The sequence below is a fragment of the Xenopus tropicalis genome, chromosome 2, assembly GCF_000004195.4.
Source record: "Xenopus tropicalis strain Nigerian chromosome 2, UCB_Xtro_10.0, whole genome shotgun sequence".
Lineage (NCBI taxonomy): Eukaryota > Metazoa > Chordata > Amphibia > Anura > Pipidae > Xenopus > Xenopus tropicalis.
In genome coordinates this window covers 162,330,015-162,469,236 of record NC_030678.2, presented here as the reverse complement: position 1 = coordinate 162,469,236, position 139,222 = coordinate 162,330,015, and the positions used below count along the sequence as shown (strand labels likewise).

Genomic DNA, 139,222 nt, shown 5'->3' with positions numbered 1-139,222 from the left:
CCGGAGGTGCAGAATGCAATGTGAATGAGCTCCAAGGGTGTGAATTTGCTCCCCTAAGGGTTCTTGCACTTTGGGCTGGGGTAATATGCTTCTCTAATTGTTCCTAATTCTCCTAAAATAAAGTTAAAAACACATTATCACATTAAAGCATGTCTACATGACTATACATCTGCTACAATGGATTAGAAAACAAATTGTATGGCAACAAGGAAATGTCAGATTTGAAAACTTGGGTGCTGCCTCTAAAGTGCACAATATATGTTTTCTTTATGAAAAGAGGTGAGCAGAAAAAGACCTGACAATCGACTGCATCAGAGCAAAATCCCTTGCAATAGCAAACAAATCATTAGGGCTGAGGAGACTGCCTCATACAGATACAAATAAACAAAAGGAATTTTGGGAATAAATTCCAAACAAGCTCCAAAAAAAATCCCATTTACGTGGGTTTATCCTATAGGCTAAAGCTCATCCACTGGGTTTTTGAAGCAAAAGTCAGGATAATAGCTGATTAGATTCCCAACTACAGACCGCTTTCGCCTTTCTTGTGCAACAAACTGAGCTGATCTACAGACACCCAAGGAGATTCTTCCCAAGCCTCTAAACTGCCTCCCAGGCCCTGGGATTGTAGATGAGATAAACATTAGCATTGCTGAGTGAAGGGTGGGTAGTTAAACAGCAGTCACACCTCATATTTACATTCTCTACTGATAAAATAAGGAATAAGAGCAATTTTACAATATTCTTCGAGTTAATGAAAACAAAAATCTGGTTTTATTGCAGATTTTTGTTTTATCAGTGAAATAAGGAGTAAAAACTGGAATAAAATTAAATTAACCAACCAAGTGTTTAAGAACTAATGGGTTTATGTAATAAAAGGCACTAAGTTTGCCCAGCAACAGTAACCCATAGCAACTAATCAGCAGGTAGAATTTTCACAAACATCTTATAGGTTGCTATGGGTTACTGCTCCTGGGCAAACTTTGTGTCTTTTATTACATAATGGAGTAAATGTGTGACTTAAGACACGCTCTGTGGGTGAAACAGATTAGGCCTTCTATGTTTTCTCTTTGGCACATCATGGCACCCAGCAAGAAAATGTATCTTGTAAAATAATGGTGGTTCCGTGGAAAGCACTGCTGCCAGCCAGGGCACTATCTGCAAGGTGTTTGTATGTTCTCCCCATGTCTGTGTGTGTTGCCTCTCATACTCCAAAAACATACAGACAGGTCAATTGGCTTCTGATTAAACTGACCATATAGGGTCCTTAGATTATTATGTGGCATTGGGTAATCTTAAATAGAAAATTGCCATTTTAATTACTAAGCACCATGCTCAGCAACAGCACACCTATTGGATGAAATGGAACACCAACTGTAAGCCAGGCCTGATCCCTAGCATCAGTGCCCACCCTCGCTAATGCTCTTGTGGCTGATTAGAAACAACTTGATTAGAATGAATGTCAACCAACAATGTTCCATAATCTGGAGGATGAGTAGAGGCTGTCATATAAGCAAAGTGAGGATCCACATTATATTACAGGTGTGGGATCTATTACCCAGAATGCTTGGGTCCTCAGGGTTTCTGATAATATTGATCACTAAACCACAAGTTTACCAAAAACATGAAATAAACCCAATAGGATTGTTTTGCCACCAATATGGATCCATACATCTTAGCTCCCATCAAGTACAACATCCTGTTTTATTACTATTGTCCCATACCTGTAACAGCCTGGGTTGGGGAATAAGATGTTAAACATGCAGGTGTCAGGATTATTTGACACTGTAGTTAAGAAATCACATCAAGCTGGGACAAAGTTCAAGTTTTTTTCTTATCTATTGAGTGCAAAAAAGCTAAACTCAAATGTAAAAATTTGCCATCTACAAGCCTGCGAGTTTCTATAGAAGTCAATGGGAGTTGTAATAGGTAAAGTCAAGCCATGAGTGCAAACACATATTTTTTGAGTTTGTAAACAACTTTTTCTTATTAATAAGCTTATTTGATTTAGAAATACTAACTCGGATTCACAAACTGGAAAATTGATATATAAGCCCATTGAAATTCAGCCACATGTCTAATGCACAATCCTCCTTGTTTATCATGAGCATGGCCGAAAAGAACCCGGCGATATAAATCAATTCCAAAGGAACTAGTTTCCTTAGCAAATTCCAGCAACATATGGTTAAATCACTCCGCTGTGGAGAGGATCAAACTAATACCTTTTTTTCCATTACTGACTGGCCGCAGTATTTTATTCCTGTATTGTCATATCAAGCCACCTATAAAAAGATGGGATGATACTGCAGGGAAGATAAAATGTCAAGGCCGGAGCAGATGAAAAACCTATGGGATTCTGAATTAGATCTGTATCAATGGAAGCGTAGGAAGGGCGCCAAGTAAGTAAATGCGTTATTCTCTGTGTCTCTCTCAAGTGAAGAACAAAAATGAATGGCTGGTGAATTTAATTAACATGTGTCACATTTAATAGGTTTCTTTTGTCACTGCTATTTTTGTCCTATTAAAAAGGAGTGAAAAATGAATAGACGTTTGCTCACCGTACTATAGGTTAATTAGCACTCGTTAAAAAAAGAGCACTTGTCATAAGTCATGTACAAGTGGGAGTTTGGGTAGAGGCTTGAGTAGAGGGAGGCCAATAACATAACTTCAACCCTCCCACCCCTACAGGCAGCCAATTGGCATTGGTGCGAGTGTCCAGCAGGTTCCAAGGGTAGTTCCCCCAGTAGTTTGGACCCTGAGGGAGGCTTTATTTGTCCATTGGCAAAATCTTTATTGTACCCAACTGCTCATGATTCATTCCAACAAGGAGCAGTAGGGTCCAATGATGATTTTGCCAATGGACAAATAAAGCCTCCCTTTATAATATTGCAAAGCATATGTTTTAACATAACAACCTATCCTGGGGTCTCTCTTGCCCTCACAGGGTATGGGTGGGTGCTGAGCAATCCAATCAAACTGGGTTGTAGTACTTTTTGCTGCCTGGGTATATAAGTGACCCTTATTGGCTGACCCATAAATGTTCCTGGGACTTCACTGGTGGGAAGATCACTTATTGTCTAATAACCATGTGTTGGCCCTAGGGCCAAACGATTGAATAAGTCCAATATCACCCACCTTAGGTGACCTTCCCAAACGGGTGGATCTTTACATGTATGGGCACCTTAAGCATTGGAAAGCTCAGGGAAGCTGTGAAATATTGACAATATTGGGGTGAAGCATTGTTATCTGGCTTGGCAGCTTCAATAGAGAATCTCTGTGCCCCATTAAAGCATATTTACATTGCATGTGAATGTGGCAGAAAATGATTACTCCTTTATTTATACATGAGAATAGTATCTAATGAATGTTTCATTAGATTTTAATTCACCCATGAACTTAAAATGACTGTTCTTGCCAGGGGCCTTTCTCTTAATAAATAGAAAAACCCATGCACTGGAGCTGAAACCCTGGCGACTGTTAAAGAAACGATGGAAAATTAGCATATGGAATTCCAGATGATGTTATTTTATTTATGGCCTATTGAGGGTCTAGTTGTTATCATGTTGTATGTGTACCCTAGTTAAGCTGAGTGTTTATATTATTTCTTTTATATTCAACAGAATTACTCTAGATCACTCATTCATGTTTTATGTTAAGGAAGTGGGTTAAATTCCATCCTTGCTGCACTAACTTGTCCTGTAGGGCAATGGCACACACAGTAATGTAAGACATTTTATTGCTCAGACAATTCATTTCTTATTCCATGTAATGCTTGTTTGTCCACCTCGGCCCTCCTGGCTCTATTTAGCATTGTGTATGTGCCATTACCCTCGCCCACAATCCCATCTCTTACATGTACAGAACATTTCTGCACTTTTCCATCCCAATATTCCCATTCCTTAACCTTCTGTTCCACTTTTGCTCCCAACACTTTTTAAGCTCCCCTTTCTATCTTGCCATTGCCTTTCTTATCTGCTCTCCTATTCTCCATTCTCCAACTTCTATACTTGTTTTCTTCTGCTGTTTCCATCTTTGATGCTGTGTTCTTTCCACTATCATTTTTCTATCCCTTTTGCCATTTGCCACAATGTTTTCCATTGCCATTTGTTCTCCCCTTATGTACTCCTCTCTCTGATTCACTTTTCTATATCTACTGGTCTTTAGTTTTCTCTACTCTTCTGTTAGCAACTTCTCTTCCACCTTCTCCTTTTCTCTCAACAGTTTCTCTTCTTCTGACTAGTTTTGTGTTTGGTTTCCTGTTTCTGTTCTTCTACAGTTTTCTTATTATTACATTACCCATTTCACGTTTTCTTCTGTGCTCTTTTTCTCTCATTCCAAATCAAATTCTTAGTTTGGAAGGTGCGTAGTTTTTCAGTTTATATTTGCCTGCATTAAACTTCACTCTATAAAGGCAGAGAACACTCCATTAAAGGGTAAGCAAAGAGTTGTTATTTGTTGATTTTATAGTGCACTTGCCCTGTAAAAAGATGTAAGAGATAGTGATGTGCAGGTTGACGCACAAACCCACAGGTTAACCCTTAGTTTAGGAGGGTGAGGTTTGTAATTTGGGTGACCATTGCGGGTTTGGGTTTGGTGCGGGTCAGACTGGTGAAGTACTATCTTCCTAAGGTGTGTGCAGTAGCGCACAGAGTGGAAAGACACAGGTATGAGTTTGGTGTGGGTCCTACAATGGCAACATTTTGTGGGTTTACTGTTGGGTGCAGGTTAAGGTTTTGTGGGTAGGGTGGGGAGAGGGTTAAGGTTTTGTGGGTTAGGGTGGGGTGTGGGTTAAGGGTTTGTGGGTTAGGGTGGGGTGTGGGTTAAGGGTTTGTGGGTTAGGGTGGGGTGTGGGTTAAGGGTTTGTGGGTTAGGGTGGGGTGTGGGTTAAGGGTTTGTGGGTTAGGGTGGGGTGTGGGTTAAGGGTTTGTGGGTTAGGATGGGGTGTGGGTTGAGTTTTTCCTGACCTGCACATCACTAGTAAGAGAGCAAATAAATGACTGCAGGCAAAGCTAAAAGTGGAGATGGCAGACAACAAGCAGATTAAAGGGTGATTTATTAAATGCTGAGAGTAAAAAAGTGCTGAGAACCACTCTATCCAATGGAATCACTATTCCTTTTATTGAAGAATCAGTGAAGTAGCAAAAATTGGGACAGAGCTCCTGACCCCAACATTCTGCTCTGAATATTGGCAGACACAACTTTCCACGTATGGAGTGGCATAAGGGTAAGACATACAGTACATACAAAATCCCTTCCTTCCGAATTATATATCCAGGAAGTGGCAAGACGGGATGCCAGGGGAAAGCTGGATGCCTGTGCTTACTGGCTGCCTAAGGCATAGTTAAGATGCCCATTGTTATCATAGAATTAGCAGTGGTCGTGAATATGTAGAATCTTACCCCCAAATCAGGTGGGTCCAGGTGCTCATGCCCCAGACCTTCAGCTTAGGGAGCCATACAGGAATACACAGGAAAAAACAGCAGGCAGGCACTTCTGGTATCCACAATGCACCAGAAAGCCAAGAGAAGCAGCTTGTAATATTCATAAAAGTTCATAGTTTATTTAATCCATAAAACATCACAAAAGCCTTATGCGTTTCGTACCTAGGGGTACTTAATCATAAACTACTTTACCATCATGAAGACACACACTATTTAAAGACAAAAATGGCCAATAGGAAGATTCCAAAATTGGGCCAATCACGTTATACAATTCATTAGCTTTCCTGTGTATAGTTAAGATGCCCCCTTGCCCCAATGAACACTGAGCTCTGCTCCTTGTGCCGGGTTTTCTGCAGTGCAGGCAACTTGCTTTATTGTTTAATGCTTTGTTATGGATTGCCCTGTTCACATTCTAACCCACATCAATGTATGATTCTGCAGGACATGTAGCAACTTAATAAATCAACTCTGATAATAAATGCCACGGTGATTTACATGGGGTTGTATTTAAATGGTTGCAATAGGTCAGGAAGTCTGCCATAAAACATGACTGTCTTTGGCATTGGTTAATAAATGGTTATCAGCAGCCAGGATCTGGTAACGGTAGACAAAAAATCTCTTTGCCACAATCTAGCATATTCATTTTCAGTACCTTTGGGAATCTCTGGAGTACAGAAATGTGACTGGGTAGTGACTCCCTTATGTCGTATTGTGCACGCTGCTGCAGGACCTGTGGCCACTGTACAATTCAGAATAAAACGGTATGCCAAGCCATTTCAGTAAAATAAATAGTTGATCGTATCTTGTTTAAATGAATTGTACTCCAACAATTCCCTCTCATACAGTTTCTTTTCCGAGAGAACCCTTATTCTGCAGAATCAGAGCCCTGTAAGGTCACATTGGAGCGCACAATAAGAGGCAATTATTTTCGAATTTGATACGCCTGCAAATGGAATAATTTATTTCTACTACAGAAACGGAAATGAGAGGGCAGGCAGGCAGATACTGCTGTATAAACCCGTTATAGAGATTTTCTATAAAATATGGAAATTGCAAATGCACTTGGTGGTCACGTTTCTGTTAATGATATATATATATACAGTATTGAGGTTAATATCAATCCGGTACAAGAGAAGGCTTCATTTATACATATGGCTTAGTACAGGGATGGGATCTATTATCCAGAAAGCTCTGAACTACAATAATGCCGTTTCCCATAGAGACCTATTTTATTTAAAAAAAATTCCTTTAATGAAAGTTTTGTAATGCGCAACTGACTGCAGGGAAAAGTGCAAGCTGCCCACTGTGCTTGCAGATGTTAATAAGCCCTCTTGCCTTTGTAGTTATATTATAAGATCAATAGCCACATACCTAGGGTTGGCAGCTGTCCAATTCTGACCCAGACAGCCCGGTTTTCGGAAGGGCTGTCCGGGTCAAAATCTCCTGCCCAGTTTTCCTAATGGAATGACATGGCAAACGGCCAATCAGCGAGTCTAATCTCCATCCAGTGACATCACTGCCCTGCCTCTTCCCCGCCCCTCTAACATCAATGCCGCAACTCTTCTCCACCCCGTCAAATCACCACCCTGCCTGGCGAAAAAAGCTGACAGATGTGGCAATCCAACACATACCAAGTACCTATAATAGGCACAATTTCAATTGCAGCTCAGTAGCAATCCAACTATTTTCATAGGTTGGGCTAAAGTCACATTTGGCTAAGGCCAATGCCCCTGGAGTCATCCCAGAGTATGTGCAGAACATCCATCCCAAAGTCTAAGCATGCGCAGAAAACATCTTCCATTGCTTTATTTTGCACTATTAGAACCAGTATGGTGCCTGCAATCTTCAAAAAGGGAAGGATATTCTTCAGGCTCATTTATTGAAAAGTATAGGGTGCTAAGCAAAAAAAGAAGGTGCACTACAATAGGTGCACTATTGTTTGGCAAAGATAGGGGTACGTAGGTTGGTAGGCTTTCTGTGTCCTATAATCATCATTTCATCATTAGATTGAGCTGCTTGTGATTTTATTCTTACAATATGCTGCGCTGTTTCTGGCAAAAGATCTCCTTGTCTTCAGCAGCCCCTTTGTTCCCACAGCACCCAGGCTATTCCGGTTTGGGAAATGACCTTGCATGGGAAACAGGATGATTTCACAATGACCTTAAAAAATGTCATATTGTAAATTAAACATAGGAAGAGAAACTAAATATTGGACCCAAAGCCTGGGCCTTATAATTAATGGAAAACCAGGAATCCAAATGTATTTTTTACAATACAGAAAATGTCACAGGTTACTAATATTTGCAAATCGCCATTTACGTGGCCTGTCAGTCCATTGTCCAACTCCAAATTCTTCCCCATCTTTAAAGGGGTTGGCAACAAAGGTTTGATTACTAATCTGTGACCAGGCTACATACTGGAATATCCTTTGCCATATGCTGAAGTCAATCCGACAGTTAAAGATGGGGTTTTGCATAGAGGTGGGTAAAAAAAACCCCATTAGGCATAAATCCTAGCTTTTCTATATGCAGGAAAGGGGCTATAGATATCATCACCTTTATGAGTGTTGGATTTTTATTTGTATACCACATGTTATACTGTGGTGTGAATATGGGTTACAAAAGGTAAGGTACTACCAAAAGTTCTTTGGTTGGAGGGCCCCTAAGTGGTCAATAAGGCCCAGAACAACCACCTGAAAAAAGATGATGAATTATTTCGGTTTACTTGATACAAAGAACAGATCTCTCACCCACATCTGACCAGTGATTCACCATATCAGTTTCATGTATGAGACACATGTGGTGCCTGATGCATAGAAGGACATCTGTGATCCAAAGTCTGAGCATCAGAAGCAGTGAGGACCCTGGGCAACTAAGTTCTTGAATCTCTTATGGTTGTTTGTTTCATTATTTCCTATGACGTTGATGCCAGTGGCCCTTCAATGGTACGTTAATCGATTTACAGGGTTCCCTTACTGTCATCTTGGCCAATATATGTGTATCTTTGCTTGCTAAAATTTACTCATGAAAAATAAAGAAGACAGGTTTATAATAAATAAGAGGATACAATTTCTAAGGATTCCAATATGTCTATTTGCAAAATGTAACATTATATTCCCACCTACCTCCTTATTGCTTGATTGGAAACACCTACATAGCTCTCTGTTGGATCACTATCTGTGTTCTAAACTCTGAGTATCGTTATTTGCACAATTTGTAATAAAACATCATTGAAAATAATAGTCAGGCCTCCAGCTTACATAATAAACAAATGATCTCACAATGATCTAATGATTAAACCAGGCCACGGAAATAGGCTAAATTAGCCGTCATTATGAGTGCCACAATGCAATCAAAACTGAAATCCTACACACAAAACAGAGCTTTGTATCTGTATTCTTGTAAGGTCCATGCTGTGATTCAAATGCTTGAAGATTTCATATCATAACACAAACATACTAGAAATGACTAATAATTGAAATATCTTGGGGTCAATTTCATTATACAGTAATGGTGCAAGAAAGGATGTTACCAAGCGTGGCTGAAACAGAAGAAGGAGGCTACATAGTAGTCGAGTAAAACTATCCATCAAGTTCAACCTTTCACTGTATCTCCAAGCATCACTGACCAACGATAAACAAAATATATACACACACACATATATTAACTTTTTCTTGCCATGATATTTTACATGTCTAAGAAGATATCCAACCCTCCCCCCTCGCCATAATGGTTTTGCTTCAGACCAAATTGTTTCTCCAGTCAATATTTGGGTTTTTATGTATTTCTGAATGAAATGACATGCCCACTATTTGTGTATAATGCCATCTCACCTCTTTGGAGGTAGTTATCATGATCCCTCACAAGTGTCTCTTCCTGAACCCAACTTCCCTCCCAACATGAGACATAATTCCCTTTCATACAACATCTCTATACTTTTCTCAGCTCATTACACAAAACACAAGTGGTCTGCTTGAATACATGCCTCATTTGGAACCAATATTATATACTGGAGTACTAATATAAGAAAGCCTGCATGAAAATGTGCTACAAGTCATTGGTTTAATGGAGAATTTTTTATACAAAATAAAAGAGTTGATCACCTCCTTGATTCTCTCTAATACGTATGCAGATTGTGACCCAAATTATATTTCAAGATATGAATATACTTCTCAGAGATATAAACAGGGTTGCCCTCCCAATTACAAATGTTTTCATCCATGTATTATAATGGATAATATAGCCCCCTGCTCCAATTGTTAGAATACAGGTATCGGCTCCCTTATCCGGAAACCCATTATCAAGAAAGTTCCAAATTACAGAAAGGCCATCTCCCATAGACTCAATAATTCACATTTTTAAAAATGATTCCCTTTTCTCTGTAATAATAAAACAGTACCTGTACTTTATCCCAACTAAGATATAATTACCCCTTATTGGGGGCAGAACAGCCCTATTGGGTTTATTTAATGGTTAAATGATTCCCTTTTCTCTGTAATAATAAAACAGTACCTGTACTTGATCCCAACTAAGATATAATTACCCCTTATTGGGGGCAGAACAGCCCTATTGGGTTTATTTAATGGTTAAATGATTCCCTTTTCTCTGTAATAATAAAACAGTACCTGTACTTGATCCCAACTAAGATATAATTACCCCTTATTGGGGGCAGAACAGCCCTATTGGGTTTATTTCATGTTTAAATGATTCCCTTTTCTCTGTAATAATAAAACAGTACCTGTACTTTATCCCAACTAAGATATAATTACCCCTTATTGGGGGCAGAACAGCCCTATTGGGTTTATTTAATGGTTAAATGATTCCCTTTTCTCTGTAATAATAAAACAGTACCTGTACTTGATCCCAACTAAGATATAATTACCCCTTATTGGGGGCAGAACAGCCCTATTGGGTTTATTTCATGTTTAAATGATTCCCTTTTCTCTGTAATAATAAAACAGTACCTGTACTTGATCCCAACTAAGATATAATTACCCCTTATTGGGGGCAGAACGGTCCTATTGGGTTTATTTAATGTTTAAATGATTCCCTTTTCTCTGTAATAATAAAACAGTACCTGTACTTGATCCCAACTAAGATATAATTACCCCTTATTGGGGGCAGAACAGCCCTATTGGGTTTATTTAATGGTTAAATGATTCCCCTTTCTCTGTAATAATAAAACAGTACCTGTACTTGATCCCAACTAAGATATAATTACCCCTTAGTGGAGGCAAAACAATCCTATTGGGTTTAATTACTGTTTAAATAATGTTTAGCAGACTTCAGGTAGGAGATCCGAATTACAGAAAGAGAACTTATCCGGAAAACCCCAGGTCCCGAGCATTCTGGATAATGGGTCCCATACCTGTACTAAAAGCCGACTTGAAGTTCCTTCACCAGTATGTGGTCAAGCAGGGCATTGGCGACTTTTTACATCATTATATTTAATAGCACTGATGCACCATAAGTAGACTTTTGTGCTATGATATGAGCAGTATAGACGTTATTTTTTATTTTATGAGCAAAATCTGGATGCTGCATAAACATTTTTAAAAATAACTATTTAAGTTATCCCACAGGACAGCATGTTTTTAAATTATGTATTATTTAGAGACTTGAGCCAGCATGTCATGCCCTTACATTGATGTTTTTCATTTTACATTTAAAAATACATGTACTTTCTTGTTTGTGTTTATTTTCCTATCATCATCCAGGGAACTAAAGTCCGAGAGATAGGTCTAGTTTAGTTATACATAAACGTCCCAATTTGACCTTTTGGTTTACAAAGTTTGCTCCTTGGGTTTAGTAATTAATCCAATTTGTGGTCATTTTCATCATCTGTAATCACCAATCAGCAATTTGCGAATGCACAAAATATAATTACTATCTCCCAGAAATGCCTGATGGTAGAAATCCCTGTCAAGGAACACCTCAACGGGAAGGTACAAATGGGCAGGTCAAATGATACGGGTCTTATTGCCTAACCTACTCTACATACAGTAAATTGGCCATTTGGGAAGGCGTTTCTGTGACTGCCCTATAATTCCAAAGGAACATAGTTGGTCTTCTCGGAAAGGAAATTTTGTCTACTTTTGTATCCCCTAATACATGAGGGCACAAACAAACCATGAAGTGACACAGGACACATTACCCTCATGATTCCCATAGGATTCACTCTCTCAGCCCAGAAGGGATATGTGTGAGGCTGCCTTTATGCAGGAACCTGGGCCACTAAACTTCTACACACTATGGGGCCGATTGACTAAAGGGCGTTAACGCTTATCGTATACTTTTTTGCGTTAACAAGTGTGTGATAATAAGTACTAATTCATCAAAGTAATTTCGCATGCGTTAACACTCATATCGAATTCATAAAAAAATGCATTATCGCAAAGCGGTATTTGCATCGCATTGCGGTAATTATAGAATAGAAATAATACTAACGCATGATTCACAAACGCATATGAAGCGTTAAAACAGCAAAATATTGCAATAAACTGTGCTAATATTACACCTACTTGGGGTAGGCGGTACTTAAAGAACATTGCGGTTCGTGAGTGTTTGGCAAGACAAGATGGAGTTTGCAGTCAGATTTTTGTTGGATTGGGAAGAAGAGGATCAAGTCTGTGTTGGCCCTAGAGTGATGCATCCTAGAGTTTTCAGGGAAATGGTCATTTTCAGAACAGAAGTTTTAAGAAAGTAATGCTTACGTGCGTAATAACGTGCGCTAATATCGCGCACTACCAAATAACGCATAAATATATTGCATTAAAATATCACTTAAAAATCTGTCATTGCCAGATAAATAACGTCAAGAACATCGCTTCTAAATTATGACAAGTGTCCTTTCAGTGAATTGATCGTTAACTCACAAAAATAAGAAGTGAATATTTTTAACGCATGCTATAAATATCACTCGTTTTTTCGGACTTTAGTGAATCGGCCCCTATGTATTTTCAAACTTCACAATATCAATAGACAATTCTTCCATTATGAGGCCAATGTCTTAACCCCCCAACTCTGAAGGAGGAGCTCCGCTAATGTAACTAATTTTATTTTAGAAGCCACTACAGCTGTTGCTGTTGATACAGTTCTGTTACAGGGAACTCAGAAAAATGTCCACTTGGGTAATGCACTCCCAAACGCTTCCTTCAACTGAAAGCTCATATTAAAAGAAAGTACATAAATAAATATCAGTGCTAAGCCTAGAGGGGAGGGCAACCAATACAAACCCCTGTTCCTTATCATCCCTCCCCCTCATTGCATGTGACACAGCCTCCACCCACACTGCTCAACCCCCTGCAACTCACACACTGAATCCCCCTGCAACTAGACATCGGCGAGCGGGGACATTTGGTGCACTGGACTTAAGGTGACTGTACATGTTGAGATCTGCTCGTTTGACAAGGTCGCCAAGCAAGCGGATCTTCTCCCGATACTAATGTGGGTGATCAGGCTAGTTCAATTGTTTGGCCCTAGGGCCAAACGATTGAATTACAATGGCAGGCATAGGTGCCATCGGACCAAGGACTGCATCGGCTGATGCGGTCCACGTTCTGATGGGAAAATCAAACTAGTCCAATTGGGACCTGTCTGATTTTTGCCAAGACATTAGGGAGGCCTGTCGGGGGCCCTGTACATGGGCAGATAAGCTGCTGAATTGGTCTAAAGAGCTCAAATCTACCCATGTATAGCCACCTTAAGGCCTGAACATAGGCAAATGCAGGCAGAAGAGGTGTGTGGCCACTGCCCCCCCCCCCCCCCCCCCACTATTGCACCCTAGTCACATTCCTCTTCTTCTCTAGTTCTGGCCCTGGTAAAGATCAAAGTGCACAGGCAGAGTGGTTGTTTTACTGAACCATCTTTGCAGGTAAGTTAGGTTTCAGCATATCAATTCCCTAGATCCAGTGGAAACAACTAGCCCTGAAAATAAGTGCCCATAGGTGGCTTTATGCCTTTTGCTATTTTTAATATTCCGCATTTTTTTTTTCAAAAGTTTAATCTAGTTAAAATAAGTCCATCCCCAGATGAAAAAGAATGAAAATAAATTAAACAAATGAGGCCATCTGGAGCATCCGGCTATGCCATCTCCAAGGACGAGCCAAGCTATTAATAAGCAGTATCTGACTATAAAATGATAACAGTTTACAAGAAAATGTTAATATATATATATTTATTTATTTGATGTCAATGTATTTTATAAATTTACTTAGGTACAGTTGTTTAAGGTGAATTTCTGAAAACGTGTACCTAATCAGATGTATTTGTACTTAAGCAGATGAACAGAACAGTATTTTATTTTTATTACAGTAAAAGCAGCAAACAATTCTCTATATAAGCCTTACTTACTATAATGAAAGTCTTAGGAACAAAACATTACAATAGTTCTAGGTCACATGTAGAAAACTGAAGGGGTAAAATCATTTAATAACTGCATTACTTCTCATTGGAGTACAAAAGATTTGTATTTCTTTTACTGCATCTGATGTAAAGCAAATTAACTGTAAACTACAGAAACCCATTTCTTAGTGAATAAAACAAATTACACATTTTTAAAATAAACCTATGTGTGAAAAAGAAAAACAAATGTTTTTTATGTATTAGGAAAAAGTTTTGTTTTTAAACTACAATTACCGGTATAGGTATTGGACTCATTATCCAGAATGCTCGGGACCTGGGGTTTACCGGATAAGGGGTTTTTCCGTAATTCGGATCTCTTACCAAAAAGTCTGCTAAAAACATTATTTAAACAGCAATTACACCCAATAAGATTGTTTTGCCTACAATAAGGGGTAATTATATCTTAGTTGGGATCAAGTACAGGTACTGTTTTATTATTACAGAGAAAAGGGAATCATTTAACCATGAAATAAACCCAATAGGGCTGTTCTGCCCCAATAAGGGGTAATTATATCTTAGTTGGGATCAAGTACAGGTACTGTTTTATTATTACAGAGAAAAGGGAATCATTTAACCATGAAATAAACCCAATAGGGCTGTTCTGCCCCAATAAGGGGTAATTATATCTTAGTTGGGATCAAGTACAGGTACTGTTTTATTATTACAGAGAAAAGGGATTCATTTAACCATTAAATAAACCCAATAGGGCTGTTCTGCCCCCAATAAGGGGTAATTATATCTTAGTTGGGATCAAGTACAGGTACTGTTTTATTATTACAGAGAAAAGGGAATCATTTAACCATTAAATAAACCCAATAGGGCTGTTCTGCCCCCAATAAGGGGTAATTATATCTTAGTTGGGATCAAGTACAGGTACTGTTTTATTATTACAGAGAAAAGGGAATCATTTAACCATTAAATAAACCCAATAGGGCTGTTCTGCCCCCAATAAGGGGTAATTATATCTTAGTTGGGATCAAGTACAGGTACTGTTTTATTATTACAGAAAAAAGTGAAATCATTTTTAAAAATGTGAATTATTTGATTACAATGGAGTCTATGGGAGATGGCCTTTCCGTAATTCGGAACTTTCTGGATAATGGGTTTCCAGATAAGGGGGCTGATATCTGTACTAGATTTGTTATCCAGAAACCCTTGGTACAGGTATGGGATCCGTTATCCGGAAACCTGATATCCAGAAATCTCTGAATTATGGAAAGCCTGTCTCCCATAGACTCCATTTTAAGCAAATAATTCAGATTTTTAAAATTGATTTCCTTTTTCTCTTTAAAAATAAAACAGTGCTTTGTGTTTGATCACAACTAAGATATAAGTAATCTTTATTGGAGCCAAAAAAATCCTATTGGGTTTAATTAATGTGTTATTGATTTTTTTTTAGCAGACTTAAGGTACGAAGATTCAAATTAAGGAAAGATCCCTTATCCAGAACACCCTTCTGCTTCAGCATTTTGGATAACGTGTCCTATACCTGTGCCTTAACTAAAGAATTATCTTTGATAGCAGTCAAGGACTAACTCAGAGCTGCAGGGTCAACATTCTAAGGGCACACCAAACAACTTTCTTGGTGGTGTTCTAGGGTCCTAAATCTAGACCAGACCATCTAGTACAGGGGTCCTCAAACTTTTTAAACAGGGGGCCAGTTCACGGTCCCTCAGACTGTTGGGGGGCTGGACTATGCCTCCGCCCCCGCTGCGTCCTCATCCATGGCTACTACCTGTCTGCCTCAGAGTGGTCCTCGGCCCCAGCGTGTCACGTCACCACGTCACACCGCCCAACAATAATGATGCTGCATTGTTAGTGTTGGCCGGTGAGGACGCAGAAGGGGCCGGGCAAATGACCTTGGGGGGCCATATCCGGCCCGCGGGCCCTGATCTAGTAACTACTGAGGGCTTACACAAATCCATGCTACAATAGGCACAGCACACTTGCCCTCCCTCAATAGGAGCAGCACATTTACGCCAAAAGAATATGGCACAAACATTGCTTGCACCAGAAATTATGCTAGGCTTAAAAAATATTTGGTGCTGTTGAGTCTGTTTTGGTGAATTGAAATGCAAGTGCAGTAGGTGCAGGGCAATTGCTTCAAGAGAATCGCCCAAATCCACACATTGGCAAGTTTAAGGCGGCAAGATTTTTATTTTTTACAATATTAAAAAAAATATGATTATGGCTAAAATATATGAAAAAGCTTAATTGAACTTAAATGTAATAATAAATCAGCCCCTGTGAGTTTTGCGGCCATATGAACAGACTTGGGGTTGGTCTTCATTTTCAAACGTAATAGAAAAAAAAACCCATTAGCGGCATGGAAATATTTATTGGTTCTTGCACAAATGTCTAGATGAGTTTAAGGCAGTCAAAATCGGAATGGCAGAATTAAAGCACCAAAATAAAAAATATATATACGTCATCTTCTACCAATAATTGGAAACTAAAGGGGGGAAAGAACTGCAGTCTGAAAGCTAAATAATATTTCCATTACGTTGTTTGTGACCTTGATGGTTTTAAATTTGGGATACACATTCCAGGCGGATAAGGGGCTCATCATGAGATGGAAACGCATGCAATGAACGGAATGTGATTAGATATCCCCAGTCAATGAGCCCTACCGGCTAACCCTGCATCTTCTACTGACGCACCGTATCTCTTACCTCTCTACAATTACTGCATATTTCTAGGAAACATTCCCTATGAAGCAATATGAAAGTGTAATGGCTAAAAAATAAGTGTGTCTGGATTCCTCTTGTTTTGTATCCCTATTAGTGTATTGTAAAGTTAAATAATCTAACTTAAGGTGGCCATACATGGTGAGATTTGTTTGTTTGGCGAGTCCATCAAACGAGCAAATCTTTTCCCCTATATGCCCACGTAGGGCAAACGATCGCATTGCAATGAAGGGTATAGTGAAGACTGCATCAATGAGTTAATGACATCTGGCCAATTTTTCACAAGATATCAATCCCAGGGGCCTGTCGGAGGGCCCCATACATGGGCAGGTAAGCTGCCGAGTTGGTCTTAAGGACCCGAATCGGCATCTGAAATCTGCCATGTATGGCCACCGTTAGACACAGCCATTTTTACCACTAGAGTCCAATCAGGGACAACCATGGTAATCAAAGCACTTATATTATCATATCCATTAAACCTTTATCAACTTGTAGCAAAGTTGCACTGACTAGATGCTATTACACATAATGACATAAAGGTCCAGTTACTTTATGGGTTACTACTACTATAAGAAGATATCATCTCAGGTGCAAGTACAGTGTTTTCAGCATGTGGTTTCCTTTTTTGTAATTGGTCTACATTTTTTATTATTTGTGTTTTTTTTTAATTATTTAGCCTTTTGTTCAGCAGCTCTCCAGTTTGGAATTTCAGCAGTTAAGGTCCCCATACACGGGCTGATAGTAGCTGCCGATATGGGTCCCTTGGACCGATTCGGCAGCTAATCGGCCCGTATATGGGCACTACCGACGGGCCTGCCAGACCGATATCTGGCCTGAAATCGGGCAGATCTCGATCGGGCAGGTTAGAAAATCTAGTCGGATCAGGAACCGCATCGGCTCGTTGATGCGGTCCCCGGACCAACTTTGCCTATGCCCGTCATTATAATTCGATCATTTGGCCCCCTACGGGTGTGTGATATCGGGAGAAGATCATCTCGCTTGGCGACATCGCCAAGCGAGCGGATCTGCTCATGTATGGGGAACTTTAGGGTTAAGGTCCTAACCAAGTTACCTTATCAACCAGGCAGTGGTTTGAATGAGAGACTGTAATATGAATAGGAGAAGATCTGCTAAGAAACATAAGTAATAAAAAGTAACATTAACAATAAAATTGTAGTCTCACGGAAAAAAAGATTATGGGCTGCTGGGGTCAGTGACCCCCATTTGAGACTGGCAGAAAAAGAAGACAAACCATTCAGAAACTATAGTGAATAAAAAATGAATGACCAATTGAAAAGTTGCTAAGAATTCTATAACTAACTAAAAGTTAACTTGACGGTGACCAACTGTTTTAATTTTTCATTTTGTCTCTGTATGATTAGCTACATTTGTTTAAAAAGTACCTTTTCATACAGTGGGGAAGACTACTAATGTCCCTGCAAAAAGAAGGCAATCCTGGTGCTTCAGCAGTGCCAAAATCACAGTGAAGAAGCAAACTTTCCCATTCCATTTCTGTCACCTGTAATCCCACTGACTATTCCCGTGCACCCCACATTTCTATATCTGTTCTTATTGTGTATGTATGTATATTTTTATTTATAAAGTGCTACTTATGTACACAGCGCTGTACAGTAGAATACATTAATACAAACAGGGGGTTAATAAGATAATAGACTAGAGAGGTACATTTCCTGAAGAAAATGTGAGTGGTGCTTGCCGTGGCAAAACTCGTGCCCCAATATTACAATGTTTCCTTCAGTTTGGTTAATTGCCCCCTGCTGGGGCAATTAACCGCCCACCCTCTAGAAAAGTCATTGCACCCCATTCCCGAATAAGCCGCACGGTTTGACACCTCATTCATGGGTCTACGACAAACGGTGGTTAATTGCCCCCTGCTGGGGCAATTAACTGGCCACCCCTCAGAAAGGTCATAGCACCCCATTCCCGAATAAGCCGCACGGTTTGACACCTCATGCATGGGTCTACGACAAACAGTGCGGGACTCAAAGTTGGTCTCAATGTTAAGTCTATGGGCGGATAATTGCCCCCTGCTGGGGCAATTAACCACCCACACCTCAGAAAAGTCATAGCATCCCATTCCCGAATAGGCCGCACGGTTTGACACCTCATTCATGGGTATACGACAAACTAGTTATTTGCCAAAATCCCCATTATAAGTCAATGGGGCAAATTTGGGGACCTCTCTTGCCCCGGGGGTAAACTTATACCCTTGTGCGGGGTATCTTCTGACACAGGTTGCAAACCTCTTCAAATGTGGTAAATTTCACGTTTCGAAAAAATTTCCTCTCTGCGCTACAATCCGTCAAAGTTGGCCTCAATGTTAAGTCTATGGGATTTTTGGGCCAGTTAATTGCCCCCTTAGAAAAGACATAGCACCCCATTCCCGAATAGGCCGCACGATTTGACACCTCACTCATGGGTCTACGACAAACGGTGCGGGACAAGTTCCGTGCCGAACTTTTGTACGGAAGAATAATAATAAGCCTGTGAGATAATAGAAGTGATGCTTTGCTTCGCAAGCACCACTAATAAATACAAAGTATAACAATAAATACAAATAAATACAAGATACAGTTGCATTAAGTCAAAGACACAAAAGGATGGAGGTCCCTGCCCCGTAGAGCTTACAATCTATCTGCTACCCTTAGACACAAGAGAAATGAATTTGCCGCAACTGTGCCTGTATGTAATACCAATGACTATATTTCTTTGGCCTCAACTTAGCACGCCATCATGGATAATGAGTGTCAACTGTAAATCAGTGAGCATTCTTCTTATTTTGAAAGAAGCAGACCAACTGATCCCTTAATTCAGTGATCCCCAACCAGTGGCTCAGGGGCAAAATGTTGCTCCCCAACCCCTTGGTTGTTGCTCCCTGTCGCCTCAAAGTAGGTGCCCATTATTACAATTTTGCTTAGAGACAAGTTTTGGAAGCCCAGAGACCCAGTTTTACTCCAAGCAGAGCCTCCTGAAGGCAAGCCGACCACATGGGGCTACCAAATACCAATCACAGCCCTTATTTGGCATCCCCAAAGATCTTTTTTTTTTGTGTAGCTCCCCAATACTTTGTTCATCTGAATGTGGCTCAAAGAAAAAAAGGTTGGGGACCCCTGCCTTAATTCATCACTTAAAAGTGATACCAGTATCAGGAGACATATTGTTATTTATAGAAGAAAAGACTACTAGCTGGGGATACAGAGCTTTATCAATAGGAAATGCTGATACTGTGGGCTAAAAAGCATGTAGAGGACTGTGCAATATACTAGTTTATATGGCAATAAACCATTGTATCAATATCACTTGTTCTCGTATAAGTTGAGTGCTGAGCTACAGCAAAATAAATAACAAAAAAGCACTTAACAAGAACGAACACAAAAACATTATACCATCAATTCTGCTCGGCAGAGTGAACTAAATCTACTTTAAGAAAAGCAGATGTGAGAATGTTATCTTTAATGTATTAACATATGACTGTAGTCTTAAGTGAGCTTGCTGAGTGTGCAACGCAACCAATACATCAGATGTCAGGAAATAATTATTTGAAAGTTCTTCAACCTAACTTCTTTTTCTAGCTACAAACAATACACTCTTGCTGTGATTCGCTGACAGATATCACCAGCTCTAATAGGCTGGTTCCAACATGAGCAAGCTATGGGCAGTGAAATGCTGACAGAGAGCAAGCTTGAGTCGCAATAGGTTAAAATGCCCAGTGCTGGAAGCACAAAAGTAAACCATTCATATTTTTAATAATAAACATTTGTGGCTAATTGTGTCCGCAAAGTGTGACACTCTACAGGACTATATAGAAGTATATAACTACTAACTGGCTTTCTGTTCCCCGCTTTCCTAAATGCACAAATACTGGAAAAATAAAGCATTATACATGTATGGGACCTTTTATCCAGAATGCTCAGGACCTGTGGTTTACTGGATAAGAGGTCTATCCATCATTTGGATCTTTACAAATGATGCCCCAGATACCCCTATTCTCAACACAATGAAGTAGCTATGAACAGGGTCGGACTGGGCTGGCGGGTCACCTGGAAAAGACCCGTTCCTCGCTGGTCCCCCCCTCTGATCTCCCTCACCCAATCACACCAAAGATAAGTATAATCTACGCATGGTTAGGGGATAAGGGTGGAAGGTGGTTGGGCAAGCAGAAGGGCCCCTGCTGGGGGGGTGTTGGGGCTCTGGCTGGGGCCTCTTGGGGGTGTGGGGCCCCCGGGGTCACAGCCCCGGTAGGCCCTGCACACCCCAGTCCAAGCCTGGTTATGGTCCATTGCTTTGCTTTAAATCAAGCTCCACCCCCTACCCATTTAATCAGAAGAGAGAAAGAGAACTCCAAGTAAATAAGGCCCTCCTTTCCCTTACTTGCTGGCAATGTCTAAAGGCGGCCATACATGGGCCGATTCCAGCTGCCGATATGGGTCCCTTAGACCGTTTCGGCAGCTAATCGGCCCGTGTTGGGGCACCAACGACGGGCCTGCCCGACCGATATCTGGCCTGAAATTGGCCAGATATCGATCGAGCAGGTTAAAAAATTTAGTCGGATCGGGGACCGCATCGGCTTGTTGAGTCTCCTATACCTGTCGTCCTAATTAGCCTGGATTCTCTCGATATAGCCCACCCGTAGGTGGGGATATCGGGAGAAGATCTGCTCACTTGCCGACATCGCCAAGCGAGCGGATCTGAAGGTGTATGGGAGAATCCAATTTACTACAATCTCTTCTTTCCAAAATTGTTCTTAAGATCTTGGTGGGTATAAATAAAACAGTCTTCATTATCCCTGTTCTGTACAGTTTCACAAAAGTAATACTCACTATAGATGTTTGTAACGAATACAGTATCCATGATGCATGCCTCAGACAGGTCCTTCTTATTAGGCTCAGGTTCAATGTAGGTGTAAATTGAAATGAATTAGAATAAACACATAATGTAATGTCTTGTCAGCAAAGCCGGGTGCGAATCCCTGTACTAACGGCACAGACACAGCACATTACTAGGATGACAGGCTGTTAATATAATTGTGAAGGTAGGGACAGCCTGCAAGAAATAAAGGGTTAAAGGATAAATCATAATTAATATTCCAGTGGTTACTTTCATTCCTCAGTGGAAATGTACAGCATACATTGCAGGTGGTTTACATTATTATCCGCATGTGATTTACTGGATGCAAACAAGAGTAAATGGTCGGCTGCGGCAGATGTGCGTTAATGTCAAGGTTTAGTATGACAATAACATTGTGATGGGTAAAGAATAAATGCATTATTGCTGAATAAAGTCGCACAATGAACCATCTCTATATCTTTTCTCTAGAGCAACCCTCTTCTAAAGGGAACAAAAAGCTGAAAAACATGTAAAATAAAGCCCTTATTATAGATCAAGAACACCCCTGAGTATAGTCCAATTCCTATTCATTTTCCTCAATGTATGGAATAAGAATCTTCACTAAGACACAATAGTAACTATAAAACGGTAATCAGTTATTCCTGGAACAGCAGTCGCAAAGCATTTATATCGGTGTTTAATGGTTATGAAAACAAAATCATAAAATAATACCCTTATATAACATTAATTTAGGCATTTACATATATAGAGAAATTGCCTTTGTGATCATTTACAGTGGCAGCCACAAGTGCAATATCTTTAAACGGTCTCCTTGCGATTGCACTAAGCGCCATTGCACCCATGCAGTCTGCCTGATGAATCACTGCACCTATTGATGCGGATGAAACCCTGGAGATACTGCCACCCTGAATGTGGTAATATTAGGGTTCCCCCTATGGGCTGGGTCAATAGGGGCAGCAAACTTACACCTAAAGGGCCACACATAGACATACAAGCATGGGAAACAGTATGGGTTTTAATGCATTGGATGAAACTAAGATTAGTGCTAATAAGTGCTCCCCGTCTGTTATGTTGGAAAATGGCAGCATTACAAGTGAAAGCATGCCCCCCCGCCCCCACACTACACCAGGGGCCCTCCGCCACCCACTCAACTCCTTCCCCTGAGCACACGTACAATATAGTTACCTTCAGACGCATCAAGGGATGGAAATAGACCCAACCATTTATATACAGACTATATAAGGTCCAGGTGGGGTTTGCTACACTTCACTGGGTCCCTCCAAAGATTGTTTTGCACACCACTGTATGGATACATAAAAATGGCCTGTAAAAGAAACAACATGGTAATTTACGAATGCATCCACAGTCTGAAAAGCGTAATTACGGACGCAATTTGCCATAGTAACATAGTAAGTTAGGTTGAAAAAAGACGTACGTCCATCACATTCAACCATAATGCCTATATATAACCTGCCTAACTGCTAGTTGATCCAGACGAAGGCAAAACCCCCCATCTGAAGCCTCTCTAATTTGCCGCAGAGGGGAAAAAATTCCTTCTTGACTCCAAGATGGCAATGGGACCAGTCCCTGCATAATGTCCTTATCCCCCCAGGGTTGGACTGGGTCCAGACCAAATCCCCCCAGCACTACCCTGGGCCTCTGATCTCCCTCCCTTAATGGGTCCAAAGGTAACTATATTCTACACACGCTTGGGGGGGGATTGGAGGACACAGCAGGGGCCTCCGGGGCGTGACCCCTAGTGGGCCCTGCACCCCCAGTCCAACCCTGTATCCAACTGCCCCCACTTCCAACTTCCATGCACAGCAATGACTGCAGAGATGGTTTTTTCACACCATATAAAATCATGCAGCTTTCAGCATCTCATCTTACAATACATTATAGACTTGCTTTCAGCAGCCTGATGTAATGTATATTTTCTACAGGCATTAAATGATAGGTATTATATATTCATGTCCTTGTTTATGGTATGGAAACCACAGACATACATTTTCTCATCGTTACATTGCTATCCTATATCTAATTTAAAAATGTTCCATCATTCAATTACTATCTACAGTGCTATCAAATGAGAATGCTCACATGAAGTATATTTACTGCACTTAGAATAAAAGCTAATGTCAAATAAGGAAAAGGTGAGACAGCTATTTTTTTATCTTTCTATTTTTATACAGTCTTAACTTTTTAAGTCTGTCTTAAAGACCAGTCTTTCAACTTATATCCATATTCTTGGAAAAGAATTCTAATTAATATGATCTTATAAATTGTTATGATAATAGTGTACTTATTTGTACAAAGTGAGATTATAATACAAATGTTACAGCATAGTTCCCTACACATGCTTTGCTAGAGACCTGCAAAGGTCTAATTAGGTGGACCCATATTATAAAACTCATGATTTAATTGTGCACAGGAGCTCCCCATCCTGGATTCTGTTAGGAGTGTCAGTGGCACTGCACGTGCTCCGTATGCTCTGAGCAGCTGTTGAGTAGCTGAGCTTCAAATCAAGTAGAAAATGAGGTTCACATGTCATAAAAGCTACAGGGCTGATTATTAAATTATAATGCACATAGCATTGGTGTCTGAGCTTCCATGTAATGAGAATATGAATTGATTACTGATCAGCCTTATACTGTTACATTTATATTCTGTATAGTGTGAGTGGGTCCCTAAGCTCAGGTAAGTGACAGCAGCACAGAGTATGGGCAGGGAATCAGCAGAAAAGAAGATGGGGGGTTAATGGGGCATCTTTGGGGGCACAGATCTTCCCCGCTAAAGGGCTGTGGTTGCTTTGGGCTGAAACAAACATAATATGTAGCATTTCTAGCCTATCCCTTTGTTAAGCTTTAGTTCTACTGGAATACTGAAAATGAAATTGAAATAAAAACAGTTTCAAACCTTTTGAGATTGGGATGAGAGTGCCGTAAGATGGAAGGTATGCCAAAGGCTATGCCAAAAAACTTTGCCAGTCCCAGGCAGTCCCAGGCAGCAGACGTCTTTGGCATCGGCTGCATATATTTTAAAGAGGACCTGTCACCCAGACATGAAAGTCCTTTTCAAATTAAACAAAAAACCCAAATTCATTGTTATATTAACACATCCAAACCCATTATAAAAGCATTTAAAAATCCCAGCTGTCAATCATATATTGCTTGCCCCGCCTCTATACCTTAGGCATTGAGGCGGGGCAGACAAGTACTTTAACTTTCAATTCAGCTCTCACTTTCCCCTCCCTCCTAACCATCTAACTGTGTGGCCAGTGCATGGGCCTGGGCATCTGGTCCCCCATACTGGCACATCCACAAGATTTTGGGGTGATACAAAGCTTGCCTTAATAATAGTGTCCACAAAATGGCACCTGCCTATTGGCTGTGATTGTGTAATTCCAGGACTGAATGAAACAATATTTCTATTACTTATAAAATGTAATTGAAGTTTATTTTGCTTAACAAACACAATAGAGAATTTTGAATTATTTCTTATGGTGCAAGGTCCCCTTTAATTGATGTATGTTGCAAAGTTGCTTGAAATTATGTTTACTTTTCATTCATACTTAATTTGAAATTCTTATTGCTGTCTATTCATTAAAAGCCCTATTGCCTTAATGAAAGTCAAAGTAATCAAAGTCAATATAGTTAATGAAAGTTTTTATTTATTTCAATTTCATTTTCAGGGAAGATCTGTGCCCCCAGAAAGATCTTCTAGTTGTAAAAAGGACACCGGCCATTGACTTCTACATGATCCTGACAGCTTTTTTTATTATGGGTTTGTCGCAGTTTCGTTGTATAATAATTGGTCAAAATATTGTGGGGTTTTTTCTATATGATAAACTTGCCATAACCTAGTGAAACAATCATCCCCTAGTCCTATCTGGGAGCTGCTGCTGTTGGGATCTCTCCTATCAGCAATAGTAATTTAATGATAATAACATTAGTGTTTGTGTATTGGTAATGTTTGCACCTGAAATAAACAGTGCTTAGTACACTGGCAATTATATTTTATTGGTTATTTTGGAAAAAATATTGGTGCATTTTAACAGTTGGCATAATTTGTTTTTGCTGTTATAATCCCAGTGGTCTCTGATGTTTTCCTTTACTAATAATACAGTTACTCTGTTACTCTGTTGCCACCTGCTGGTAACATTGCTAACTGCAGCTCATACAACCTTTAAAAACAGCGTATTGTCATCATACAGAGCCCTTCATTAGAAATGTCTGCATTGCTTTTTATTCAACTGAATTGCAAGCTTGAGGCTCTGCCAGGATGATACCCCATAATGAGAAGCAGGGTCTTGATCACCACCTCAAGCAGCAGTGTGTGTTATAGCCCTTAAGGTGCCGCTTATGTGAAAAAGAGGGATGAAATAAAGAAAATGTAAAAGAGCTTAAAGATTATTACAAAAAGATGGGGCACATTAGCAACCTATAGAAAGTACTTAATATAATGTACTGTTGCATAAAGATAATCTTTATACAGGGGTGCTTATTCCCAGCAGCTTCCCTAAAGCTCTACAATGCATGTTGTGGGATAACAGTCCCATCAAATCAAGCAGTGGGGCTTCCAGTGATATGGGCAGGGTTTGGTGGATCAGAGGGAGAGTTTGGGGGGATATGGGAGAGTTGGGGTCATGGCCAGGAAGGTGGTCTCTGGAAGGCAATCACCAAGGGGGTTCCTGGATTTTGTACAGCTCCACGGCACCTGTCTGACAAGCATACAGAGATACTGAGCGTCAGGTCTTGGGCCTCCCTACTGATTGTCCCGATGCCTAAGGAAGGTTTTCTGCATGATGGCCGCACTACAGACAGCATGGCAGCTTCAAATAACTCAGCAGCTGAGTCGGAGTGATTATAGAATAGGAACTAAAAAGGGAAAAACAGCTGCTGCCTCCAACAGCATTAAATATCCACCAGCCTAGGAACTGCTAAACCCTTTCCATAGTTACATAGGGTTGAAGAAAGACCAGAGTCCATCAAGTTCAACCCAGTAAACCCAGCACACATAAATATACACTATACTGACCTATCTATACACTCACAAAATAAATTATATATGCAAACATCAATACTAACTGTAGATATTAGTATCACAATAGCCTTGTTCAATATGCTTGTTCAAGAACTCATGTCACTGGTTTTCAAAATTGGTGCACTGTCCATAAACATGTGGTGTCAAAGAGAAACCCAAACCCACCCAATCAAGGATACTTTTATGTTGGTGCTGTAGATTCAGCAGGCATTGCCATGTAAAGACTTAAAGCATAAATAGCCGATAATTTTATTTCCCAACAGCAATGAAACTGGGTTTAGAACCAAAGTCAGTCCCTTTGACTTTTCCTAACGCGCCCATGCAATTTGCGTATATGGGGAGTGTTTAGTGAAATATTGTGACTGTTCCAACCTCTCTGCAAATGGTACAAGGAGTTGCAGTGCCCCCCATTGAATCTATGGGAAGAATATAGTATCACACTGGTTCTGAAGGCCGAGCCTGCATGGAAGAGCAGTGTGAGGAACTGTCACTTTTTGGCACAATGATACCTTCTTGTGTGTCCTCCTGTAATTTGCAGAGTGGATTTTGGATCTTGTTCCTGCCAATAATTTTATATGTGTTTGCAGATGGGGAGATCTAAGGGAATGGCTGGTTTGGCAGGGTGTGTATATTCTCTATTCCTATGAAGCAAATGGCACACACACACACACACACTGCATAACTGTGATTAATTTTATTGCACTTTGAGTTCTGCATGGCTGTTGATTGTTTGTTTGTGTCTGTAAAATGTTAATCGCACAGCAAGGCTAGTAGAACTGGGCTTGTGACCACTGACCTCTTGGTGGAATAATACTTTTTCTTGCTTGGATCAATTATATTATTTTGGGGGGGATTTGATTGTATTCTGTATTATTCTGGACTTCTTGTTTTTGACAAATTATTCTGGGCACATAATTTTTGTGTCTCTACTGCCACATACTGTAGTTTTGTAATGCTGTGCATGCTGGCCATTAAACTGTTTTGACGACCCCTGGCATCCATCATTGTTATGTTTTATCTTGGTTTGGAGGTACATGCTGTTTTACCTGGCAGTATAGAGGGAGCAGATGTGTAATGGGAAGCCTGGTATTGCAAAATGAGTATCTGCAGATCTACAGTATGGGTTAGAATTGTCCACTATGGGCTGCAAGATGGGTGGTGTAGGGGCGCCCTAAATAATATACCACTGGTGCATATAACTTATTTACTCTTATAAACAGGTTCCTAATTGCTCTCAAGTGGGGATTATACCCTTCAAAAATGATTTTCTATGCAGACTGCTTTGCCCTAATAAGTGCCCCATATAAATCTGCTTAACGGAGAAATTTATGCACAATCCTCTGCTTAAATGAACAATTTCTTAGCTTTTTTAGGGGCTTTCTTGATTGCCTTTTTATTGGATATTTACACAGTATTCATTGTTAACATGGCTGGCCAGCCATCATTTTTAATTTGTCATTTTTTTGATGGATTTTAGTATAGTATATATATAGTATAGTTTAGTATAAAAATAGTAAAGTAGGAAACAACCAAAAGTAGCAGCTTTATTTCTATTATTTCACTTGTTGCACCCATACAATTCATTGTGTGCCTAAAGCGCCTATTACATCATTTTTTTGCTGTGTGCCCCACAAGTAAATTCAGGAAGTAGTGTGGGAGTAAAAGCCAGAACGTTGTCCATTCATTGGCTGACAGACAGATAGATAGAGGATAGACAGACACAGAGATAGAATAGATAGACAGACAGGCAGATAGATAGATAGATAGATAGATAGATGATAGATAGATAGATAGATGATAGATTAGATTAGATAGATAGATAGATGATAGATAGATAGATAGATAGATAGATGATAGATAGATTATTTTTTACAGTGTTTTGAGTTCTCAACAGGATTGATTTGCAGAGGAAATGAGATATGAGAGCTCAGAGAACCAAAAGCAGAAAATTCCACCAAATATTTCAGTTCTGTAAAACCCAGATATACAGTAGATGGTCAGATGATACAGTTTATAAATCCAGGGAGGTATCACTCAGCCCACATTCTACCATTAGAGGTTCATTCCCACAAACTGACTAAGGCAAACAAAACTTTTTCTCCTACAATCAAATCTGTTCCACAAGAAAAAAACAATAACAATTAGATAATGAATGGGAACTTTAAAATAAAAGAGCTCAATATTCTAATGTTAACCTCATGCACGTCTGGATGTGATTTCCTCTGGAGTGAAAACCCTTTAAAGAATGAGAAATAACATTTACACTTTTTAAATCCAACCCCAACAAAATGTTTCCATCCACTCTTCATATTTACTTATTGCTCAGACTAGTTCAATATTTAGGCAGCGTCTTCTTAAAAGTGTTGCAGTGAAATATAGCTGCTTTGATTAAGAAATGGAGCCTGTGTGGTTCCTCTGCATCATGTTTCATCACCTATAATATCAAATATAGGTTGACACACAACAAGTCCCATGCCACATACTCTCTAAGTTTCACCAGACAGCAATTCTGTAGCAGAACTGTATCTGTATCACCAGAGAGAACATGTACCATTTCCATTACTGCAGAACAATGCCTAAAACCTGCTCATATGAGCCAAAATACTGAGCGTTTTCTGAAGCAGAACTGCTATCAATCAGTGGATTAGGAGTAAATCCAACCGACTTCAAAGGAGTTTGGAACTCAGTTTCTTTTTCTGTGCATCATGACATGTTCTGCAAATATTCACACAGATAAAGTTATGTCCCTGACAAAAATGAAAATGGAATTTCTAGTTTGCTCTAAATAAGTTATCGTACTATGCTAGCCTATGTGCTGGTATCAGTGTGGACAAGTTACTGTTAGTTAGTGATCTTTAGAGCTTAATAGTTCTCACGCGCCGCACCCATCCTCTGGAACGCTCTTCCCCGTCCCATTAGGCACTGCCAGACTCTCCAAGCATTTAAACGGTCTCTTAAAACTCACCTTTTCACTCAAGCCTATAACCTAAACCTCCCAAACACTCACTAACCACTGGTTTTCACTTCTCACTCCGCACTTACTGTCACTTTACACACCTACATGAACTCCATGAACGCCATGCTAGTTATCCTGATGTCTCAGCCCTCCCTTTTAGAATGTAAGCTCTTGCGAGCAGGGCCCTCCCCCTAGTGTCTCCGATCCTCATCCAAATGTAACTGCAAACCATTTTTGTGAATTGTTTATATGTACATGTTAACTCTTATGTCTTTTGTACCCCTCTATTCTGTAAAGCGCTGCATAAATTGATGGTGCTATATAAATAATAATAATATAATGATGATGATGAACATATAGAAGTTTCCCTGGTTACCAATGGTAACCTTCACAAGAGGGTGTTTTCTGCCACCTACCCAACTGAGTTTTTCCTTAGCGTTGACAGGTCTACTGGAGTTATGTAATAAAAGGCACTAAGTTTGCCCTGGAGCAGTAACCAATAGCATCCAATCAGCAGGTAGGATTTACTGGTCACCTGTTTAAAAGTGGAAATGGCTGAAATGATTTTTTTTATTTAGGTTTACAAAGCGAGAGCATCAGTTTTAGATGCTGAATGTGAGTCACTGCTGTACAAGCATGTTAAGTATATGTCATAAAGGCAAAACACATTTCCATTTAAGCTATAACCATTCATTTACTTTGCTTGCCTGGTAGTTAGCATATAAAGGCAAACTAAATCAAAACGAATAAAATAAACACAGAATGAATTATTATTTTTTTTACTTGGTAGTAAAACAAGTCTTTAGGATTAAAACAATGTTGTTTATCCAATGCTTTTTATATTCTATGAAGAATTTCTTTGGTGATAAATCGTATTAGTAAAGTTATGTATTTACCTGGTGATGAATATATGATTTACTGTATATACTCGAGTATAAGCCTAGTTTTTCAGCACCCAAAATGTGCTGAAAAAGTCACCCTCGGCTTATACTCGAGTCAGGTGCCATGTGTCCCTCCAGACTAGCACCCTTTGTCCTTTGTGTGCAAATTAGGCCACCCAAAACCAGACCCCCAGTGCCCTGGCCCACTCCCAGTCGCAATATTTATTCCCCCTTACATGTCCTCCGGGATCGGGACTGCTGCCAGTTTGCCAATAAGCAATAGCATGGGGTAGTACTCATATTGTTTTTGTTAACCCTCTTCTCCGCTTACAGAGCTAGTTTACGGTTTTTCTTTTAAATAAATATTTAAAAACATATCCCCCACTGATGCCTCAATTAATGTAATTTACTGGTTTTTATTTTTATTATTGAAACTTAGCAGTAGCTGCTGCATTTCCCACCGTAGGCTTATACTCGAGTCAATAAGTTTTTCCAGTTTTTTTAGGTAAAATTAGGTACCTCGGCTTATATTCGGATCGGCTTATACTCGAGTATATACGGTATCTATACAGATTAGACAGGTGTAAACACATTGTTATATGTTTTGTTCTTAATTTGTCTGTTCTTTAACAGAGATGGAAGCTAGACAGTTCAGAAGCCCAGAAAGCCTAATTAGAGAATAAGGTGTTCAAGTGGATGTTGATCAATAGTATATTTTTTTAATGAGATGTTACGTTAATTTTTTTTGGAACTTTCACAGTGTGTCTTCCCCAAGGCCAGATTTTATTTCTGGCCACCCCAAGGCCAGCATCCTCCAGTGCCCATAAATGCTCCCCCTAGGGTCGCGCACAAGCGCATCCTTTGTTCTTACACTGGGAAGTGCCTAGAGCATAGTGTTCCGGTGCAAGCAAATTTCTAGCGAAGCTGGTCGGCATGCCGCCCTTAATTTGTGCCGCCCCAGGCCCGGGCCTTTGTGGCCTCACCACAAATTCGGGCCTGGTCTTCCCCTAGAAGATCCAGGGAATAAAGCAAGTGAAGTTTAATCTTAAAAAAAAAAAAATCTAAATTTTTTCTTTCATGAACACAGAAGTTGTCTGGAGAAGTCACAGCTGAACCTGGACCTGGATAAAAGAGGCTGTTTCTCAAAGGATTAAAGAATATTCAGCATTGAGTTCACCTAATAAAGGAAGGAAAAGAGTGGCTGACGAACAATTGTCAATAAAAAACTCTCCAGATAGAGAGTTATCAGTGGGAGAAATTTCACAGAAAGTAGGAAGTGACAGAAAAGTTTCCGTATCCTCTTTTGACTTCACTCTAGAAGAAAGGAGTTACAGTTAACAGAAGAGGTAGAATCTCAACCATCAAAAAATAATCCATTCAAATCTCTAAGAAAGGAGAGACTCGCTTCTCTATTGCATGAAACTATTAAGGAAATAGGGAGAAAGCAGAAGCAAAGTTCACAGTACAAAACAAGATTCAAAAGGCAACAGGAGAAAATCTGGAAGAGGCCACCTACAGTGGGTGCAGCTGTTACCACCAAACATTGCTTCAGCTTTTTACCATCCTATGGATAATAAGATGGAAGGTGCCATCAAGAAGAACTATTTAACAACTTTGGGCACTTGTAGACCAACCATTAAATTTACTTTGGTATCAAGAGCTATGCAATCCTAGGTAAATAATATTGAGAGAGCTCTTAAACAAGGAGTGCAGAGAGGAAACATTATAAAGGCACTTGCTGAAATAAAAATGACAGCGGACTTAATAGCAGAAGCATCTGTAGGTTTAGTGAAAGCATCTTTCAGGGCAATTGTGCTATGTGTTACACAAGTTTTACAAGGTTACCATCTAGAGTTCCTGACACTAATCCAACAGACAAATACTGTGGGATTATATAGAACAGATGCTAAGTCAAGACGCCATTCTTCTAGTTTCAAGACTGCAGGGAAGGAAAGGTCTTTATTGCCTTTTGTTTATGATACAGAAGAAGTAAAGGATTTTTGACCGGTGTTAGACCTAAGATGAATCAATCATTTTTTGTTGAAAAAGTCATTCAAAATGAATGGAATCTTGATCATCTTAGGAGAAAATTCCAGGAGCTTGGCTGTTAGGAGATAATTCCAGGAGATTGGCTGTTATGCATAGATCTGAAAGACACTTATTTTCACATTCCAGTTGCAAAAGACTTCAAAAGTTTCTGAGGTTTGTGGTAAACAATCAGAATTTTCAGTTTGCTTGCCTCCCGTTTGGTCTAGCATCATCCCCAAGAGTGTTTACAAAAGTGTTGGTGACAGTAGGAACCCAGTAAAACGGAAAAGGTATTCAGATCTATCACTATTTGCCCAATCTTCTGGTATTCTGGAGAGGTCAAGAGTTAATTCAGCAAAGAAATCAGGTAATAGAAAACTTACAGCAGCATGGATGGGTGATAAATTTCAACAAAAGTCATTTCTATAAGATCCACGTGAAAGCCCAGTTTAAAGCCCAGTTAGAGTGATATTTTGTGTGTTGCTATACTAGATATTGGGGTTACTGCACTAAATATTCTTGGAGCTATGCCTTAATGACACATACCCCAATTAAGCCATAGCTGAGGTAAAGGGGTGCCTGGCTAAAGATTGGACTCAAAAGAGTCTATTTTGACACAAGTTTGGTGAAGGTCAGCAACCCCTTTTACAGTGGATGAAACACTTGTGTATTTAGTAATGGCATGGGATAAAATTTTGCCATACCTGGAATATTTAGGTGTTGCCGACATTAGAAGAATCACAGGTAGGAGTGCATGCTTTGTGTTAGGCAATATTACTTATTACTGAATACCCCATAGATAAAACAGCACAGGGAATCTGATTGATATTTAATTAAACTTTTACAAAAACCCCACTAGTGATTCCAGATGTTCAGCAAAAGCCACATCAGCAACGTCGCATTCCCTGCAAATAAATCTTTCCATCTTCCTACCAAAGAATCTATGGATCCAAAGAACTGTATAATGTGAATGGAATCTGCACATTTCTACATCTCAGTGAAGAACTGACTTTTTTTATTGCTATGTAATGATAGGGGAAGATATGGCACTACTAATTTCCTGAGTAGATCTAAGCTTTATTTCTCTGGCTAAGAGTGGCCAAATACATGAAGATGATTATCATTCTATTTATGTTGTGCTCCGGTTTCCCTGGAAATGCCTTGGAACAGGGTCCCGCTCACATATTGTCACTACTTATCTGGTTTAAATAATAAGCTTTGAACTGTAGGGTTTCATTGCTGCTGATATCTAAGATACCTGCCATTTCATTGGTGAGAGTAAGTCAACCTCTCCTGAAGTTGAGTGGATTCTGAGGCTTTACAGGGGAAACAGCTGGGTTTAAAGGATAAACTTGAGGGTGAGGGAGCTTTTAGGAGCAAATTTATAAAAACAAGTAAAGTTGAAGTGCAATTTGCACCCACTTGCCTATTTGCACCCTATTACAGGCAAGGGAACCCAATATCCAGAAAGTTCCAAATTACGGAAAGCCTGTCTCCCATAGAATGCATTTTAATCAAATAATTCAAATTTTTAAAATTGATTTCCTTTTTCTGTTAAAATAAAACAGTGCTTTGTATTTGATCCCAACTAACATATAATTAATCCTTATTGGGGGCAGAACAGCCCTATTGGGTTTATTTAATGGTTAAATGATTCCCTTTTCTCTGTAATAATAAAACAGTACCTGTACTTGATCCCAACTAAGATATAATGACCCCTTATTGGGGGCAGAACAGTCCTATTGGGTTTATTTAATGGTTAAATGATTCCTTTTTCTCTGTGATAATAAAACAGTACTTGTACTTGATCCCAACTAAGATATAATTACCCCTTATTGGGGCAGAACAGCCCTATTGGGTTTATTTAATGGTTAAATGATTCCCTTTTCTCTGTAATAATAAAACAGTACCTGTACTTGATCCCAACTAAGATATAATGACCCCTTATTGGGGGCAGAACAGCCCTATTGGGTTTATTTAATGGTTAAATGATTCCCTTTTCTCTGTAATAATAAAACAGTACCTGTACTTGATCCCAACTAAGATATAATTACCCCTTATTGGGGGCAGAACAGCCCTATTGGGTTTATTTAATGGTTAAATGATTCCCTTTTCTCTGTAATAATAAAACAGTACCTGTACTTGATCCCAACTAAGATATAATTACCCCTTATTGGGGGCAGAACAGCCCTATTGGGTTTATTTAATGGTTAAATGATTCCCTTTTCTCTGTAATAATAAAACAGTACCTGCACTTGATCCCAACTAAGGTACTAAGGTATGAAGATCCAAATTACGGAAAGACCCCTTATCCGGAATACCCTTGGTCCCAAGTATTCTGGATAACGGGTCCCATACCTGTATTCTTTTTTTAGACATATATCTATTTACAAAACTCAGTACATTGTTTAATGAAGTATTGGCATCAGGTATAACCTCCATTGTTAGATTATTCTACGTTTCCTGGTTTTATTATTTCTGGTTTTTGTTTGATGCTGTGGCGGTGTTCAGTACTTTGTTTCCCTAGTGGGAATCAGGGCAATATCATTTTCATTTAATTATATTTCTGTCATTAAGGAATGCTTTCAGTTTGGTTTGTTGATGATTTACAGAGTATTGTGTATCGCTCATTGTTTCAAAATATCCTAGTTATAGTTATAGTAATCTAGCTTATATTTACCAGGTTATATATTAGGTTCCGTGGCAGACAATAGTATCTGAGATATTAAATATTAGAAGCTTAGAATCAAATTACTGGATCCAACAGTAATCCTTTCACATCAAACCATCTTCTTCATATTAATCTAAACCTTTTTCTGCTTTTTTCCCCTTTTTTTCTTTCTGATCATTATTCCTTGCAGTATATATGGAATGGTTCATAGGCACAGAGTCAGAAGGTACAGGTATAGGACCCGTTATCCAGAATGCTCGGGACAAAGGGTATTCCAGATAAGGGGTCTTTCCATAATTTGAATCTCCATACCTTAAATCTACTAAAAAATCAATAAAACATTATTTAAATAGGATTATTTTGCATCCAATGAGGATTATTTATATCTTAGTTGGGATCAATTACAAGGTACTGTTCTATTACTACAGAGAAAAGGGAATCATTTAACCATTAAATAAACCCAATAGGGCTGTTCTGCCCCCAATAAGGGGTAATTATATCTTAGTTGGGATCAAGTACAGGTACTGTTTTATTATTACAGAGAAAAGGGAATAATTTAACCATTAAATAAACCCAATAGGACTGTTCTGCCCCAATAAGGGGTAATTATATCTTAGTTGGGATCAAGTACAGGTACTGTTTTATTATTACAGAGAAAAGGGAATCATTTAACCATGAAATAAACCCAATAGGGCTGTTCTGCCCCCAATAAGGGGTAATTATATCTTAGTTGGGATCAAGTACAGGTAGTGTTTTATTATTACAGAGAAAAGGGAATCATTTAACCATTAAATAAACCCAATAGGGCTGTTCTGCCCCCAATAAGGGGTAATTATATCTTAGTTGGGATCAAGTACAGGTAGTGTTTTATTATTACAGAGAAAAGGGAATCATTTAACCATTAAATAAACCCAATAGAGCTGTTCTGCCCCCAATAAGGGGTAATTATATCTTAGTTGGGATCAATTACAAGGTACTGTTCTATTACTACAGAGAAAAAGGAAATCAGTTTTAAAATTCTCAATTATTTGATTATAATGGAGTCTATGGGAGACAGGCTTTCCGTAATTTGGCGCTTTCTGGATAATGGGTTTCCGTATAAGGGACGCCATACCTATACTACCAAATGGCTAGTTCTCATGTATAAGTCATGCTGCAGTACAAAGGATGACGCACAACAATAATCTGTACACAGTAAACAGTTTTTACATAGAATCTTACAATGGATAAAAAAAAATAAAAAAAGGTTTCCTAAAAGGAATGTGGAACTGAGACAAAAGAGACATTTATATTTTGTTTGATGATCTAATACAGTATTCAAACTGTGAGGTTGGCCTTGGGTTGCCACGTTTCCCAGCTCCTTACTCCAGGCAGGGGGCGGGAGGTGACATCATAGGGGACAGGGATGGTGATGTAATGTGGGTGGGGCTTTGATGTGCCCATCGGCAATTGGCCAATCGCCGCATCAGTCTCAGAAAGTCCTGCCTGGTTTTCCTAATTTGGAAAACCACGCAGGCAGTATTGACCCAGACAGCCCTTCCGACAACCAGCTGTCCAGGTCAAAACCGGGCAGGTAGCAAGCCTAAGATGGCCTGGGTTGGGGGCCCAGAGGAAAGTCTACTTTGCTAAATATATGAGCAGAATGTTCCTAAGGGCCCAAGTTTTTTCCATGAAGCCAGGTTTGGAAGTCAGTTAGAAGGATGATTGGGGTAAAAGTTCCTAGATTTCCTTGAAACTATGGTTAAATGGCTAATACAGCAATGTTTTATTATATCTTGGCCTATGTTGTACCTTAAAGGGGAACTTAAACCCCAAAAGTCTGAAATTCACTAATCTAGAAGCACTAACCAAAAACTGATGTGGGTCCTTCATCTGAAAACCACTTTACATGGAACTGGAGTACAGTCTCTAGGACATTGCCAGAGGTTTGACCATCAGGAAAGTAAGGGAATTCAGCTTGAGGTAACAGGACTGAGGGTGTGGAACCCAAGAGGTTACTAGAGAAAGGTAGGGCAAATAAATGTACACCAACTTTTCATTTTGAAAATACTTTTGGCCAGTTTGCCGTTATTTAATTCAATCAACATAAATATGCCATTTAAATATATGTAAAAGCTTTAATAACTGGTCAACGCACTTAGCTACAGTTCTACTTTTCAGTGCAACAAAATCACTGGAAATAAGGATTATATGTTCTTTTAATTTTCATAGAAACTGATTTAATTTTGACATTTTCCTTGTCTTCTTTCCACGTGTTCCAGTGTATGCCAGAGATATCCACAAGCCTTGTAACTTTGTGAACTCCATTCAGGTTGGCCAAACCACACTGGCTAAACCACCAACCACTCCGGTTGTTGAGTAGACTGCAACTGTTTATAGACTTGCCATTAACCGTACAAGACGGGTTACATCTATCATTGTCTGCATCAAAGGTGCTGAAGGGCATAGCATTCTGGTTGTCTTCTTTCTTGAAGCCTCTAAGTGCATCACCTAGAATTCAAATACAGATAATATGCTTGACTAGGTTATACAATTGAAGTCATGACCATCATTGTATCCATAGAACAAACAATGACTTGTATAACGACTTACATTTTCATACTGGTGTAGCAGCTTCAGTAGTCAGACTAACAAAAATCACACTGTTCATGTGGGGCCACACAATCTAGGGATGCACTGAATCCAGGATTCGGTTCGGTATTCGGCCGAATCCACCGTCCTAGCCGAACCGAATCTGCTAATTAGGATTTGGAAGGGTTAATATTACTGCATAAACACGGAAGTGTAAAATTTTTCCCTGCCCACTACACGGTTCAGTATTTACCCGAATCCCTTAACATGGATTCGGGGGGTTTGGCCAAATCCGAAAAACTGGGTTTGGTGCATCCCTAACGCAATCCATCCTAAATATAACTGTTAGGTCTGACTGCCGGTGCCATAGAAATTACATTACATAGAAGTCATTAATGCAGTGATTCCCAAACTGTGGGGCTGGCCCCTAAGGAGACTTGGAGCAGTAGCACTGGGGAGAAGGAAAGTCATATTGGCATTTTACTGCCAATAGATTCGCCACATTAGTGCCACCTAGAACATTATATTTATGCTGCAGAAAGCTTTATCATACCTGAGTAAAGAACCCTAGAATCTTGTTCGTTTATGACAGCAGCTGCCATTTTAAGTAGTTTCCTGCTTGCAGCTCTAGCCATTATAGCTCAAATTACACATTCCTAAAGGTGGGGGGAGTGAATTCTATGAATTCTTATGGGAGGGGGAGAGAGAGCAGGAGAGAGGAGATAGCTGCACAGACTCTGGCCCCAGGAATAAAGGATTTTTGTGAGAGAGGAAGTCAGATACCCAAGAACAGTTTTACAAAAAGGAGACAAGAAATCCTGTGTTTCTTTTGATAGAGGGCTCAGTGCAGCATTACTGTAAGTGCTTATGGCTGTATTTACATAGACCTTTCTGATAAAGCTTACTTAGTTTTTACCTTTCCTTCTCCTTTAACCTGAAGGCCAGTTAGGCTGAGAATTAACATGGCCATCTGCTCTACAAGATATACTTGAAAGCCAAGTTTGAATATCATTTAGGGTAAGATTTGGGGTAATTATTTATTTGCTTTCCTAGATACTTTTGGAACTATGGCTGAATGAATAACACACCAATACTTGCCTATATTTGTGCTTATCTCATTTCATTTTACCAAAAGTTGGACCTTAAACTGAAAGACTTTGAAAACCATTGGTGTTATAAAGATATTGTATGTTCTTAATCTTGAATGAGTGGCAATTTTTATTTCTACTTTTTTATTATTTATTTTACTAATCTTCATGTACCGTTTTTTTCTCTCTTACCTGCAGTTCCAGAATAGCGTCCAACATGCATTATAAACTGATTGCTTTCATCTTCAAGCCAGAAGCTATCGTACGAGGCATAAGCCAGTGTGCCATCTTCAGCCTCCAAAGCAATGCTCAGCATGAAGCTTGTGTTCTTCTGATTAAGGATGCAGAATGTCTTCTTTAGACCCAGCCAAAACTCTCCTTGAAAAACGTTATGCACATAAGATTATTCATTTATTTTAAAAACGCACACATAAGAACACATTTTTTGGGAGGAGAGGGGGTAAATATTGTATTCAGGTTTTGTGCCCTTTAGCACTCCAGCCCTATATATGTAAATGTCTGCTTTAAACTTATCTGAGGGTGAAACTGAGCTAGAAACACAAAACTGGAAGAAAAGGATAATAATCCCACAGGAAATATGTAACCAGAGAAGTGACTATAACTGCTTTCAAACTAATTTTTAAACCCACAATTCCAAGTGACAACTGCTGGCTACACTTAGGGGCAGATTTATCAAAACAAGAGTTCGAAAAACTGCACTCTGAGCAATATTACAAACTTTTTTCAGTGGGAGGTTTAAAGCCCCTTTGAAGTTCATTACCTGAAAGATCCCCAAATCCTTCCATGTAATCAATCCAGCTTCTCTGGAAATCAACTGATCCATCAATTCTTTTTTGAATAACTGTCCATCCTCCTCCTTGATAGTCCATGTCACAAAATGCCTAGCCACAAGTAAAAAAACATTAATAAAAATAAAAAGCAACCTATAAATCTCTTTGCAGATGCAGTTTATATGGTACTGAAATGATAGATACACAATTAGAGTGGATACACAAATGGTTGTAGATCCCCAAACAGTGGCAAAATTGTCTAAATAAAAATTCAGACCATTGCAAGTGCTTGGCTTGTTCTATGTCTCTCAGATAGACCAGTGATGTGGTTGAACATCTTCCAGAGGCACCACAGGTATTATTGGCACTTATACTGCAGGATGTACTTCCTTTGTTTGCACCACCATGTTACTTTAAATGAAAGTTTTTACTGACCTTAGGACTGATATCAGATATTGTATATTAATCACTTCACCAGTATACTTAACCCACTTTGCCCAGGCAAAAACATCATAGGGAAAATGGTAGCTACCATATGGGAACTGCCTTTGGCAAACTGGAATAAGTATCCATGATATGCCAGGGGCCACCCAGAAAATCTTACCCAAAAGGCCAACTCTTTTTCTTTACCTGCTATAATCTATCCTTCTCTCCATTTGTACTCTATGTTCTTATAGTGGAATAGGAAATGACAATGATATAGCCATAAAAGGCCCAAAGGTTAGAATTAGCAATAGGGCTCATTGACACCTGGGCCCACTAAGAGTTTTCCTAGTACCCCAGCGGGGTAGTTATTGCAAGTATTGCCTAAAAATGTACAAATGTAGAATAGGTGAGCACTTTCTGTCGGTCCAGAAATATGCTGTGGTTTTCCATGGCTGCAACCAACCCTGAGGTGGCACATAATGCACTACAAGCACTGACTGCATGGAGTCATGTAATCACCGCTTGATGTAATGGAGGGAGCCATAACTTATGTGCGCGAGCACTAGTAGACAAAGCACTAGTCCTCTGATTATCAAGCAGAATATGTATTTGAATCATGGTATTAGTGGTTAAACCAATGGTACTATCCAAGTAATTAAAAAAATTTCAAAAAAGCACTCAGAATTCCATGAAGAGCTTCTTTCCTCAATTAAGCATCTATTTTATGGAGCTTTCTTGAAGCTACCATTGGATAAATTTCTTTAACATGTTAGAACAGGAGTGGATCACATGATGTATAAGTTGGAAATATTTAATGATTCCACTTTGTACTGTACCTGTTTTTATGATCTCACTGCAGCTGGAAAGCATTTTTACAGTAAAGTAATAAACTCAAATATGGAAAAATACAATTACATCATCTAAAGAAGGAAAATAAACATTATCTCACCACTGTGCTATATATATATATATAATGGTATTCACAGCCTCCTTTATGTTTCAGTTCTCTCAGAAGTATTTAAAAAGCACTTGTTCAATGAATGCAGGTATAATTTAATGTTTCTTACAGAAATGTTGTCATTGTGAGTTGGGCTTATACTAAAGGGTAAGATATGATTGTTATTGGGGGATAAACATCGAAGCAAATGTGGGGAAGCACAACTGTAATGCATAGGTACATTCAATGACTGATCTTCAGTATCCATCAGAATTAGGCTCAAAATATGACATTATCATATTAAGGGATTCTCTCATGATTGTTATGGTATAGTTTTCATTACTATATTACACTGCTCACATTGCAAATAATTCATTATACCGTTTAACTAGGGATACACCAAATACAGGATTCATTTCGGCATTTGGCCTTTTTTATCAGGATTTGGATCTGGCCGAATCCATATGACTGGCCAAACCAAATCCTTAAAATCACATGACCTTTTGTCACATCAACACAGAAGTTATGAGAGCTTTTTGAAGCATCAAATTATATTGGCGCCATCTCAGTGCATTGTGCCTGAGCCTGAGCTTTCAGACGGAGCCAGCGCTACTCATTAGAACTGCTTAACCTATTGTTTCTCCTACTCCCATGTAACTGGAGGAGTCCCAAGCCGGACTTGGATTTCTTACTATTGAGTGCTATTCCGATACCTACTGGGAGCTGCTATCTTGCTGCCTTACTATTGTTCTGCTGATTGGCTGCTGGGGGGAAAGGGAGGGGGGGATATTACTCCAACTTGCAGGGCAGCAGTAAAGTGTGTGTAAAGAATAAGTCTAGCCCCATGCCAAATTTCAAAATTACATATAAATAAATGTTTTCTATTTTGAAAAATGGATTTCAATGCAGCATTCTATTGGAGGAACACTATTAACCGATACAACTTGAAAATCAGACTCAGAATACAGTACAAATTAATAATTACCATTAATTTCATGTACACCCAGTAAAAAGTTAATACTTTGTCACTATTTACCTCAAACGGGTAATACGTTCCTTCAGGTTGGATTATGTACAACCCACTTGGAAATTTAGAAACCGAGTGAAAGGTGTCCTTAATATCACTGCAGTCAAACCCTGTTGGCACAGGGAGTTTACATTTGTTATTCACCCGTAAAAAAATATATAATATTAATACAACAAAAAAAAACACGAAGACATGTGTACGTCCGCAAGTGCAGTGAGCAATTTCAAGCACAATTGCTATGTTTTATTTCCCACAATTCAGCATTTTATTCCAAAATTCTGGTGTCAATGTGGGCAAATTAGTTGAGCTGAATATTTCCAGAGTCTGCCTGGCATTATAGCCGGTGTTTGGCGAGTGTGCCCAGCAGTAGCTCCAGGGTTGCCACAGGGTCTTCCACCAATAGGTGCAGCACAGATGCGCCACAAAAATTGGGCACACTATACTGGAAATGGTGTTTACTGGACTTTCGGCGCAATGGCGTTAAAGCCATGATGTAACAAAAGTGCAATCATGTTAATTGTAACACATCAGCCACAACTGTGTCAGACGGAACTCCCACTGGTGACTGCAACAGAGCTGGAATTCTTGGGGAAACCTGCTGAATCATGGGGAAAAAACCTTGCTATGTCCTTGCAAATTGCACTTTGCACACTGCAGGCGTGGAGGTAACTGAGCCAATTTCCCAATTGCTTTTGGGAAAATATGATCAAAACTCAAATGCGTGATTATCTCATGGAAGTACAGATTAATATATCTCACCATGCGTTTGAAATGGCCTTTGTGGAAAGGGATCTGTATGTTTTTTCAAGACTTCTGCATTCAAAAGAAGAACCTTATTGGTTAGTTCAAGAACCTACAGATTTAATAACAGTCAGATTAAGTATAATTTTCACTCAATATATTGTTTTTTTGTTCAACAAAAAAATGTGATTTTTATATTAGTATGACAATGAAGCAAACCTCGAGCCACTGTGCTATTTATACCCACATACTAAACATACATATATTTAGAGCTGCAACATAATGTATATTGCTTATGTATTTAATAATGCATTTTGGTTCTGCCAAGGGGAGTCTGAGGATTTAATGTACACATAAGAAGGAATGCACATTCTTGGGTAACATTTCCTTTAATTGCTTGCTATACCATCACTTATAACTTTTGGGTATTGTTCCAAAATGTATTTTGATTTTCTCAGCAGTATAATATATTACATGCTTCAATTCCCTTTTTCAAATTAAACTTTTAGCCCTAAATTTAGTTAATTAGAAATGACATCAAAAACTAAGCTCTCGACAAAAACGTTTGCCATAGAAACTGTCAGGGGATTCTGCTCAAATGGACTCTTATAGCACAAAAGGGCTCGTAAAGTAATATGGACCGTTTCCTTTTAAATATTATATATATATATATATGCACCATATAAAAATACCTTTTCTATAGGTGGGGTCAATGTATAATTCCAAAACCAACAGGACCCTCAGACCCTTAAATCAATCTGAGCTCTCTGTATGTTTCTCTATTTACCTTCCCCAGTGATCCCCAACCAGTGGCTCAGGGCAACATGTTGCTCCCCAACCCCTTGGATGTTGCTCTCAGTGGCCTCAAAGCAGGGGCTCATTTTTGAATTTCTATTTAGGAGGCAAGTGTTGATTGCATAAAACCCAGTGTACTGCCAAACAGAGCCTTCTATAGGCTGCAAGTCCACATCGGGGCTACCAAATAGCCAATTATAGCTCTCATTGGTACCAGGAGCTTTTTCCATGCTTGTGTTGCTCCCCAACTTTTTTCCATTTGAATGTGGCTCATGGGTATAAAAGGTTGGGGATCCCTGCCTTACCCCTATGTCTGCTGAACCTCTGTCACAGTAAAAAAAATAAAATTAGCTGCACATGGTCCACATAAAACCATATACCTGGTTGGACATAAAATCAAGAGATTTCTGTTGTTCTTCCAACATGTTCTTTAGCATTTTCTTGGTGCTTCTTGCATAATAAATAAGGGAGTTCTGCAGGTTTTCTACGAAACAGAACAACGCCATGGTTAAGAAAGGCCCAGTTACAGGTACAATATTAGTAATGATAGATCCGTATGAGCTATACTTATAGTGATCTGTCTTCCAATGCAGTAATTGATTCGTACTTTACACTGACACCCACAGGAATCAGAAAACAAGCAATAGTTGAGAAAAAACTGAAGAAACTTAAGAACCAGAGGTGGACTATTTAAATAAACCCAGTGTACCTTACCCAGTCAGTCTCCTTGGCTATTGGCTGCAAGGTTTTATAGGAAAAGGATACAGGAGGTACAATTGTTGTAGCAGAACGGTATCTGTCAGACTGCAATGCTACTGCAATTATGCCAGAGTCTTTATAACTTGCATTCATCGTTATTTCAACTCACCCTCACTGGACTGGAATGATTGCATTGCAATTCTCAATCATGGGCATCCTTTGTTTTTAAATCAGAAAAGCTATATAAAATTGCATTGCTTTCAGAATCCAAGTACATTAAGCTTTAAATGGAATCTGTCACCCAGACACAAAAAGCTGCAAATTAAACATGAAACTCAAATTCGTTTTTTATTAAAAAAAATCCATTCCAAACACATTTGAAAATGTCAGGTGTCAGTCATATATTGTCTTCCCTGCTTCTATGCCTCAGAAATAGCAATCACTTTCACTTTCATTTTTGCACTTCCTAGATGTTACTGCACTTGTCACTTTCCCTCCCCGCTCCTGTCTATTATTTTTTAGCCTGTGCATGGGAACATGTACCAGGTCCTCCTTCTGGTGCATACACATGATTTTGGGATGTTACAAAGTTTGCCTTGATAATAGCTTCCATAAAATGGCTGCCCCCTTCTTGCTGTGATTATGAATTCCAAAAGAAGAAAATAAAAAATATTTACATCATTTATATAGTGTAATGAACATTATTTTGCCCAATTAGCACAATAAAATAAGCACAACAAATAATCAAACAATTGCATTTTTTAAAATTAATTTCCATTTTCATTTTCTCTATGATAATAAAACAGTACATTGTACTTAATCCTCATTAGATGCAAAATAATCCTTGTAATCCTAATGTTTTTTTTAGTAGACAAAGTATGAGGATCCTAATTATGGAAAGATCCCATATCCAGAAAACCCCAGGTTCCGAGCATTCTAGTTAACAGGTCCCATACCTGTACTAAATATCGGCAGAATTTTACCTGGCTCTTACCCAGCATACCCTGTAGCAACAAAAAAAAATAATTAGTGTCAATGTGGGTGTGCATGAGTGTGCAGCATCAATAACGTTTGCCTTTTTTCCACCTGATGCTTCTAGCTGGATGGTATGATCACCTCTGCAACAGTTTAGGTACACGGTAGGGTTGCCACCTGTTCTTGAACCGGGCAAATTTCCCCAAAACGCTGTCATGATTTTTATCATGTACTTGTTATTATTAAATTTAACTGTGTACATTACATTACAATTTTTTTGGAGTAACTGGAGGAGTCATGAATTGGATCAGCGAGACTTGGATGTTTACTTTTGAGTGATGTTATCATATCTGCCATTAGGTGTGGCACGGGAGCATTTTTAGCAATGGGGCTGTCAGGGAGCTGCTTTTTTGATCACTTCCCATTGTTCTGCTGATTGGCTGCTGGGAGAGAGGTGATATCACTCCAACTTACAGCTCAGCAGTAAAGTGTGACTGAAGTTTATCAGAGCACAAATCACCTGGCTCGATACACCTGGGAAACAAAGAATATGGCTAGCCCCATGTCAAATTTTTTGAAAAATGGATTTCAATGCAAGATTCTGCTGCAGGAGTTATTACATGATGCATTTTGTAACAAAAAATATATTTCCCCATGACAGAATCAGTTTAACATCATAGCCCTGCCCCGACACCTCCTGCCCAACCACACCAGTGGGCCGCCCACTTTGTTTGGATTTAGCTTCGGACAAAAGTAGCAACCCTAGTACAAGGACAACTCCAGATAAATATAAATGCCTATTTTAATTCAGTATGTTTTATAAAGAACTAATTTATACTTATAATAAATATAAATCATTTTTGAAAATTACAGTATTCCATTAAATATATTTACTGTCCAGCTGATTTGACAATTTAAATAGAAACCCAAACTAAGAATATCAGTAAACATCCGCATACCCTGAGGAACTGACCCAATATAGGGTGGGAGCTAGAACTGACAGAAAGAATTGGCCTTCCTCTCTAACAATGAATTCTAATAAGTTTTTGTTTTTTTTTGCAGACTTAACCAAACTTGCTTGGACGTTAAATATACATTTACAGGTGTATTTGGGGGGCTGCTAATCTGAACAAATGAACACAAACTATAACTCTCTGTAAAATACCCTTTTGCCTCCATGTATAAAGCTGCTACTTACTGCACATATTGTACTTCTTTTCTTGCAAGGTTGGGGAAGGTTCCTTGCAGTTTGGCAAGCACATCTCAATTGTGGCCGGTTTACTTTTCCGTTTTGTGGGTGATGTGAGATTCTTCATTGATGCATCAATAATGCTGGCTGATGCTGCCCCAAAAACTGAGCCGCCCTAAAAAATATTATTGTCATGATTACAAACAAAGAACCTGGCAAATAACAGACACATTTCCTATATACATGGAAAAGACCATGGACTACCATGTAACTGTGTCCAATTTGCGAGAAAATGTGAGCACAGTTGTGTTAACTTTGCCAAATTGGACATCATTGCACCAGGTGGAGCGTCAGGCACAGTGGCTGCTTGCATCCACAATGGCACTTGCATTGTAGGAATAAATTGGGAATTGCACTCTGGTCACTGTGTCTTTAGATATAAATGACCCTACAGTTTGTTGCTGTTTTTCTTTGTTCCTTTCCACAAAACCCAGAAAAGTATTAAAACAAAAAAACACATGTGCTGGGTGGCCATAAGAAATGCCGATCAAGATACAGTATCTGTCTCCAATTTGCAACAAAATGTGATCACAGTTGTATTAACTTTGCCAAATTGGACACCATGGCACCAGGTGGAGTGTTAGGCACAGCGCCTGCTTGCACCCACAATGGCACTTGCATTGTAGGAATAAATTGGGGATTACACTCAAAATTGCACTTTGCTCACTGTGTCTTCAGATATAAATGAGCCCTACAGTCTGTTGTTGTTTTTCTTTGTTCTGGGTGGCCATAAGAAAGAAAGTGCCGATCAAGATGACAAGCTACACATGATCCAAACTGTACCGTCTATACCTCTGTCTAAAACTGCCACCTTCATGAGAGAAGTGTTAATTAGAACAAAGATAGAACAGATATTGATCTTTTTGGAAATATTTTAGGAAACGTTTTCAATTGCAATTTTTCCAAAGAATCAAAAGTGGAGCAGCCCAGTACCATAACATTACTTTTATAAACCTTGGATTAAAAACAGATGTGTCGGGTTATGCAAGAATTTGAGTTCATTATCGAGTTGAGAAATTGTCTGCCAAAACAAACCTCATCAAAGAAAAGTTTCTCCCATCACAATGGTAAAGTAAATGTGAATTAATGTCATTTTCTCTATCAACTGCTATAGGCGCTGAAATAATTAGATGAATTGTCTTTTGTAACATGGTGAGAAATAACCTACTGAATAACTGGCCTGTGTTTAAAAAGTGAAATGTTACATGAAAAAAAGAAATATGAATAAATAAGGTTTTCTACATCCATTTACATACCTTAAGTCTAATAAAAAATCAACAAAACATTAATTAAACCCAAAAGGATTGTTTTGCATCCAGTAAGGATTAATTATATCTTAGTTGGGATCAAGTACAGGTACTGTTTTATTATTACAGAGAAAAGGGAATCATTTAACCATTAAATAAACCCAATAGGGCTGTTCTGCCCCCAATAAGGGGTAATTATATCTTAGTTGGGATCAAGTACAGGTACTGTTTTATTATTACAGAGAAAAGGGAATCATTTAACCATTAAATAAACCCAATAGGGCTGTTCTGCCCCCAATAAGGGGTAATTATATCTTAGTTGGGATCAAGTACAGCTACTGTTTTATTATTACAGAGAAAAGGGAATCATTTAAACATGAAATAAACCTAATAGGATTGTTCTGCCCCCAATAAGGGGTAATTATATCTTAGTTGGGATCAAGTACAGGTACTGTTTTATTATTACAGAGAAAAGGGAATCATTTAAACATGAAATAAACCTAATAGGGCTGTTCTGCCCCCAATAAGGGGTAATTATATCTTAGTTGGGATCAAGTACAGGTACTGTTTTATTATTAAAGAGAAAAGGGAATCATTTAACCATTAAATAAACCCAATAGGGCTGTTCTGCCCCCAATAAGGGGTAATTATATCTTAGTTGGGATCAAGTACAGGTACTGTTTTATTATTACAGAGAAAAGGGAATCATTTAACCATTAAATAAACCCAATAGGACTGTTCTGCCCCAATAAGGGGTAATTATATCTTAGTTGGGATCAAGTACAGGTACTGTTTTATTATTACAAAGAAAAGGGAATCATTTAACCATTAAATAAACCCAATAGGGCTGTTCTGCCCCCAATAAGGGGTAATTATATCTTAGTTGGGATCAAGTACAGGTACTGTTTTATTATTACAGAGAAAAGGGAATCATTTAACCATTAAATAAACCCAATAGGGCTGTTCTGTAATTCGTAATTCCGCATAAGGGATCCCATACCTGTATTACTGTTATATATACATAGACGTTTTTACTATTTAGTTTAGGATCAAATTTTTTTTTGGTTCTACACTGCTTATTAAAGACGCAAGAAAACAATAAAGCTTGGCTTCCCTGCTGTTGGCATTATCCACCCGTTCCAGTCATGAGCTAATGGAATAAACAGATATTTATAACCAAATGTCTGTCAGCGCTGGCAGCAGCTTTGTTCCAAATCTTTAGTTCTCATTTTCCATATTTGCCTAGAAATGTAACAAATGCATATATGTCATAGATACATAGTTAAGTTGGATTGAAAAAAGACCAAGGTCCATCAAGTTCAACCCCTAAATAGAGTCATAGAATCATTAAGTGAAATTATATTCCAAACACACAGTTTTAATCCTATTTTTTTTTTTATTTTCTTAGGAAAACCATAAAAGTGATTAAGGCACAAAGCATTCATTCTCTTCTAACTACGAAAGCTTGTCATAAAATATACTAATCGAGTTATGTGGAACAGTAACAAATGAAAGCAGAGTTCTTACCTTTGAGGAGGTCTGGGTATAATTATTATTAATATAATAATTATCTCCATGAAAACCGATATGGCAAAGGATCAGTGCAGCTGCGTAATAATACATCATCTTTTATCGGAATTCATACAAATTCTCTGACAACCTTCAGCTTCTCTTCTGGGAGTCACAGCAGACCATGGAGCCTACTGTTAAAGAGTTCCTGGAAGTTGTACAACTTGAGACGAGCCAGCACATCAGCTCTCGGCTGCCTGGATCTAATAAAAAAGACTCTAAGGATTTTCACATACAATTCTATAAGGCTCTTGTTTGAAATTTAAAAAGAAATTTGCTTGCTATTAATTAGCAAACTGTGGTAATATACGGCATTTATAATGCTTGGGAATTGCTCTAAAATGTATTTGTGTTTGCTTTGTTGTGGATTGCTTCATGTTAACATATCAATTTAACAAAGGTGCCATGTTCATTACTTGTACCCACTTGGGATAAAACCATACCCTAACCCTGAAAATCAAGGCCCTCATTTAGGCATGACTCCGGAAGGGTTTTGGCCAGCTACAGGCTGGGTCTGTGTTGCAGTTTAGAGAGGGGAGAGCATGTCCATTACATAGTAACATAGTAAGTTGGGTTGAAAAAAGACATACGTCCATCACATTCAACCATAATGCCTATATATAACCTGCCTAACTGCTAGTTGATCCAGAGGAAGGCAAAAACCCCATCTGAAGCCTCTCTAATTTGCCGCAGAAGGGAAAAAATTCCTTCCTGACTCCAAGATGGCAATCGGACCAGTCCCTGGATCAACTTGTACTAAGAGCTATCTCCCATAACCCTGTATTCCCTCACTTGTACTAAGAGCTATCTCCCATAACCCTGTATTCCCTCACTTGTACTGAGAGCTATCCCCCCTACCCCTGTATTCCCTCACTTGTACTGAGAGCTATCTCCCATAACCCTGTATTCCCTCACTTGCTAAAAAGCCATCTGGCCCCTTCTTAAAGCTATATAATGTATCAGCCAGCACGACTGATTAGGGGAGGGAATTGCACAACTTCACAGCTCTCACAGTAAAAAAACCTTTCCGAATATTTAAATGGAACCTCCCTTCTTCTAAACGGAGTGGGTGCCCTCGTGTCCGTTGGAAGGACCTACTGGTAAATAAAACATTAGAGAGGTTATTATATGATCCCCTTATATATTTATACATAGTTATCATGTCACCTCTTAAGCGCCTCTTCTCCAGTGTAAACAGACCCTACTTGGCCAGTCTGTCCCCATAACTGAGACTTTACATACCCTTTACCAACTTAGTTGCCCTTCTCTGGACCCTCTCTAACTCAATAATGTCCCATTTGAGCACTGGAGACCAGAACTGAACAGCATATTCTAGATGGGGCCTTACCAGCGCTCTGTAAAGGGGAAGAATAACCCCCTCCTCCCGTAAATCTATACCCCTTTTAATACAGCTCAAAACCTGTAGTTTTGGCAGTTCAGTGTTTGGCCAGGGGGTGTCAGGGTTCCCTGGTATATAAAAGGGGGGTAAATCACGCGCTCCCTATTGTAATATGCTCAAATAGTTTATTACATCAATAAAATTGCACCTAAAAGACAAGAGTGCTCATTTTCCCACATCAAACAAAACAGCATCAGTATCCGGGTTGCGTCGAATAACAACTACCTGTCTGAGACATAGATGCCATAAAATTATTATTATTTACATTTATTTATAAAGCGCCAACATATCCCGCAGCGCTGTACAATAAGTGGGTTACATACATTGGACATACAGAGTAACATATACTGTAAAGCAATATAATCAATACAAGAGGTGGAGAGAGCATGTCATAAAATGACATACCAATGTCAATATTTAATCCTGTAGGGGGGGCTGTTTGGGCCTCTGAGTACCTAAAATGCCTATTTTAAATCTCTGTTCAGACTTGTTACCTGCCTTTTAGGTGATTAATTAGCGCTTCCGCAAAATTTGCACTTTATATTAAATAATACCCTTTACACTGGATACTAGTTTTCTATCCTTAGCTAGTTGCTATTAAAGTTTTCCTAATTATTACAGAGGTTTTGTCATCACTGTTTGCTATTGGTGATTAGAACTGTAGCATACCCTGCATGTTATCTTACTTCACCTTAAATGGGTTGTTCATTTAGTTAGAAAGTTATGACGTGGACTATTCATAGCTTATTTTATTACTTCTCTTTATATATTTAGACCCTCTCCTATTCATATTCCGGTCTCTCATTCAAACCCCTGCCTGGTTACAATAGGAAAGTTGACCCTAGCAACCATATACATGCTGACATTCCAAACCTTAAAGCTGTTAAATCAAAAGTTAAATAATCCCAAAACCACAGCAAAAAAAACATGAAGAACAATTGCAAATTATCTCAGAATAGAATTGTTTACATCAAAATACAATTTAGCATATTTTGGTTTTGTGTATTAGAAAAACATTTCTTTATACAAATATGTTACTACTTACAAAAGTATGGAGTCAGGAAAACATTACTGTTTACATGCTGGATAAGACAGAGAATATAAATATTTGTCCAGGATAATAAAGTGATGTTGAAGAGGCAGCCAACAACTATGAAAAAGAAAATATTGTTTTTGAAGTTTTGAAGAGACTTTTCAAAGAGAAATTTGTTGTTTAAATTTCATTAAATCAGCTATGTGCTGAAAAATCCATCTAATGAGAATGGTACATCTGCTGATACTGCAATTCAAACTGATGAAACAATGGATTTGTTGCTTGAAATCTCTCAGTCTCCATGTTCCTCAATATTGGTAATGAGGAACACACTGACGAGGAGTCAAATTGTGTAAAACCTATAAAGAAAGCTTATCTAATACATAAAAAACAAGGCTATGCTTCAATGCCTATTAAGTACCCACCTAGCAAGTTTGAAAATGATGCAACTGCAGAAAAGCATAGGAAAAGATGCGCTCTAATTAACTGTATATCTGTTGTTTGCCTTTGGGCTCTTACACGCAGACTATTTTTGTGCATTTGACACGTTAGAGAGTTTGAGACACATCATCTCATTGATTCCATTATATTGGGCCTTGTTGTATTCAAAGCTGTGTTCAGAGCTGTATTTTATTGCATTCTCCTTTCATAGAGGGTTTTTTAGATAGAAAATGCTGCATTCTCTTGCACTTGATACGCATTCTTTCAGGCAGTTCTCTATTCAAATATTATGTTCCAGGCTATTATTCCATCATTTAGTCTGTAACCTTCTGTCTGGTCAAATGCTTTAGCAAAGTCTAAATAGATCACATCCACTACCATCCCAGAGTCCAGATTCCTGCTATCCATCTCAAAAAAGACTAATTAGTCATGAAAGAATAATTAAATTAGTCTTGCAAAATCTATTAGTCTATTATGCATAAAACAATGCTGGGACAAACTTGGAGAGGCATACTTTCACGTTTTTTTAAAATTTGAATAAACTCAAAAACTCAAACGTGTGCTTTATTTATGAAAATACTTGAATACCCAAATTTTTAAAAAATGAACAAAAAATCATTTACATTTTCCTAGAACAACTTCCGTTGACTTCTACATACACTTGCCAGCAGTAACATGGTGCACTTAATAAATCTAAGTTTCCAAAAGTTTCATTCACATTTGTGTTTTGATGCAAAAAAAACTTGAACTGCCGTAAAAAACATGAATTTGATTTTCAGTGTATTCAACTATCCCTATATTATCCCTATTACCTCTTCTAAAAGCTGTCCTATAACTGATGTCAAACTATCAGGCCTATAGTTTTCAGGCTGAGAACAGCATCCCTTTTTGAATTTGCCAGTCTCTCAGCACCATGCTAGACCTCAAGGAATCCTGAAAGATGCTGTAAAAAAACTCTGACAAAGGAAGCCTTCATTAGCTGGTTCATTAGCTTTTTTCCTGCTCTCATCAATCAACTGACCTCTTCACTTCTTTTTGCTTAATATTTATATATTTAAGATATAATTTTGGGTTTAAATTTGTATTTTGTGTAATTTTTGTATTTTTTCTACTTTGATTAACCATGATATTTTTTAAAAAATGTGGCTGTTACCTTATTAAAAAATCAGAATAAAAAACACAAATGAATAAAACCGTAAAAAAAACTTGAATACCTCCTATTCATAAAAAAAACCTCAAATTGACTAAATAGGTTGTAAATTGCTAGTTTAGGATAAAGAAAGATAGAGATAATAGTTAACAGACCCATTTGGGTTAGAAGTAAAATTTAGTTCCTATATTAAAAAAAATATTTGCTGATTGTACTAATGATTAGTTTAGACGTTATGTATGTTGACAAGACATGCCGGTGTCACTGATTTTACACTATCCTGTTTTTATTATTTGATTATATCTTAAAAATTAATTCATAAGTTACCTCAGTATAAGTTCAATCAGCAGTTTGTTTCTCAAAGCCAAAAAAAAGAATGGTAGTTAAAACCATATGTGGGCACGTGCTGAATAATCATTTATGTGACATTAAATATTAAAGGAGAATGCAAGTCAAAATGTAAAAAGCATACTGCCCAATAGTCCTCCTATTGTTTAGTACAAACGCCACACTTTTGGCTCACCTAATCACATATTTACTCACTCACACTTACTTCAAATTTTCTAGAACAGGCAGCCATCTCTAAAAAGGTATTCTCCTTTTCCTCCTTGCTTCATACTACACATGTGTTTCATTCCCTCCCCCACTCCCCTCTGCCAGATCCGCTTCTGATTGGCTGGTGGGCATGTGTAGCTCAGAACAGGAGACAGGATCAAGTTACACACATGCTCAGAGAATAGGAAGGCTGCCGCTGGCACCTACAGGAAGGGGAGAGAGATTTCAGTGATGTCAATGTAGGCTTCACACTGCTGTAGGCTGCCAGCACCATATCTCAGAGAAGCAAGCAGGGATCTGGGAATTTAGATGTGCAGTAAGTACTTAATAAGAATGCCTTTAGACTTACTTTTCATTTATATTAACCTTTCCTTGTCCTTTAAAACCATATGTGGGCACGTGCTGAATAATCATTTATGTGACATTGTGCCCGACTTTATTTGAATATTAATGGTGGAATTGGTCTCAGTGGCCATCCCTGTGAAGATACTAACAGCCAGATTTGATCAAAATGTGAGATAGGAGCTCACCAGAGAAAAATTCACCCACTTTCTATTTAATCCCATGAGATTTTTAGAAACATATATATCAAATACGCTTCTAAAAACTAGGGATGCACCGAATCCGGGATTCGGTTTGGGATTCGGGCCAAATCCAGCCTTTTTCTGATGGATTCGGTTTCGGCCGAATCCACGGTTCCAGCCGAACCAAATCCAAATTAGCATAAAGTAGCATATGCTAATTAGCATTCGGAAAGGGTTACAATTTAGGGGGGTTTTAGCAACTTTTAACCCTTCAGATTTGGTTCGGGATTCGGCAGAACCCAAAAAAGTGGGTTCGGTGCATCCCTACTAAAAACCCCATAGAAATTAAAAGAAAGAAGTGAATCTGTCCCTAAATATCGCCAGTACTGGTATGGGATCCATTATCCAGAAATTCATTATTCAGAAAGCTCTAAATTACAGGAAGCCCATCTTCTAGACTTCATTTTAAACAAATAATTCACCTATTTAAAACGTATTTTATTTTTTTAGCAGAGTATTTGGGTAGTCTGGATCAGGGTGATGCTGCATGCATGGCTGATACTTTATTCACCTTACAACAAGAAAAAGGAAATAGCATCACATCCTTGAGACTTCCCAGAATGCACAGGTTTTCTAAAAACTTTATAAACACAAAACATGTATACTGACACCTAGGGGGAGATTTATTAAGACACGAATGCTCAGAGTGTATTTTTGTCCGCCCGCTCAACTTTTTCATACGCTTGCGCAACTTTTTCGTATGCTTGTGCAAAAAATTCACAAAGGTTCTGTCGCTGTTCACAATCATTGGGTACGAAAATTTAGTGACTTTTGGATTGCCAATAGGATATTATCGGGACTAATACGATTTTTTGTAAGCATTTTCATGATATTTGCGATCTTCAGGAATTATCGTATCCAATCCAAATTTTTCCCATTCGGGATGCGAACTCATGTTTTAATGAATCGACCCCTTACTAGCAGAACTTAATAACAGAATAACACATTATATTAGCGACTTGTATTTGATCCCAATTAAGATACAATTAATCATTTGCAAAAAAATTCTATTGGGTTTAATTAATGTTTAAATGATTTTTTATTAGACACGGTGTGGAGATCCAAATTAACACTGTTAGATTTCTGCAATACCAGCATTGGCTACTAGAGGTCTTCAAGCACTGCCTGTGGAACGGTTCTGAATCCCATAAGATAATATGCTTCAGTGACTACATCTTATCCGGAGTTAGTGCATGGTTTATATGCTATCTGGTTACATAAGCTGTAGACAAAATTTGCATGATTCAGAAGTTCCAAGTGTGAATTGCTATGCATTTGGCTATGTGTTCGGTATACAGTTACCACACCTCTCTCTGCATCAGAATGTTACGTGATCTGCATATAGATATTTCCTTTTCTTTGCCGGAGTGTTGGGGCAAGCTAATGTTGTAGGTGGAATAGGCAGCAGGCAGAGTTCCATCCCCTACCCACCGAAGACCCGCTAAAGATGTGCTTTACTGGCCAAACCAACCTGACATACAGGTTTCGGGCTGGCCCAAACATCTCTAGTTGTCAACTAAATACAATCTATACTACATTGTGTGTACAAGTATATTAGAGGGGATTATAGGCAGATAGGGGATGTTCTTTTTTCCCATAAAAGCGATCAACGCACCAGAGGCCCCCCCTTTAGATTAGAGGAACGGAGCTTCCAATTGAAGCAGCGTAGGTGGTTTTTCAAGGTGAGGGCAGTGAGGTTGGGGAATGCCCTTCCTAGTGATGCTGTAATGGCAGATTCTGTTAATGCCTATAAAAGAGTTCTTGAACAAGCATAATATCTAAGGCTATTGTGATACTAATATCTACAGTTAGTATTAGTGGTTGTATATATAGTTTATATATGTGATAGTATAGATTGATAAGTATAGGTTGTGTGTGCTGGGTTTACTTGGAAGGGTTGAACTTGATGGACTCTTTTTTCAACCTTATGTAACTATATGTGTGACCAAGCATAGTTAAGCTTTCCCTGTGTAGCCTTGCAGTGAAGTAATGAGTTTAATTCTTCCTTATTTAAAACCTATTCAAACTTCATATCTACAGTTTCTGATTTTTATTTGTAACAGTTCATATATGAGGGTAGATTCACTAAAGTGCGATTATGCGTATCACATGCTTTTTGCGTTAAAATCGACACGAAAAAACGCACGATTCGCTAAAGTATTATCGCATGCGTTAAGTCGCATATCGCATGTGTTAAATAGCGTGCAACCGAATGCGGTCATTTTAACGCATTGCATTAATAAGCATGCAGAAATAACACTAACGCATGATTCACAAACACTTAGATGCCTTAAATATTGCATTATTCTATGCGAAAATTAACACCTACTTGGGGCAGGCGGTAATTATAGAAAAGTACAGTTAATGAGCTTTTGGCAACAAAATAAGGACTTTGCAGTGGGATTTATTCAAGTCTGTGTTGGCCCCAGAGTAATGCAGCCGCCAGTTTGCAGGGAAATGGGCATTTTCAAAAAAAGTTTTACGATTGCAATGGTGTGTATGGCTAATATGGCGTGCGCGCGATAAGTAGTGCACGTGCGTTAATAAGGCAAACAGCATTGCATCCTTTTAGTGAATCATACGTTAAGACGCGAAAAATTAGACGCGATAAAATTTTTAACGCATGCTATGAATAGCGCTCATTTTATCGCACTTTAGTGAATCAACCCTATGGTGTACAATCTTATTAATTTTCTGTTTTTCTTTTCATACCTTAGGTAAAAGGCAAAGTATTAATTGTAAGGTATTGCAACTATTAATTTAGGTAAAGGGAAAATATTTTAAATTTCTGGATGAAAGTGTAACATGTTTTAATGGTACCCTGCTTGTTTAATTTACAACCAAATGCTCACTGCCTGCCAAACCAAAACACAAACAAACAAAAAACAGTTAAACTCTCCTTGGGTTAGTTAAGGTTACAGTTTTTTTTACAGTAATTTTGTGGTTCCGCAGCAGTGTAGTGGGCAATTCACAGTTGTAAGAAAATGACTTGTACAGAGTAACATTGTACTACAGTAACTTGGGTTGAGAAAATACACTTTCATTATTTTCAACCTTTTATGTATAAGACCTGCCTAACTGCTAGCTGATCCAGAGGAAGGCAAAAAAATAATCTAAAGCCTCCCCAATTTGCCTCAAAGGGGGTGGAGTAATGTTCCTTCCTAGCTCCAAGATGGCAACTTGACTAGTCCCTGGCTCAATTCAGTAACCCTGCATTCCCTCACTTGCTAAAAAGCCATCCAACCCCTTCTTGAATCTATCTAATGTATCAGCCAGTACGACTGATTCAGGGAGAGAATTCCGGTGGAATTCCGGTGGAAAGGCACTTTAGAAAGATTAGTCACCCGCGGTTGCAGAGATTTATCGCGAGCAATTAATCTCTCTGTGGGCCATTAGCCTAAAATGGAACCTCCTTTCTTCTAAAGGTGGTCATACACATGACAATAATGATCATTGTTTGCAGGAAAGATTGTTCTCCACTCCACTAACGTTAAGGGCACTGTGGCACACGGGGAGATTAGTCGCCTGCGACAAATCTCCCTGTTTGCAGGCGACTAATCTCCCCGAAATGCCATCCCACCGATGAAAATGTAAATCGCGGGTGAGATGGCATATGCGGCAACTTCCGCAATTTCACTGAAATCTCCCTGCTGCGTATGCCATCCCACCGGCGATTTACATTTTCACCGGTGGGATGGCATTTCGGGGAGATTAGTCGCCCGCGAACAGGGAGATTTGTCGCGGGTGACTAATCTCCCCATGTGCCAGAGCCCTAAGATGCAGGTAGAAACAATAGAATACTACCCCTATCTGACGATTCAGCTTTAACCCACTGCCGATGTTTGGAGCCCGATCAAAATTTTCCACCCTGGCCGATTGACGACATGACTAACAATAAAAATGTTGCAATTACTGTAGACGACTAAACTAATGACAAAAAAATAAATCACTGATAGCGCAGATAGAAAATAATATTCATGGCTGCTTTTTTTGCAAGAAAAACTTGCACACAAGGGAAAATCTTGAATGTTTAAATAAACTAATAAAGTAAATTTCAATTTACTGCTATAGAAACTTTTAGCTTTTATTTCCAAAGTTTTTTGTGACTTTTTTTGATAAATTTACAACTATTCAAGGTTCCAAAGTATATTCTCCCATTTATTTGTGTTCACGTTTCTTAATCCTGTTTTTCCTCATTTTGAGGTCTTCCATCTCAAATTTTGAGATGTATTGCATTAGCTAGCCAGTTTAGGAGCTAGGTAACCAATATGGCCCGTGATCACAATTGTGGTGCATGATGACTCCATGAGATCATTTAAACCCTAATACACATTTTTGTATCTGTATTTCTGTGCAACACTTCCATTTTTTCCAGCCCTGGTTTTGGCCTCAACACTTCCAACAAACAAAAAAGTGTTTGCAATGCCTCTATTTTTTCCTTTTGCAACTTTCAATGCACTCCCCCAATAATTTGTACCATGTGGCATCCATGCTCCATTTCTATTACAAATGAAGTCCTTTAGACCGGAGCAACTCCCACGGACCAAAAGTAACACAGTGAGCTCCTTTACTTGTGCTCAGTGTTCCTAAACAAGCAATAAGAATCTCATATCACTCATCTTATCACTTTATATGCAAAAACAACTAAAAAAAATAAAGTTTCACTGTAAAATTTCTTAAAAGGGGTAGATTTTTTAGAATGTAATAGAATAATCTTTCCCTGGTTACTATGGCAGCCTTCACACCTCTGGGTATTTCCCCGCCCTCGCTTACTGATAGGACAGAAAAAGAATTAATCCAATTAACCACTCTATAAATTACCCCCTCTCCATTAGCCCCTTGTCTTTTTTCTGTCCTCGCTTCAGGATTGTTTTGATGCAATATTTTTCTTTTGTGGCTCACGCGGACCCATTTTTGGGATCCCATACCTGGGAAGTTGGCCTCTCTTCCTGGTAGGGCTTTGCAATTGTATTTCCTCACAGAGGAGGTCAGCAAGCCAACCCCGTTATTAGGCAGCCCGGGGTTAACAATATTATTATGGTTTTAAAAAAAAAATAAAAATAAGTATTCTGCCTTTTCTGAAGCATTCAGTTGGCAAAAAGTTCAGCACCTAGGTCTCAGACCAGGTCATGGGCGGCACTTATAGTTAGGGACTTTTTTCTGATCTTCTAAGGTTTTCTTACCTTAGCTGGGGTCTCTGTGGGCTGGAAGGAGCGGGTGCTGGACGCGATGCGTCCCAGCTTGGAACGCATAGTTTCTTCCGGGTGACGTCACTTCCGGGTGACGTCACTTCCGGGTTCGCGAGGCAAGGGGGCGCGAAAACGGCGTTTAAAGGTAGGTTTTTACCGGCTCACGTCCCCTCTCCTGTGTGCCTCTCATTAGCACCTGTTTGGAGCACACCCACAGCTAAGAAGCATCCCTTCTTCTGAGAATCGCCTCCTCTATTCAGCGCCTATATCCAGCGTCTCTTAGGTGGCTGTGTTTTCTCTCTTTATTATATGACATCTAATCCACAAGTGCCTAGTAGCCCAGAAAATGCTGCCAGTGATAATAGGAGGTGAGCCACTTATAGGTAGGTTTTGTTGGTTGAGGTAAAAGAGTGCAATATTTTCTAATTATTTTTATTGTTAATATTTTTCTTAGTGTGCCTCCCCAAGAAAATCAGCTTCTAAGGAGACTGTGTAACCTGTGATAATCCAGCCCAGAAGCATTCAAAATTATGCGCTAGGTGTACTAGAAGATTAGCGGATGATGCTGCAGCTGATACAGCAGATGTTATGAGGTGGATTCGAGATTCTCTGGCAGAAGGTGTGAATATGGCTACAAAGCGCTTTAATGAAGAACAAAGATTTGGAGAATTTGTAACAGTTCGGGGAAGCAGATCACCTGAAGTGTACTCTTTGGCAGATTCTGATGAAGATGAGAGTTTTCAAGAAGAGCTTGCTTCATCTTTTGATCTGACTCTGATAGAGCCTTTAATAAAAGCAGTAAGAACTCAGCTTGACCTTCCAGAAAAAGCAGAACAACAGCCTTCTTCTTCTAACACATTTAAATTTCTAAAGAAAGAAAGGTCAACTTTCCCTTTACATGAAATAATTAAGGAGATTGTTGTTAGAGAATGGGAAAAAACTGATGCGAAGTTTCCTATTCCTCCAAGAGTGCAGAGGTGTTATCCGTTTGCAAAAGAGGAAAAATTAATTTGGGATAAATCCCCAAAGGTGGATGCTGCAGTCTCCAGGCTTTCTAGAAAGACTCTTCTTCCTGTGGATGATGTAGTTTCATTTTTGAATCCCATGGATAGGAAGATGGAAGCATCACTTAAGAAGACACACTTAGCATTAGGAGCAACCTGCAGACCGGCTTTGGCCCTTACCTCTGTGTCCAGAGCAATGCAGATGTGGATACAGAATGTAGACTCTGCACTCAGGGATGGTGTGGATAGAAGAAGTATCATAGATGCTATGGCAGAGCTGAAGTTAGCCACGGAATTTGTTACAGAGGCTTCAGTGGATTTGGTACGGTCCTCTTCTAGAGCGATGGCACTGTCGGTGGCAGCTAGAAGGGCCTTGTGGCTAAGGGCTTGGGATGCAGACAAGGCATCTAAGATTAACCTTTGCAATTTACCATTTGAAGGTCGCATGCTTTTTGGAGAAAAGTTGGATGACATCATTAAGAAGGTTACAGGAGGAAAAAGTGTATTTTTACCCCAGGAGAAGAAATCATCTAAGTCGTCAGGATTCAGTGCAGACAGACAGTCCTTTCGGACAAAGACAACAGCGGCAGAACAGAGGCAGTTCAGACCTACCAGACAGTTCAATCAAGGGACCCATTGGAGAGGGGGGCAAAATTCGCTATTTAGAGGCTCAAGAGGTAGAGGGATGGCAGGAAAGCCATCAAGAAAATTCTGAAGGCAAGGCAGTCCAGACTTCGAAGATACCCAGGAGATTGTCACACTTCGTGGAAGTCTGGGCAAGGTCAATCAGAGATCAGTGGGTACTGCAGACATTAAGTCAAGGATATTATCTGGAATTCGAAGAAACTCCGATACACAATCATTTCAGAATGTCACAAATGCCCCGGAAAGATTTTAATTCATTATATTCAGCAGCTCCTGGCGGATGGAGCCATTCTTCCGGTGCCCCTAAGATTTTGGGGACAAGGAGTCTATTCAACTCTCTTCATGCTGAGGAAGAAGACAGGGGACTTTCGTCCAGTATTGGACTTAAGACCAATAAACAGTTTCCTTCACATAAGTTCAAAATGGAGTCAATATTTTCAATAGGAAAAATCGTTCGAGCACAGGATTGGCTTCTATCATTAGATTTAAAAGATGCATATTTCCATGTGCCTATAGCACCATCTCATCAAAAAATTTTAAGGTTCGCGATAAGCCAGGATCTTCACTTCCAGTTCACCTGCCTTCCATTCGGATTCGCAACCTCTCCTCGTGTTTTTTCAAAGATTCTTCAGTCGCTGATAGCGGAAATCAGGAAGTCAGGAGTACAAATATACCATTATTTGGACGACATTCTGTTGATAGCACAAGATCGGGGGCTTCTGATACACCAGAGAGATCGAGTTATGCAGATTCTGTCAGATCATGGATGGATCTTCAATCTGGAGAAGAGTCAGCTAAGACCAACACAAGATCTAGTGTATCTGGGAGCCAGGTTTCTGACAAATCAAAATTTGGTGACCATACCAGAGGAAAAGAAGGAGAGGATAAGGTTGGCGGTAACAGCTTTGAGGGGCAGAGCTTACAGTTCGGCAAGGGAGGTTGCCAGTGTCTTAGGCCTCCTCAATTCAACAATTCCAATGCTAAAATGGGCAAGGTGGCATGTCAGGCCACTACAAAGAATGTTTCTGAGACAATGGAATTCAGTAATACAGAACTGGAACCAGAAAATATTTATGGATACACAGGTCAGAGTGGAGCTGAGATGGTGGCTTATGGAGAAAAATCTTTTGAGAGGTCATCCTTTGACGGAAACAACTTGGAAGATTCTTACGACAGATTCCAGTCCATTAGAATGGGGAGCTCATTTAGGAAGAGAGTACCGTCAGGGGCAGTGGGCGAAGGAAGAGCAATGGCTTCCAGCCAATATATTGGAGTTGAGAGCGGTATGGAAGGCGATGCAGGCGTTCAGTTATCAACTGAAGGGTACGTCATTATTGGTGAAAATGGACAACAGGGCGGCAATTTCTTATATAAAGAAACAGGGAGGGACTCACAGTCAGAGTCTCATGATGGAATTACACCCAATTTTAGATTGGGCAGAGAAGAACTTACTGGAAATATCAGCGATTCATCTGCCAGGGAAACAGAATGTGGTGGTGGATTTTTTGAGTTGCACCTTGATAGGCAAACACGAGTGGGAACTGAACTCGAAAGTGTTTGCAGAAATTGTGAAGAAATGGGATCTCCCGAGAGTGGATCTAATGGCCACTCCATGCAATCGGAAAGTAGAGAAATTCTTCTCCCAGTTTTATTGTACCCAGGCTTTAGCGGTGGATGCCCTACAACAGAATTGGGGACAGGGTCTACTTTACATTTTTCCACCAGTCCCTCTAATAGCACGAGTGCTGAGAAAGATCAGGAAGGACAAGGCCAATGTTATTGCAATAATTCCAAATTGGCCAAGGAGAAGTTGGTACCCTCTGTTGAATCTAATGTCCATACGGAAGCCCTTAACGTTACAGCAGAGAGAAGACTTGTTGAATTAGGGACCAGTGAGGCATCCCAACCCACACTTGTTATGCCTCTCTGCTTGGAGGCTGAAAGGGACAGGTTGAGTAAAGAAGGCCTGTCAGAAGCTGTAATAAATACTATGCTATCAGCCAGAAAATTCTCAACCAATAAAACATATGATAGAATTGGAAATATATTTTCAGACTGGCTTTCTGCAAGGCAGATAGAAAAGGATCAAGTGTCAGTATCCCAGATTTTCTGCAAGCAGGGTTCGACAAGGGCTTAAGTTTAAGAACTTTAAAACTCCAAGTTTCAGCAATTTCAGCATTTACGGGTGTCCGTTGGGCCGAGCAGCAAAATGTGGCAACATTTTTTACAGGAGTCTTACATCTCAGGCCTCCAAAAAGGTCACTTTCAGCTACATGGGATCTGCCCTTGGTATTACATGCTCTCACGAAAAGACCCTTTGAACCAATTGATAATACATCAGAGATGATGTTGTCAATTAAGACTATTTTCCTGACAGCTATTACGTCATCTAGACGAGTCAGTGATTTACAGGCACTTTCATCTGAAGAGCCTTTCACGATTATCCAGCCTCATCAAGTCTTATTAAGACCAGTTCCGGGATACCTTCCAAAGGTGGTCTCTGCCTTACATATCAATCACGAGTCCGTATTGACAGCTTTTTTTCCAGAGCCTGCTTCTGACCAGGAGGGAGTTTGGCATACGCTGGATCTCGTCAGATGTCTCTCAACTTATTTGGCAAGATCCAAAAAATGGAGAAAGTCTGACAGACTATTTGTTATCCCGGAAGGTAATAAAAAAGGACAGGCAGCTTCAGTGTCTACGCAAAGTAGATGGATTGTTAAATGTATCCAAGTAGCATACCAAATGGAAGGATGTCAAGTTCCGAAAGGGGTTAAGGCACATTCCACAAGAGCATTAATAGCGTCTTGGGCGTTTCAGGCTGATGTGACACTATATCAGATTTGCAGATCGGCTTCATGGTCCTCAGCAAAAACTTTTCTAAAACATTACCATGTTAATCTTGTTTCTTCAAAAGATTCTAATTTTGGGAAAAAGATATTGGAAGCAGTGCAGAGCGCTAAGGAATAAAAATATTAAGCATCTGTTATCTGTGTAGTTTTTCCCACCCCTTCTGATTGCTAGGGTATAAAACCCAGAGGTGTGAAGGCTGCCATAGTAACCAGGGAAAACGGAAAATTTTTATCATACTTACCATAATTTTCGTTTCCTGGTTACTATGGGCAGCATTCAAACCGAACCCTCCCCAAGATTTAGCTCGGACTTAAAAGACAAGGGGCTAATGGAGGGGGGGGGTACTTTATAGAGTGGTTAATTGGATTAATTCTTTTTCTGTCCTATCAGTAAGCGTGGGTGGGGAAATACCCAGAGGTGTGAATGCTGCCCATAGTAACCAGGAAACGAAAATTACGGTAAGTATGATAAAAAATTTCCGTTATTCTTAGCAATTCTTTCATTAGTCTGTGTTTTTATAGCAATTACATTTTTTGTCTTCCTCTTCTGCCTTTTGTCAGTTTTCAGAAGTGGGACACTGACCCTAGCACCCAAAAATGCACTGCTCTTTACAGGGGAAGAAAAGGTATAACCACTGGGGGAGTGCCAAAATGTTAGGCACCCCCAGTAATTGTAATCATCAGAAAACTGCACCCAACCATGCCCATGTCTGGACTGTGAGTCAAACTAGGCCCTGGCATCCCAAGTACACAAACAGCCCCCCCCCCCAGCCCAATACATAGTGACTGTCTGTGGCACCTTACAGCAGCCCCTCTGGCATTCCCAGTACCCAGAGGCCCAAACAACCCCCCCCCAGCCCAATAGTGAATATCTATGGCATCTTACAGCAGCCCCTCTGGCATTTGCCAGAACCCACAGATTGTCTCAAAACAGAGTTGGCGCTCCCACAAAACAAATCACCGTGTCGTGTGAATTAATTCAAATAATTTATTAGTGAATCATAATAAAAAACAAATACACATAATTAATTCTAACAATAAATAAAATACATCAGTATACAGGGAGATCCAAAATTCAGTCAAAGAGCTAAAATAAATACATAGTAAAGGACCTAGTATTGCATAATATTACACTTAGATTGACTTAAAGATTCAATATAAAGAGACACAATAAATTCAACAATAAATTAAGTAGAGAAGGTGTAAAAATACATAATAATGGGATAAAAAATTGCACATATGCCCTAACCAAAATACCTGCAGAAGTATCTATTCAACAAATATTGCACATAAGGTTAAGCCTATCCCTAAGGAGAACTAACTTCCCTATTAATACCCTAATCAGGGAAAGTTTATTTAGGAAAAAAGGTAGGGCGTTTAGTTCAGCACGCAGCTTAAAACATATGGAGTTACATTTAGCACAAGTGATTGTATAGCTATATATACTAATAGCAATTGAATATTAGCGTGAGTAAGGTACATGAAAAGTCCCCCAGTACTGAGCAAACATAAACCAAGTCGTACCCCCTGTCCCGGCCGGGAACTTACTAATGGGTCACTGTTATCCGAGAGACCCGCTCTCTCATGCGGCGCGACGGCGCTGATTGCCGAAAATGACGTCACCAATTGTGAGCCGAAGAGGGAGCTACGGATCCTCCTAAGTTACAAAATCCTCCGACGCGTTTCGCGCTCCTGCGCTTACTCATGGACAGTCCATGAGTAAGCGCAGGAGCGCGAAACGCGTCGGAGGATTTTGTAACTTAGGAGGATCCGTAGCTCCCTCTTCGGCTCACAATTGGTGACGTCATTTTCGGCAATCAGCGCCGTCGCGCCGCATGAGAGAGCGGGTCTCTCGGATAACAGTGACCCATTAGTAAGTTCCCGGCCGGGACAGGGGGTACGACTTGGTTTATGTTTGCTCAGTACTGGGGGACTTTTCATGTACCTTACTCACGCTAATATTCAATTGCTATTAGTATATATAGCTATACAATCACTTGTGCTAAATGTAACTCCATATGTTTTAAGCTGCGTGCTGAACTAAACGCCCTACCTTTTTTCCTAAATAAACTTTCCCTGATTAGGGTATTAATAGGGAAGTTAGTTCTCCTTAGGGATAGGCTTAACCTTATGTGCAATATTTGTTGAATAGATACTTCTGCAGGTATTTTGGTTAGGGCATATGTGCAATTTTTTATCCCATTATTATGTATTTTTACACCTTCTCTACTTAATTTATTGTTGAATTTATTGTGTCTCTTTATATTGAATCTTTAAGTCAATCTAAGTGTAATATTATGCAATACTAGGTCCTTTACTATGTATTTATTTTAGCTCTTTGACTGAATTTTGGATCTCCCTGTATACTGATGTATTTTATTTATTGTTAGAATTAATTATGTGTATTTGTTTTTTATTATGATTCACTAATAAATTATTTGAATTAATTCACACGACACGGTGATTTGTTTTGTGGGAGCGCCAACTCTGTTTTGAGACAGTTTTTCTTGTTAGAGGATTAGTTTGGAGGAAGGCAGCTGTTCACGTTAGGTCATCCTTTCACTTTATTGGTGGGGAGTCACTGGTTAAATATTATATTGAGCACTAATATTAGTGTAAGCGCGGATAAAATTATTTGTATAGAACCCACAGATTGCCAGACTTGGCCTGACCATGCCCATATCATACACAAAGAACCTGTTTATCATCAACCATAGCCTGTGCCCATTCTCCCACACCCCCTCATAATTCACAACCTGATCACCAATAACCTGTACCAATTTCCCACCCAATACCCATGATCTACAGAATAACCTGTTCCCATCTCCCCCCCCCCCCATTTTTAATCCTTTCCAGTGCCGATCTCCCACCCCTACTTACTATTATTATTGCCTTTTGCCATCCTCCTACCCTACTTCCTACTCCTTCCCTACAACCAATGAGCACAACACTGTTCCCTCTAAGCTGTGTGCTCTTTTGTGCCGCACATAAATTTTGAGACCAGTGCACACAATAAAAATAATGGTGCACACAAAGGATTTTAAGTGAAAACACATAAGGGCACATTTACTAAAATCCAATTTTTGGGGGGGCTTAAACACGATATGGTAAAAATTCAGAGTAACCATGATAATTTCTGATGTTCTAAAATGTCACAAACATGCTTTTATCGGTCATATGAAAATATCGTAATTGCGTTCCAAAAGTCACAACATTTTCGTACTGAAAAGCCATGAAACCCTTTCTGGCTTTGATGCCTTCCATGTCTGGCTTTGGTAGCCTTCCACAGGACCCAATTGTACGCGACAGATCAAACCTGGCGAAAAATAGTCCCGAGAAAAGTTTAACCAAAGCTTTAAAGCATTCCGAAATGTCCATAGTTTCACGAATACCACAAAAAAAGTTGTGGAATTTTAACAAACTTTTCGCGTACATTCCGAAATGTTCTATAAGTTAGAAAAAATACAAATGTATCTGATAAATGCTTAATCAGAGTTCAGTGCCCCATAGTTTGTACTACGCACACCAGTTTTATAAAGTGCACACATTTAAAAGAATTATTTTGCACAAACAGCAAAACAGAATTGGGAGCAACCAATGTCCCACACCCCATGCCTTTAAGCTCCATTTGTAAGGGGGTTACAGTTCCCATGTATGCTGGTATGCTCTTGCTGGCTCCATTAATATCATCTTTGAGCATGACCCTTGGATGTATTTAGACTTTGCTCCTCAACCACCTCACTATCCTATATCTATCGTATATATTCCTTCCCAACTGCACCCAGACCACTTTCTATCTGACAATAATACAACTAATAACCCTCACAGACACTGGCAACCTTCTCCCTCTGTCACACACTCCTCCTTCCCATTGAATTTAATGTATACACATGACATGACACGAGTAGCCTACAGCCATGTATACAGGCATCGCCTGCCCGTGTGACTGGGCTCAGAGCCCCAGTGTGAATGAGCCACTTCATCTCCGTGTAACCCCGCCCAGCCCTCAGCGTGTGGCGCAGCGGAGCCACGTGATGTGTGACGCGGGGCGTGACGTCGCGCTGCCTGGTTACGCGTCCTGGCTGCTGTTGACAAGAAGCAGATCTGTGGGACCGCTGGCTGGCCGAGTCCCTATACATGCCGCCCCGGCAGCCTCCCCGCTGGCCGCCAATGAATTCACTCATTCACTTTACAGCTCGCAGTTGCTAAATACCGTTCGGGTATTGGGACTTCATTCCTCAATTATAAAGGAGAAGGAAACATGCAAAGCCAACCAGCTCCCTCCTACTCGTATCCTTTCAATGGGTTATTCCTATAGCATCTGCCTTGGTCTTTTTAGGGTTTGATGTGGGCCCTGTGTGCAGGGACCCTCTTAATATTTAATGGCATTTTGTGCATTAATAATCTGAAAAAAGGGTTATTTGCAGAAATTAACTCTTTAAGTGCCAGAGAAGGTAGATTCTACAGGGTGCAGCTGCTATATCCTTACTACTAGGCACCTGAATGGGGGGGTGCAGTTGTCAAGGTGTCCCCTTGGGTGCAGTTATCAAGGTGTCCCCTTGGGTGCAGTTATCAAGGTGTCCCCTTGGGTGCAGTTATCAAGGTGTCCCCTTGGGTACAGTTGGCAAGGTGTCCCCTTGGGTGCAGTTATCAAGGTGTCCCCTTGGGTGCAGTTATCAAGGTGTCCCCTTGGGTACAGTTGGCAAGGTGTCCCCCACTTCAGCAGCCATGGGAAAAACATGTCTGTGAAGTTCCTGTGCCCCCCCAAGCTCCACATGCCTGCAATACTGCCAAAGATCGTGGCCCTCCTCCAGTCAGACCTTGTGGCCCTCCAGCCGTTCCAGCCTGCCCCAGGTAAGTGTCACACATACATGCCATTACATTTACAGGCGGTTGGGGAGCTTTTGCATATTCGCAGCACACACATATACACATAAGCATGTAACACAGTACAGGTATAGGACCCGTTATCCAGAAAGCTCGGGACCAAGGGTATTCCAGATAAGGGGTCTTTCCGTAATTTGGATCTCCATACCTTAAGTTTACCAAAGAATCAATAAAACTGCAATTAAATCCAATAGGATTGTTTTGCATCCAATAAGGATTATTTGTATCTTAGTTGGGATCAATTACAAGGTACTGTTTTATTATTACAGAGAAAAGGGAATCATTTAACCATTAAATAAACCCAATAGGGCTGTTCTTCCCCCAATAAGGGGTAATTATATCTTAGTTGGGATCAAGTACAGGTACTGTTTTATTATTACAGAGAAAAGGGAATCATTTAACCATTAAATAAACCCAATAGGGCTGTTCTGCCCCAATAAGGGGTAATTATATCTTAGTTGGGATCAAGTACAGGTACTGTTTTATTATTACAGAGAAAAGGGAATCATTTAACCATGAAATAAACCCAATAGGGCTGTTCTGCCCCCAATAAGGGGTAATTATATCTTATTTGGGATCAAGTACAGGTACTGTTTTATTATTACAGAGAAAAGGGAATCATTTAACCATGAAATAAACCCAATAGGGCTGTTCTGCCCCCAATAAGGGGTAATTATATCTTATTTGGGATCAAGTACAGGTACTGTTTTATTATTACAGAGAAAAAGGAAATCATTTTTTAAATTTAGAATTATTTGCTTATAATGGAGTCTATGGGAGATGGCCTTTCCGTAATTCAGAAATTTCTGGATAATGGGTTTCCGGATAAGGGATCCCATGCCTGTATTATTGCATAGTCAATAGTATACCTTTTATATACATTTTTTTTAACTTTTTTTTGCTGTGTTACATGTTTTTTTGCCTTATAAAAGTTTTTGGCTGTGTGACTAATGTGGCAGTAAATCACACTGCGTATGGGTGTGTTTTGGTGCTTTTATTGCATTTTTAGCTCTGATGGTTTTTATTGGATTTAAGTTATTTTATTGCATTCTGCAATGTTCCCCATTACATGTTTTAGCCTGTGAAATCTTTATTTACAAGTTTTCTCATTTTTTGAGGCCTCTGCTGGTGATATAAGTTGTGTAATCCTATGCATATTGGGCATCAAACTTTCAGAAGACCCCTGGCGTTTCAATTTAGGTTGTTTAATGTTTATACATAACTATATTTGAGAGATAAGATGCTGTAAATTGTAAAAAAAAAAAAAAAAAAGCTAACTTTAGTAAAGCTTTGCATTTCGGTAGTTTGGAGTAGAAAAACATTTACCCATTTTGGATTCAGAAAATTGTATGCTTAATAAAAATACATGGTTTCTGTGCTCCGCTTTGGTTTTCTGGAGTAAACAACGATTTCGTAATGTCCACGATAATATAGTTTAAAATTCCACAACTTTTTCTTGCTTTTCGTTGACTTACACAAAAAAGTCGTATTTTTCGCAAAGACTACGGCCATTTCGGAATTCATTCAAGCTTTGGTATCGTGACTATTTTTTGGCCAGGTTGGATCTCTAGAGTGCCATTGAGTCCTATGGGTGGCTTCCAAAATCATACATTGATGGTTTCAAAGTCAGAAAGGTTTTCGTGCTGTTTCCGAACGTTTGGAACCGTAACCAAGATATTTTCGTGACGTTTTCTAACATATGAAATGTTTGAAAATCACATCATGGTAACTCCGAATTTTTTGCATATCGTGATTTTAACCACAAAATAATTGTGGTTTAATGAATGGGCCCCTTTGTCTATGACTAATTAAGGAAACTGATATGTTGCGTTAATAACATTTTTGTTTTTATTATAGGGATGCACAGAATCCACTATTTTTTGATTTGGCCGAACCCCAAATCCTTCGTAAAAGATTCAGCCGAATACCCAACCGAATCCTAATTTGCATATGTAAATTAGGATATGGAAGGGTTAAGGTGCTGCAAAAAATTTTCAACTTCCGTGTTTATATAATAATAAGGATTTGGTTCGGCCGGGAGCATGAATTCAGCCAAACACAAATCCTGCTGAAGAAGGCAGAATCCTGGATTCGGTGCATCCCTAGTTTTTATTATACTTTTTGGTGACCTACGTGATTTCTTGAGTTCCTACCCCTTTTTTGGTATATATGATAATTTTTTATAGTTTCTGGGGGTGACTGACACCAGCAGCCAAAATTTTTTTGCTCCATACCACTACAGTGTTGTTATTATTGTTACTTTTTATCGCTTATTTTTCTATTCAGATCCTCTCCTAGGCATCTTCCAGGGCTCTCATTCAGACCACTACCTGCTTGCTAAGGTAAACGTGATCCTAGCAATCAGATAGCAGTTGACATTCCAAACTGGAGAGTTGCTGATCAAAAAAGCTAAATCGTTCATTTAAAAAATTGCAGATTGTATTAGAATATCACTGTCTGCATTTTACTAAAATTTGAATTGCAGCATTCGAGCGTTGATCTAGCTAAAACTATATTGCAAATATTTCTCATTGTGCGGCTGCCATTACGTCACACTTCAAAGTCAAACCTTTTATTTGTACAGCGTTGAATGATGTGTTGTAGTGCTGCAGAAACTTTGTGTTCTATAATTAAGTCTATAAGTCTGTATAATCTATTAATAAAACTACAAGGCTGCTTTGTTCCTTGACAATTCAGGATACTTTATGATATTAATATGACTGATGTCTACTATGCCCTGTGGGGAGCAGTGAAGTCATGCTTTACGATGTAGCAAGCAATTGTGATTTTCAAATGAGTAAACAGACAAGCAATTGTCAAGGCAGGAAGAACAAACCATTTTATCATATGTATAAGCATGGTGAGATGCTGGTGAAGGAAAAGCTAGCTGATGAGTTTACACATGTACCATTGTAGCTCATCTGTGACATAATTATAGGTTGTTACCTAAAGGAGCAGTTCATTTTCAAATTAACTTTTAGTATGTTATAGAATGGCAAGCAACTTTTCAATTGGTCTTCATTTTTTATTTGTTATAGTTTCTAAATTATTAGCCTTTTTCTTCCAACTTCTTCCAGCTTTCAAATGGGGGTCACTGACCCTAGAACTATTAGTCTGTGAGGCTACTATTTTATTGTTGTTGATATATTTTATTACTTTTCTTTCTGTTCAGGCCCTCTCTTATTCATATTCCAATGTCTCACTCACATCACTGCTTGGTTGCCAGGGTAATTTGGACCCTAGCATCCAGATAGCTGCTAAAATTCCAAACTGGAGAGCTGTTGAACAAATAGAGTAATAATTTAAAAACCACATATAATAAAACATTGCATCAAACTAAAAGTTAATTCAAAGGTGAACAACCCCTTTAATATAAATGAACAATTAATATTTTGGTCCAGGCATCAACGAGCCAATGCGGTCCCTGATCCAATGAAAAATCAAACCTGCCCGATTTTAGGCCAGATATCGCTCGCGCGGGCCCGTCGTTAGTGCCCATACACAGGCTGATAACCTGCCGAATTGGTCTAATGGACCAATATCAGCAGCTAGAATCGGTCCGTGTATGGCCACCTTTAGAGTTGGCCAGTAAGGGTGAGAATTGGGCAGTACGAATGAATATTTTGCTGAAAGCTGATAGTTTCAATTTACCATTATAAACAACAACAAAGTCAAATGTATAAGCATTTACATTTATCAATCAAGACATATCCCTTAACTCAGTCCTGCTTTAAGAAACCAAAAATCACATCTGGAAATAAACTTGGATGAAGAAAGACAGGAGTTGCTGGAAGAACAAAAATTATGTCGAATTCGAGCGCAGAAATTAAGCATAGAGACAAATCGACGAAGAAAGTAAGTCTATACTGGTGTTTCTTAAAGGGATACTGTCATAATTTTTTTGATGTACTTTTTATTTCTAAATTACACTGTTAACATAGCAAATAATTCCCTCTACCATTTAATTTTTTTTCCTTAAACCAACAAATGGATTTTTTTAGCTGTAATATTGGTGTGTAGGCACCATCTCAGTGCATTGTGCCTGAGTCTGAGCTTTCAGAAGGAGCCAGCGCTACTCATTAGAACTGCTTTCAGCTAACCTATTGTTTCTCCTATGTAACTGGAAGAGTCCCAAGCCGGACTTGGATTTCTTACTATTGAGTGCTATTCTTATACCTACTGGGAGCTGCTATCTTGCTGCCGTTCCAATTGTTCTGCTGATCGGCTGCTGGGGGGGGAGGGGATCACTCCAATTTGCAGCGTAGAAGTAAAGTGTGACTGAAGTTTATCAGGGTGCAGGTCACATTGGTGTGGCACCCTGGGAAATGAAGAATATGGCTAGCCCCATGTGAAATTTCAAAATTAAATATAAAACAATGTGTTTTTGAAAAACAGACTTCAGTGCAGGATTCTGCTGGAGAAGCTCTATTAACTGATGGGTTTTGGGAAAAAACAAGTTTTCTCATAACAGTATTCCTTTAAACTTATTCTCAGGAAGCCTAGAAATTCTGCATTTGCATTTATATACCATATTTTGATTCCATTTTTGTTACTGTTAGTGGAAACTTTACCTAACAGATTGGTGACCCATATGTAATAGTGAAGTTAAAGAGGGAAGTGTTTTGCCTATGGCACATTAGGGTTAGGTCTTAGCTGGACAAATTCCTAGTAATTAATGGCCTGTGAAAAACAGAATGGTCTTGAATAGGCTAAGGAGCAGATACAACAAAAGGGGCAGGAACTCTGGGAGGGGTCTTCAGGGTCTCTGTGCAGCAGTATTTAATATGTTAATGGCACCCTACCTGTCTCTGTTTAGGTTTCCTTATTTAAGTTTGAAGTAATTGTATTTGCTTTTCAAACTGTTTCTGTTCAGCTGTCAAGTGGGCAAATGTTGAGAAATAAATGTGTAGTGTTATTCCTGTTATAGAGCCTACTTTTGCAGCTATAAATGTGTTCCTAAAGGCTGCCATATACCTGCCTATATCTGATCAGCTGGGTGATAGACTGATACTAAATGAGTGGCTATACTCCGTATGGGCACCTTTCTGTTGGTCTGTTTGTTTGCTCTAACAGCCTAAATGATGGAACAGTATAAAGTGAAAAGGACCTACAATCGATGAAGCAACCAATATATATTGTAACACCAAAAATGAAGTATATGTTGAAGGGCAGGTTTGATTTCCCCTTCAAGTTGAGGACCTTGTCGTCTTGTTGATGGGGTCTTTGACCCAAATCTCATTTGTTGAGATCCAGTCGTTTTGCACTCGGGCCAAGCAATTGAATCGGCCTAATATTGCCCACCTTAGGTTGACAAAGTGGTGAAAGATCCCCTCGTTTAGCCCATAATATAGCCGACTTTAACCTGCTTGCAGATTCAGTTTCATATGAGAGCCATTGTTCTTTTCTTTCTTTCATAATTCTTATTGCCTTCCAGTGCTGTCACTTGGGTATTAGCCCAATTGTGGCAGATATAAACCAGTAGATACAAACCAAATACAAACCAGTAATGGCTGAAAGTTTGCAGAGGAAAAAACAAACCTTGCCCAGCTTTGATTACAGCCTTGATAGAGAATGAAGCAATCTATGCGAATCTAATATATAATACATTTTGCATAAATAACCGTCCATAATTCACTTTTTATGTATTTAGTAGAACAAAGACCTTTTGTTAACTAAACATTATGATACTTTTATTTAGAAGCTTGCAGGTAAACGTGATACTCTGCCATGGAACGTATGGAATGCATTAAGGCCCATGTTCTCATTTGGAGCATTCATAGGTTAAGAGTTACCTTAGACCTAACTTATTAAAGGCTATAGATAGATTCTATGTCCTGAAGATCCTTTGTTACACTAGTTCTTAGAAAGAATAAACCATTCTTTGGTTTAGTGATCCTGAAACTTACACTGTACCGTAACAATCAGCTCTTTTCCATTCACTTCATGCATTCATTTGCTATTAATGCAGCCGCAATTTTATTGCTGCTCGGGGATAGATACACCGCTAATTACTAAACAGACACTTTCACTGGAATAAAAGCTTTGTTTCTAAAAGTAAATTGAAATATTCGCAAATACCTATCCGGTAGTGATGTGTGGGGCAGGAAAAACTCAACAACCGCCTGACCTGAACCCGCAAAACCTTAACTCATACCCAACCCTGACCCTCAAAACTTTGACCCGCACCCAAAATATTGGCATTGCAAGACCCGACCCATACCTGCATCTTTCCACTCCATATGCTACTTCTTGTGTGGTTTTGTTTCTAAGACAGGAAATAGGGGCTGGAATGAGGGATAGGCAGAAGAGGCATGTGTCTAGGGCGCAACGGTAGTGGGGGGCACTATGCACGTACCTCTTCTTTCACATACCCCTAGTCTAGGCCCTTGTCCCACCACCGTCCCCATGTTCATTACTTTCCACTCCCTGTCTCAGGCACACTCGATTGTTTGCACAAATATGAAGGTTCGGCCGGGTTGCCTAGGGAATCTGTAGGAGCAAAGGTGGAGTGTATTTTTCCAGTCTGTCCCACGCCCAAACTGGACCTGTACTGGTCAACACACACATCACTACTACCGGGCAAGCTTTAAAGGAGAACTAAAGCTTAACTAAGGAAATAGGCTAGAAATGCTGCACATTATGTTTTGGGCTTCTGTACTGGACTTCTGTGCCTCCTTAGATGCCCCCATTAGCTCCTCGTCTTGTTTTCTCCTTATTCACTGCCTATACTCTGTGCTGCTGCTGTCACTTACCTGAGCTTAGGGACCCATTCACAATATACTATACTCATTCACATTCACATTACATGGCAGCTTTGAAGTCAGTGCAGTTGTCATCAGAATTTAACAATCAGCCCTGTAGCATCAGTTTATATTACAGGCCAGCCTAATTTTCAGCTTGATAATTTACTACAACCCCTAAGCTCAGCTTCTCAACAGCTGCCCAGAGCACACTGAGCACGTGCAGTGCCACTGACAGATCTAACAGAATCCAAGATGGGGAGCTCCTGTGACTACTGTAAAGACCTATATCATTATTAATATAGAGATGCTGAACCTTTTGGCTAGTGCAGTGAGTAGTATAGAAAATATGGCATTTCTGGCCATATTTGTTTTTAGGGTTTAGTTTTATGTTGTTTAATGTTGCTTTTAGTTATTAGTTGGGCCTTATTCAAATTGCAAACATTCATTTACCTCGATTCAGTTGGTCCCGCTAGTCAAATACGAAAAAATACCCCCCTCCCCCTCATTATTATCCCTGACTTCCAGGAATAGCTAGAAGGCCAAAATGAACATTCATCCCAATTTCCCATGTAACCAATCTACAGGCTGGGCCCCCTTAACTCATTATCATCCAACAGTTTGGGAACATCTGCATTAGGCTGTGAGTAGCAGTGATATAGCTAATAAGAAAATGAATAATTATGTAATATATAAGGATGAATATTTACAGAATGAGAGTTAAAATGCACGCTTCACACACATATCCTGTAAACATTGCATAAATATTGCTCATTGCATGCAGAAAATCCATTAAAAACCAGCACGTGTATAATTTCTGTCTATTACACATTGTAGGTTACAAAACAACAAACTTAGCAGTGTGCTCATCATTAATAATAATCATGCCAGTACAGGCAGTAAATAGAATTGCTCACATTATGCTTAATCACTAGCATGTTGGCAGAGCTTCTCTGTTTACAGGGAAAATCTATTAAAAGGGATCAGAAATAATCAGATTACAAGCAGCATTTTCCACAGTCTCCTGTAACCACATACCCTGTAAATGCAGGATGTGAATAAATTATGCATTGCAAAGTACATATTTATCATTGGGACTGCCAATAAGAGACTGTCGTAGGCTGTAAGAACAGAATCAGATGCAGTCTAGCTGGGCATACACTCACTTGGTGAGGTCTCTAAATGAACTGATTTTTACCGACCAATACACCGGGCCAAATTAGGTTGATCTGAAAGTCTGGTGCCTAGGTCTTTGATCAGACCATAATAGGAGTCCTTGCTAGATGGGATTTTCTAACCTGCCCATTGGATGTCTGACCATTTTTGGCCAGGTAATCAGTAGGGGTGGGCCAGTAAGCTGCCATATTGGTCTGGAGGGACAAGTTGGAAACTTATATTGGCTTGTGTATTGTCATCTTTAATTTTGGTCCAGACCTTTGTGTGTACAGGAGGCAAAGGAATGAAAAGGCTTTTTCTGTTTATTTAATGATTTTGAGTTTTTTGTCTTAAAAGAGAACTAAAAATGGACATACGTTGGCAGATTTAAGCTACCGATTCATCAGCTTATCTGCCCATGTATAGGGACCCCTGACGGGCCTACCTGACCAATCAGTGAGCCAATGTGGTCCTTGCTCTGTCAGGTCCTATTATCATCATCTTAATATAGTCATTTGACTCTCGGGCCAAACGACTGGATTTGAACGATTGGATTTTCACTCTGCAAACTTTTTGCAGCGAATTAAAAAAAATTAAAAAAAAAATCAGCCATGCGGAATTTTACTGCGAATCCATGCCATCACAACCACTGACAATTCAGATGTGGAAATCGAGCCCCACTTATGGTCTCGTCCAAATGAAATTCTGGGGTGCATATGCACAATTTGTACATGTATAGGGCTCATTTACTAATATGGAGCTAAATTACACAGGTGCTTTTGCCAATAGCAGCCAACCAGCAATTTGTTTCATACAGGCTGCAAGTCAGAAAAATGAAAGCTAACTAGATTATTGCAATATTTATAAATCAGCCTTTATTTTTAAATTCTCTTCGTGGCCTTAAAGTGAGCAAGCACCAACAAAAATATTTCTCTTGTGACAGGGTTCCATGTCGGCTATTAAATGGCAGCCTTATTTGTGGAGCTGCATCTTATGAATAAATATGAGGGCCTAATTATAATGCAATATGTAGAAATATATACCCTAATAACTATGCAATGTGTCTAGCACTTTGGTTTCTGAGATCTTTCTCAGCTCATCTAGGTTCTTATAATTGTAATGTAATATTCTGCTAAGTCTGCTTCAGTATTTTCATTTAGGATATGCCAGCATTCCTGTTTTTTTAAGACACATATAATTGCAGGTTAAAATGAAGACATTAGCAAATATCCCATATAAATAGAACAGAATTATCTCTGGTATGCGCCTAAAATGAGCTGCCCTGACCTGCCCACACTTACTCAGTGTCTACACTATCCCTCAGGATTTGATAATGTACTATTTGTATATGTGTACAGGTATGGGACCTGTCCTTTAAGTAAAATATCACTAAAAAATAATTTAAACATCAAACAGACCCAATAAGATTGTTTTGTCTCCAATAAGGATCAATGATCTCTTAGTTGGGATCAAGTACAGGTACTGTTTTATTATTACAGAGAAAAGGGAATCATTTAACCATTAAATAAACCCAATAGGGCTGTTCTGCCCCCAATAAGGGGTAATTATATCTTAGTTGGGATCAAGTACAGGTACTGTTTTATTATTACAGAGAAAAGGGAATCATTTAACCATTAAATAAACCCAATAGGGCTGTTCTGCCCCAATAAGGGGTAATTATATCTTAGTTGGGATCAAGTACAGGTACTGTTTTATTATTACAGAGAAAAGGGAATCATTTAACCATTAAATAAACCCAATTCGACTGTTCTGCCCCCAATAAGGGGTAATTATATCTTAGTTGGGATCAAGTACAGGTACTGTTTTATTACCACAGAGAAAAAGGAAATACGTTTTAAATTTTTTGTTAATTTGATTAAAATAGAAGATGACCTTTCCATAATTTAGGGGTTTCTGACTAATGGATCCCATACATGTAATAACAATGTTAGTTACAAAATAAAGGGTGGAAATTGGAAAGCAGGACCAATAAATATTCTAAATCTGTGGTCTTCTTTCACTTTTTTTTTTCTCTTATAATATTTATTGTTAAATGGGTCCTCCATCCCTGAATTGATTTTTGCATAATAAGAAATATAAGAAAATGTTATTTGTACATGTAGTCCCTATATTTGTTTATAACTTTCTGTTCTCTGGGAAAGAAATTGTCAAAATAAATATAAAACCGATTAAAGCACTTTCTACAATTTTTAACATAACTTACTTTAAGCTAACCTATTGTTTCTTCTACTCCCATGTAACTGGAGGAGTGCCAAGCCGGACTTGGATTTCTTACTATTGAGTGCTATTCTGATACCTACTGGGAGCTGCTATCTTGCTCCCTTCCCATTGTTCTGCTGATTGGCTGCTGGGGGGGAGGGGGGATATCACTCCAACTTGCAGCACAGCAGTAAAGTGTGACTGAAGTTTATCAAACACAGGTCACATGGTTGTGGCACCCTGGGAAATGAAGAATAAGGCTAGCCCCATGTGAAATTTCAAAATGAAATATAAAAAAAATCTGTGTTTTGAAAATTTGATTTCAATGCAGGATTCTGCTGGTTTTAAAAAAAAAAAAACATGTTTTACTATGACAGCATTACTTTAAGTTAGTAAAAAATGTTGGTGAATTTTTTTCTTTATTTTTTATTTAAAAAAAAAAAAACCAAAATGTGCATTTGGTACTGACCTATAGTTACTTTATATGATATGTATGTATCCAGTCTTCACAGGTCTGCTGCCTATATTCAGGGCAATGTAAGAATGCTTTAGCTTTGTATTGGTTTGGTGGTGATGTCTGAGAACTAAAGCTGCATGTTGGCCTGTATTAGAGCCCTGGCAGAGAAACGCAAAGAGGAGGAAGAGAAGGAGCAGAGATTCAGAGAGACTGTTCTCCAGCAGAGGAAGCAGAAACTGCAAGAGGTGACAGAGAAGTTCCTGCGGGCTCACCTCCCACCGTCACAGCGCCGGAGAACAGGTTAGCTGCAATCGGCTACACTGCTTATTTTCCCTCATTCATTACAGAACTTGCTAATATAAAATTTGCTGCTTAATTTCATTGTTGGTTTCTGTGCCTACAGCTTATGTTCTTCATAAAAAGCCAACCCCAAAGCTGGAAGATGCTCTGAATCAGATTCAAGGATCAGTCACCCCATCATTCTATTATTTATCTAATAACACACATCCGGCCCATACCAGGTAACCGGTTCTTTTCCTTTTGTCATAAAACTACAAATGTTTATATCTGTTTTTCTTTTGCTTTATGTTCATTCTGATGGGACAGTATACAGGTATGGGACCTGCTATCCAGAATGCTCAGGACCTGGGGTTTTCCAGATAAGGGATTGTTCCATAATTTGGATCTCTATAACTTAAGTCTACTAAAATTCATTTAAGCATTTAAGAAACCCAATAGGCTTGTTTTGCCTCCAATAAGGATTAATTATATATTCGTTGGGATCATGTACAAGGTACAGGTATGGGATCCGTTATCCAGAAAGTTCCGAATTACTCAAAGGCCATCTTTCCTAGACTCCATTTTAAGCAAATAATTCTAATTTTTGAAAATGATTTCCTTTTTCTCTGTAATAATAAAACAGTACCTGTACTTGATCCCAACTAAGATATAATTACCCCTTATTGGGGGCAGAACAGCCCTATTGGGTTTATTTCATGTTTAAATGATTCCCTTTTCTCTGTAATAATAAAACAGTACCTGTACTTGATCCCAACTAAGATATAATTACCCCTTATTGGGGGCAGAACAATCCTATTGGGTTTATTTAATGGTTAAATGATTCCCTTTTCTCTGTAATAATAAAACAGTAGCTGTACTTGATCCCAACTAAGATATAATTACCCCTTATTGGGGGCAGAACAGCCCTATTGGGTTTATTTAATGGTTAAATGATTCCCTTTTCTCTGTAATAATAAAACAGTACCTGTACTTGATCCCAACTAAGATATAATTACCCCTTATTGGGGGCAGAACAGTCCTATTGGGTTTATTTAATGGTTAAATGATTCCCTTTTCTCTGTAATAATAAAACAGTACCTTGTACTTGATCCCAACTAAGATATAATTACCCCTTATTGGGGGCAGAACAGCCCTATTGGGTTTATTTAATGGTTCCATGAAGTGTGTATGAATTTTAAGTTTTTAAGTTTGCGTTTGACACTGTGATCCAAAGCAAGTTTCCCACCATGGGACATAGTGTAGGATCTATTGAGGATTACGTTCACACAGACACATTATTTTAGCTTATTGTTCTGGTATTTTATGGATTTTCTGTTCTATAAGAAATACAGATACACCCTCAAGTATATCAAGTGTGGGACAAGGGACCTGGCATAAAAAACATCAGGCGACCACAAAGCTGGGATGTGAGAAGACGTTGCAAGAAAAAAGTGCCATTCAGCTGGATAGCAACCAGCTTTACTTCCAGCACAGACTGGAGGAAGCCCAGCGTCTCCTTGAAGAGCAGCATCTCAGCAATCTGCAGGTAAGGACATTTTGATATATATTTAGAGTGCATTTCCCCTTTAAGTGCCAGCAGAATTTCACATTTCAGTTCCCCCCAGTGCCAGACGTTTTGTAAACATTCTGTGCTCTCTCATTTTAGGGGCATTTACTGGAGAAGGGTTTAAGTTTAGGTATAAAAACTCTATATCGTGTTTTTCAGGAGAACCTGAGCTTTCCACTTCTTGAACAAGATTTAGAGCTCTAAATACAAAAAGAAAAATGTATATTTTTCATGATATACCAGAGACATATTTTATTTTATGGACAAAAATTCGACTGATTTGGAAAGCCTCATGTCTCCCAAACGTGCCAATATCTGATATATATAGTTTTATGGAGATTTCTGACTTCTATAGATCAAGAACTCCCAGCAGTAAATTACCAAAGTTTCAAAGCATTACAGCAGAATACGGCATACTTTAGATTTCAAAGCCAAAAATCCTGGAACATTAGGTTTACCCCAGGAAATCATATATTTTTGAAAAGTACACATTCTGCCAAATACAAAATGGGTAACTATGTCTTCCAACTCCTATGTACCAACGGCAATGCTTTACTGAATTTAGCAGTTTCTATAAGAAATTATGAAAATTCTAAAAAATCGCCTCAAAGCTTCCCCTTTCAAGCATCATATCTCCCACATTACATTAGATACCAAGAAAACATACCCTAAATATGAAGGCCAAACCTGTCCACAGAATAGTTGATGCCATTGTGCATAGGATTACCAGTATCTGTATCTGGCATTTAGAGATCCCAAAAGGAAGTTAGTGCATACAAAATGCCCCAGAGATCTCTAGCTACTGAAAATTCAACACATCTTTAGAAAGTACATATTCTGGTGAATTCAAAATGGGCACCCATGACTTTCTACTCCAAACTACAGAGTCGCAATGCTTTCCGAAAATTGGCGGTTTTATTGAAATACCTGAAAATTGCAACAAACCTTTCACTTTCAAGCACCTTATCCCCCACATTAGGCACCAAGAAAACACACCCTAAATATGAAAGGCAAGGGTCCACTGAACAGTTTGATGCCCATTGTGCATAGGATCACCGATGTATCTGGCATTTAGAGACCCCAAAAGGAAGTTAGTGCTCTCTTTAGCTACTGAAAATTCAACACATTTACTGCATTTTTGTGGGGTAAAAACACAAAAAAATACATTGACCCCCCCCCCCCCCCCAAACCATATATTTTTGGAAAGTACACATTCTGGTGAGTTCAAAATGGGTACCCATGACTATTTACTCCAAACTACAGAGTCGCAATGCTTTCCCAAACTTGCCGATGAAATACCTTCCACTTTCAAGCACCTTATCTCCCACATAGCATTAGGTACCAAGAAAACACACCCTAAATATGAAAGCCAAGGGTCCACAGAACAGTTTGATGCCCATTGTGCATAGGATCACCGATGTATCTGGTACTTAGGAAGTTAGTGCATACAAAGTGCATATGCTGCAATATAAGCTCCCGGCATGTGTATTATGTGCCATAAGTAGATTCTAAGTTCTGTGGCACTTATAGGGTTAAGCCAACTATAAGGTTCTTTTTTATTTTTTTTAAATCCTTTATTTAAATAGCACCACCTTTATTTATATAGTGCCTGCATGTTACACTATCAATAGACTGTTCACTATGCACATCAGACACTCACATACAAATACACACACACACACCATAGAAACACCAATGGCTTTTCGTGTTTTTACCATTTGCTGGCTATTTATGTTTTACATTTTATGTTATGAGATTTCTCCCTTGCAGATTTGTTCTTAATAACGGTATCTGCTTTTAGTCGCAATTATCTTATTCTTGTCATCTAATTGATTCTGGATTGCAGAGATTTTATATACATTCCAGCCAAGACATGCAATTGCCCAGATGTGTCTGAGCCTGAGTGTTAAGACACAAGTGTGCTGCACCTATTGACCCTGGGGATAAAGGGAAACCTGGAGCTACTGCCTGGTGCGATTAAAGGTGGTGGTAGCTCCAGGGATCCCCTGTGTCAGTAGGCACAACAGCAGCGGTGTGGGAATCTGTGGGGGAATCTGTGGGACTGCAGCTGCACTTGCAGATTTTCAGTTTAAGATGCAGAAAAGCACTTGACCAGTAGAGGGTACTACAAATCTAGTTTAAATGGAGTTCCTATGTATTGTTTCTGTTCTCTAAATATTAACATGTATTTATTAAGTGCCAACATATTCTGCAGCACTGTGCAACTGAAGGGTGACTACAGCAAATGTACAAAGTACATGCAAAACAGGTAGTAAAGAGAGGCTTAGTCTAAATCAAAACAGCCAGTTTGCCTGCTTCCTGGACTTTCAAATAGTGTATTTTTTTCTGCACAAATATTAATTTTCATTTTGCACAATTTAAATAGTACAGGTATCGGACCCCTTATCCGGAAACCCGTTATCCAGAAAGCTCCGAATTACGGAAAGCCCGTCTCCCATAGACTCCATTTTAATCAAATAATTCAGAATTTTAAAACTGATTTCCTTTTTCTCTGTAGAAATAAAACAGTACCTTGTAATTGATCCCAACTAAGATATAATTACCCCTTATTGGGGGCAGAACAGCCCTATTGGGTTTATTTAATGGTTAAATGATTCCCTTTTCTCTGTAATAATAAAACAGTACCTGTACTTGATCCCAACTAAGATATAATTACCCCTTATTGGGGGCAGAACAGCCCTATTGGGTTTATTTAATGGTTAAATGATTCCCGTTTCTCTGTAATAATAAAACAGTACCTGTACTTGATCCCAACTAAGATATAAATAATCCTTATTGGATGCAAAACAATCCTATTGGGTTTAATTAATGTTTTATTGATTTTTTAGTAGACTTAAGGTATTGAGATCCAAATTACGGAAAGACCCCTTATCTGGAATACCCTTGGTCCCGTGCATTCTGGATAATGGGTCCTATACCTGTAATAGAAAACAAATTCTGTATGAGTGTGTATGCTAGGGACTTGGGGGCTCATTTATTATAGTATGTAAGCCAACATCACCAGGGATGTTACCCATAGCAACCAATCAGATCTTTGCTTTCGTTTTCCAACTTGTAGGTGACCATTCAAATCTAAATGTTGATTGTTGCTATGGACGACGTCACCGGTGATGTTGGCTTACACACTAGAAAAAATACAGCCCCTAGTGTTTTCCGGAACATAGCATTTTTGTAATCTGGAGCAATATCCCTTAATGGGGATATTCACCTCTACACTGGCTTTTAGTATATTACAGACCTATTCTAAGTAAGTTTTTAAGTTACTCTTAATTCAGAATCCATACCAAATCAGCTTTCCTATTCTGGCTTTATCCATCATGCAGATGCAAATGCAGTGTTCAGTGAGTGCTCTGTTGTTTGTAGTTTGCCATTTTTCATATTGACAGGGCACCATGGTGGTGTCATTACAGTGATAAATAAAGTACTTGGCCTAATTTGTGTTTCGTCTTTCCCATTTTAGAATTTTTACCATGAAGTAGAGCACCTCGCCCGTTCAGAAAGTTTGTCAAGCGTGGACAGCCTTGAAGAAGAGAGAGAAGTGAAAGCGGAAGAAAACATTGCAGCACTAAACTTACAACATGCTTTTTCAGCTATAGATGTTTTTCCTCTAGATAATGTCACTGTGGAAGCATCCAATAAATATCAGGGCCATACCGAAACTGTGAATGTTTTGCACAGTCAGAGTAATACTACATCTAATCACTTATCACCTGACAGAATGGCAACAGATATAAGGTTAGATGGCAAGGATCCAGATGTTCCAATTGGTCATGGGCAAAAGGATATAGTGACTAATACTTTTACCCAGAATGGAATTCTGTTTCCTCAAAAATCCCAGATTTCTTCTGCTCAAAATATAGAAAACCTCAGAGAGAAAAATAATTCTCATTATTATAAGACAGCTGTGTCTGAACTGGACAGCAAAGAAGACTTGTTAAAACATTTAGCTAAACCAACCAAAGCTTGGGGTACCCCTGAACCCACCCCCATTCAGACCATTGTGCCACAGGAAAAGAGAGACCCAACACATCCATTGGATAAGCAGTACACCCCTAGTCAGCCTTTCACCTCTCCTATAATTATCCCATCCACCGAATGGGTCCCCAAGTGTGAATTTAAAAAAGATAGACATCCGGAAGAAATGCATTCGGAGCTTTCAGTTGCCAGTGCAGGCAATGGAGTTATTGCAAACAATGTTGAGATGCACTTAGTTGAGCGCAAGCAAAATAAGAGTGTAGAAACTCCTAGTGAGTTATCAGCGCATGAAAGTTCACCTATATTTTCTCCCATGAACAATAATGGTTCTCTAGGCACAGAGAATGAGCCACATCTGGCTTTACGAGATACACAAGTTGGTTGGCCTTCACAATGTAAAAAAGCAAAAAACAGCTTTGCCGGAAAAGATGAAAATAGGTTCTTAAAAGGCATTTTGAAGAAAGGCTCTAAATATGAGCTTGGCTACACCAGAGCCGTGGGAATTAGCAGGATCTTGCAGATTGGTGATGCAGGCACAAATGCCCTCCGGGACAGCATCGAACTCTTTAAAGAGAAAGAGAATAGAAAAACGGGCAAAAAAAAACTGAGATGGTTGGATGAGATAGACAAATTAATGACTGAAAAAGAGGTGAGCAATACTGAGAGGAATGTAAATGCTTCCCCCAAATCACAGTCATCCACTGAAAGCTCTGAGAGTTTGGGCCATCAAGCATGTGACCCAGCGCCTACTGGTTCTGTAGCAGAAACAGCAAAAATATCCAATGGCCATTGTGGCTCAGTGCATTCCACGGGGTTCCACGTTGCAAAACAAGCTTGGCAGACAAACAAAGGTTTGGAAATCATCGCTACAGATTGTAATAACAACAGAAATGTACCCAAAGGGAAGACAAAATTTGTACGGAGACCAAAATCTGCAAAGAACCAAAGTTCTGTTCTGCATAAACATAGGAAGGGAACGATCATCCGACCGCAGTCAGCTAGTGAGGCGAGCAAAATTGTCAGATCTCAGGGAAAAATAATGATGCCCCGTCCTCCTCCAAGGCCTGCTTCAGGCAAAGTATATAATCCCACTGTAGCCAATGGCTCGTCTCAGACTCAAAAGAGCGATAGTCCACACGGTGGGATTAATGTGGTACCGCCATCCAATCCTGTTGTGGCAAAGGATGCTATTCCCTTTCAAGGTTCAGCACCACCTGCAGCAAATGTGTTGGCTACACATCCCTACAATTTGTCTGCTTGGGAACCTAACACAAAATCAGTGATGTCTTTAACTAGTGAGCGGGTGTTGGCTTTACAAGATAGCTTGCCCATGTCTACGAAAAGATACCCTGTATATGGGGAAAATGGCATACGCTTGGATCATACCCCAACTGATGATGAAATCGCTGTTCTGTGGCAAGGAGTACGCACTGCTTTAACACACAAACATTCTGGCACAGGTGAGTGTCGTTTTTGGTATTAAACCCTGCCCTACTTAAAGGCATGGTTCATCTTTAAGTTAACTTTAAGTACGTTATAAAATGGCCTATTCCCATACTTTTGCAACTGGTCCTCATTATTTATCCTTTATAGCTTTTAAGTTATTTGTTAATTTCTGCACCCTTGATAATGTGCCAAGCACTTTTCCCCCTTTCAACTTTTTCTGTAGAATATGGGATCAGGAGATATGTTTTCAAATAAATTTGAAAATCTCTGAACATTTTTCATGAATGTATGCTGGAAAGTTGCAGTACCCATTTGTCAGGTTCAGTCCTCCCCAAAAGAACCCAGTGCTCATATACACACACAAACAAATATCAATATACACGCAGATGGATAGAGGGACAAATAGACGGAGAGAGAGATGGATGGAGGGATGGATGGATGGATAGATGGAGAGAGAAATGGATAGAGGGCCTGATAGATGGAGTGAGAGATGGATTGAGGGCCTGATAGATGGAGTGAAAGATGGATGGAGGGCCTGATAGATGGAGAGAGAGATGGATGGAGGACTGATAGAAGGAGAGAGAGATGGATGGAGGGACTGATAGATGGAGAGAGAGATGGATGGAGGGACTGATAGAAGGAGAGAGAGATGGATGGAGGGACTGATAGATGGAGAGAGAGATGGATGGAGGGACTGATAGATGGAGAGAGAGATGGAGGGACAGATAGATGGAGAGAGAGATGGATGGAGGGATTGATAGAGAAAGATGGATAGATGGAGAAGAGAGATGGAGGGACAGAGAGAGAGAAACGGAGGGACGGATAGATGGAAATGAGGGACGGATAGATGGAAAGAGAAACGGAGGGATGGATAGATGGAGAGAGATGGATGGAGGGACGGATAGATTGAAGGATTTAGAGATGGATGGAGGGACGGATGGATGGAGGGACAGATAGATAGATGGAGAGAGAGAGATGGATGGAGGGATAGATAGATGGAGAAAGATGATGAAAGTTCAGATAGATGGAAAGAGGGAGCTTGATGGATGGGTGAAAAGATAGATAGACAGACAGATAGACCTATCCCAAATACAATAGCCTTGGGTACTATGCTTGTTCAAGAACTCATCCAGGCCCCTCTTAGGCATTAACAGAATCTGCCATTACAACATCACTAGGAAGGGCATTCCCCAACCTCACTGCCCTCACCGTGAAAAAAACCCCTGTTAGGTTTGCTATTTTTATTATTCAGCTACAGATCATTGATGAGTGGGGTCTACAGCAGGCACCAGGAAGACTGATCTGACTGAGATGAGAGAGAGGGCTCCCTCTACAGGAGAGGATGCTTCTGACAGGAGAGTCCTGACATCTCCATAGTCTCCCTTAGGCAGATTATTTTTATTTATTCAATAGGAGTACAGGCATAAAAGGGTTGACTGCTGTAGTTCTTCCTGAGAGCACCATGGTCAATAAGCCTTGTGCGGCATTGACCTTTAACAGGTTATTCTAGCTAACACTGTACTTGGAGCCATTTCTCTCAGACAAGCCTGCCTTCCTGCAAGGAAATCTGTATAGGCAAGTCACTAACACCCTAATGTACTGTAAGCTGGAGCTAGCAAAGCTCTATTCTTTATGCCTGCTTGTACTTGGGTATGTTACAGACCATCAAGCAACAAAATAATTAATGCCTGCTGTGCGTGCAAATACAGACTTGCCAGACACATTTATGCTTATTTACACAGAAACAGTTTAGAAATATCTGGGTTTTCCCACTTTAAAAAAACCTGTTTGCACCGTGCTCTCGTACATGTTGGTTCTGGGTGCAGGAAAGGACGAAAGCTGATATCAGTGTTGGGGTTAATTCTTTGATCAGCCCCCATGTGGCATTAGCCTTAAGGTGATTTACCTCTTTAACATCATTTTGCCATGGGCACCTTATGTTTTATTGCCTAAATCCATTCTAAACCCAAAGTGGGACTGTTTGTGATTACTGTGGATTAGTCCAAAATTGTGGATCCAAAGGGGGGGGGCAGGGCTTGCTGAAAAGTTATGTGCTGTGTTAGAGGGGTGGGGGAGTGTCTTTTATATTGTCCCGTTTTCCACCTTATATGTTAGGCGGTACAAGAGAACAATAGTCATAGCGCCACCAACTGTTCATAGGAAATATTGCTGTATATAGAAGATTTTGGCAATTGCTTTTGCAAGACTTATAGTACTACCTCTCTAGTTATAGGCTTATATATGTGTGTGTATGTATATATATGTATATATCATATGTATATATATATATATATGTATATATATGTATCATAATGGTGCACGCCACTAACAAAAAATACAACCTGGGTGCAAGAGCCATATAAACTAAAATATTGCAGGAGTAATGCCAGCACACACAGGGTTTCATACAAATGTATATAAAATGATATTTATTGGGAAAAAAAGAGCAAAATAAAGATAGCAGGCCTCAAAGTTTCAGTCCCCACTGGGACTTTCATCAGGAGGCAAAAACTGAAGTTTGAACGTTGAGGCTTGCTATGTTTGTTTTGCTCTTTTTTTCCTCAATAAATATAATTTTATATACATTTGTATGAAACCCTGTGTGTGCTGGCATTACTCCTGCTATATATATGTGTATATATATATATATATATATATATATATATACTGTATATGTGTGTATATATATATATATATATATATATATACTGTATATGTGTATATATATATATATATACTGTATATGTGTATATATATATATACTGTATATGTATGTGTATATATATATATATACTGTATATATATATATATATATATATATACTGTATGTATATATATATATATATATATATATATATATATATATATACAGTGGTGTGAAAAACTATTTGTCCCCTTCCTGATTTCTTATTCTTTTGCATGTTTGTCACACTTAAATGTTTCTGCTCATCAAAAACCGTTAACTATTAGTCAAAGATAACATAATTGAACACAAAATGCAGTTTTTAAATGAAGGTTTACGTTATTAAGGGAGAAAAAAAACTCAGTTTATTCAGATAGAAAGGTATTTTCAAATCTACATGGCCCTGTGTGAAAAAGTGATTGCCCCCCTTGTTAAAAAATAACTTAACTGTGGGTTATCACACCTGAGTTCAATTTCTGTAGTCACCCCCAGGCCTGATTACTGCCACACCTGTTTCAATCAAGAAATCACTTAAATAGGAGCTACCTGACACAGAGAAGTAGACCAAAAGCACCTCAAAAGCTAGACATCATGCCAAGATCCAAAGAAATTCAGGAACAAATGAGAACAAAAGTAATTGAGATCAATCAGTCTGGTAAAGGTTATAAAGCCATTTCTAAAGCTTTGGGACTCCAGCGAACCACAGTGAGAGCCATTATCTACAAATGGCAAAAACATGGTGAACCTTCCCAGGAGTGGCCGGCCGACCAAAATTACCCCAAGAGCGCAGAGACAACTCATCCGAGAGGCCACAAAAGACCCCAGGACAACATCTAAAGAACTGCAGGCCTCACTTGCCTCAATTAAGGTCAGTGTTCACGACTCCACCATAAGAAAGAGACTGGGCAAAAACGGCCTGCATGGCAGATTTCCAAGGCGCAAACCGCTTTTAAGCAAAAAGAACATTATGGCTCGTCTCAATTTTGCTAAAAAACATCTCAATGATTGCCAAGACTTTTGGGAAAATACCTTGTGGACCGACGAGACAAAAGTTGAACTTTTGGAAGGTGCGTGTCCCATTACATCTGGCGTAAAAGTAACACAGCATTTCAGAAAAAGAACATCATACCAACAGTAAAATATGGTGGTGGTAGTGTGATGGTCTGGGGTTGTTTTGCTGCTTCAGGACCTGGAAGGCTTGCTGTGATAGATGGAACCATGAATTCTACTGTCTACCAAAAAATCCTGAAGGAGAATGTCCGGCCATGTGTTCGTCAACTCAAGCTGAAGCGATCTTGGGTGCTGCAGCAGGACAATGACCCAAAACACACCAGCAAATCCACCTCTGAATGGCTGAAGAAAAACAAAATGAAGACTTTGGAGTGGCCTAGTCAAAGTCCTGACCTGAATCCTATTGAGATGTCGTGGCATGACCTTTAAAAAGGCGGTTCATGCTAGAAAACCCTCAAATAAAGCTGAATTACAACAATTCTGCAAAGATGAGTGGGCCAAAATTCCTCCAGAGCGCTGTAAAAGACTCGTTGCAAGTTATCGCAAACGCTTGATTGCAGTTATTGCTGCTAAGGGTGGCCCAACCAGTTATTAGGTTCAGGGGGCAATTACTTTTTCACACAGGGCCATGTAGGTTTGGATTTTTTTTCTCCCTAAATAATAAAAACCCTCATTTAAAAACTGCATTTTGTGTTTACTTGTGTTATCTTTGACTAATAGTTAAATGTGTTTGATGATCAGAAACATTTTGTGTGACAAACATGCAAAAGAATAAGAAATCAGGAAGGGGGCAAATCATTTTTCACACCACTGTATACTGTATATATATATTTTATATATATATATATATATATATATATATATATATATATATATATATATAATATGTACATACATACACACACAAAAGCATTGATCTGTGCTCATAATATAATGGCAATTCCTAGGGTTGCTAAGGTCTCACAAAGGGAATGCTTTCTATTTGTTACATACTTTTGAGATAACCACTACTTGTAATTAAGGCATACGTTACCTTTAACAATGAGTTCTCACAAAAAGCAAATCTGACCATGTTTTAAATGAGACTTTCACTGTACTTCTCCTTTAAGAATTGAAATGGAGAGCAAGGTAATGGAAAGGCAAAACTACTGTGTAGGAATAAATGCACTTGAACCTATTATAATCTCTGCTGAAAGATATGTAACTGCTATTTTTAGGAACTTTCCAACCTGGTGATCAGCGGCCAAGCATGCAGCCGGCACGGACCAATTTATCACATGTTATTATTGATGGGGGAAACCTGCTGACTAATATGAAATCATTCTCTAGAATTAATGGATATTTCTCACCGCCCCCAAATGGTAAGAAAGAGGGATTCATAACGTTCAGGCGGTAAGGGGCTTTTCATATCTGCAGAAGTTATGAAATAATAGGCCAGATTCTGCTTGAGGAGAAAAACGTATGTCATTGGTCTATGGGAGAAATATGACCTTGATCGTAAAGGTGTATCCATAAAATAAAGGAAGCCATACATGGGCTGGGAATTATTCAATCCAGAATCGGACATATCTGTAGGGGTAGGTTTAAAAATCATGTGGGGTGAGGACCACAGCCATCTGCCCATTGTAATAATCTTCTGACAATGTCCTTTCCCGAAGGGGCTCCTTAGCTCACAAGATGATCCCGTAACAAGATCTTTGTCCAGTTTGGCCACCTAAACAGTCTAGGGTAGCAAATGTGCAGCACACAAGTATTATTATTACTAAAGAGTTAAACATTAAATAGTGTGCGTAAGTTCAGATGCTGATGTTTCTGTACAAATATGTCACCATACTATTAGCTTCACTGTCAGTGGAATGCTTTTTCCATGGCCTGTCAGTTTAGTAGACACACAGTTATTTGTTTCACAAAGCCTAAAATATTCCTTGAAAGCATGCCTGCTTTGTACCCATTGCAAAATGGAATCTTACAGGAGAAGCCAAGTAAATTATAGTTTGTCATCTGCCTAAACATAATCTTTGTCCTGTTTTTCAAAAGGTCACCTCACACTTACACGGAGAAAACAGATCTTAGACAGTAACGAAAATAAGCACAGGGCACTGATGGAACAGAGGCGGCTCAAACCAAACTCTGCAAACTGGAGGCATCCGCAGACTGAGGTATCAAATTCTGTGCTTCTAGGTCAGGGATCCCCAACCTTGTTTTACTTGTGAGCCACACTCAGAGTGTTGGTGAGCTGCACAAGCATAAACAAACTTTTTGGGGGATGCCAAATAAGGGCTGTGATTGGCTGAATGGTAGCCCCATGTGGACTACTGGCCTGCAGAAGGCTTTGCTTTGAGTAAAAATGTGTCTCTGTGCTTCCAAAACTTGCCTCTAAGCCAGAAATGTAAAAATGGCACCTACTGTGAGGCCACTGGGAGCAACATCCAAGGGGTTGGGGAGCAACATGTTGCTCATGAGTCACTGGTTGGGGATCACAGCTCAGGATCAATCCACAAATCTGTACAGATGTTAAGATGGCCATATGCTGTCCAGTGTTTTGTTCACACACACACTACGGTCAATTTTATGTGGAATCTTCCTTTAAATTCTGCATTGGGGGAGGAAACCAGAGTAACTGGAGAAACCCATGCAAGCACCAGAAGAAAATACAAATACCTTACAGTTGGTTCCCTGGCCGCTGTCGAACCCTGGACCCCAGTGCTGCATGTTGCCATTTCTAACCATTGCACCATGCAGCCCAACTGATAAACTCACATGTCACCTTCCATTTTTCCTTCATTTGCTGAAGTACCATGTACTTGTCGACACCAGCAGATGGAATTCAACTGCAACCCAAAAGCATCATAGAGTGGTCTGGTGATACTGACCCCCATCTGGAACACATGCCAAGACAGTATGGAAAAAATCACCCAGTCTGCCCAACCACGTCTTGTCATTTATGACCAGCTTTACACAAAATATATTTTCACAATTTGTATTTTTGTGCCTCCTTATCTCACAAAGATTACTCAGTCAAAAAAGCAATTATCAGCAAGGTATCATCTGATACTGACAAACTGGGGGTCTTTTAGTCTTTGTATACCAGTGCAATAATGAATAACCTTATGATTTTTGTTCTCCTTGCCCAAACGTTGCCTATTTTAGGCACAATATAAACACATATTTTTGCTAGTTTGATGTGCTGCTGGATTGGATTTACTACAGTGAATGCTTTCCCATGTCCCTGAACAGGACACTTGCATGAATTACTTAAACAGCAGTGTTTTTATTTATGTATATTGTTATGACCTAAGGCAACTATGAGGCCCACCTGGTTAAGGTGAGAATTTGGGAGAATAGCCATTAGCACTCTTTCACCTGAAAGCCCAGTTTGAGGTCAATTGGGGTAATATTTGGGGTGAATATGTATTTACTGTCCTAGATATTTCTGGAACTTTTCCGAATACACCAATATTTCCTATACCTGTACTAATTTAATGAGCTAAGGGTTCCTAGACTAAAGGTTGGTCATTCAAGGGGGCACAGGCCCAAAGTTGGGCCTTGAAGTTGGGCTTGAACTGAAAAAGTAAGACAATTGCTGACAATCAAAAGAGGCATGACACCCCCTTGTTCCAACAACAGTCCCTTTTATACCAGAATGCAGTTTATGTCTGTTACGTATGAGCCTGAACTCTAAACCTCTCCAAATGAACAATCATGAAATTGATATGAAAACACACAGCTGTTACATGGCCCCTTAATCACAACTGTTTACTCAAAGCACAAATATGCTGGCTTAGCATCATCCTGCTTTCATAATTGTGTACAAACGGCAAAAGAGGAGCTAAAAGAAAAAAAGATTAGAAATGACATTTTTCAATCCAACATTACTTCATCTGCATGCAGATGTCCATAAATAATTGCGCAACAAATATGTGGCCCAAATAAATCCATTCCTCGTCAACAGTGGCCTCCAAATAGCCGCCAGTGTAGACATGACATCTACGTAGTTGGTCATCTAATGTATGTTACTCTTGCCTGTACATTATCAATAGGGATGTACCCAATCCAGGACTCGAGTTTTTCCAAATCCGAAAATAGTAGATTCAGTGCATCCCTAATTATCAAACTGTGTGAATACATTGTATACATATTTGTTTTGTTGTAATGTTTAAGGCACCTCTAAGGGCTCTAGCACACGGGGAGATTAGTCGCCTGCGACAAATCTCCTGTGTCTCCCCAGATTGCCATCCCACCGGCAAAAATGTAAATCGCCGGTGGGATGGCAACTTGCCGCCGCGTATGCCATCCCACCGGTGATTTACATTTTCGCCGGTGGGATGGCAATCAGGGGAGATTAGTCGCCCGCGAACAGGGAGTTTTGTCGCGGGCGACTAATCTCCCCGTGTGCCAGAGCCCTAACAGGCAGATCACAGACCAGCCTGTTTACTCAGCCGGTGGGACACATAGGTTGGTACCAGTAAAAATCTGGTTCCTTCAGCAGTCTTCCTTATATGTATGTATCTCTTTATTTATAAAGTGCTACTTATGTACGCAGCGCTGTACAGAGAATACGTTAAGATAATTATAGATAAATACACAGTATAATAATGACAAGCTACAGTTGCAATAAGTTAAGAGTCAAAGACACAAGAGGTTGGAGGTCCCTGCCCTGTAGAGCTTACAATCTATATCGAGCAATAAATATGTGTATCGGACCCTGGTCACAATCAGAAAAGAAGTGGCCAAATGGTCATTATCTTTCCCCCTTATCAACTTTACTAACAACTGAATATGCACAGAATTTGTAACTGCAAAGTACAGGTATGGGCTCTGTTATCAGCAAAACCATTATCTAGAAATATCCAAAATAGTTTTCTAATGGTGATGGAAATTAGGGGGAAAATCCTTATCTAGAAAACAACTGCATATGCACAGAATTTGTAACTGCAAAGTACGGGTATGGGCTCTATTAGCAGCGAAACCATTATCTAGAGCTCCAAATAGTTTTCTAATGGTGATGGAAAATAGGGAAAAAAACATTATCTAGAAAACACTTACACATTTTAGATAATAGATACCATATCTGCATTATTACTGTTTCCACTGAAAAAATGGATAAAGTTGCAAATGTCATAAGAACTAGAGGCAGCTGTAGGCCATAACATTCTCCTGGTCTGTGGGCCTTTAGCTGGCAGCTATGACACCTCTTGGAACAGCAGCCCATTTTTGTTTCGTTTTGTTTTTGCTGGATCAGCACTTCAAATCATTAGTATATGTGATGGTTCTGCAGATGCTCTGTAGGTTCAAGTAAAGGATATCCAGCTTCTAGTTCATTTAGTGAAGTGCAATTTTTACCGTTACATTCAATTATTGTCATTTTTTATTTCTGCAGAATGAGCACACATTGAAGATAAATCCGTTGGCAAGTGCACGAGAACCACTGCCGGCAGCATTTAGTCATTCAGGTGAAGGTATGTTTTCTAGTCTTCCAACAAACAACTGTATCCTACACACAATATAGTCATTTGCCTTCAGCCAATGTAATGGTTTTTCCCAGCTGCCCAGAAGCTCAGCCAGAAAACAAACATTAAAGGACAGGGCTGCGCTCATTATACAGCAGATGCAAAAGCTGGAACATTTATTCACATCCCGAGTGAGTTAGATCAGAATACATTTTAATAAAATCTGCATTAAATCAGAGATGTCTGGTTCCACTACTATAAGGTTACCCAATCGTCTGAAAAATCAGAGACCACCCACCTAACCCCTTTACTCTTTACTCACACACTCACTACGGGTTGCCAGTTTTCAGAATTTTCACAAATCTTCAAGTCAAGTGATCAGATTATTCATTTTTATTGTGCAATGTATGACATTTTTCAGATCAACTGATTCTTTATCAGGTGCTTAAATGCAAGAAAATGAAATCATTTGATCACTTGATTTGGGCTTCCCCAACCCGTGCTGAAGGAAAGAATAATACGGCACTGACAGCAGTTGGTAGAGTTTACCTGGAGCCACTGCCCCATATGATATATAGACATACATTTCTTTGCATATGCAATTTTAGTGGCACAGTTCACCCACCTTTGGCTCATATCAAGGTTACAAATACAGGAAAGCTTTGCTGTTTCAGCCATATTTCCAATGTCTAGAACAGAACCCAATTTGTCACTGTAATTAACTGTAATTAAGATGGGCTTCCATGAGTATCTAAGAGTCTAGGTACAACCTTTGGCCAGGGTCCCACCTTTAAAGTCCAACCTTACCTCATGTAATTGTAAGCTCTTTTGGGCACCTCTTGATTGCTTTATATGTTACTCTGTATGTCCAATGTATGTAACCCACTTATTGTACAGCGCTGCGGAATATGTTGGCGTTTTATAAATAAATGTTAATAATAATAATGTAATGAGTACACATAGAGAAAAATATCAGTAAATCATCCATTCAGTCATAGTTTCTGCAAAAATATATATTTACCCAGTCTCTCAATGTAACTGATCAAAGCTGGGCTTCCCAATGTATCTAAGAGCGCAAATGGCCGTTCTTCCATATTCTTACCCTAACTGGCCTGCAGACTGAGGGCCCTCACCCCATGCAACAGCAACTGCTACAAGTTCTGCAAAAGGGACCAGTCCCACAGTTTGGAAACCAAAACTCCTGTCTGAAACCAATCTGACAGCTCTCTGGGCTTCCCTAGGGAGGCAACCCCCACAGTTTGGAAAGCACTGCTTTAGAGGAAGTGTGGATTATGTATAGGTTCTAAAATTATAAGAAAGGGCAGAATTTTGCTTTGTTTAACATAGCAACACATAGAACTTAGCACGTCTCAGACACGAGGAACCCTTGTTTTGCTTATGTTCTGTACAATAAACTTAATATGCTAACAAGGCTATGGTTCAACCTTCATCCTTATGATTAAGTGTGTTCCTAGTGCAAACACGCTAAGTGTTTAGTTTTATGAAACCAAAACAGCAAAATGACAAATTGCAGCCCCCTGCGTGCACTAATAGATTCCTATTTGCAGCACAATTGTTTACACTAACATTTCTCATTGCAGTTTCAGAGAGTACAGCTCAGTTTATTCTGGCTGAAAACCTGGTGGAAACATCTGCCAGCGAAGGGGAAATCCTAGCCGAGATGCAAGCTATGTCGGGCAGCAGAAAAGGTCTTCAGATGCACAAAGGTCCACAGGGTGCATGCCTTAGTGCTTTGTCTCTGGAGGAACAGAAGCTCCTTCAGTCACTGGACCGTCTCAACCAGAGACTGCAGAGTAAGTACAGTAACTGATGTCTAATGTTGCAACTCGTGTTCTAACTCAGATAATAGGTCTCATTAAAACCATAGTGAGATGGGCAAGTCCCACTCAGCAGGGAATGCTGCAGGCTACATCTCCAGATGGCCAGTGCCGTACAGCAGTCTCATAGAGGGTTTGATTGCCCGCTATCCCTGATACTAATATAGCTTGCTGTTGCCTGGAGTTGGCTAAATCATATAAGGCCACCATGGTCAATCTAGTTGCCATCCCAAGATTGGGGGGAAAAAGCAGCTCCCATGTGTATTTAATATTCACAAATAAAACACAAACTTGGAAAATGAATTTGGACTAATTTTTTTTCAACATTTTAGCACAACATTTTAGGGAAAAAAAAACTCACTATCATTTGCAATTTTTTAGATGTCCAGGAAGCCATAACTAAATATCCAACGTCAACAATTAATTTTCCGATGAAATCTCAACTGGTAAGTTCCACCTTTGCTTTATTTTTATTAAATACTGTAGCGTTGGTGTTAGCTTATTTACATGTTATTGGGCCCTACAGCAAGCTCTGAGGGTGTGGGTTAAAAATGTGTCAGTCCAAGCACCACTAGTATGCATTTGCGTATTTATGCTCAAATGTGCTTCCTACAGGCCGCCCAAGCTGTGACACTGCTATTATCATGGCTGTGTATCTTTAGCACCCCCTGCTGTTTGTCTAGATGAGGGCCAGACACAACCTCAGCAGCTAAGTGACTGATACAGGAAGTGTCTCTGGGCGCTTCTCTGTTTAGTTTTAATGCTCATTGTAAAAGGAGTTGTAGAGCCGACCAGAGAAACATCAGGATGTGACTATGAAGATTTTCATTCATCCAGGTCATGGTTTATCTAGTATAAATAAATCTAAAGCAACTGGACTTGTTAAGTAATCATTGAAGACGTTTCACTACTCATCTGAGCTGCTTCTTCAGTTCAACTGACTGGTATGGGATGTGCTTACTGCATCTGTGACCTAAATTGGCCATACACGGGCAGATTTAAACTACTGATTTGGGTCCTTCAGACCGATTCAGCAACTTATCTGCCCATATATGGGAACCCCCGACTTTGAAAATCTGAAAGTTGGCCCTGCACCCAGAAGATTTGCTTTGGCCCGGACACAGGCACATGTAGCCCATTTCAGCATGAAACTGCTTGCGTATGTGGCATTAGCATTAAGATATACAGTGGTATGATAGAAGCCCATCTAGGTGCTATGCAGAAAATAATGTCATTTTTTACCAAATTGCTTTACAGAATCTCCAACAATTTCCCTCTCACCCTTCGGACTCACCAGCGCCTGTGCAGCGATTCCGCAGTTTGTCAGCTGACCCACGCATAAGAATCCAAAGACGATACTGAATCGCCAGCAACAAATACCAGAGTATTATCTGCCACTGTACATAGATCTTATATGTACTATCAGTACTATGTACTATATGCAGTATGAGATGAAATTTCATGGCTGCACTTTATTGCCACAAGAGCTGCAGTAATTTCCCAGGACTGTGTCTGACATTTCAGTTATTTCTTACAATCAGCCAAACCGTTTTCAGCTTTTTGTTGCAATAACTAAATCTCACAAAAAATCCCTTCCTTACAGATTTGGTACATTAAATTAAATTAATGTATCAGACTCACACAGGAGTAGGAGGAGCTGTCAACTCTTATAGCAAATCCCCTTTGGTAATTAAATATATAACTCTGTGTTTTGCCTACAAGTTAATTATTGTAATTTACACAACTATTTATTTTTATATATGTTGCAGGAGGGGGAATGTTTTATATCCAATAACAATAATGTCAATATCTGTATGTGTGTATATATACACACAGCAATTGGCAGATTTCCAGATACATCAACTTCTGTTGTAGTGTATTTTGGAAAATGAAATATTTTCCTTTTGAAATCTGTTAATAATTTGCAGATATTGTGGGTTGTGGCTGGTCTCACACAGATCATCGCTACTGGTCAGAATCAGAAGTGCCGATGTTCTCACACATTATGGGAGATTATACAGTGTATTCATTATGCAAGGGTTATATTTATCATGACAATACGGGAGCAGTTCAGTGCCCCTGAATTGAAAATGGCTTATTTAGCAATGCCCAATGCAAGCACTGCACAGATTAATAGGGGAAATTGTGCCTCATCTAAAGCAACCTACGCGTTCGTTATTAGATATAGTGCTCTATAGCAAGTTTATGTGTCTCATGGTGGGGAGGCCAGGGCATTGTGGGGAAAAAATATGGCACTTCTTTGTACTTTGCACATAAACCTTGAAAAATTAGCCCTTTAGTGGGCTTCCCTCTCTTTCAACATTTCCCATTTCTCCAGTTTGCCTATGTAGCTGACATTACAAGCTGCATTAATATTGTATGTTGGGTTTATAATATACCTGGGCAAGTGTATGTGTATATAAATATATATATTATATGCACATATACTCACACAGGACTGAGCTGCTAATCAATCAGAGCCATTCTGCTAGTCTTCCACTAGAGGGCATCACAGTGCCTTCACTTTATCATCCAGTGCCTTTGTAACCTGTAACCGGAGTCACACTAGCTTCCATGATCTTGGAGTGGTAAAAAATAAATGGAATTTGCCTTAATTACACCTTAAGAATGTATCAGTAATTTAATGCACTTTATAGATTATTCTATTTTTACATTCTGAAAATACCTCTTTTTTTTTTAATGTTTTGAGTGTGTTATTTAAGTTTTATGTTGCAAACGAATATAAAATGATTTTCCTGCTCTGAATCACATTGCCTATTTGTGTTTATTTTACTTAATCCTAGTTCTTACGGCTTTATTGTCTCTTGCTATTTCATTGTATTTTGTGATTTAAAGGAGCCGTATGCCTTCTTTTTTAACCATTTGTTTAATGAATAGGGCTCGTGCAAAACACACTTTGTGGCTATTGGATATTTTAATACCCACAATTCACCATGTTTAAAGGGTCACACTGGGGTGCTTCATTGCCTAGTGGGAAAATATCCTCTGCCAAGGGCGATAAATTACCCCCCAATACCTGTCCTTTCACTGTCAACTGCTGCATTTAAACCACATTACATGCAGTGATCAAAAATGCCTCCGTTACTAATTAAAGAGTAAAAAGTCCAGGAACAATTTACAAAGGACATAATAGCAAATTGCAGCCCAGGTGTGGGGTCTGGAAACCCATTCAGAAAGCTCTGCATTACAGGAAGGCCATCTCCATAGAGTTCATAAGAAGGGATTCCAAAAAATCCTAAAATCATTTTTAGCAGACTTGAGGTATGGATGATCCAAATTGCAGAAGATCCCTTTTCCGGAAAATCCCAGGTCCTAAGCATTCTGGATCAGAGCGGACCAACTACAAATGTTTTTATGGCCCCCAGACTGACATCACAATTATCTTATAATCTGGTCCCATACATGTAGTACATAAAATTTTAAAACTGATTTCCTTTTTCTCTGTAGTAATAAAACAGTACCTTGTAATTGATCCCAACTAAGATATAATTACCCCTTATTGGGGCAGAACAGTCCTATTGGGTTTATTTCATATTTAAATGATTCCCTTTTCTCTGTAATAATAAAACAGTACCTGTACTTGATCCCAACTAAGATATAATTACCCCTTATTGGGGCAGAACAGCCCTATTGGGTTTATTTCATGGTTAAATGATTCCCTTTTCTCTGTAATAATAAAACAGTACCTGTACTTGATCCCAACTAAGATATAATTACCCCTTATTGGGGCAGAACAGTCCTATTGGGTTTATTTCATGTTTAAATGATTCCCTTTTCTCTGTAATAATAAAACAGTACCTGTACTTGATCCCAACTAAGATATAATTACCCCTTATTGGGGGCAGAACAGCCCTATTGGGTTTATTTAATGGTTAAATGATTCCCTTTTCTCTGTAATAATAAAACAGTACCTGTACTTGATCCCAACTAAGATATAATTACCCCTTATTAGGGGCAGAACAATCCTATTGGGTTTATTTAATGGTTAAATGATTCCCTTTTCTCTGTAATAATAAAACAGTACCTGTCCTTGATCCCAACTAAGATATAATTACCCCTTATTGGGGGGCAGAACAGCTCAATTGGGTTTATTTAATGGTTAAATGATTCCCTTTTCTCTGTAATAATAAAACAGTACCTGTACTTGATCCCAACTAAGATATAATTACCCCTTATTGGGGCAGAACAGTCCTATTGGGTTTATTTCATGTTTAAATGATTCCCTTTTCTCTGTAATAATAAAACAGTACCTGTACTTGATCCCAACTAAGATATAATTAGCCTTTTTGGGGGCAGAACAGCCCTATTGGGTTTATTTAATGGTTAAATGATTCCCTTTTCTCTGTAATAATAAAACAGTACCTGTACTTGATCCCAACTAAGATATAATTACCCCTTATTAGGGGCAGAACAATCCTATTGGGTTTATTTAATGGTTAAATGATTCCCTTTTCTCTGTAATAATAAAACAGTACCTGTACTTGATCCCAACTAAGATATAATTACCCCTTATTGGGGGGCAGAACAGCTCAATTGGGTTTATTTAATGGTTAAATGATTCCCTTTTCTCTGTAATAATAAAACAGTACCTGTACTTGATCCCAACTAAGATATAATTACCCCTTATTGGGGGCAGAACAGCCCTATTGGGTTTATTTAATGGTTAAATGATTCCCTTTTCTCTGTAATAATAAAACAGTACCTGTACTTGATCCCAAGATATAATTGCCCCTTATTGGGGGCAGAACAGTCCTATTGGGTTTAATTAATGTTTTTATTGATTTTTTAGTAGACTTAAGGTATGGAGATCCAAATTACGGAAAGACCCCTTATGCGGAATACCCTTGGTCCCAAGCATTCTGGATAATGGGTCCTATACCTGTATATTAAATAAGTGACCCACTATATTAGATTCCATACCTGTACTATATGTCTAAGCTTTCTGCATTGCTGGTTTTCAGATAATATATTGCATACCTGTAGTAGACAAATCACTATGCAGAATGGAACATTTGGCATTTTGGGGCCTGCTTCCAATTCTGTTTTTTAGGGCCTGCTTCTGTTGTCCATCACATCTTTTACACCTTATTTTGGCTTTTGAATGAAATACATATTTTTCCACTACATTTGATAGATATTGATATAAATAGGTGAGAATAAACACTGTACACTGTAGAAATTGTTCATTCTGTAGAGAATCTAAGCTGAACATATGGGTATTGCCTCAGAAAGATATGATTCCAAAATGCATGGTCATGGTTTACAGACCCCCCCCATAGAGATGCACTTAGTTTGTTAGCGGCCATTGTATTCAATCAATCGGCATACATGTCTAATACATATATAAAATATTATATTCCTAAGCCCCATGTACCTTTAATTGTTTGCTGCAGAAACACATTGGAAACGTCACTGGCACCGCAATTATTTATCCGCTCATTAGTCATGTTGCAATAGTTCAGCCTATGAAGTGTGTATAAAGTGAATGGACATGGCGTGATCTAATCTGACAACACCAACATGATTTATGAGTCGTGTATTAAAAAAAAAACACATTATGGAAAGTACAGAAGTTCATCCATGGGATTCAATGTTGCAACCAAGACAGATGACATAAAGTTTTATGAAATATTAAATATCTCCTTAAACATCTAGTGGCCTGGTATACATGGGCAATGGCTGTAATATAGTTATATATACTGTTTTATAACGGAATAAAAGAGCAGCCATAGTTCCTGAGAAAGAGCCCTGGTATTATCCAAACCAGCTGGAGCCAGCTGTTCCCGTGGACTGCCTCCAGATATGTTTTGTAAACACTGTGCTTAGTTTGCATCAGAAGCTGACATTTCTAACTGGTTCCAGACAGAGCAAAGGATGCTCAAGGGCTACAATTACGCCATGGCTGACCCTGTAAGCCTCAGTCCTTCTGCGTGCCTTTCCGTATGTTTCAATGGTTCAAGCTCAAAACAAGTTACAAAATACTGAATTCCTTTCTGAAATAATTTGATTACCATCCTGTATTGGATGAGGGCAGGACAAGGGCAGTGGTGGCCAGCGTTGCTGCAGAACAATCATGATGGCCAGGTGGCACAGCCTAAGGTTGGCCATACATTAAGCTGGCCATACACGCACCGATACTATCGTACGAAACCTCGTTTCGTACGATATTCGGTGCGTGTATGGCATGTCGGCGAGTCGACTGGTATCGCAGGAAGCTGCTGATATCGGACGACTCGCCGATCGGCCAGGTTAGAAAATTTTGATCGGGCGCCATAGAAGGCACCTGACCAAAATCTGCCGTCAGGGCTGAATCGGCAGAAGGAGGTAGAAATCCTGTTGTTTCTACCTCCTTACCTGCTGTTTCAGCCCTGACTGTGTGTGGCGACCGATGGTCGCACGAAACATCGTTAGATCGCCATGTGTATGGCCAGCTTTATAAGTCCTAAGGTAGGTGATATCAGGCTGTGTGGTAAATTGCAAGTGCACACTGTCACTCCACACACTTTAAATTTATGAGAGGGAAAAATAGGGTGGGCCATGAGCAAGGGGACCCCATTGAAGAGGAGCAGCTAATGGAGGCTTATAAATATAGTATTATATGCCCAATGAGCACATTTAGTAAGGGCTTATTTAGTGAGGAGCTTTTTGTAAGAAATGCGCGTTGGTCCGTTCCACTAGAGTAAGAAGCGAGCTATCGCTGAACAGTGGGAACCATATGTGTCCCGGAACGATTCCACTTCGTTGCAATTGCAGTCGGGCCCATTTTCTCTTGCACATAACCCCTGGTTTCCATAGATACGAGAGACGCGGCGGGATATACACACAGTGAATGTGACAGAGGAAGATGTCTGCAGGAAGCTTCAGTACTGAAGCGGCTAAATTCTCCTTTTCCCCCATCCTGAACAAAACCTTCGGCTTCCTCACCAACAGGGACACTCGGGAGCTGCTGATGAAATGGTAAGCGCAAAGCCATTGAAGGACGCAGAGTTGGACTGCATGTTGCTACCCACTATCCGCATCTGGCCACTGGGAATCCACAAGCCTTGTGTTAAGGAAAGGGGACACAACCTGGCATCACAGGGACCGTATATGGTCATAGATAAAAATACAAAAACTACTTAATGTAACAGTTTTTAGATACCCACAATGTATAACTCAAGGGTGTCCAACTAAGGCTCAGTTATTTAAACTACAACTCCCAGCAACCCACCTAGAGCGGAATACAGTCTGGTGGATCTGGAATTTGTAGTTCAGCAGCAGCTGAAGGGTCACTGTGGCTCCGGCAATCTGAGGGGCTGCTACAAGATGCCATAGACAGTCACTGTTGGTCCATGTGGGAGGCTGTATGGGCCTCTGTATACTTTAAATACAAGGAATCCTAATCCGAGCCTGCGTTTCACCCCAGCCTTCCTGTAGGGGCACCTGCAGCTCATGGGAAGTTGTAGAGAGGAAGGATTTTTTTAGTAGACGTATGGTATGGAGATCTAAATTACGGAAAGATCTCTTATCTGGAAATCCCTAGGTGCCAAGCATTCTGGATAACAGGTCCCATACTTGTATAATGCCGTTATCTTTCAATTCTGTAAAAGTGAACTAATTCTCATGATGTATATGTCTATATATAAATATGCACTTTGTCCTTTATATATCTAGGTCTATGAATGGCCGAATCACAGCCCAAGCCTTTCGCTATGATGAGTGTTTCCAGCCATACCAAAAGAATGATTTTGTTTGGGTGAGTTATTCTTATGTCCTATTTTTGGAACTTTGGCAATTTACACTTTTGAACCCCCAACAGTTACAGAATCTGCTGCTCCTCCATGTAAACACCATTTAAACTAAGTTGCACAGGTGTGCCATTCTTCTCAGCAGTCAGACTAGGACCATGGATTTGACTGAATCTTTGCCCAATCCTGTACCAAATCCTGGATTCGGTGCATCCCTAATTAAAATTGTTCACAAATTAAATAGTTTCTGGCTGCTGGGCTCAGTGACCTAGCCAGAGGCCTGGGCACAAGTCTGTATTTAGGCCAAGGGTTATGGCAGGTAGGTAGTATCATTATGCATAGACATGCAAAGGCCAAGAACTGGGCATACAAAATTATATAGCTAATGCAAGTTCTGCAGCATAACAGATGTCAGTGTGAACATATACAAATGTCAGGTTTACATAGTCCATTATGCACTGTAACAGCAGAAATGCCAGGGGAATGTACACCACACAACTGTGCCAGTGATAGAAGAACCTGGGAGAGCTCTGGCCGATACACCCCACCGTCATCCATGCGCCTGGCCCATTTAATATAATGGGCCTAAATATAATTTCATATAATAGCCTGTGGGCTAGCACTCAAGAAAACTTAATGATTATGGTCTTACACTCAGTTCAAACTGACACAAAGGTTTAATGTCAAAAAGAAAGCTGTATTTGGTAACATTTATTATAGAATTGCAACCACAGAGCATTTAATATGTGCTGTCCAGAAACTGCATTGTGTTGAGCAGCCTGGCCGATTCAGCATGGTTGTTTACTATCAACCATTAAACACTGTCAACTGCTTACAGGACTGTGGGCTTTTTAGTTTGAAAACCTATGTCTTCCACAAGAAGACCTTATAGGGAACATTCATGGAAAGTGCTCCAATAATAAAGGAGTCAGAACAGGATCGGACTGCGCTCCCCCTGCCTGACCGCTCCTGCCCCGACGCGTTAAATTACACACGTTCGGGGGAGGACGTCGGGTGAGGGGCCCTGCGATGGAGGAGAGGAGGGACTTAGGGGACACGGCCGGCGGGGGCATCTGCAGGGCTCCTGGGGCGGAAGCCCCGGTGGGCCCTTCACCCCCCAGTCCGACCCTGAGTCAGAATGTTGAACCATGAAGCAACCTGCACAAATCAGGAAATACTTTGAAACCAGTTAGATGAATGGCATGATTTCCGCCTGTCACGTTGAGCTGCGGGCTGTAAATGCTGCACTCCCTAGCATCACAGAGGATACCTACTAATTAAGGCTGGTGATTGAAGATATGAAAAGAATGCCACCATTTTGATAAGATCAACTTTGTCTTCAGCATGCTCAATCAGTGCTTTGATACTTTGTGTATTCGCTTGTCTAATTCTAGGCTTTCTTCCAAGATCCAGATGTACTTTCCCATTTGAAGATAGTCTCTGAAAATTCCGGACAATGGGTAACACTAGGTAAGCTAAACATTTTATCAAACATTTTATCCTATTTATGACTCTGCAATCAAAATTATAATGAATAAAAAAGCAATGAGTAAAAGACTTTAATATAGACTGGCGCCAGATCAGCATTTCCTATTTAGCATGTGATTTAGTGTGTGATTTGCATCAGAGAGTAACTGTGGCCATACATGGACAGCTTATCTGCTCGTTTGTAGGGTCCCCCGACGGGTCTCCCTGATCAATATCTGGCAAAATCAGCCAGGTATCGATAGGGCAGGTTTGATTTTTCCAATTGGATCGCAGACTGCATCGGATCTTAAGGTTCACCCATAGCACAGAATGTTGTTTGATCACTCGAATCAGACAAACACATGCTATTGAATTGACATGTGTATCCTAGGAAATTGTAAAAATTTGCGCCTTGGAATTTCTACATAAGATAAAAAAAGTAGTTCTCAAAACTAGAGAGAAAAACAGCAATGGGGAAAGTTTACATAGGAAAACTACATATTGTTTTTTCAGGACAAAATTGAATTTGTGTGTAATTCTACAAGACAGAAATGGAAAACAAAGTATTTTTAATAATTTACAAACATAGCTCAGAAACAGATTTGTATTTTATACACAAAAAAAGAAATTATTTAGAAAATTCCTTGTCTCACAAGCACATCAGTTCCAAATAGGTATGGTTTTTGCAAACTTGTATAGGTCAAAAACTTCAAAGGCAAAAAATTCCACAAACAGTAGGTTTTCTAAGAGTAACTGGAATGCTGAAAAATTTGAAAAATCACCTCAAAGCTTGCAATTTACTGCATTTTGTCTTCTACAGGGCATTGGGTGCCAACATAAAGCACCCTAAATATATAAACTAGGGGTCTACTGAACAGTTTAATGCCCAATGTGCATAGATTTAACAAAGAATGTAGCATGTACAGGTCCCAAAATCAAAAGTGTGTATGAACCTTAATGGCTGTCATTTACTGTAATTTAAAAGTCACCAAAACGCCGTATACTTTTAGAATAGACATGAAATGAAAATAAGTAAATATGTCTTTCTACTATTAACTAGCAAACAGCGAAGCTATCCTAATATTAGAGGTTTCGATTGAAATGTCTTGCACTCTACAGCATCTTGTCTTCCACATGTAATTAGGGAGTAAGTAGTTATGTGTACTTTACAAAAAGCTCACCATAACCTGCTCCCAACCTAAACCCTACCTGACCTGGGACACCATTATTTTTTATACAGTGGATATAAAAAGTCTACACACCCCTGCAAAATGGAAAACAGAGATAAATCCTGACAGAACTTATTTGATTGATAAATTGTCGAAAACTAATCGGAAACAGTTGAAAAAAATAAATCATACAAGAACCTGCTTGCGTTAGTGTGTAACCCCCCCCCCCTAAACTAATACAAGCATATGATCGCTTATCTGGAAAATATCCATAAAGCTCCAAATTACAGAAAGGCCATAGACTCCATTCTAATCAAATAATTCATTTTTAAAAATGATTTCCTTTATCTCTGTTATAGTAAACCAGTATCTTGTGAATGATCACAAGATACTGTATATTATATAATTAATCCTTATTGGAGGCAAAACAATTCTACTGGGCTTAATTAATGTTTTATTGATGACCCCCTTATCTGGAAAACGCCAGGTCCCGAGCATTCTGGATAACAGGTCCTAAACCTTTATCAGTTTGGCACATCTGGACTTGGCAATTTTTGCCCACTCCTCCTTGCAAAAAATGTACAGATCTGTCAAATTGCGAGGGCATCTTCTGTGCACAGCTCGCTTTAGGTCACCCCACAGGGTTTCATTCAGATTAAGGTCTGTCTGAACCATTCCAGAACATCAATCCTCCTTTGGTGCAACCATTGCTTTGTTGATTTAGATGTATTGTTTGGGTCCTTGTTGTGCTAAAAGGTGACGTTCCTCTTCAGCTTCCTAGCAGAAGTTTTTGTGACAAAATAGACTGATACTTGGAGCTATTTATAAATCCATCCACCTTGATTAAAACATAACTTTTGGAATTATGGCCAAATAGTTTAACCTTGTTCTCATCAGACCATAATACATTTTCCACATGGTTGTGGGAGACTGGGTATACTGTTTTTTGCAAAGTTTAGCTGGGCTTGGATGTTTCTTTGTGAGTAAAGGCTTTCGTAGGCTTGCTACCGTACCCCACAACTTTTGAAGAATAGGACCGATTGTTGTCACATGTAGGGAACAACCAGTACTTGCCAAGATATATTGCGGTTCTTTTAATGTTGCTGTAGGCCTCTTGATAGCCTCCCTGACCAGTTTTCTCCTTGTCTTCTCATCTCATCATCTTAGAGGGACCTGGTCCTGCTGTTGGTACAGTCACTGTTGAGCCATATTTTCTCCACTTGTTGATGACTCTTTTCACTGTGCTTCATAAAATGTTTAATAATTTGGATAATTTTTTGTGCCCCCTGTCTTGACTGATATCTTTCACTGATGAGATCCCCTTCATGTTATGAAAGGTCTCTGCAGACCATGGCCAGATCAAGAGAAATAATCCTCTTCACCTCTTGTATCGGTTACTGATTGCTTTATATGTTACTCTGTATGTCCAATGTATGTAACCCACATATTGTACAGCGCTGCGGAATATGTTGGCGCTTTATAAATAAATGTTAATGTAATGTAATACAGGAACAGCAAAACTTTAACTGAACTTGAGATGAGGCTGAATGCGATTGGTTGATTCTGAATGCAGCCACATCCTTGATTATTAAAGGATGTGCACAATAATGCAACCACATTTTTGTATGATTTTGTTTAATCTTCTTTGACAGTACTTATCTCAGTTTCCATTTTTATTAAACAAAAACCTGCCATTTTGCAGGGAAGTGTAGACTTTTTATATCCACTGTATATCTGTGCCTGACTCACCAATCTCTGATGTTGCCAAGGGGGGCGGGGAAGCAGACACAAGTATATAAATAAGCTGATTGTAGGCAATTGTAGGGGCAGTTTGGGGCAAGGTAAGGCAATTGGTGGGGTGGGCTCTAGGCAGAGTTTGGCCTTTGATTTACTAAAAATGTGCAAAGCTGCCCCAAACCCACCTAACCTGCAGGTCAACCCATTGGCCCTGCACGATGTGACTGGCCCTCGCACTAGTACTAGCAAGATCAAACCTGCTAAATATGAATGCCAGGAGTCTACTGAGCAGTTTAATGCCCAACATACATGGGTTTACCATATTATGTGCCATGTACCAGATAGTAAATCAGATGGAGAATGAGAAGTATTCAGAAAAAAGCAGCATTAATGTCATTTAGAGTACTGAGGAGGACTGCATTTTCTGCAATGTCACCCAAAGTCCCAGACCTATCTGTACACTTATTATTACCTCTACTTATAACATTGAATAGGTAATCCACCATGGGTAAAGGCACTGCTGTTTGCCCAGCAGATTAAAGGGAAAGTTCAGATTTAAATGAACTCTTAAGGTGGCCATACACGCACCGATATTATCGTACGAAACCTCGTTTCGTACGATAATCGGTGCATGTATGGCATGTCGGCGAGTCGACCGATATCGCAGGAAGCTGCTGATATCGGACGACTCGCCGATCGGACCAGTTTGAAAATTTTGATCGGGCGCCATAGAAGGCGCCTGACCAAAATTCTCCTTTCAGAGCTGAATCGGCAGAAGGAGGTAGAAATCCTATTGTTTCTACCTCCTTACCTGCCGATTCAGCCCTGAATGGTGTGTGGCGGATCTTACGATGTTTCGTGCGACCGATGGTCGTACGAAACATCGTCAGATCGCCACGTGTATGGCCACCTTTAGTATGAGATAGATAGTGATATTTAGACTCTACTTGAAACTGGGCTTCATTTTTTATTTCCAGTTATCTCTTTTTTTTCTTTTAGCAGCTCTCTAGTTTGGAATTTCAGCAGCCCTCTCATTGCTAGGTTCCAGTTTAGTCTAGCAACCATGCCATTGTCGGAATGGCAGTCTGGGATAAAGTTGTAGCCTCCCAAAACAATGCTTTTTGCTAATGGGCTCAGTGACCCCCCAGCAGGCAGTTTGAAAGCAGAAATGAGGCAGAATGCGCATTATTTAAAAACTACACAAAATAAATAACATTTGAAAAGTTGGGGATCCTATAACATAGTAAGAGTTAACTTAAACGTGAACTACCTCTGTTAGCGTGACAAGCAATAGACACATTTTACATGTCGCTTATCGTGGCTCGGTGACTGGAGAGTTTCCAGTCTCGTTAAATGTGGGGGTGACTTCTAGCTTTCTGACCCCCCTCCCTCAGGGCGATAAAATGTTAAAACGCACTGTAAACGAAAAACACCTTCCAGGTAAGAATTATCTATAATCCTTGAATGGCGTGAAAGAAACATTCAGTCGTTTCCCAGGCTGCAGATGATTCTTGCTTGTCATATTGGGAATCCCTTGACTTTTTGATGGCAGCCAATAAATCAGTTCCGCTCCACCACCACCACGCCTTGTGCAGCCGGCATTTCACCTGATTGATGATTCAGATTTGACAAGATTTGGAAGTTAATCCCCACCCTTGCAGTGAAATTCTACATTGCAGTGTTCCACTCCCCGAGGCCATAGCCAACCCTGTTCTGAGATAGCAGATAAGGATTATCAGGTTTCACTGTCATCAGTGTCATCAAGGATCAGTGCCTTGAAGGTGATCAGTCTGGGGGTATTAACACAGGTTTGGGGGCAGTTGGCCATGGTGATTGTAGCCTGATTCAGCAGCTTATTGGCCCGTGTAGGGGTACAAACAATGGGCCTGCCCGACCGGCATCTGGCCTGAAATCGGGGCAGATATCGATTGGGCAGGTTAAAAAATTTAGTCGGATTGGCTCGGTCCCCGAACCAACTGAGCCTATTCCGGCATTCTAATTTGATCGTTTGGCCCCAGAGCCAAATGACCAAATTAGCCTAAATTCCCATAACAGCTCCCATTCCTCTATAAGCAATCCCCTGATGATGAATAGATTTTGAGCTAATGTCAATTTTTAGCCCTGGCTATAGATGACAAAGTTGGGATTGTGACCAATCCCTTTTCATTATGAAACACATCTGCTCAATGGTTTCCTGTAAACCCAGATGGGTGTTTTCTGAATTTCTATATTTAAATGGCCAATGAGCCCTATTGAGCATGCTCAGTTGTGATGTCTTCTGCTGCATAAAGAAGGACAGATTCTGTAATTAGTAAATTAAAAGGAGAACTGATAAGACTGGAACATCAGGTCTAGTAACCCACAGCAACCAATCAGCACTTTGATTTGTTGTTATGGGTTACTAGACCTTTTGCAAACATGTTTATTACATCACCCATGTAATGTTACAAATGTGAGCTGAGACACTCAGTGGGGAACTATTGTGGTAGAATTTTGTCAGCCCAAGTGCTGTCTACTAACTATCTGCTACCTATCAAACAGGGCCAACTAACTATCTGCTACCTATCAAACAGGGCCAACTAACTATCTGCTACCTATCAAACAGGGCCAACTAACTATCTGCTACCTATCAAACAGGGCCAATTACCTATCTGCTACCTATCAAACAGGGTCAACTAATTATCTGCTACCTATCAAACAGGGCCAACTAACTATATGCTACCTATCAAACAGGGCCAACTAACTATATGCTACCTATCAAACAGGGCCAACTAACTATATGCTACCTATCAAACAGGGCCAACTAACTATATGCTACCTATCAAACAGGGCCAACTAACTATCTGCTACCTATCAAACAGGGCCAACTAACTATCTGCTACCTATCAAACAGGGCCAACTACCTATCTGCTACCTATCAAACAGGGTCAACTAACTATCTGCTACCTATCAAACAGGGCCAACTAACTATATGCTACCTATCAAACAGGGCCAACTAACTATCTGCTACCTATCAAACAGGGCCAACTACCTATCTGCTACCTATCAAACAGGGTCAACTAATTATCTGCTACCTATCAAACAGGGCCAACTAACTATCTGCTACCTATCAAACAGGGCCAACTACCTATCTGCTACCTATCAAACAGGGCCAACTAACTATCTGCTACCTATCAAACAGGGCCAAGGTGGGCCACCAAATTACTCGACTTGCTCAATCCTTATAAGTAATTTTTGTTTTTTTTAAGCATGCTTACATGCATATTATCTGCAGGCAAGGTGCAATCTGCCATGTTTTTTGTACCTTTTCCTTGATCTGCAGATAGAAGAACTGCCAAAACGGGGAGCAGAGACCTGTGTTTGCCCCATGAATATGCCTGTATTTATGAGGGGCAGGAGGAGGGACCTAGGCCCCCTTTGCACCCCCTACCCATAAGTGTTGAGCGGGTCGAGTTCTTCTCAACCCACACCTGACCCTAACACGCCTGCTCCCAGCCTGAGCCCTACTGACCCAGCTAATCCCTTCTTTTTATAGACCCATGCTGCCCTGCCCACCACTGACGTGACAAAAGTGGTGGGGCGGGGGTGTGCCTATAAATTAGAGAGCCGGAACTGGGAAGCCGGCAGTGTAGGTTTGCGGGCAGGGAGGGCAAGCAGAGGAGCTCGACCTGAAAATGTAGTCGGCCCAAACCCACCCAACCAATGGGTATCGGCCTGGCCCGCACATCACTACTACCCATACCCATTTTTTTATGCAACGCAAGGTGAATCATGCAGCCACACCTTTGAAAGAAGTCCTATCTGAATGAGCTCTAAGGGGTGCATTTTGTGACTTCAGAAAATGAAGCGGCCCTTCCCACGGGCGATTCACTTTATCGCCAATAGGAAAGCATTTCAGGGAGATTAGTCGCTTGCGGTTGCCTAGATTTAACCACAGGTGACTAATCTCCCCTTGTGCCGCCACCCTTAGGCTGATGACACAGGGTGCGTCTCCCGCACCCCCAGAAACTGTAAAACCTTATTAATGATACAAGATCCTATTTGTCTCTCTAGGCACCAAGGTGAAGAAAGTCGATGTGCAAGAAATCCTGTGTTCTCAGCTGTCAATGTCGCTGTTTGACTGCCTGTACTCGGAAGGCATCGTTAGGGAAAGTGGCCACATTTGCAAGTGTCTCGATGAATACTTAGATGACTTCACTATTTCAGATGAACTCCGTAAGGTACTCAAAATAATGCCTTTAAAATAACTACAAAAACTGTGGGAGAGGCTCATTAAAATTATAAATAGACTACTGTGTTGTAGGAGATGGCTGATTTAAAGAACTAAACCCTAAAGTATATATAACCAAAATGCCATATTTTATGTACTGTACTTACCGAGCCTAAAGTTTCAGCATCTCAATAGCAGCAATGATCCAGAACTTCAAACTTGTCACAAGAGCTCCCTATCTTGGAAAGTGTCTGCGACCCTCACATGCTCATGCTTTATTTATTTTTAATTAAAAAACAAGTATATAGGCCTACATATAAATACGGCCCTGGCTCATTGCACTATGAGCAGCTGGTGAGAAGCTGAGCTTAGGGGTTGTCGCAAATTATCAAGCAGAAAATGAGGTTGGCCTGTCATAGAAGCTGATGCTGCTGCCATGCTGCCATGTAATGAAAATCTAAATGAATTACTAATCAGCCTTATTTCATGACATTTATACTTTATATATACAGTATAGTGTGAGTGGGTCCCTAAGCTCAGGTAAGTGCCAGCAGCACAGAGTATGGGCAGGGAATCAGCAGAAAAGAAGATGGGGGGCTACTGGGGCATCTTTGGGGCACAGATCTTCCCTGCTAAAGGGCTGTGGTACATCTTTAGTTAGGCTTTAGTTCTAAATGAAATAGTTACACAAAGTGTTTTCCCCAAGCAAATAATAGGGAAATCCTTTTAAAGCAAATTCACCTTTCCGTATAATATTGTGCCGACAGGTATTAGAATTGCACTTTATTTTGCCTTTTGCAGCTATCCAGTTTTAGAATAATTCTTTTATCCGGCTGTCAAGTTTGGTATTAAAGGAGAACTAAAGCCTTAATATGATAATGTCCAGAAATACTTTATTTTATATACTGAGCTTACTGTTCCATCAGAGACAGACCCAGCAACCCTATAACAATAACGGCAGAGCCCTTCAAGGTTGACCACATGAGCTTGCCATCTTGGACCTTGTCAGGCCATCTTTTAATTGTCAGTGACACTGCACATACTCAGTGTGCTCTTGGCTGCCAAGCTTAGAGGTTGGCAAAAAACATTAGCAAACAAAATAAGGTTCATTTTTAACAGAAGCAGTGCTGCAGGGCTGATTATTACACTCTAAAGCAGAATGCACTATTTTTGAGCTGCGATGTAACGAGAACTGAATGAATTACTAATTAGCCTTGTATTCTGACTTTTAAATTATTCTTACACTATATTATGAGTCAGTCCCTAATCTTAGGTAAATGGCAGCAGCCCCCAACAATCACCTCAAAAGAAGATGGGGATCTGCTTTGAGCATCTGCCTCAGCACAGACCTTCATTGCTAAAGGCTAGTAAAGAAGCCCAAAACATAATATGTAGCATTTCTAATCTAATTCTTTATTAAGCTTTAGTTTTCCTTTAACACCAGCGCTAGGGGAGAGAGTTTTATGTGGCTTTTAACTGCAGTGTGAGCATTACTAGAGGTATCCTGCAGTGCTCCGTGGTTACAGCACATAAGCGTGTTTCACGCACAACATTCACTGGGGAACACAGCAGGCAGATGCTTGGAATGCTCCCCATTGCCAGTTGTGGACATGGATCGTTCCAACACATTACTGCACTGTGATATTTGCAAGCTTCCCACAATATGAGCAATGACATTGCAGGTTCTTACCACTCTCACCAGCAAGTTGCACTTGTGGTCTCAGGGCAATGGCACACAGGGAGATTTGCCACCTGCAATAAGTCTGTGCTACCACATAGATAGATCTCCCAAAATGACTTGCCTTTCACTTACTATTGTATTGCCGCAAGTTATACATGACACATGACTTAGGAGAGCCAGCATAATGTTAGGAAAATGCAAGACAAGAGCCTTCTCATTGACCTTAATATGGTCGTTATGGCACAGGTCTGTTTCTCAGGATGTAGGCATATACTTTATTTACTGGCAGGGCCACCATCAGGGGGGCACAGTCATCCCGGGCCCAGAGGTGTTTCACTTTTAAGGGGGGCCCCCATGCATACGTGTGACGTCAGTACACACAGGGCAACAGTATAAGAGGGCCTGTCTCATTTGCATGGAGACAGAACTGAGAAGGCGTCTTCAAGGAAGAATCTCGCCGGAGGGGCCTGAAGCCACCAAAGGAGCCGAAGAAGCCGCCGGAGATGCAAAAGAAGACCCTGGAGGAGAAGAAAGAAGACTACAAAGAAGGAAAAAGTTTAATGGCTACCAATGTATTAGGGGGGCACACTGGCCACCAATGTATTAGGGGGGGCACACTGGCCACCAATGTATTAGGGGGGCACACTGGCCACCAATGTATTAGGGGGGCACACTGGCCACCAATGTGTTATGGGGACACACTGGCCAGCAATGTGTTTGGGGGGCACACTGGCCAGCAATGTGTTTGAGGGGCACACTGGCCAGCAATATGTTTGGGGGGCACACTGGCCAGCAATGTGTTTGGAGGGCACACTGGCCAGCGATGCGTTTGGGGGACCCTGGGCACCATTGTATTGGGGGGGGACCGATGGGAGGGCCATTGGGGGAGTAGCCCTGTGGGAGGGGGGCCCAGAAAATGTTGTTGTGAGGGGCCCCGTGATTTCTGATGGCGGCCCTGTTTACTGGCGTATGTCAGCTGGCAAAGAAACCCCTGATACCCCACTGAGCTGCTGTTATCCACAACTGCCTGCCCCCTCCGAAATCCACTGGCAGAGAAACATTTGTGCTATTGCCTTTATACTTCACTCATATTATGTTTTTTTCTAGGTCCTTCTTTTGGATGACTGTGAGAAACATGACGTTTTCAGCCAGTCAGACAGAGAACAGTTCCTTTTTCTTCTCTTTAAACATCTCTGTCTTGGCGGAGCAATCTGTCAGTTTGAAGATACAATTGGCCCTTATTTGGAAACGACAAAATCTATTTATAAAGACCTCTTAAGGTAACGTAATCCATTCATTCATGTACAACTTTATTTGATAGTAGAACTCGTCAAGTACTGTACAAAAGCACAAGGTTACACAATCAGCTGATTGTGTAACATTATAAATGCTGCTCTTGCATATCTTCTTTTTATTATTATTTACATAGTGCCACTATTCCCCACTATTTACAGAGTAAAGGGGTGCAGATACAAGACCTAATTGTTTACTTATACAGACAGATATTTTATCAGAATCAATTGGCAGTTACAAACGGATGTTATTAGGAGACAATAGGGGGAGGACCCTGTTAGAAGAGCTTACAATCTTTGCCTCCAATTGTTCCTTCACAAATCAAGCACAATCTTGTCATGTCTTCGCTATCCGTGCCACCATGACTCTTATGCTTGTTAAAGTTCTGCATTTACAGCAGATAGGGCAATTTTGGCTTGTTTTATCCCCCATGGGAGGCAAGATAAAGCTCAGTTGGCAGCAAGAGGTTGTCAAGCCACAAGAGTGTATCACTGTTTAAAAGTACGAAAGCATTAAGAAAGTTGTACTTTTAGTATGTTATACAATGGCCAATTCTAAGCAACTATTCAGTTGGTCTTCATTGTTTATTTGTTATAGTTTTTGAATTATTTGCCTTCTTCTTCAAACTCTTTGCAGTTTTTAAATGGGGGTCACTGACCCCAGCAGCCAAAACACTATTGCTCTGTGAGGCTACAGTTTTATTGTTATTGTTACTTTTTGTAACTTTCTTTTCTATTCAGGCTATCCCCTATTCATATACCAGCCTCTCATCCAAACCACTGCGTGATTGCTAAGGTAACTTGGACCCTAGCAACCAAATAACTGCTGAAACTCCAAACTGGAGAGCTCCTGAACTGAAAATGAAATAAGAAAAAGTACAAATAATAAAAAAAAAAGGTAGACCAAAGGCAAATTGTCTCAAAATATCATTCTCTACATCACACTAAAAGTTAACTTAAAGGTGATCAACCCGTTTAATAAATGACAACATTTGTGGAAATTAGTTGTGATTTTAAACAACTAAAACCACCCTAATCCAAAAGTTAATAAATCTGCCCCTAAATATCCCAAGATGGGGGGGAAGCGTATATATAGATATAGCAGTGGTGCCAGGGCTGCCCAAATTGGGGGGAAGCCTATATATAGGTATAGTAGCGGTGCCAGGGCTGCCCAGATTGGGGGGAAGCCAATATATAGGTATAGTAGCGGTGCCAGGGCTGCCCAGATTGGGGGGAAGCCAATATATAGGTATAGTAGCGGTGCCAGGGCTGCCCAGATTGGGGGGAAGCCAATATATAGGTATAGTAGCGGTGCCAGGGCTGCCCAGATTGGGGGGAAGCCTATATATAGGTATAGTAGCGGTGCCAGGGCTGCCCAGATTGGGGGGAAGCCAATATATAGGTATAGTAGCGGTGCCAGGGCTGCCCAGATTGGGGTGGAAGCCTATATATAGGTATAGTAGCGGTGCCAGAGCTGCCCAGATTGGGGCGGAAGCCTATATATAGGTATAGTAGCGGTGCCAGGGCTGCCCAGATTGGGGGGAAGCCAATATATAGGGATAGTAGCGGTGCCAGGGCTGCCCAGATTGGGGCGGAAGCCTATAAATAGGTATAGTAGCGGTGCCAGGGCTGCCCAGATTGGGGGGAAGCCTATATATAGGTATAGTAGCGGTGCCAGGGCTGCCCAGATTGGGGGGAAGCCAATATATAGGTATAGTAGCGGTGCCAGGGCTGCCCAGATTGGGGGGAAGCCAATATATAGGTATAGTAGCGGTGCCAGGGCTGCCCCGATTGGGGGGAAGCCTATATATAGGTATAGTAGCGGTGCCAGGGCTGCCCAGATTGGGGGGAAGCCAATATATAGGTATAGTAGCGGTGCCAGGGCTGCCCAGATTGGGGGGAAGCCAATATATAGGTATAGTAGCGGTGCCAGGGCTGCCCAGATTGGGGCGGAAGCCTATATATAGGTATAGTAGTGGTGCCAGGGCTGCCCAGATTGGGGGGAAGTGTATATATAGGTACAGTAGCGGTGCCAGGGCTGCCCAGATTTGGGGGAAGCCTATATATAGGTATAGTAGCGGTGCCAGGGCTGCCCAGATTGGGGGGAAGCCTATATATAGGTATAGTAGCGGTGCCAGGGCTGCCCAGATTGGGGAGAAGCATATATATAGGTATAGTGAACAGCTGGTATAGTCTATATTTGCCCGTGTTTGGTGCCTTAAGGGGGTGGTTCACCGTTCAGTTACCTTATAGTGTGTTATAGAAAGTCCTATTCCTAGCAACTGTACAATTGGTCGTGGTTATTTATTCTTATTAGTTTCACCTCTTTCCAGCTTTCAGTTGGGGGTCACTGACCACAACATCGAAAAAAACCAAATGCTCTGTATGGATCGAAGTTTATTGATATTGTTACATTTCATTGCTTATCTTTAGTAATGAGCAAATCTGTCCCGTTTAGCTTTGTGAAAAAATTAGTAAACCAAAAAAAAATCAACTTTTTTTGACGCAAGCAACTTTTTTTTTGACATGCCCAACTATTTTTTTTTTTAAACGCATCAATTTTTGCGTCTGCAAATTTCACCATGAATCCGTGCCTGAAGAAAATTTTCACTCATTGTTACTCATCGTCCAGTTCAGTCCCCCTCCTATACTTATTCCAGTCTCTTATTCAAACCACTCCCTGGTTGCTAGGGAAAATAAGACCAGATAGATGCTAAAATACCAAACTGGAGGACTTCTGAACAAAAAGCTAAATAACTTAAAAAATCATTAAAAATAATAAATGAAGACCAACCCCTTGGATGTTGCTCCCAGGGGCCTCAAAGCTGGGGCTTATTTTTGAATTCCTGGCTGGGAGGTTGCATAAAACCATGTGTACTGTCAAACAGAGCCTCCTGTAGGCTGCCAGTCCACATAGGAACTACCAAATAGCCAATTATAGCTCTTATTTGGCACCCCTGGAACTTTTTTCATGTTTGTATTGCTCCCAAACTCTTTTTCCATTTGAATGTGGCTCACAGATATAAAAGGTTGGGGATCCCTGATCTAGACATAAGGTCATCCTCCTCAGCCAGGTGACCTGCCCATTGAGTTATTGTACCGCAGATGACAAAGAAGCGAATATCAGTGCACAAGAGAGATCACAGTTAGTAGGAATGCGCACCTTTGCCAGGCTTCCATTGTGGCTATTAACCCAGGTGTGGCCAGCAGTAAATCCGCCCCCGGCTTAGATAAACCATTTTACAGAGTCGCCACCATTCTGCCCTACAGTTTTGTAGAGTTGCCATAAAACACAATCTTTAAACCCCGCTGTAATAAATCCTTCATTTGACTAGCTCTGCTCTTTTGAAAGTGTATTTGCTTTTCGGAGGCGGCGTTTATGCGCGGTTCAAGGCGAGTTTAAGGTAAGAGTTTATTAGGCAAACAGGAAACATCATTTGCAGGGTTGTTTCCAAAATCAAAGCTATTCTACTAATGGAAGTTATAAATATATATATACATATTAACCCGACCTGAACCTTTTCTTTCAAACGCAAATTCATATTCTGAGTTACTTTTGTAACATGAAAAAAAAGAAATAGTCTGTACCCTCTATAATAGTCCTTTCTTCCAACTTTATTAAAGAGGAAAATGATACAATCCCTGCAAGCTTGTATGCTCTATTATCTCAGGCTTGTCTTGTACACATTCATACACAGCCCGGCACATAATAGCTCCCATTCAGCTTGAAATTTTCCCAGACTTGCCGAGCATCTGTGTTCCATAAGCCTGCTGAAATGGCTCATTTGCTGGAATCCCAGTTCACGCTTCTTTAACCAGACCTATGTAGTGCGCTATAAATTTGGGAATACAGAGACCTAGTGTATACGCCATTCCCATTTCTCTCTTCATGGAAGGTCACTAATAGCGAGCCCCTTTCCCATCACATGACAAAAGACACTGGTTTACATACATTTGATTCCTTCTGATAACTTTAGCTCAGTAATCCCCTGTGTTGGGTATTTTACATGTTTGATGCAATTTCCCATGTGAATACTCGCTAGGGATCCCTGAGCACTCATATATGTGCTTATAAAAAACCCTTTTCCCATTGGTGACAGTATCGGGAATATGGGCCCTCATATTTAAACATAATAAAAGCCTAAACCGCTGCTTATTATGTACAGGTATAAAACCCATTATCCAGAATGCTCGGGATCTGATAAGGTGTCTTTCCGTAATTTGGATCTCCATACCTGCAGTCTACAAAAAAATAATTTAAACATGAAATAAACCCAATAGGATTGTTGTGCCCCCAATAAGGGGTAATTATATCTTAGTTGGGATCAATTACAGGTACTGTTTTATTATTACAGAGAAAAGGGAATCATTAAACCATTAAATAAACCCAATAGGGCTGTTCTGCCCCCAATAAGGGGTAATTATATCTTAGTTGGGATCAATTACAGGTACTGTTTTATTATTACAGAGAAAAGGGAATCATTAAACCATTAAATAAACCCAATAGGGCTGTTCTGCCCCCAATAAGGGGTAATTATATCTTAGTTGGGATCAAGTACAGGTACTGTTTTATTATTACAGAGAAAAGGGAATCATTTACCCATTAAATAAACCCAATAGGATTGTTCTGCCCCCAATAAGGGGTAATTATAACTTAGTTGGGATCAAGTACAGGTACTGTTTTATTATTACAGAGAAAAGGGAATCATTTAACCATTAAATAAACCCAATAGGGCTGTTCTGCCCCCAATAAGGGGTAATTATATCTTAGTTGGGATCAAGTACAGGTACTGTTTTATTATTACAGAGAAAAGGGAATCATTTAACCATGAAATAAACCCAATAGGGCTGTTCTGCCCCCAATAAGGGGCAATTATATCTTAGTTGGGATCAAGTACAGGTACTGTTTTATTATTACAGAGAAAAGGGAATCATTTAACCATTAAATAAACCCAATAGGGCTGTTCTGCCCCCAATAAGGGGTAATTATATCTTAGTTGGGATCAAGTACAGGTACTGTTTTATTATTACAGAGTAAAGGGAATCATTTAACCATTAAATAAACCCAATAGGGCTGTTCTGCCCCCAATAAGGGGTAATTATATCTAAGTTGGGATCAAGTACAGGTACTGTTTTATTATTACAGAGAAAAGGGAATCATTTAACCATTAAATAAACCCAATAGGGCTGTTCTGCCCCCAATAAGGGGTAATTATATCTTAGTTGGGATCAAGTACAGGTACTGTTTTATTATTACAGAGAAAAGGGAATCATTACACCATTAAATAAACCCAATAGGGCTGTTCTGCCCCAATAAAGGGTAATTATATCTTAGTTGGGATCAAGTACAGGTACTGTTTTATTATTACAGAGAAAAGGGAATCATTACACCATTAAATAAACCCAATAGGGCTGTTCTGCCCCCAATAAGGGGTAATTATATCTTAGTTGGGATCAAGTACAGGTACTGTTTTATTATTACAGAGAAAAAGGAAACCATTCTTCAAAATTTGAATTATTTGATTAAAATGGAGTCTATGGGAGATAGACTTCCCGGAGCTTTCTGGATAAGGGGTTTCTAGATAATGGACCCCATACCTGTATTAGCAAAAAATAATTATACAGGTCCTTTTCAAAAAATTAGCATATTGTGATAAAGTTCATTATTTTCTGTAATGTACTGATAAACATTAGACTTTCATATATTTTAGATTCATTACACACAACTGAAGTAGTTCAAGCCTTTTCTTGTTTTAATATTGATGATTGTGGCATACAGCTCATGAAAACCCAAAATTCCTATCTCAAAAAATTAGCATATTTCATCCGCCCAATAAAAGAAAAGTGTTTTTAATACAAAAAAAGTCAACCTTCAAATAATTATGTTCAGTTATGCACTCAATACTTGGTCGGGAATCCTTTTGCAGAAATGACTGCTTCAATGTGGCGTGGCATGGAGGCAATCAGCCTGTGGCATTGCTCAGGTGTTATGGAGGCCCAGGATGCTTCAATAGCGGCCTTAAGCTCATCCAGAGTGTTGGGTCTTGTGTCTCTCAACTTTCTCTTCACAATATCCCACAGATTCTCTATGGGGTTCAGGTCAGGAGAGTTGGCAGGCCAATTGAGCACAGTAATACCATGGTCAGTAAACCATTTACCAGTGGTTTTGGCACTGTGAGCAGGTGCCAGGTCATGCTGAAAAATGAAATCTTCATCTCCATAAAGCTTTTCAGCAGATGGAAGCATGAAGTGCTCCAAAATCTCCTGATAAGCTAGCTGCATTGACCCTGCCCCTTGATAAAACACAGTGGACCAACACCAGCAGCTGACATGGCACCCCAGACCATCACTGACTGTGGGTACTTGACACTGGACTTCAGGCATTTTGGCATTTCCCCTCTCCCCAGTCTTCCTCCAGACTCTGGCACCTTGATTTCCGAATGACATACTTTGGACCACTGAGCAACAGTCCAGTGCTGCTTCTCTGTAGCCCAGGTCAGGCGCTTCTGCCGCTGTTTCTGGTTCAAAAGTGGCTTGACCTGGGGAATGCGGCACCTGTAGCCCATTTCCTGCACGCGCCTGTACACGGTGGCTCTGGATGTTTCTACTCCAGACTCAGTCCACTGCTTCCGCAGGTCCCCCAAGGTCAGGAATCGGTCCTTCTCCACAATCTTCCTCAGGGCCCCAGTTCACCTCTTCTCGTTGTGCAGCGTTTTCTGCCACACTTTTTCCTTCCCACAGACTTCCCACTGAGGTGCCTTGATACAGCACTCTGGGAACAGCCTATTTGTTCAGAAATTTCTTTTTGTGTCTTACCCTCTTGCTTGAGGGTGTCAATGATGGCCTTCTGGACAGCAGTCAGGTCGGCAGTCTTACCCATGATTGCGGTTTTGAGTAATGAACCAGGCTGGGAGTTTTTAAAAGCCTCAGGAATCTTTTGCAGGTTTTTAGAGTTAATTTGTTGATTCAGATGATTAGGTTAATAGCTCGTTTAGAGAACCTTTTCATGATATGCTAATTTTTTGAGATAGGAATTTTGGGTTTTCATGAGCTGTATGCCACAATCATCAATATTAAAACAAGAAAAGGCTTGAACTACTTCAGTTGTGTGTAATGAATCTAAAATATATGAAAGTCTAATGTTTATCAGTATATTACAGAAAATAATGAACTTTATCACAATATGCTAATTTTTTGAAAAGGACCTGTATATATTTACCGTATATATCAAGCCCAGCACATTAACTATTAATTTGTACTGCGTACAATATATAGGTTTTTTTTTATCAGTGTTATTTTTTTTTCATACAATTTGAGTTTTTTGGGGTTAAAAATCATGAATTCGAATAATGATTAAAAAACATAATTCTTCAATATTTATTGAGAAAAAAAAAAAAATTGTGAATGTAAAACTTCGGCACCTAAAAAGCTTGTGAGGTCACGTAGAAGCTGTCGTTGCCATAATTTTAACTATATATTCAGTTCAAGTGTTTTTGCTCAGACTTTTTAACCCATTAAAAAATGTGCACAATTTGAGGTGTTTGAGTTTTTATGGTTTTATTTGGTTCTGATTTTTTTAAACAAATACGGTAACATTTGCCTCTTTTTGCCGTTCGAAGTAGGAAAAATACAAATACAAATCTTGATAAATAATCCTCAAAGTTTACTAGTTTCTGTCATTGTCTTTAAAAAAAAATAGTACCGTGAGCAATAGAATAATTGTGCAGAACGTCACTGAAAATAGTAAATTACAAATGAATATTGCATTGTTCCATGTATTTTATCTGAGGTTCTAAAATCTCAAATATCTTAATTAAATAACTTTGCTTCAGTTATTAATTTAAACTTCCTGTTGACTATCTATAGAATCTTTTAGTTGCCAATTCTAGTTTTAAAAACCCCAACTTGAATATTTAAGATCTCTCTTTTGTTCTTTTTAAATACTGCAAAATCACAGGAAAGTGCAGCCAGGGTGACAGGCTAGTGTCAAGGCGAGCAGTATGGGATCAAAGCAAGAGCTGTCATTGATCAAGGAAAAATTCAAGCCCGATTATATGTAATAAAAGGCAGGTTTGCCCAGGATCAGGAATAGCAACCAATAAGATGTTTATATGTTTATTTTTAAACAGGTGACCCATAAATGTTAGTTGCTGATTGGTTGCTATGGGTTACTGCTCCTGGGCTGTTTTATTACATAACCTCAAATGGATAGAACTGTTGGTTTAATAGAGACACAATCATTCATTCATTCAAGCAGGGCGACAGGGCTTAAGTTGGCCATTCACTAAGCCTCAGATTTATTAACATCTGGTTTAAAAGGTTTTTTGAAACCACGACTAAATTAATTTTCACTAAAACCACAAATGTCTAGTTGTTTATATTATTATTATTAACATTTATTTATAAAGTGCCAACATATTCCGCAGCGCTGTACAACATGTTTATAAAAAGTTTATTGAAAAAAGCAAGAACGAATTTGAAATGTGAAATAAAAAGAACAGAATTTTTACGTTTTTCCACAACTCTTCCTCAAGCCTCCAAAGGCACAAATTAAATATAGATTGTTACAGTTTGCCAAGGACAACCCCCATTGACTTCTACATAACCTTGACAAGTTTTAGATGGCAACGTTTTGTATTAGTGTTTTTCGTGTTAACACTTATTAAATTTAAAAAAAAAAATTTGAGTTTTAGCACAAAAAAACAACAATCGTGAAAAGCCCTCCTAAGATTTACTGCAGCTCTTTTCCCACCTAAACTGGGCAAGATACATAGTTTATGTATGTGAGTGGATAGATTGGTCAGTATAAGTTGTGTGTGCTGGGTTTACTTGGATGGGTTGAACTTGATGGTTTCTGATCTTTTTTCAACCCTATGTAACTATGTATCTATGTAATTCGAGGGCCAAACACTCAGATTACAGCAATGGGAATTCAAGCCGTCAGAGCGAGGACTGCACCAATGAGCTAATGTGGTTCTCAATATGACAGGAAAATCAAATTTGCCTGATTGACATTGATGCTGGGTAAGCCCGTCGGAGGGCACCATACACGGGCAGGTAAGCTGCCAAATTGGTTTGAAGGGCCTGAATTGGCAGCTTAAGTCTGAATGTGTATGGCCACCTTTAGTGTGGGGTGCTACCTAAACATTGCTTGGGGCTAGTTACAATAGACAGACTATCACTATTCTCCACTATAGGTGCTACAACAAAGCAAAAGTTCTCTCTGAAAGGTATATGGTAAGAAGCCTAATAATAGGCATTGATGGTATGAGACTATCTTCACCCTCAAGAAATAAAGAAATAATTTCGAGCGAAGCAGAAGGTGGACTAGCGGTGGCAGAGGCTTGGCCCCAGATGGACAACTGCATTCACTTGTTTGTGGCAGCCCACACTTTATCTTCCAAGCTAGTGTCAGGGGGTGCAGTTTCTAACGGGTTTTAATTTCCAGGTTCAGAAATGTACCATCTGTGGCAGATACTGGGGCTCTGGTTCGTACAATTTTCAGACCGCGATATCCTTGGGGTACATACAATGCATTTCTGGGATGTCACTTTCGTACGATTGGTGTCTGCCAATTATTTCATGTTCAGAATATCCTCTGATTTGTTCTTTTTAGTACTTTATCCTACAATTTCAGTCTGTAGGTTAGTTTCACATCGTTGCATTTAAATGGGAGCTGGCCTTCCCATAATTCATAGCTTTCTGGGTAATGGGCTTGTAAATAACGGATCCTGAACCTGTATATGATATTATCAAAAAGGTTACATTACTATGTTATGGGGATGCACTGAATCCAGCATTTGGTTTGGGATTCGGCCTTTTTCAGCAGGATTCGGTTTGGGATTCAGCCACGATTCGGCCTTTTTTCACAGGATTCATCTGAACCTGGCCCAAGGAAAGCCTCCCATACAGCTCAATGGCACTCTACAGCTCCAACCCGGCCCAAGGAAAGTCTCCCATAGGGCTCAATGGCACTCTGCAGCTCCAACCTGGCCCAAGGAAAGTCTCCCATAGGGCTCAATGGCACTCTGCAGTTCCAACCCGGCCCAAGGAAAGTCTCCCATAGGGCTCAATGGCACTCTGCAGCTCCAACCCGGCCCAAGGAAAGTCTCCCATAGGGCTCAATGGCACTCTGCAGCTCCAACCTGGCCCAAGGAAAGTCTCCCATAGGGCTCAATGGCACTCTGCAGCTCCAAGCCGGCCCAAGGAAAGCCTCCCATAGGGCTCAATGGCACTCTGCAGCTCCAACGCAGCCCAAGGAAAGTCTCCCATAGGGCTCAATGGCACTCTGCAGCTCCAACCCGGCCCAAGGAAAGTCACCCATAGGACTCAATGGCACTCTGCAGCTCCAACCCGGCCCAAGGAAAGTCTCCCATAGGGCTCAATGGCACTCTGCAGCTCCAACCCGGCCCCAAGGAAAGCCTCCCATAGGACTCAATGGCACTCTGCAGCTCCAACCTGGCCCAAGGAAAGCCTCCCATAGGGCTCAATGGCACTCTGCAGCTCCAACCCGGCCCAAGGAAAGTCTCCCATAGGGCTCAATGGCACTCTGCAGCTCCAAACCTGGCCCAAGGAAAGTCTCCCCATAGGGCTCAATGGCACTCTGCAGCTCCAACCTGGCCCAAGGAAAGTCTCCCATAGGGCTCAATGGCACTCTGCAGCTCCAACCCGGCCCAAGGAAAGTCTCCCATAGGACTCAATGGCACTCTGCAGCTCCAACCCGGCCCAGGAAAGCCTCCCATAGGGCTCAATGGCACTCTGCAGCTCCAACCCGGCCCAAGGAAAGTCTCCCATAGGGCTCAATGGCACTCTGCAAGCTCCAACCCGGCCCAAGGAAAGTCTCCCATAGGGCTCAATGGCACTCTGCAGCTCCAACCCGGCCCAAGGAAAGTCTCCCATAGGGCTCAATGGCACTCTGCCAGCTCCAACCCGGCCCAAGGAAAGTCTCCCATAGGGCTCAATGGCACTCTGCAGCTCCAACCCGGCCCAAGGAAAAGTCTCCCATAGGGCTCAATGCACTCTGCAGCTCCAAACCCGGCCCAAGGAAAGTCTCCCATAGGGCTCAATGGCACTCTGCAGCTCCAACCCGGCCCAAGGAAAGTCTCCCATAGGGCTCAATGGCACTCTGCAGCTCCAACCCGGCCCAAGGAAAGTCTCCCATAGGGCTCAATGGCACTCTGCAGCTCCAACCCGGCCCAAGGAAAGTCTCCCATAGGGCTCAATGGCACTCTGCAGCTCCAACCTGGCCAAAAGATAGTCATGATACCAAAGCTTGAATGAATTCCAAAATCTTCGCAGTCATTGGGAAAAATACGACTTTTTCGTGCAAGTTGTAATTTTTTAATCACGCAGTTTTTTAACCCTTCTATTACTTGATTTGCATGTGCAAATTATCATTCGGTTCGGTATTCAGCCAAATCTTTCACAAAGAATTCGGGGTTCGACCAGATCCCAAAATAGTGGATTCGGTGCATCTTTAATTTGTTTCTTTGAAAATTCTGGGGAACATCATGATGTTTCTTTTTCCTTAACCCAAAATGGGAAGAAGGCAAACAGAGTTCATACATTTTCTTTTCTATTTTTATTGCTGTTCCTTTGAAAGTGCTGTGCCTCTTATTAAAATGTGGGAAAATCTGAATAACATGGACTGTTCTGCCTTTAACTATTAACTGTTTTGTTCTCCAACATCGAAATGAACAAAAGAATCTGCTTTGTTTTCTCAGTTCATTAGCATAACTATAGCAGTGGGATTTATTTCAAACATAAACCGAATTGGCAATTTAGGTCAGTAAAAAAAAACCCAGTATTAATTGAAATGTCACCAAAGAGTTAAAAGGGTAAATACCTTATATTTGCCTATTTGTGTCTGTTAGTTACCCCTCCCATATAGATTGTAAGCTCTACGGGGCAGGGACCTCCTTCATCTTGTGTTTCTGACTCTTATTGCAACTGTACCTTGTATTTATTTGTATTTATTGTTGTACTTTGTATTTATCCATTATCTTTAACCCCCCTGTCTGTATTAATGAATTCTACTGTACAGCGCTGCGTACATAAGTAGCGCTTTATAAATAAAGATATACATACCTATACATACATACATAAATACGGCAGGGAAGAATATTTTAAAAACGATGAATTTAGGGTTAGCAGTGCGTGTGTAGTATATAGGGGTTCTGTGGATACAGATACAATGTGATAAAAGGGGTGGTTCAACTTTAAGGTAACGTTTATTATGTTATATAATGTCCTATTCCTTGCAACTTTGCAATTATGTTTTATCATTTTGAATTATTTGCCGTCCTCTTCTGCCTCCAGCTTTCCAATGGGGGTCACTGACCCTGGCAGCCAAGAACGACTGCTCTGTGAGGCTACAATTTTATTGTTATTGTTACTTTTTATCTTTCTTTTTATTCAGGCCCTTTTATATTCTGTCTCTCGTTCAAGCCACTGCCTGGTAGCTGGGGAATATAAGACCCTAGCAACTAGATAGCTGTGGAAATACCAAACTGGAGAGCTTCTGAAAAAGAAAAGCTAAATAACTGAAAAACCATAAAAAATGTAGAAAGTAGTTATGAGCCCTGCAGCATCAGCTTCTGTGACAGACAAACCTCATTTTCTACTTGATGATTTCTGACTGCTTCTGAGCTTAGCTTGTCAGCAGCTGCTCAGAGCCCACTGAGCATGTGCAGTGCCACTGACACCCAACAGATGGCCTAAGGATCCAAGATGAAGAGAGCTCCTGCGGACAACTTTAAAGGCCTGTATCAATATAGGAAGTTCAGTATATAAAGTATATTATTTCTGGTCATATTTATCTTTAGAGTTTAGGTCCTTTAAAACAGGGGTGTCAAACTCAATCACAAAAGAGGGCCGAAATCTAAAAATCTAAGTCAAATTTTTTATTAAGATACTGTACAGCCAGGCACAGTCACCAGGGGCCACATAAAACAGCTAGAAGGTCTGTATTCGGCCCGCAAGCCTTGTGTTTGACACATGTGCTTTAAAGGATAAGTAAGCCTTTTATTTTAAAGTCCCCAGAATAACATACCTTTCTCCCTGCATGCAGATTTATTTTATTTCTCTGTTAGGCTGATGTCAGACGAGGTGTAGGGTGGATATTTTCAGCAAGCGGAAAAACGCTTGCCAAAAATTCCGCCCTATGCCTCCTACATGTGCCTGCAGCCGAATGAATGGAATATGCTCGGGTGCAGTTTGAAAGTCTCACGTTTTTATGCGTATTTCAGCTACATGTGCCTGCACCCGAGCGTATCTCATTCTTTCGAGCGCAGGCACATGTAGGAGGCATAGGGCAGAATTTTCAGCAAGCGCTTTTCCGCTTGCCGAAAATATCCGCCCTATACCTTGTCTGGCATTAGCCTAACAGACAGCTGAACTGCAGCTCTTTCACTGACTTGTCTAGTGTGAAGTTCCGCCTCCTTTTGCTTTCTGAGCCCTTCTTCTTTCTCCCACTGTGAAGAAAAGAGATGCCTACTGGGCATGCTCACTGCCTCTGTTCCAATTAAAATCAGCCAAGCATGCACAGTAGGCACCTCTTTGAGGTCATCATACTAGACAAGGAAGTCAGTAAAAAGCTGTAGCAGAACTGGCCTTAATTAGAGAAACAAAATACCTACTCGTTCACAGGTACCCTAGGCCGGTGCAGATTTTTGCTAACTGAAATGGCCCTGGGTATCAGGTAAGTGATTACAATCACTGGGGGATGCCTAACATTTGTACTGTACCAGTATTATTGTACATCAGGCAAAGTTTCATCTGATTATTTGGTATGGATATGGGAACCCACCACTCCCAACTGATATCCATGGTTATCAGTAAGTTTGGGCAGGTCTGAAATTGTCTTCTGTAGGTCCAATAAGTACAACTGAGACTCACAGATCAGAGATCCTCAACCTTTTTTACTCATGAACCACACTCAGATGTAAAAAGTGTTGGTGAGCCACAAAAGCATTAAAAAGTTCTTAAGGGATGGCAAATAAGGGCTGTGATTGGCTATTTGGTAGCCCCATGTGGACTGCTAGGTTGCAGGAGGCTTTGATTGGATTAAAACTGTTTGTCTGTGCTTCCAAAACTTGCCTCCAAGCCAAAAATAAACATGGGTACCTACTTTGAGGCCACCAGGAGCAACATCCAAGGGGTGGGGAGCAACATGTTGTTCGTGAGCTACTGGTTGGGGATCACTTCTGTAGAAAGTGAGAGGATTGCATAAGCACCATTTCATCATTACTGCTTTCATCTTATATTCTAATCAGTCATGAACAATCAATTATTCCACCCACTTGCTACTCCTGTGTGGTTGAGGGAAAGTTTATTGTGAGAAAGGAACCCATGAAGATAACAGGAAGTTGTGTGGATGTTTTTCTGTACATTCTAAACCTGAATATCAGGTTGCCTTGGAGTTCATGTTCGTGCCACGCCTGTAACCTCTGGGTGGGTTCAGCAAGGCAATGATAAAGATTATGAGGTTTGTTGCTTGAGATTTTGCCATCGTTGTAAAGTCTGTCAGTAGCTCACGTGGTCCCAAACACAGATGCAAGTAAAGGAGGCCACATACAGGCCGATAACAAGCAGCTGTCCATTGAGGGGTCTTTCCGACAAATATTTGGCTGAAAATCATGCAGATATCATTCAAGTAGGGTTGACAATCTTGTTGAATGGGCTTTGGTAGGCCCCCATGTATGATCCAATCAGGCCAATTTAGCTCTGCTTGGGGGGCCAAATCAGGCCAGATCCACTAGTTTGCCAACCGAATGAGCAGAAAGTGTTTGACCACCTTAAGCCCAGTCCCAGACACTGTTTTGTCAGTTTATAATTACAAAGAGGTGAGTTTAATGGAAGGGCAAGCTAGCCCTATGCTTGTGGGTGGATAATATCATGCAACTTCATAAGGTGCCCCAGTACTGGGGCCTCAGCACTGGCAGTCAGAATGTATTGTTCAGTGATCCAGTTGGATTTAATTCAATCTGTTAGACTAAAAATGTCCCTTGCCTAATGCAGTACCCATGGAAAGTCATTGGCTAGTCCAAAAGTGGGAGGAGCCACAATCCCTCCACAACCCCTCTGCTATCCACTGTATGGCTTATGAACCAAATAAAATAATGGCCATCGATGTGGCCTTGCCACAAATGATCTTTTTGTTTTCTCACAGGTCACAGAATTAGACAGCAGGGTAAAACTGCTATTATAATCATTTATTTACACATCCAGTTGAATTAGGGGGATTTAAGGTGGCCCAAATGAACAGCTGCTGTAGCCAGGAACATTAACAACTTTGTAGGTAGAGCTTAGATGCATTAACAGATCTGAGTGATGAATTTTTCTTTCAGTGTAATGCTTTCTTAAAAATATTCTTAATCCATCTACATTAGTGGGAAAGGCTGTGCACCCTGTGCGACTGGCAGGCAGTCCTACTCCGTGGAGACATCAAAGTGATTGGCAGCTTTCTTGTCGCCACACTCATTTCCACCAGTCTCCCACGCTGGCCTATGACCGACAAGACACGCTAATCTCTCTATATATTCCCACAAAAAGGAAGGGCTTTATGGGAAGATAATCTCAGCCAGGACCACAAGCTAGTGTCCCATTTGAGTCTGACTGAGCTGGAGACACAGATTTTAGTTAAGGAAACTTGGACTTAAACTTGGATGTTAATACAGGTATAGGAGCCATTATCCAGAAACCCGTTATCCAGAAAGTTCCGAATTATGAAAAGACCATCTCCTATAGACAATTCTACGTTTTGTATGTATGTACTGTATGTATGTATGTATGACTTTATTTATAAAGTGCCACAAGGGTACGCAGCACTGTACAATCTTACAAAAAAATCTTACAAATGATTTCCCTTTTCTCTGTAATAATAAAACAGTACCTGTACTTGATCCCAACTAAGATATAATTACCCCTTATTGGGGCAGAACAGCCCTATTGGGTTTATTTAATGGTTAAATGATTCCCTTTTCTCTGTAATAATAAAACAGTACCTGTACTTGATCCCAACTAAGATATAATTACCCCTTATTGGGGGCAGAACAGCCCTATTGGGTTTATTTCATGTTTAAATGATTCCCTTTTCTCTGTAATAATAAAACAGTACCTGTACTTGATCCCAACTAAGATATAATTACCCCTTATTGGGGGCAGAACAGCCCTATTGGGTTTATTTCATGGTTAAATGATTCCCTTTTCTCTGTAATAATAAAACAGTACCTGTACTTGATCCCAACTAAGATATAATTACCCCTTATTGGGGGCAGAACAGCCCTATTGGGTTTATTTCATGGTTAAATGATTCCCTTTTCTCTGTAATAATAAAACAGTACCTGTACTTGATCCCAACTAAGATATAATTAATCTTTAATGGAGGCAAAACAGTCCTATTGGGTTTATTTCATGTTCAAAAGATTTTTTAGGAGACTTAAGGTATGGTGATCCAAATTATGGAAAGATCCCTTATCTGAAAAAAACCCAGGTTCCATACCTGTATAAACATCATCTATATATATGGGCCAGTGGGACACTGAGAAAAAACCCAGTGGGCCCCGCAGACCCAAGCCTGAACCCTGTCTGCCTTCACTTGAAAGGGGACCTGTCACTCTTTGTCAAGCAATGTGTTAATAAAAAAAAGGAATTTGGTTTTCATGTTTATTTTGAAAAGGACTTTTACTATACAGCTTTATATGTCAGGGCGACAGGTCCCCATTAATAGCTTCACATGTAGCTGGTTTTGTGAATGCGACAAATTGCTTTCTCTTCCACCTAAACTGATTTTAACCTGTAACTAAAATGTTCTCCTTTTTCATTTGCAGTGTTCAGAAAGATCCTGAAACAAAACAGATACGGATTATCTCAACAGTCTTTAAAGTATCAGCGTATGTAAGTATATTCCACCGAGGCAACTGTAGAGAAATCAAAGTACATCCATATTTGTCTTATTTCTCTTAAGATACTATATGGCAGCCCAATGGGGCCAAATTCATTTCTGTGGCCCTCAGTCTTTTGTATTCATATGAGCTGTTTAGCCAATTTTGCTAACTATCTGGGAATGGCTTGTCTCGGGGTGGGGGGACAGTTCTGACAGCCCTACAATCATATTTAATCAAAGTTGGCCTGGCCAATCTAACAGAAATAGTCTGCTGACATGTCTGATTGGTTGCAGCTTATTCTATTCTCATGCACATGTTGGGACCATCCACCCCAGTACACACAATATCCAAGTGTTTCCATATGGGCCAGTCAGTAGAATAGCATAAGATGGCCTATGTAAGGCTGCATTTACAGGTAAAGGACCCATTATCCAGAATGCTCGGGACCTGGGGTTTTCCGGATAAGGGGTCTTTCCGTAATTTAGATCTCCATACCTTAAGTCTACTAAAAAATCAATAAAACATTAATTAAACCCAATAGGATTGCTTTGCATCCATCAAGGATTCATTCTATCTTAGTTGGGATCAAATACAAGGTAGAGTTTTATTTTTACAGAAAAAAGAAAATCAATTTTCAAAATCTGAATTATTTGTTTAAAATGGAGTCTATGGGAGACAAGATTTCCGTAATTTGGAGCTTTCTGGATAACGGGTTTCCAGATAACGGATCCTATACCTGTACTTATAATCATTATGAATGCACCTTTCTTTCTTGCTAAGGATAATTACAATTGTAACCGTTCACTATTCTTCCTTCCCTCTGCAGGATGAGAATGGAATGTGCTATCCGTCGGGCAGGCCGCACCAGCAGACATTTGCTTACCTCATTGTGGACCCACTAAAGCGTCATGTTTACGTGTTGTACCATTGCTTCGGCGGGGGAGCCTTCTAAAGCTGCTGCCCAGTAGTATCTGGCTTCATGAAAAATGGATTCCGTGACTCATACCTCCAAATATGTTTCAGTTTATCCAGCGGAACGGTGGAATTTGCTTATTCCAGCAGAAAGGTAGAGCAGAAACCTGCAAACTGCTTTGCTTCCATCCTGACACTTACAGTGTTTATTATTCCATTCGCTTGTGTTTATTTAATTCTTAACTCAAGATCAGGGTACCCCATGTTGTGACCCTACAGCTGTTACTGATCTGCAGCAACACCTGCTGGGAATTATAGTTCAATAAGGGGGTCATGCTGGATTTCCTTACTGTAGGTCAGGGAGGTCTAAACTTCCAGCATCCTGTGACAGCCACTCTAGTTGATCAATAATTGGAGTGCTGCAGGTTGCCCAACCTTGCTCAGTTTTGCATGATTGTGGCATTTTAGGTGATGTTGTGTTATTTATTATTAAATGGCAAGGAAATATACATTTTTATACCTTCTTAAAATCAATTTATTAAGTGGTGTCATCTTTATTTATTCCATGGTAACAGCAAAGGCATGTAGGTAGGATGAGCCCCCTTCAAGTGACTGAGCCTTTGCAGTGGTTCCAATTTTTATCATTTGGATATTGGAATACAGGCCTGGACTGGCAATCTGTCCCCAGAGGGGCTGCTGTAAGATGCCACAGACAGTCACTATTTGTTGGGCTGCTGGGGGCTGTTTGGGCCTCTGTGTATTTGAAATGCCAGGGCCTGTTTTAAACCCCAGTCCAGACCTGTTGGAATATTAGGTTTATTGGATATTTAGCCCACTGTGCCAAACTTTGCCCAGCACTGGCATAAAGACTCCCTTATAAGCAATGATGGAAGTGTTTACATTTGACCCAAGCACAAGTTAACAGTTCATGCCAGTGAACATGGCTAACTGCCCAGAGAGGCATATCTCTCTGCTTACTCATCTAAAGCCCGATAAGCTCAACTGAAGGCACTTCTACTATGTGCTCATTTCCATCAGAACCTATAATAGGGGATAGTGAGCCTCTCACACTATAGATCTACTGCGCCCATCAGCCGTCAGAGGAATGTGGTAGTTGTTCTGAATGCTAAATGTCTCCTGTCTTCTATTATCAGATGTCAGCCCCCTCATAGCATTATATAGGGGGAGGTGATTTGTGACAGTTAATTATTCAGTGCAGCTTTGAAGCATGGAGAAAAGCAAGGGACACTTCTGCCACACATCCTAAACAAATGAAGGGTCACAGGCCCGGACTAGGAGTCAAAATAGGCCCTGGCTTTTTAAGTTCACTGAGGCCCAAACAGCCTCCACCAGCCCAAAAAGTAGTGACTGTCTGTGGCATCTCACAGCAAAATTGTGTCCCTTAGTCCTCACTCGTGCCAGAGCATAACTACACTCCTTTACCTTACTCCAGAAAGTTCCTTTGCACCAGTGCCCCTAACTTCTGCATCTTCTTGACATGCAAGTTATGGGTCTCCCCCAGCCTGCCCCTCATGCATACAGCAGTGACAGGCATCCCTATATTCATTAGGAAAGCGCAGGTAATGGAGCACAAGAACCCACGTCTGTGGGCGCTCATGGTGGGGACAGGGTGCAGTATGCAGAGACATGGCAGTTTGCACCTATTTTTTTGCACATTGGTGCCCTGCCTTTCTATTTGTAAAGGATCCCCATGATCTCCACTGAGAAAAGCTGCACGTTGGAGAGATAAAGTCTATGAGTGGCCCTAACACACGTTAGTTGGAATCTCTGCATGTGAAGCATATTACATGCAACAATCACCTGGGAAACCGTGAGCAATTAGTTGCGATCAATACATTATAATTCCAGTTAATGTGAAGGGGCAGGTATTGCCGGGCACTTCATCACATATATTACGTATAACTTGAGGTAAGTATTTGCGTGACTTTTTTTCTTTAACTCATCATAAGAAAAGAATCTTAGGGATAAACCCCAAAGCTCAAAGCTGATTCCAAAGGTTTTTTGCACTGGTGCAAAGTTGCCCATCAGTAGTAAATAAGCCCTTCTATCCTTCTGGTGAAGGTGCTGCTTTATAGGGAACCTATTACCCTCTGACACCTGCTTATCAACAGAGCTTGCAATTGGACAGCCTTGGGAAGCCCACCAAACAGCAGATCCGGATGTATGGAAACAGCCCCCAGTAGCTGTGCCAAATAAGTTCTGCCTTGTGCCTTCAGTCTCAGTCTCTGCACTGACATAGGGCAATGACACAATACACAAGTGCGCTAGGCACCCAATGAACCATACAATCTGTCATACCCTCTTTGTTTGTTATATTAGGGTGCAGCTACTGGGGGTCTGTTTCTGACCCCTAATTCGTTGTTTGGGAGGGTGATGATGGAAAGTGTACGGCTTACGAACAGTGTAAGATGTCAGTGTGTTGGAAAGAATGCTTTGTTGTACATAGTTCCATGCCAGGTCAGCATATGATTCTTGTATTCCTCTCACCTACTCTTCTCTTATCTCCCCTTTTTATGTATTAATAACAACCTGTGTCTCAGTATCTGGACCACACAGAAAGCAGAACAACCCAGGCTAATTCCCCCCACTTACTGTTGCAGTTATTCCTACAGACTTTTCCTAGAAGTGAGAAATCTGTCTTATATCTTTAATGGAAGCCAGAACCATTACATTCTGCCACTGAAATGCAGTACTTAAAGGGGTACGTTCACAAAGGATCCCAGTTGTGCCCCTATTAAAGGGGAACTCCACCCAAACACAACTTGAGTAGTTTAATAAGTAAACATCATTTCAAGGAACTTTGCAATATAAATCAATTAAAAAATATGCAGCCTTTTCATGATTATAATATAATAATATGGTTAGGAGCAGTTCCCTAAGCCCCGCCCCCTGTTCCCCTGCTGATCTGGCTGACTACTTTGTGACTCAAATAAAATGTAACAGTAGTCACCTGTCCTCAGCCTGCCTTCAGCCTGCCTCCTCCCAATCCCACAATTCCCTGCTGCACACGTAATGTCAATAAGGAAAGGAACATCCCAGTGCAATGCATTGTGGGTTATGTAGTTCCTGCATGCTGTATGTAAGCTGTGGAGAAGTTGTTACAATTTGTAACATCAGTGTTTTAGTCCCTCCTCCCCTGCCAGGATTTCAAATGATGCAGAAAGTGAATAACTGTTTTGCAGCTGGATTTCAGCATATAAACATGGTATTTATTCATACTTTTTGAAGGAACGGATTAAAGGGATAGGTATATTAGGGGTTTCTGTGTTGTGTGGGGCTCCTTAATAAATTTTAGTTTGGAGGTCAGAGTTCCCCTTTAAAGTTAAAGGAGAAAAGTGTTTGTGATTGCTTCCCATTCAGCTGAGTAAGTGCAACAGGTTGCCTATTTTTGGGAACACTGGTAACCTCATCATGTGACTGAATGGGAAGCAATATGGGGTAAGTATATGTGTTTAGTGACCTTTGCAGGTAGCAGAGATCAGAACATGGAATTAACCGAAGTTTAAGATTACTTAAGCTGGCCATACATGCTAAGATTCGCTGGTTTGGCAAGGACCCCAAACAAGTAAATCTTTCCCTGATATGCCCACCTTGGGTCCCTATACACGGGCGGATAAGCTGCCAAATCAACAGAATTGGCAGCTTCAATCTGTCCCTGTATGGCCACGTTATCCCCCTACATGTGAAAGGCTCAGATATAATTGTATAGCTGTAGTACGAGGAGGCCTTAACAGAATTATAAAGAAGAGCAATGTAAGTAAAATCTAACAAACACAAATATAATTACATGCCACCTTGAAAATGACCAAACTACCCTCCCTGTTGAAGCTGTAGAAAACCTGTTAAATCTGCAATAGAAAACAACTTATCATTAGTGGGAAATTGTTGTGTGTAAATAGTACAATTGGTATATGGGTTAGTTTCACACTTTAGAATGTACCGTATTTTTCGGACCATAAGACGCACCGGACCATAAGACGCACCAATTTTTTGGGAAGGGAAATGAAGAAAAAAAGATTCTGAAACAAAGTGTCCTAAAATATTTTATGTGCATTAAAACCCAACCTGTACCAGCAGCACCCAACATATTTCACCCACCTGTACCAGCAGCACCCAACATATTTCACCCAACATATTGCCCCCATCTGTACCAGCATATAGCCTACCGATATACTTAAAAAAAATGTTTTTACTTGACCGTGTGGTCTCCGCAGGGCCCTCCTCTATTTACCGGCGCTTAGCTCTGGCGCATGCACAATGACGCGCATGCGTATGGGCATGCGCGTCATTGTGCATGCGCACAGCGCCATAGCTAAGCGCCGGCAAATAGAGGAGGGCCCTGCGGAGACCACACGGTCAAGTAAAAACATTTTTTTTAAGTATATCGGTAGGCTATATTCGGACCATAAGACGCAGGGACTTTTTCCC

General features: G+C 40.0%; 3 protein-coding genes across 3 annotated transcripts; 2 read left to right on the top strand and 1 right to left on the bottom strand.

Annotated features, from left to right (window-relative positions):
* Positions 1-37,040: 37,040 nt before the first annotated feature.
* Positions 37,041-46,385, bottom strand: angptl5 (angiopoietin like 5). The gene is made up of 7 exons (XM_031896374.1): positions 46,224-46,385; positions 43,732-43,835; positions 42,575-42,668; positions 41,825-41,925; positions 39,416-39,536; positions 38,827-39,012; positions 37,041-37,465 (listed from the first exon to the last, which is right to left on the bottom strand). Exons 1-7 carry the CDS (start codon positions 46,339-46,341, stop codon positions 37,146-37,148), a joined length of 1,044 nt encoding a protein of 347 aa, XP_031752234.1. The 5' UTR covers positions 46,342-46,385; the 3' UTR covers positions 37,041-37,145.
* A 21,518-nt stretch (positions 46,386-67,903) lies between these two features.
* Positions 67,904-100,437, top strand: cep126 (centrosomal protein 126). The gene is made up of 12 exons (XM_031897322.1): positions 67,904-68,232; positions 72,565-72,684; positions 79,556-79,701; positions 79,805-79,922; positions 81,025-81,226; positions 84,729-86,703; positions 91,601-91,744; positions 92,421-92,542; positions 95,764-95,842; positions 97,435-97,647; positions 98,053-98,117; positions 98,929-100,437. The coding sequence occupies exons 1-12, from the start codon at positions 68,204-68,206 to the stop codon at positions 99,031-99,033; spliced, it is 3,318 nt and encodes a 1,105-aa protein (XP_031753182.1). The 5' UTR covers positions 67,904-68,203; the 3' UTR covers positions 99,034-100,437.
* Positions 100,438-104,531: 4,094 nt separating this feature from the next.
* Positions 104,532-135,307, top strand: cfap300 (cilia and flagella associated protein 300). The gene is made up of 7 exons (NM_001011429.1): positions 104,532-104,649; positions 105,346-105,427; positions 106,814-106,889; positions 113,846-114,012; positions 116,791-116,963; positions 133,805-133,871; positions 134,688-135,307. The coding sequence occupies exons 1-7, from the start codon at positions 104,537-104,539 to the stop codon at positions 134,811-134,813; spliced, it is 804 nt and encodes a 267-aa protein (NP_001011429.1). The 5' UTR covers positions 104,532-104,536; the 3' UTR covers positions 134,814-135,307.
* Positions 135,308-139,222: the final 3,915 nt, after the last annotated feature.

Coding starts and splice junctions, on each gene's coding strand:
- cep126 (XM_031897322.1), top strand. CDS start 68,204: ATGCAAAGCCAACCAGCTCCCTCCTACTC. Junction 79,702..79,804: donor GTCACAGCGCCGGAGAACAG/GTTAGCTGCAAT, acceptor CTGTGCCTACAG/CTTATGTTCTTCATAAAAAG. Junction 98,118..98,928: donor TTCCGATGAAATCTCAACTG/GTAAGTTCCACC, acceptor ATTGCTTTACAG/AATCTCCAACAATTTCCCTC.
- angptl5 (XM_031896374.1), bottom strand. CDS start 46,341: ATGAAGAATCTCACATCACCCACAAAACGGAAAAGTAAACCGGCCACA. Junction 41,926..42,574: donor AAGGCCATTTCAAACGCATG/GTGAGATATATT, acceptor CTGTGCCAACAG/GGTTTGACTGCAGTGATATT. Junction 39,537..41,824: donor GAACGTATTACCCGTTTGAG/GTAAATAGTGAC, acceptor ACTTGTGGCTAG/GCATTTTGTGACATGGACTA.
- cfap300 (NM_001011429.1), top strand. CDS start 104,537: ATGTCTGCAGGAAGCTTCAGTACTGAAGCGGCTAAATTCTCCTTTTCC. Junction 114,013..116,790: donor TTTCAGATGAACTCCGTAAG/GTACTCAAAATA, acceptor GTTTTTTTCTAG/GTCCTTCTTTTGGATGACTG. Junction 133,872..134,687: donor TCTTTAAAGTATCAGCGTAT/GTAAGTATATTC, acceptor TTCCCTCTGCAG/GATGAGAATGGAATGTGCTA.